Here is a 144,179-nt window from a genome sequence, read left to right as displayed (position 1 = left end):
AGAGCTTTTATTCCGACATGAAGAACAAAACAGAAGAATTGCCAAATGTTGGGTGCCCCCAGCCACCTGGGAAGGACATCAGGAGAGATACTGTGTAGCTACCTTGAGCACAATTACAATGTATATCTTTGCTTATTTATTTTAAGTTCCTCTGAAGAGGCACTTGTGGCTTTGCCAGGAATGCCCCTATTTATGGAGCATGCTTGCTTCTTCAACCTTATTTATGCTGATTACAAAATGTTTCAAGGACTTTTCAATTCAGCTACCCTTTCTAGTGCAGCTTGATGCACTATGAGCCCTGGTTGTGATTCAGCACCCGAGCAACAAGCATGCTGTCCTCGAAAAGGAAATGGGAACATTCAGTCGTGGCAATGAATTTATCAGCAAGGTCAGGGAGGAGCACTTCTCTATATATGACTAACAATAAATAATTAGGGTTGGGCAAACCCTGTGCTCTTTGAGGTTTCTTTTATGAAACTTATAAAACGTGGTGTTGTAGGATTTGTTTGTTTGTGTGGGCTTCGGAAAACTCAGGAATCCCCCCGCCCCGATCCATAATTAATTTTTCACATTTTATTTTTTTAAGCTAGAGAGAAATCATTGCTCTCGTTGAAATAACAGCTAGTCCCATGCAGATCCATTGAAATGAATGGAACGTAAGTCAGACTAACATTTACACCCAAGATTCCATTCTTAAGCATTCTAGCACTGAGTTCAGGGGGATTTTCCTCAAAATTTACACTGAAGGATTTTTACAGCGTAAGGATTTTTCAGTTTCCCCAAAGGCCAATGTGGGTTTCTTAGCTAATGTTGCAACGTTTCCTTCAGCATATGGTTCACATGAAAGCACAAAGAGGGAGCAGGCGAAGGCAGCTACATTTCTGTAATCCTCCACAGCACACAGTTGCCCTATGCTCATAGTGGGATAGGGTGAAGAGCAGGCTATACCAGAATGTGGATTATAATTGAAATCACTTTGGCTTAAATGTGTTGGAAAGTCTAGTGTGGCTAACAGCAGAGTTGCCTTATATAGAGAAAGCATGACAGCGCGGTATTGGAGACAATAAGCACAGACTAGAGCCAGTTTAAAAGAAATTCAAATCAACTTACTTTATTAGTGCTTTTATACACATCTTCAGAGAAGGCTATCTAACACTGTTTAACTACAAGCAGCCCCTAATGATAGTTGGTACCCATTTATAACCTTTTCTATTATAATACAATGCACTTCTTTCTCTTTATTTCTATGATATGGGAGCTCTGAATTTTGGCATAGAGCCTCAGCATGTCTTTATTCAGCCCTGCCTCCTGTGAAGGACTTATGCTCCAATAGATACACATGCAGACCTGACACCTCTATTGAAGTTAATAGGGAAGCATATTCAGCAGGAGCTTGCTAGATACACTGGTTTGCTCACAGGGTTCTTCTGGCCAAGGTGTATGCAGTACCTGCTCTAGAGAGGCGTTCTGTTTGATTTCCCCGTAGTAGTGAGATAGTTCCTTGGGAGACTTGCCAAAGCCCATGACAGAATATATGTCAATAATATAACTGCAGTGAGCCGCTGTTAGTAGAGTTGGATGAAAGCTGTGATTGGGCATATATTGCATTGATTCTAATTGGGTCGATGTACTATATTGATTCTAATGGTCTTTAGTTTTAATATGTTATTACCTGAGATTTCAGGATGAGTCGGTTAGGGAGGTCAGTAAGTAGTTACACACACTTGTTCACAATCAGTTACCATTTCATGTCACTTCCATGAAGCTTGATTTCGGCTATGCTAAGTCTCCACTGCAAGGGTCTGAGGCAAAGCAATTAATCTATTCTAATTTGAGAGGACCATTGGAGCCTGCAGTTTGGAATGCCTCTTAGACATTTCTGCTGACTCGAGCATATAAATGAATGTAGATATAGCCTAAAGTGGAATTTTAAAGTAACTAGAAATCATCCTCTACTTTGCCAAGACGTAGTAAAGCATCGTCTCGAAAGCCTTTGGTGCAATTATAATCATAAATTAAGTATGTAAAATATGCATTGTTGGATTTCTGCACTGTCTGCCTTTTTGTCACGAGAGGATTTCTCAATGGAGAGATAATGGCTTTTACAAGACACTGAGACTGGCAGCAAATATTTTGGCTTTTGAGCGTGGAGCCTAGTGGGCGCTGAGAGTTTGAAAGAAGATTGATTCTGATTGCATCTTTCTCCTCAACGACAGCCTTTTCCTGTTTGTGTTATTGCAACAAAATGTATCGCTCTATTAGGGCCACCAGCAGAGATGTTGTTCACTGTAGGTGAAGGGACAGATTGTCAGTTTACTCTTTCCCTGAAAAGTTTCCCACAAGCTGCTCTTCTGAAGGCAAGCCAATGCAGCAAGTTTCGACTCGCAGTTTCACTGGTTTACAAACTATTTCATACTGAAACTATGGGTGTTACTCAACCTCATGGAGCCAGATTATGATCTGAGCTCTGTGGGTGCTCACCTAGAGTATGTCCATTGTTGCAAAGGGCATCATTCCCGAGCTGAACTCCCATGATTCAGAACACAACCGGAGCTAGTCTGTTTAAGAGGGTGATGGAGAGTCAATCAAATGGAAAAGAAAAGAAAACAACAAAATGATGTTCATAATTGGGATACTTCAAACACATTTAATTCTGCCTTTACCGACTAGGCTTATATTAAAGTAATGACTTAATTAGAGAAGAAGATAGATAAATATATATTTAGGGAAGATGTCAGCAGTGGGAAGACCTGGAAGCATTTTTCTGACTGGGTGGAGTGCCAGCCCTGCAACGAATGGTCCAAGCAGCATTCTTGAGAGAGAACTGAAGGCATGTGTTGTGCTTGTCAAAACACCTGTAGCTCTTCTATTTGATTGATTGATTATATTTATATCCCACCTTTTCTCCTCCAAGGAACCCAAAGTGGCATACATAATCCTCCATCTCTCCATTTTTGTCCTCAGAACAACAACCCTGTGAGGTAGGTTGGGCTGAGACTGGCCCAACTCACTGCATGACTGGCCCAAAGTCATGCAGTGAGCTTCCATGGCCAAGTAGGGACTAGAACCCAGATCTCCCAACTCTTAGTCCAACACTCTAATCACTACACCACACTGGCTCTCTAGTTTTGTCCTTTGGTGATAACAGTATAGATTTATGAATGGAGAAAGATGAGCGTAAAAGTTCCCAAGTAAACAATGAACTGGATTAACATGTTACATTGCATCACATGTGGAAAGATTCTACACTTGCGTGAGTCAAGTATTCATTCATCCCACAAATGCAGTCTGTGAGCTGCCATCTCACAGATCTTCATAGCAGCAGAGTCACATGGTCTACAATAAAGGTTTTGACCATGGGAGTCGTCAGAACTTGCTGTGTCAACTACCAGACAGCTTACGTTGATCAACAGAAAGGGCAATCTTCGTGCGTCCAAGGAATTTTGTGAAACTTTAGGACTTGCCCAAGTTATAAATTGTATAATTATTGCCACAGCTACAAGTATGCTAACAGTGTCATTGTAAGCAAAGGTTATGATCCACAGGTAGCTAAGTTATTTCAAAGAAAAGCATATGAAGTTAATAAAAAAGCCAACTCACAAGATGGTTGAGGTAGCGATTCTAAGTGATAACATGTTTTTATAAGACAACCAGTGCCAGGTTTTTGAGGGCCCCTGGGCAAGGCACCCCATGGGCCCCCTCCCTCTGTGAGACTATCTTCATGCTGCAATTATATGCTGATCGCGAGATCTTCCCCCTGCGTTCACACATAGCGCGTGACATCCAGGGAGGAAGGAGGATGTCGCGCCCACCTTTTTTTAAAAAAAATAGACGGGACCTGGAGCGCACTTGTGCTCCAATGCAAAAATACATTTAAAAAAGAAAATTATGAAGTCCTGAGCCCACTCCCCGCCACCCCCCAACAGCCCTGGACTCTACCAAGCCCAGCTCCTTCCCGAGAAAAAAGGGTATGGCAATATCCCAGGAAAATGGAGGGATCATCCCTCCCTGCTCCTGGGATCCCCTGAGCGTAATGTGGATACACAGGGATGATCCTGGGACAATCCCCAGTATATTGTGTAGTGTAGACACGCCCTCTCTTTCTCCCCCCCCCCCTCTGTGTGTGCATGCATACACACAGGTTCATGTGCTTGTACAAGGGATAAGAGCAATAGATTGCCATGGGATAATACCATTAAAAGACCCCTTCCTTTGTTGAACCACACTGTGAACCGCAATCCTGTATGGATTGGAGCCATCACACTGTGAATGTCCGTGCCCCAAACAGTGTTGCAGTGACTGTGAGGACAGCATGGAGACTTGCCTGATGAAGATCTTAATCCCCATTATGGGATTATTACTGTACATTATGGCCAGGGCAGAGATGCTTCGCCAAAGGGAATCTGTTTGGGATGGCATCCCTGTTATCATCCCATCACATGTGCTCTTAGTATAATACCGAATCCAGTATCCAGTATCCAGTATCTTGTGATTTGGGCACTGGATTAGTCTATACAGGCCTTTACTATGGGTTTCATCTTAACTCTCTTCTTACTGCCTACTATCTTCAGGGTCATTCAGGATCAGCCAATTGTATTAACAAGGCCAAAACAGAGCAAGTTGGTGCTGGTAAAAGGTACTTGTACAAGTACCTTTTACCAGCACCTGTCACACACCAGCGAGCGTCAACTCACATTTCTAGGTGGTGACTGGCTTTGAGTTCTTTCATTTTAAGTTTACCTTTTTGGGAAACAAAATAATACATAGAATGCTAGGCATTTTTTATTCATTATTTATTTGTTTGTTTATTTTAAGCATATTTAATCTGTTCCTCAGCTGAAAGAGCTCTCGAAGCAGCCGACATACAGCCGAGAAAAACAAGACAGTCCTGGCTTGCAGGCTTGCAATGTCAAAAGACATGGCACGAAACAAAAAAAGAGATGGGAAGGAAGAGGAACACAGCAAGAGCTTTATCACACCAGCGTTGTACTGTGCAATCACTGCGAATTGCATGCAAAGGACTCCGGAGTTTTCCAGTTTATAATCTGCTTTGACTGGGAAGTACTCCCATGCATCCTGCTTTAATTGTGCTTCAAAGGCAAAAGACCCGACCTATTTTGGTACTACTTTTGGAGTGAATCATTTGTTGTTTTCCGAGCGGCCACTAGGGGCGCAGGAGCAGGATTTGATATGTTTAAAGGAAAATTAAACAAATGCTTACATCTGCGTAAGTTTTAAAGATAAAGACATCAAAATTGGCACAGTAATAGATATTAAGGAGAGCTTTAAGCATACCGAATTTGAATCAGATTAGGTCATCCGTTGATTTTTTGTATGATTTTTTACATTTCCTCCCTTAAACCCTTTTCCTGGTATGCAAAGGATCTTAGGAGCGCTGCCACCCGGGGTGTGATTTAGCTAGCAACAACAACACCGACAGCTTAGTGCTGTAGGGGATAATTCAAGGGAAACTGAAGGGGATAATTCGAGGGAAACAGGTTCGTGGGATGAAGCTACAAGTCTTAACAGCAGGGCTAGTTGAATGGCCCTGCTTCCCATATCTCATCCCTTCACTGCAGCCCCTTGGCTTGGAAATAAGACATTGACTCAGAAGTGAGACCCATTAAGTACATTAGGAGTGACTTCCTGTGACCGTCAAGAACAAGCACTGTAAAACCTCTGCTACCTTCTTAAAAAAAATTATTACAGAGCTCGGCTTGGATGAAATGTAATAGCATCCTTCCCGCCCCGCCCCATTGTATGACTTCTGCCTGCATTAAAGAAAACCTAGCACATTTCCCTGTGCTCAGACAGCTGGAATGCTTGTCCTTTGAAAAATCAATTGAGATGGAAAATAATACTAACATGACATATCAAACATTTATAAGGCACTACTCAAACATTAATTTATTATCCCACAGTAGTATATTGTTGAAAGCGTTGATAACGCTACCCAGGTTTTCCAGACAAAGAAATGAAAGAAAGACTTAAGTGACTTGCCACAAGCTATCTGGTGAGGTAGTGGCAAGCCAAGAACTGAGGATCAAAGACTTGAGTCTGTTTGGCCTAGCAAAAAGGAGCCAGAGAGATTTTTTATCTTGGCCAAAACAGGAGTAAGAGGCTGGGTAGGAGGTTAATACGTCAGAAATGGATGAATTTTCCTAGGCTACAGAGGAGATTGCAGCTATATTATCAATACAACGAGTATAATATAAACTACTGGTACATTTAGGACGCAATCCTATGCATATTTAGGCAGTAAAAAGTCCCACAACTTCCAGCACTCCCCAGCCAGCATGGCTGGCTAGGGAATGCTGGGTGTTGTGGGACTTTTCTCTCTCTAAGTATTCATAGGATCTGCTTTTTATTTCTGGTCATTCTGACATACCCAATCAAAGTTAGCAAAATTGGAGAGGATTTTCTTTATTTTCTTTCTTATTTTCCTGGGGTACATTTATAGATTACGCCAATTGTTTTTGACAATTCAGTCAAGCAAACAACCTGAAGCCTTGAAACAATTTCTACTCTATATTAGGGGTGTGCACGGACCCCCCGCTCTGCTTCACTTGCAGATCCGCCATTTTCCGGATCGGGCCGCTCCGCCCCGCCCCCGCTCCGCCCACTTCCGCTCCGCTCCGCCCGGAGCTCCGGATCCGGATCCGGAGCTCCGTTTTCCCCCCCCCATAGGCTTGCATTGAAAGCTAAAAAATTATACAACTTTTTTTCTGTTCAAGTTAGAAACCTCATGTTTGGCACCATGACACCTCATGGGGATATACACACGCACGCCAAGTTTCAAAGCAATCCCATCATCCCCTGATTTTTGGTGAATTTTTGAAAATTGGGCACCCCACACACAACATCCCTGCGAGGTGGGCAGGGGAGGAGGGAGGGAAGGCAGGCAGGCATGCAGCTGGCATTTCTGGGGGCATAAGGAAGTGAGCCAAGGATAAGCCAGTAATGCATATAAAATGGAATAAATCAATCAATAAACAAAGGAGGGGTGGAATTAAAAGCAGCAGTGTTGCTCAATAAACAGCAAGAAGAATTTTTTTAAAAAGGCTATATCTGTCTTTTACCAGCAATAGGGGGACGTGCCCGGGGGAGGGGGAAGTAGCTGCCAGTTCAAGACACTGACAGTCACCAACAGCTCTGAGAAGAAGTAAAACGCTCACTTCGACTCATAACAGGCATTGCTCCACCACTGAAAAGTGACCATTCACTTCAACTCATGATAGGCATTGCTCCACCGTTTTACTCTCTTTGGAAGGCTCTAATGGCCTTCCAGTGCAGGAGAGAGTGGGGGCACGTCCACGATGAGATGCCCTAGGGGAGCTCATCCCCTTGCACCACATCGATTCAGTTGTTCCCCAAGGTTAGGGTGGGGAGCAGTGCTGTGTTTCTATCTCTTATTCTTGGCTTAGTATATGATTTCAGGTTGTGTTTGTGCATTTGGTGGGGCTACTGTGTTAAAAAACACGGGGAAAAGCCCGTTCAGATGAAGAAAGAGAAGTTTCCCAGAATCCCAAGTTACCTGTTTTGCCCATGCCCTCCTCCAACTTTGGGATCATCATGACCGGGAGCTGACTCTGCCCCTCAGCCCTTTGAAAAAGGTATTTTTCCCGCCGATTTTTTAAAAACTTCTAGCCCGCGACCCGTACGATGCAGAGAGTTGAGAGTGGTCTCAAAATGACCCCCATCCACGACTCTCTGTGCACAAGAATTTTCAGAATGATAGCTTAACCCCCCCCCAGTTATCCCCGATTCTTTCCCTCAATGCAATCCTATGGGCGAAAAGCCGAAAACGCAGTTTGAGCCGCGCGGTTGACCCGATTTTCACAAAAATATAGCACACGACCCAGACAACGCAGAGAGGTGAGAGTGGTCTCAAAATGACCCCCATCCACGACTCTCTGTGCACAAGAATTTTCAGAATGATAGCTTCAAAAACAACGTAGTTATGCGCGATTATTTGCCGCAATGCAATCCTATGGCGAAATGTTTTCAAGATGGCGACCGGAGCGCTCCGCCTGAACTCGGAGCTCCGAAAAATGGGCGCTTCTCTTCGCCTTGCTTCTAGGGGGTCCGCGGTCCGCTCCTACTCCGCCTCTGGGTAAGGCGGAGCAGGCCAATCCGCTACTGCTTCTACGCTCCTAATCGGAGCGGAGCACATCCCTACTCTATATTAATATCTGTGGCAACTGTTTCATCCCAATCTTTCAAGGTAATTAACAAAGCCCTATGAAGAGAGACTGAAAGAACTGGACATGTTTAGCCTGGAGAAGAGAAGATTGAGGGGAGACATGATAACACCCTTCAAATACTTAAAGGTGGTCACACAGAGGACGGCCAGGATCTCTTCTCGATCCTCCCAGAGTGCAGGACACGGAGCAACGGGCTCAAGTTACAGGAAGTCAGATTCCGGCTGGACATCAGAAAAAACTTCCTGACTGTTAGAGCAGTATGACAATGGAACCAGTTATCTAGGGAGGTTGTGGTCTCTCCCACACTAGAGGCATCCAAGAGGCAGCTGGACAACCATCTGTCAAGTATGCTGTAGGGTGGATTCCTGCATTGAGCAAGAGGTTGGACTCGATGGCCTTTTAGGCCCCTTCCAACTCTACTATTCTATGATTCTATGTCTCATAATGCTTAAGCTAGCTTTTTTCACTTCTTGCTTTTTTATTTGACCAACAACATTGACATTAAATATATAAAGATGCAATCGTATGCATGTTTAGACAGAAAAAAGACCTGCGATTCCCAGCAATTCCCTACAAATCCCACAGGTGACTGGGGGGATGCTGAGGGTTGTAGGACTTTTTTTTCTGTCTAAGCATGCATTGAATTGCCTCCTTTGTTAATTCACAGTGCAATCCTACAGGTTTACTCAGAAATAAGACTCACTGAGTTCATTGTGACTTCATCCCAGGTAAATGTATATAGGATTGCTGACCTGGTATATTTATTGAATTTTAATGTTTAGATTTTTTAAAAATGGAATATTTCCTTTAAAAATGTTTCTATTTGTAAATATTAGAGTCCATCGACAAAACTGTTATTGAGCCACTGCAATTTATTGGTGAACAATAGGTACAGGTGCAGCAAAACATCTGGTACAAAAACCATACAGTGAAAGTCTCCTGTAAGCATATGAGGTCCACCAATAAAAATCAAGCAAAACAAAAATAAACATGAAAAAATGTGTAAACTGTACAAATTAAATGTCAGTTATATAAAGTCCTATACATAACCCCTTTAAAGATATAACATGTCATTTGACTACATTGCAAAACTTTGTTTTCAAGACGTTTTGTTTGGGACAATTTTTGCCCTAATACTGTCGTAAATCTGCTGTAGTAAATCTATCAGCCCTAGTCTTCTAGCAAACACTTGATTTTCTTGAATTGCCAAAAGCTCCCAGTTTTCCTACTCTAGAGTGACCATATGGAAATGAGGACGGGGCTCTTGTATCTTTAACAGTTGTATAGAAAAGGGAATTTCAGCAGGTGTCATTTGAATCCATGCAGCACTTGGCGAAATTCTCCCTTCATCACAACAGTTAAAGCTGCAGGAGCCCTGCCCACTTTTGTATCTGGTCAAGAGGGCAGAGCTCCTGCAGCTTTAACTTTTGTGATTAACTTTTGTGTCATCATCATCATTAACAATATTTATATACCACTCAGTTATATAACACAGATTCCATTTCTATATATCTGTTAAAGATACAGGGTCCCTGTCCTACTTTCCATATGGTCATCCTAGCCTACTCTCCCATCACCACAAAAGGCATACTTTTAATTCTTGAACATCCGCATATAATAAACACCAGAAGTTGCAACCGTATTTATTTTTACCTACATATGTTTATTTCATATGTATAGGATTGCACTGACAGTAAATAATGAGCACAGTCTTCTATTTCACTCCTGCCTGCAAAGTTCAGAGCTGAAATACTCAACCATGTTCCTCAAGCAACACTATTTATTTTAGAATATTTTCGAACAATCCTTTTGCTCCGTGAGTGCTTGAGACAATGTATATTTTGGCAGCTAGTCAACCTTTAATGTTCATGAGAAAGACTTGGAGGAAGCAGCAGCCTCTTCTCTTGCTGGATAAGTGTTTGTTTTTGAAACTTGCTTGCATGTGTACAAGTGTGCCTGCATAGGCACATGAGAGACATGCAAAGAAATGTACAGATGGTAGAGGTAGGCCAAGCTATTCTTCCCCTCTAGGGCCTGCCAAAGACATTTTGCTGCCTGAGGTGAAGAACAAGATGGTGTCCCCTCCCATTATGTGTATAAAAGCCAGCTAGGCTGCTAGTTGAATCTTGCTTCAACACTGACAATGGGGCAGTGTCCACCTGAAGGCAGCAAGTCTAGCTTAGAGGGTGCAGGACTGGCCACATGGGCACACTGCTTCTGCCATCATCCAGGATCTGCCACCTGAAGCAACTAGGGATGTACGGATTTTGTAAAGTCCATTCCCCCTGCGTTTCATGGATTATCAGGTCCCTTTCATCCCGGTGTCCACTCACTGACAGAATCGAATGTTTTCCAGTGTCCTGAATTTGTGCAAATTTACATTGGTGAAAATGCGCAAATTCCTTCCCCCCATGTACATTTTACTGCTTCAGCTCATGTTGGAAATGCACATTTTGGCAGTTTTTTTTTTAATTCTACTTGTTTTTCTTTGACTAAATTTGCATAAAATTCCAGAAAGTAAAACAACAACAACAACCTGGTCTGCAAGTCCACAGAATTTGTGTGACTGTGGAAAAGCCGTTCCACTGTTGAATCCGTGGATTGCATTCATAGAAATCTAAATTTGTTTGATTACATTGTGAATCACTCTGACATCCCTAAAGGCAACTGCCTCACCCCATGTGCATGCATTGAATTTATTTATTTTTATTATATTTATATCTTTCCATTTTTTCTCTTGCAGGGAAACCAATGCAGATCCCAATGCAGATCCATTTTATCCTCACAACAATCTAATAAGGTAGGTTAGGCTGAGAATCGGTGACCGGCTCAAAGTCACCCAATGATTTTTATGGAGGTGTGGAGAGACTAGAACCCAGATCTCCCAAGTCCCAATCCAACGTCCTACCCACTACACCACACTGGCTCACACTGAATGCATGAAGAAGCCACTGGAATGACTGAAAAGATTTTGTCACCATAGACTGAAACATCAAAGAGGTAAATGCTTTCCTCAAGAAAGGATGTAACTGAGCAGACAAATCAAGTTCTTTAATGCATGTGGTTTTAAAGCAGTTTAGCCATGAGATATCTGTATTATTGCAAATCAAGCTGAATTTCACCTTCTCACAGTCTAGCGTAAACTAGCTACACAGCTACAGATGAATATGAGGTTCATCAGATGAGTGTATTATCTCATGCTCGCTACTGCCCACTTACGGATGTGCGCACGTCCTTTTCCGTAGCAAAATAGACCCCTTTTATTCTGACTTTTTTTTAAAAAAAAAACCCAGAATGTGCCACAATCTCCTGCTATGTGCAGGAAAAGTGGTGCGATAGAAACAGCCCCTGAACGGGCCACGTGGTCTTGGTTTACTTCCTCTTTCCCCTCCGGGCAGAATGAGGAAGTGCGGAGAAGCAACGGTAAGGAAACATGATTTCCCCTGATGTGATGATGCTCTATATTTACAGTAAATATGATAAAGCATTCAGAGCAAGAGCTTTTCTTCATTTTGTAACCGATAAGGTTTCCGAGGACTTCTTTCTTTTCAGCTGTTCTTCCAGTAAGGACCTGCAAGGGAGTTTAGAGTAATCCGGGCTCAGCATTTGAATGTTAATGAACAATGCAATCCAATAAATGTTTACTCAGAAGTAAGCCCTATTGAGTTCAGTGGGGCTTACTCCCAGGTAAGTGAGCAATCCTATGCATGTGTACTTGGATGTAAGTCCTAATGAGATCACTGGGCGTATGACTGCAGTCTCAATGTCCTACGACATGCATGAAATGCTAGCATATTTTTCTCCCATCTCTGCCTGGAGAAGTGCTGCAGGCGCATATTCAGTGATTATTTGAGATGCCCTACAGAGCTTGTTCTGCACAATAATTAATAAAGATAAAGATAAAAGAACGTAGTTAATAACAGTATTAATATTTATTTATTAGGGCCATCACTTAATTAAAGAACATACAGTTAATTCATCATCTGCTGTTTAATTGACTGACTGATTAACCAGACTCGCCTATTAAAATGTTGTGTAGAACATTTGCCTTCTTCCCATTTAAATCGTTTAGTATTATATTATATATAGTTTTATTGGACTTTCACATGCATTTGAATACCAGGGTGCTATCATGATTAGGGATCTGACTGAAGTCCACAGTTGCAAGGACATTCAGGGAAATTGCCCTTAAAGAACCTGTTGTTCGTGAAAGACCTGTTGTCAAATGGTAAGCTTCAAAACAGCCCCTTGTATTTCAGTGGGGAGACCCTGTCCATACTAAGTCCCTAGTGGTTCCACATTTCTTTATTAACTTCCTGCCCGCAACAGGAAATCCCCTTCTCTTTTCCTGTGTCTGAAGCACTTGGCTCCATTTTTCAGGCTTACAATCCTGGCGGCCACTAATCCAGCTTCCACAGGCCAGCCTGTGTCTTCTTGGCTTGCTCTGTGTTGTTGTGTCCAACACAGGGCCTGGCCCTACCATTAGGCAGAGTTGGCAACTGCCTCAGGTGACAGATATTGGAGTGTAGCAGCAGCAGCTGAGCCTATCGGCAATGACCTTCTGCTAGAGGACAGAGCTGTGTGCCACATGGCCTGATCTGTACCCCTAAACTTGCTTCCTGCCCTCAAGGGTGGTGGAGGATGCTGTCCAGTTGCCAGATTCAGCTGGCAATCAGCTCCTGTATGCAATATGGAGTGGCTCCTATTTCAATGAAGCCGTGAAGCCATTCTGGGTTTCATTGAGAACCACCTGGAACTCTAAAGGAGCTACCCACAGTTCTGGACTTATTTTGCAGATAGTGTTCAGCACCTTGGATAACACCTTTAGAGTTCTGGGCAGGATCTACACTACTGTTTTAATAATAATAATAATAATAATAATAATAATAATAATAATAATAATAATAATAAATTCTTACCTGCCTCTCCATTTTTATTGAGGCGGGGAACTGCAGTAAGTATAAAATACACAAAATATTGATTAAAAACATAGTATACATTGTTGAAACATCCTAAAAACATCCTAAAAGCATCCTAAAATTCTAAAACAGTTTAAAACAGTTTATAACAGTATTGATAACTGTTGGGGCCCTGGACACATTTCATATACCATTTTCAGTGTGTTGTGTCTTGCTTGGTGTAGATCTGGCCCTAGTTAGTTCTGACTGAATGAATTCACAGCCCCACTGAAATCGGAGCCACCGGTCCACACTGGAGAGGGGCACCTTCAGACCTTCACTTTAGGCAGCAAAATGCCTTGAGCAATCCCTGGTCCTATATATATATATGGAGGGCACAATATTGGGGAAAGCTGCTCTAGGTCATGTCTAGGTCAACATAAACATTCGGAGAGATCCACCAGTAAGTAGTTTAAGGGGTCCGCCAGTAAGTGATTACACTGAAGTGTCTTTATACATGTATAGTAAATTTCAGTGAAACCTGTTCCAAAGGAAGTGTGAGTAGGCCCATAACCTAAATATTCTTTCATGTGAAACAAAAACAGTTTGCTAGTATGTAGTCCTACAGCTGAAGCCAATGAGAAGCTCTGGTTTATTGTATTTGCAGGCAAGGCCCTGAGTCTTGCTGGAATTTAGGTGCTGCCTCCCTTCCTTGCCACTGAGTTGTGTACTTTTTTTCCTTTTCTTTTCAAATTGCAAAAGAAGTGAGAGGCCTTAGTGAAAATCAAGTGTTCCGAAAGAACTTTTCCTTCTGATGCTGTTCTACTCTGGTGACAAATTGCAGACCATCTCTAATAAAAAAATGTTGCTGCAAATGAAAGTGAGAACAATATGACCATACCACATGGTAGCATTTTGTTCTAAGCTAAATGTAGCCTGCTACCAGAGATTGTACTGTTCTCTGAACAGCATCTAAATGATGCTCTTTGATGCTTTAGTCTGTCAAAGCTTATTTGGTCTTTTTCCTTCTTCTTCTTTTTGAAGAGCCATGTGGCATTCTGTGATTCTTTTAGTTGCAACTAAAGCCTCACACTTTAGCCTCACACTTCTCTCTGATGCAAGACTCAGGAGTCTAGAAGGCTTACCAGCATCATGACTGGGAGCTACACTTCTAACTGTGATCGAACCAAATATTCATATTGATTTGCACTTTGAAAGGTCTTCCATCTTCACCGCACCTCTGGGAAGCACATAACGGGCTCTTATTTTTCAATGTCTGAAAAATAAGACTGGCCCAAGATATTTCGCTGCCTGACGTAAAGGAGAAGATTCTCATGTACTGGAACTGACTGGAGACTGGCAGTTGAATTTTACTTTGACAAGAGTGCATCCTCCACTGCACCTGAGGCAGCTGGCTAGTTTAGGAGGTCCAGGAACAGGATGCATGGCATATAGAGGAATGGCCAAAGGGTTTAGAAAGAACAGCTGGGGAGATGGCACTGCTGCCCCCCAGCATCTGCCGCCTGAGACAGTTGCTTCACTTGTCTCACAGCCGGCCCTGCTGAGAACTGAGAAACCGCACTTTCAGTTTCTTGACGCTAGTGTGACTTTGGCAAAGTCCTGTATGCAATGTCTCAGCAAGAAACAGATCCCTACACCAGGGTGTGACGATATTTTGCAGTGAAAATGCAAGATACTTTTGCAAAGGATCAGAAAGCAGAATAGGAAATAGAAGGCAATGCACTGAGAACACACGTTTGGTTTCCAAAGAATTCTTTGGCCCTCTCTCTCATGTCATTGACCGAAGATCAGCTGAGTTTATTTCCTGTGATGCAATTCTCTCTATGCCAGAAGGTGTTCAAATTATGGGAGGGGCAGAGAGCGCCCACCTACCCCATATCTTTGTGGTGGCTCCCTTGGCCGCTATTTGTAGGAGGCAATGATTGATCTAAAATTGGGGTAGGTCAGCTTAGGGAGAGTGCCTATAAATGTCATGAAGCTCCAACTCCCCCCCCCCCCCCCAAATTTGTGCACTGGTGCCCAATGAGCAAGGAGCTGGTTAATGAGCATTTTGGACGATGGCATAACCTTTACTTTCTGTTTCAGTTCTCTTGCAGTGAAGGGCTGCAGCAGGCTCACCTATCTTTATTGACACAAAGAATATAAGCAGTTGATTGGTGATGAATCACACAGAGAATGAAGAGAAATCTCTTTTGCTCTATGTTTACTCTGGCCACACCTAATTTCAGTCTTACCGGAGAGTCACTTTGAGGGCGAGGGTTTCCCTTCTGAAGTTGAGGAACAGCATTCTACATCATGTGTTTGGAGGACACATGTGCTTTTCTCAAGTTGGGTTGTACAGCGTTTTATCAATGGAGGCTATTTTTTGAGTAATCACACTGCTTTTAATCACTCTCTTTGCTCGCTGTCATAAGATATGTTTAACTGGTATTTTAGATGTTCAAATCTGTGCTGGCTCTTAATCCTAAATTATCATTTTTCTTTGTGCTGAAAGAAAAAAACTGTTGAAGAGCACAATCCCATGCATATTCAGAAAGAAAAAGGTCCTACAACTCCCAGCATTCCCTGGCAATTCCCAGCATCCCCCAGCCAGCGTTGCTCAGCCATGGCTGGTTGGGAAATGCTGGGAGTTGCAGGACCTTTTTTTTCTGTCTAAACATGCAGAGGATTGTGCCCTAAATGTAATAAGAAAAATTTGCTAATGAAAAATGTGCCTCTCTGCCCCCAGGATGTGGTGTTTGCATGATTCTAGAATATTGTATGAGTTAACACAAAAGAAGTGATTAATTCAGTCTCTCCATTCAGATAAATCCCAGGAGATCAAAGTAAAACTTCACTGTTGCCCATTAAATAACAGGAAACATATGGTTAAGGAAATGTTAACATGTTTAGATAAGCCTGATTTTTATAAAGAGACTAATAATCCAAAATTATTGGGGTCGGGGCATTCCCCTTTTATCTACATGTATGTTTATTTTGCCTAAAAACATAATGGACCCCCCCCCCCCACACACACACACTATAATTAAGCTCTGAACTGTAAAAGTGAAATGCATTATAGCAAGGTAAGCATTGAATATAATGTGCACATTTCCTTCCATTCAAATTATGGTTGAAACATGAGGCAAACCTTGCAGACTGATGCTGCCTGATACAAAGGATGCACATAGCATTTAAAGAATGCACATAGCATTTAAAGTCACTTTATATTAGACATTTGAGTAATGGAGTTGTGAAAGATGTGCCTTTTTACATTCATAATTATAGAGGAGCACAGATGGTGAAGAGGTAGTTCAAAGTAATAGAGATCAATTAAGTTAAATGATCATGTTGCCATCCATCCTTGAATCAGATGCAAACTGATTTCTGCGGTTTCTTAGGGAGAAAATAATAAGTCCAAACAATGTGGCCTGTTTTATCGTTCTTTCAAAATGTCATTTTGATGACAGTTTGCAAGTGAAGTTGGCATTTGAAAAGCCAATGAGAGATTGAGACCCTCCTTTCAGGGATGGGGAAGACCCTCATTTTTAAGGACATTGACATGAAAGGCTTCTGAACAAAGGGCTATTGGAGAATATATTTATATTACCGACTGAGTGGGCTATGTAGGTTCAGAATACTTATGTATTCGATCCGGTTCTGCAGTGAACCACTGTGAAATTCTGGCGTTAAGCAATATTTTTCCTTACCTTAAGCTGCAGGGTGCAGCAGGTAAAGTAGAGATGAACTCTTTTAGGTGGCAACCCAAGAAGAACCCTGCTAGAGGCATGCCTGGGGAAGCAAAACACCTGCTGTGCCTGTTGAAAAGAGCAGCATGCAGTTTCCCTGAGGCCAAGGTAGCTCTGCTAGATGCAGCCAGGCAGACAATGTCATCTTCCGATATATCCTCAGAAGGCTGAGCTTGGCGAATTGGAATTACAGCCTCTGCACAGGGCGGGCACCGCTGCAGAGTAGGCCTGTTTCCAGGTTGCCGCCAAACGGAAATCCGTAGGCCGAAGCATGGATAATAGGACCACCCCTGAAGTGGGCTGGGAGGTTGGTGCATTATAAGTAGTATAATCTTTTCCCCACAAGAAGTGGCAATGGAGGTACAAACCCGAACAACATGAAGCCATACTAGACTTCAGCTTATATAAGGGCAACTATTTTGGTGATTTAAATTTGATGTCTGCCAGTCTGGAAGGTACAACCTGAACCAACAGCTTTGGATGACAAGAAAGGGAATTTTGACTAAATCTTAGAACAAACTTCCTGATGGTACAAGCTATTTGGCATTGGAACAGGCACTCTTGGAAGGTAGTGGACTCACTTTTGTTAGAGGTTGTTAAGCAGAAGATGGATTGTTGCCTGTTGGGGACAATATAGCAGCAGATTTCCTGTATCAACAGGAAGTTGAAATAGATGTCCTTTGAGATCCAGTCTGACTCTGATTCTAAGATTTAGAAATCAATTGATTTAAAACCTACTCTGTCCATAAGGTTCCAAGGCAGGTCATCATAAACGGCCAGATTGTCTCAACAAAAGTCCATTTGAGGGTCTTGCAGAACTGAGATATTGATAAATACACGAATAATTAAAAACCCACCAGAACTTTATTTATTTATTACATTTTTATACTGCCTAGTAGCCGAGGCTCTCCGGGCAGTGCACAATTTAAACCATAGAAAAACAGTAAGTATACAATAAATTTTAAACATTAAAAGCTTAAGAGTGCAGTATAAAATCAGATAAATTACAGTCCAGGGGGAGCCTGTGTGAAAAGGTACGTTTTTAGGAGGCGTTTAAAAGATAATATATTTTCCACCTCCCGAACTGCACGAGGGAGGGTTTTCCAGAGGGTGGGTGCCGCTACAGAGAAGGCCCTCCATCTAGGCTCTTCATGATGACATTCTGTTTGTTTCAGAATGGCCAGCAGGATCTTTGTGGAAATTCATAGCATAAAAAGACTCACTCTCTCTATCTCTGTCTCTGTCTCTCTGTCTCTGTCTCTCTGTCTCTCTCTCTCTGCTTCCAGAGTCTTCCTTTGGCATATTTAATGCATTACAAATCTAGTCATAATTAACAGGAAACTCCTCATGAATATTAAAATGGGTGTAAGAATTACAGGCTGTGCTAAGTAAACAGGCAAACCTTAACTTCTGTCAATAACATTGTTAGGTTTGTTCTCTTTCTGCCAACAGAATCCCAATTTAGGAAAGGGGCTCAATGCATGAGGCAATAAACAGGCACTTAGGGCATGTTCAATTTAACGAAAACTGTGATGTTACATATGAGGGGGCTGTTTTGCTTTTTGCAGCTACATTAAAAAAAAATATGAAACATCCATCTGAAGAGATATAGCACAGGTAGAACAGTTTAAAAAGCTGACAGAGGCCATGGCTAGACCAGGCCTATATCCCAGGATTGTCCCGGGATCATCCCTGTGCATCCAAATGACACACAGGGGATCTTGGGGGCAGGCAGAGACAACCCTCCATTTGCCTTGGATAATCCTTAGGTCTAGCTAAGGCCTGACAAACCACAGATGGACAAACTATGCCTTGGAAAGTTGACACCAACACCATTTATTTAACTGAAATATTTGGATTTTAACCTTCATAAAAGTTGTAATCCTATGATCCCTGGGAAGGTGCCTCAGGGCCCAGAGGATGCTTTGGATCTTCCCCGCTGAGGGTGGAAAGAGAGGCACGATCATGGCTATCTAAACTTGCAATCTTCCCTTCAGCTGCTGCTGCAAAAAAATTCTGCCCCTCATTTCTCTGACTGCTCCAATGTCGGTAGATGCAGGTGAGAGCCAGTGGGGTGGAATGGTTAGAACGTTGGATGGGACTCGGAAGATCTGGATTCTAGCCCCCACTCAGCCATGAATCTCTCAAGCCAGGCATTGACTCTTAGGCCCTTTCTACACCTAAGGGTTATCCCATGAAAATGGAGGGAACGTCCCTGCCTGCTCCCGGGATCCCCTGTGTGGCATTTGGATGCACAGGAACGATCCAGGGACAATCTGGGGGGGGGGGGGAAGGCAGGTGTAGAAACGGCCTTAGCTTAATCTACTTTACAGAGTTATTGCGAGGATAAAATGGAAAGGAGGATCATCATGTCAGCTGTTTTAGTTCCTTGTAAGAAGAAAAAATAATAATGTAATAATAAACAAACTTAATAAAAAGAACATTCCATGAGTGTTTCAGAGGTAGATCTGCAGGATTCATAGCTTTCCCATTTGCCCAACATGCCCCCAGAATGCTTTGCTCATCATTATTTGCTCAGCCTAGACTTGCTGCCTCTGAATATGCTTCCTGCAGTTTGAAGACAACAAGCATGGTCGTGGATCAGCTGCTCATGGCGTAGACCTAGGCTGTGATGGCAACATTTGGTACTTGTTCGTGAAGACTGAGGAGGTCCACATATCTATGTCTGCCCATGTGTCCTGCGGCTTCATCACCTTGATGAAGACCTTTGAATCTGCAATAGGTCTCTGTTCCAGGGGTGGGGGATGACCCACAGAAGCAGCTAGCTCCGATTGTCAGCTCTAGAAGGTGCAAGCTCTTCTCCAGATGGTTTTGGGTAGGTCATATTTGGTCTTGGTGGTGCCAAAAAGCTCTTCCTCTCTCTTTTCTAGATGCTAGGAGCATGAAACAGATTTTGATTACCCTGCTCCACATGGAATGTGGCAGAGAATTTTCCTGCAGCTCCATGTTGCATCAACCCAATCGAACCAGGGAACTCTTCTCTAAATAGGAGTAATAGAGTTGCTTTTGCCTTATGATTTATGGCAGAGCTACAAAGGATATTCATAAACTGTGATGATGATAAATGTCTCCCAAAAGGTATAAGCACACACTGGCTTGAGAAGATAAATGTGTCAGGTTATGACAATCTATTCTTTTCCCCTTAAATATGAATGGATAGAAGTACAATATCTGAACTGTCATTCTACGCCTGTAAGACCAAGCTGCAGCTCCCCTCCCAACCATGCCTTGATATGCAATAAAAGTTTACGCTGTGCTTTTTGAAGGCATGTTAAATATGTCTCATGCAAGTCTTGAACGTTATTTTTTATGACAATGTATTGTTGGTTTCCAGTACTGTGCTAAAACTGAACGAATGGCTCAGAAATTCTAAATAATATCTCTCTCTGGAGAGAGTATATTTGCATGAATATTCTGCTTTACATATATATGAACATTACTTGATAACTGCAGTGTTGGGGTATCAATGGCCCATCGTAGATATAACACCGTAGACAGAACTTTCGTATCATTTCACATTATCTCAAACAAAGCATTTCTCATTCGATAGCAGCCAATGAGGTGGTGTGGCAAATGGAATATGGTTAGTGCTGAGTGAAGTCAAAGGAGGTCACTTAAATACCTTTTCCCCTCCAGGATGAATAGCACCTTAGAAACACAGGAAATGGCTTTATACTCTATGAGAGAATTGGTCGATTCTAGGTCAGTATTGTTTACATCAGGAGCAGGGAGCTTCTCTCAGCCTGAGGGCTGAATTCAATTTTGAAGAAGTTCTCAGGAGCCACATTCCAGGCAAAAGGGGTGACACTAATACATAAAAAATATCAGGATATTGTAGCTTAGAGCTCTTACTGCTGGTAATGAAGGGGCTGCCTTCACGACGCTGCACTGGTGCTGCTCCGCTGCCAAGCCCTGCAGTATTGCTGCTGCCGGGTGGCGGTGAGTAATCTTGATGGAGGGAGGCAGAGCAGGTGTTCTGGGGGCCATTAGGCTCACCAGTCCCTCCCCCTTGCCTGGCTTCTGGCGACCAATCCAAATTCGCCTTCCGCCTGGGAGTGCCCCTGGTGCAGCGCTGGAATGAAGACAGATTGCGGAATAGCTGCATTGACCTCACTCCTGCAGGAAAAGTCGGGATTAGTCCCCACAATTTTTCCTGTGCATCTTCACGTTTTTGCCCTGCGGTTAGTCCAAATGGGCAGCTGTGTCATGTAACTACCATACATCTTTATTGTGATCCATAGATCCATGAAAAAACAAGAATTAAACATGAAACATCAGACAGTTAGCATTATATAAATGACGCAGCGCCGATTTGGAACCACCGCAGGGCAAAGGTGCCTTACAAGAGGCATTTCAATCTTTTGGAATGAGGGGAAAAACCACCAAAAAGCCAGGAATGATCAGTGCTTGGGGAAAGGAGGTGGGACTAGGTTAAGGGTGTGTGGCCAATTCAGAGAACTCTGGAGGACCAGATTTGGACCCAGGAAGTCCCCAATCCTCATTTACACTGACTGGCAGTGGCTCTCCAGGTTTCCGGGGATCTTTTCCAGTCTTTCCTAGAGATGCTGAGGACTGAACCTAAGACCTTCTGCATGTAGAGCATAGGCTGTATCCAATGTTAGTCTAGAATCATAGAATAGTAGACTTGGAAGGGGCCCACAAGGCCATCAAGTTCAACCCCCGCATTCTAACTGAAGTTCCATTCATTTCAATAGGTCTACTCTAAGTATGTCTAAGATTGGATGAGACCCCATGCATGCTATCACTGAGCTATGGCCCTCTCTGTAGCTTCAGCAGGGAGGGCAGTTTGGATCAGCCCCCCTGCATAGTGGCGATGTGTTAAACTGCACTTGGTCGGTAGGTCCTCCTTCCCGTGGTGGCTGCTTTTGTAAAATCAAATGATGCTGAGGCATGGACCTCCTGTGTCGCATGTAGTTCAACTCAAAGAACCAACAGGCTTTAATTCCAGAAAGAAGGGCTAAAATTACATTTTAATTTCTCCAAAATTGCATTCGGAAAGTTAACGTTGCACTTCGATACCAGATTGTGATCTCAAATCTAGAGACATTCCGAGGAAATCTCTTCAGATGTTGATATCAGCAACTTGGAGTGAATGGTTGCCCAAGGAAGAGTGGATGTAAAATGATCCTAAAGTAATTATTTTGCTGCTAAGGCTTGTCTGTGTGTTTGGCTTGTAGTTTGTTCAGAGGTCAGGAATGTGACACTTCCAGACTAGTGTTACATAGGAGGAGAGGAGCTCATTTCAGTTCATTTTGACACGTGCATGTCAGCTTCTTATTTCATGTGTGCAGCCATGACTGAAATAGGAAAGGGAACCATGCTCAAATCATGAGGTGGAAGCAAGGGCCCCCACCCCCAACCCTTTCTAATTTTTAGCCAAATCATGGCACCACTGTAGCATACTAAAACAATCGCTTGGTATCTATCATCATTATCTCTTTTCTCACTCGTGCTGGCTTTTCTAGATGGACATGATGGGCTTTGCCAGTGATGGCCCCCAGGTCTGAGGTTCAATACAGTTATAAAGTAGTAGCATAGATCCTGCCAAGGAAACATTTTTCAGCTGCCAGAGAAGTGAATTACTTTATTGGGCTAGCTTTGCTCTTATCTTGTACATTGGCCTTTGCCCTCTTGTCATGGGCACATTATTTGATGGGAATTTTTTTAACTGTACCTGTTTCTTGAATAGTTTCAAATTCCTGTTAATATTGGGGGAGTGGGAGTGATTTATTAGGAAGCAATTAATATGTGACTCGGTCGTCATCTGCAGCAACGATCAGTGTAATCTACAGTGTATTAGAAAATGTTCCATGCATTCTGAAAACATAGATACACTCCCAGTTGCTGCTTCAAGTGCAGGCCTCTCCATGTTTGAAGAGTCAACAGAACTCCCATGGACAAACATGCCATCACAAATGCTCTGTGTTGGAATGCTGGCTGAAATTATAAGTCAACGTCATGCCCAAAGTTAGGCTTTTTGGTCAAAAATGACCAGTTTTCAGACTTGTCCATAAATCAGTGGATATAAGCGTACCAAATTATAGCTCTTTAAACAGCCAGGAGGTAACTTAAACATTTGGGGTTGGATCCAATACCACCCTTACGTGGGCAGCCCTGGTCACATGATCGTGGCAGTGCATGCACAACCCTTATTACTGATGGCCACAATGTAGCACTTCCAGGGCCAAGAGCTGAAACGGGCGGAAACACTTGTTTCTGGAAGGGCTGAGACCTGACCATTGCAGATATGAATGTTTCTGCTAATTTCCGTGGTTGCTCCTGGAAGCGCTACATCGTAGCTGCCAGCGGTAGGGACTGTGCACGTGCCACCACCAGCAGGCCTGCCATGCTCATGTAAGGGCAGCTTTCGATCCAACCCTTTGAGTTCACAACACGTTGCCCATCTCTAAGGAGACTCAAAGTGTTTCCCTTTTAGACCTTTCTAGCGATGAGGGTAATGTTCACTTCCTGCCAGCCCTGAGTGAGCAACAGATCATCTAAGGCTGGAGAAGGAATGGAGCTGGAGGCTTGGACCAGCCTGTGAGCTGTCTAGCCCAGGGGTAGGCAAGCTGGCACTTTCCAAGTGTTTGGATGACAACTCTCATCATTTCCAGACAGCATTGCCAGTGGTTAAGGGATATGGGAATTGTAGTTCAGAACATCTGGAGGGCACAAAGTTGCTTATGCCTTGTCTAGCAGGTACTGGAAGGTTGCAGTGGGAGTTTGCCAGGAAGTCTGGACCATCAGGGGAGCTGTGCAGCAGAGCCCAGAGTAGATGGAATGAAATGAGTTCAGAATTCTATGAATCTGACCTGTGGATTCCACAGAGGACCGGCTTTTCCTCAATCACATAGATTCTACGGACTTGCAGACTGGGTTTTTTAGTTTCTGGAATTTTACGCAAATTTAGTCATGGAAAAATATGTTAAATAAATAAATAAATAAATAAATAAATAAATACACTAGCCAAAAATGCACATTTTCTCCATAGGATAAAGCATAAACATGTGCATTTTGGTTGACATGTACACATTTTCACAAGTGCAAATTCCGGCAAATTCTGTAAGTTGAAAAAAACATCCAGTTCCACCAATAAGTGAACAATGGAACAAAATGCAACTGACAATCCACAAAATGCAGATGGGATGGATTCTACAAAATCTGTACATCCCTAGTCCAGAGCTGGGTCACCAAAGCTAGTTGTGAAGCGTCTCCATAGAGCTATTGCACAGCAACTAGCAGGCAAAAACTAGGCAGTTTTACTGCAGACCTGCCTGCCCTGCCTCTTTCTACAGCTCAGGAGACTCTTCTGAACAAAGTGTATGGTACCTCCAGCCCACCAACCCCCAGGTTTCCTGAAAGGAGGTTAGGGGAAAGCAATGGGCAACTTAATACAGTATCAGTGTTAACAACAGCAAGTCAGTGATTTATTTAACAGGGAGGGAGACAGGAGAAAGCAAGGAGTACAACTCAGATTGCTACACAATTTAAAGTTTCTCTCTAACCAACAAAACGAGGTGATGGAGACCAATAATTAAGTGATCCACAGGTGAGTGATTAGTCTCTGAGAGCTGTCTCCCCTATACACACCTGGCCTGGGGTGCAACTGCAGACAACAGTTTTTACCACTCCCTGGATGAGTCCTATGTAAGGGTAAAAGAGTGCTGCTGTTCTCTCCTCCAGTGTTCTCTGGGTGGTGGTTTTTTTCTTTCCTCTGTCTCTGGCCAGATCTACACCAAGCAGGATATTCCACTATGAAAGTGGTGCAGCGAGGCAAGATCTACACTATTGCTTTATAGCGGTATTGAAGTGCACTGACAACTATTGGGGACCACTGACACATACTATATATTGTATTCATACCACTTTCATAGTGTTATATCCTGCTTGGCGTAGATGTGTCATGGGCGCCAACAGTTGTCAGTGCACTTCAGTACCACTATAAAACAGTAGTATAGATCCTGCAGGGCACTTCAATACTGCCATAAAGCAGTAGTGTGGCTCCTGCCTTTTATATACTGCTTTCATACCACTTTCATAGTGTTATATCTTGCTTGGTGTAGATGTGTCCCCAACAGTTGTCAGTGCACTTCAATACCACCATAAAGCAGTAGTGTAGTTCCTGCCTCTTTGGTCTCCTCAGTTTCTCTTTTCCTCTCAGAATCTTTTCAAACAAGTCTCCTCAGAATCTCCTCAGAACCAATCTTTGCAGACCTTTAGCTAGACCTAAGGTTTATCCCAGGATCATCCCTGCCTGCTCCCGGGATTTCCTGTGTGTCATTTATATGAACAGGGATGACCCCGGGACAATCCCTGGATAAACCTTAGGTCTAGCTGAGGCCCAAGCCCTCCATTCCCCTCCAGCAACTCCTATTTACTTTTGGATTTGATTTGATTTGTATCCCATCTTTCTACCAAGAAAAATAGCACTCAAGGGAGCTTACGGTCATAAACCTGATTCAAACAGTAATAAAACAAATACATTAAAAACACAACAACCACAGAATAGAAAGCAGCTCCAAACCCAACAGACCTGCTTACACATCAAAGGCCTGCTTGAATCAAAAGGTCTTTGGCTGCCAGCAGAGAGAGAGTGAACCTAAGAGCCAAAGACCTGTGCTCCAGACATCCCACAGTGGCCCCACGTTGCACAGGGCTACTCTCAGGTTCAGATCACCTGTTGCCAACAACAGCTCACAAACAAAGGTTTGATTATTACGCCTATCTGAGGAATCCCTCAGTGGAATGAAAGATTAAAATTGTCCACCTGTTAGGGATGATGAATCAACACCCATTGCCATCCTTAAGGACACTCCATTTCACTCCTCTCTCCAGCTTCTAGATGAAACCTGGCAGCTGTGAAGGTGTAATTAGAACACCAAGGATGAAAGTAAAGAGTGAGAAAGCCAAGAGTCAGCACCTAGGAGAGGAGTTAGCCTAAATGCTATGTCTGCCAGCAGATGACACAGAATTTAGGTGAGCACAGCTACTACCGAAATGTAGTGGAGATTCCAATGTTCTGGGTAGGCATTCTTTCTCTGCCACCATTTTAGAATTCAGGGCTACCCGATGAAATTTTGGGGCATTCGAGTTAGGGATGAGCAAATCTGCCTGTTTCACCTTCACTTGATTTTTTTTAAAAAATATGAAGTTCTGTCTCTCCCAAATATAATTAAATTATTGTAGATCACAAGCTGAATATGAGCCAACAGTGTGATGTGGTTGCAAAATAAGTCAATGCTATTTTGGGCTGCATTAATAGAAGTATAGCTTCCAAATCATGCGAGGTACTGGCTCCCCTTTACTCGGCACTGGTTAGGCCTCATCTTGAGTACTGTGTCCAGTTCTGGGCACCACATTTCAAAAGGATGCAGACAAACTGGAGCATATTCAGAGGAGGGCAACGATCCTCCTGATCAGGGGTCTGGAAACAAAGCCCTATGAGGAGAGACTGAAAGAACTGGGCATGTTAAGCTTGGAGAAGAGAAGACTGAGGGGAGACTTGATAGCACTCCTCAAGTACTTGAAAGGTTGTCACACAGAGGAGGGCCAGGATCTCTTCTCGATCATCCCAGAGTGCAGGACACATAATAATGGGCTCAAGTTACAGGAAGCCAGATTCTGGCTAGACATCAGGAAAAACTTCCTGACTGTTAGAGCAGTATGACAATGGAACCAATTACATAGAGGTGACAAGAGGCCACCGGACAGCCATCTGTCAGGTATGCTTTTTTAAAAAAAAACACCTCAAGTTCTTTTTGTCCCAATATGGAGAACTTTGCAAATTTGGTAAATTCTTATCAAAACTGAACTGCAACAAAATCCACACCCATCCCTAGGTTACTTCAGGCAGAAGAAAAGAAAGTATCCCTTCAATCAACACTTCACTATTGTATGAAATTCACCGTCGCAAGATGTAGTGATGGTCACAAGTTTCAAAGGCTTTGAAAAGGGCTTAGCCAAATCCATGGTAGATCTGGCTACCAACGGGTATTAGCTATGGTGCCTACTTTTGGAAACAGTATGCCACCGAAAGCCAGTCACTGCCGGGCAACTACAGTGGAAGATTAATCCCTTGGCATCCTTCTTGTGGTCTTTGGGAAGAGGCACTTGGTTGGCCACTGTGGGAAACAGAACAGTGGAGTAGATGGACCAGCACAGCTTTTCCTGTGTCCATTCCCCACACCCAGAAAAAGCACACACAGATGGGCAAAAAATAGGTCTCCAGATGTTTTGCCCTTCAACTCCCAGCATTCCTGACCATTGACCTTGTTGGCAGGGGCTTCTGGGAGTTGAAGTCCAAAACATTTGACGCTTGACTGTCTTCACACCCCTGTGCGGTGGCATAAATAATGCTTGGAAGAAAGGAAGTCACTTCCACTCATAATAAGAAACCATTCAAAAAAGAAAGCTGACAAGCTTGCAAACACTTGATAAAGCATGCAACAGCTCCCTCCCTCCCCCTTTTTACACAAAGAACTTTATAGTCACAGTAAAGATTTAATGGTTATTCTCCCCACACTTTTTTTTTAAAAAAAATTGTAGATAAAAACACATCACAGCGAGAATAAATTAGGTGATTCACATAAGAGCATTTCAATCTTCGACTCTTTTTTTTTTTCGAAAGCAAAAAGACGCCAGAATACATTACTCACCTGTTCATGTAATTATGAAGTTTGAAATATATAGCTGGTGTCAAAGGATGGATTAAACTCTACTTAAAGACAAATCATGTTTCTCCTGTATGTCTTCAAAAGCTTTCATTTTGAGAATTATTATTTTCATGCTGTTATGTAATTGCAATTTGAAGCAAAAGTTGATTGGTTTTTCAGCAGTATATTTTATACAAATCCCATACTTAAAATTCTTCTAAACCTACTCAGGTTCAAGGTGTGTGTGATGGGGGAGTGGGGGAGATGCCTGTCCTTGCAAAATCCACCATTTTCATACCACTTCAGAATGATCCCCCTAATCTCAATTTGCTTACTTTAAGACTTAAACAAGCTAAAACAAACTAAATCTGGCACTTTTGAGTCTCCATTGCAGTTTTCTGCCAATTTTCTGTGGCAAACCACCAATATTTGTGCCCACAGCAGGCGAGCATGGTCTGCATCTAAGGCCACAGGGGTTTTCCACCCTTGCTTTGAGGCCTTTGGTTATACACTATTTTGAACACAGGAGGATGCCTTATTCCAGGTCATCCTGCCCAACACTTACTGGCAGGGGCTCCCAGGGACTTTCTCACTAGCTTTCCCCATCAGCCACTACTTTATTCTTTGAGATGACAGGGATTGAACATGGGGCCTTCTACATGCAAAACAGGTGCTCTACCACTGAGCTATGGTCTCTCCTCAGGGATGATGTAAAACAACTTGAATAATGCAATGGCATATTTGGACAAGTAGATACAAAGGTTTTGGCATGTCCGTTCTATGTATATGTCAGGGCATAGGTAGAATCCACAGGTTTATGCAGTTCTTCCTCCATCACACTGTCATCCCCCACACCCCAAGGAATCCTCTTCAGATGGATGATCTGGAATCTCCTAAGCCAGATGTTCCCAGGGAACAAGTTGCTTCAGGAGATCCTGGGGTTGATCAAGAAGGTCTTGGGACCTCAAGAGAGGGCTTCAGATCTTCCCGCTTGAAAGATAGAAAGCTCTGCTTCTGAGTCAGAGGGGGATGTTGAGTCACCACCCAGCATTCAAAAATGCCTGTGCCTGAAGGTACAGGCTTGGACCATGGTCAGGTGAAGGAGTGCCCGCTTGTAGAAAAGGCCTTCTCGGAAGGTGAAAGACCGCATTGACCCATAGCATTCACCCATATCAGCCTGCCCACTCTTTAAGATCTACAACAGAGGTTCTTCTTACTTGCCCACCTTTGAGGGCAATTAGATGGCCAAATACACAAAAGAGGGTCTTTTTCACAGTGGCCCCACACCTATGAAAAAGGTTGCCATTAGAGAGCCATCAGGCCCCATCATTGCAGGCTTTTAGGAAAGCCTTGAAGACCTACTTATTTACTCTGGCCTTCCCCTGACTATACTGGACAGTTCTGTTCTGTGTCTGCAATGATGCTGTAGGGTTGTGGGGGTGTTATTTTTTTTAGTAATGTTTTATTGCTGGTGTGTTTTATGAATGTTTGCTGCCTTATTACTATATATTATTACAGTAATTTTAATATAAGCTACCTCAGTAGGGTTTCTGCCCTGAAAGGCAGTGTAGAAACATTTTGAATAAATAAAGAAATAATAAAATGGCTACTCGGACTAGATCTTTTGCACTGCACCCTGTTTGTGTCTGAGTCTGCATCCTAATGGAACACACCTACCCCTTGCATTGCTAGGTGGCTGAGCTTCACTTGGTAGTAAAAGTCTGCCTCCCTTCTCTATTCATCTGTGTGCATGGAGGCACACCCACCCCACCACCACCACCACCACCACCACCACCACCACCACCACCATCATCTCTTAATGATGACTGTGCAGCACTTTGGTTCTGGATTTGAATTCTGAACTGAAGTGGGCTGCTTCGGACCACTTCAGTCTGAATCCAGATTGAGCCTGAATCAGGCTGATGCAATCTGAAGTGGATTGGATCAGGACCGAAGCACTTCAGACAATGGTGAGCTGCTGTCCCCCAACCTACTAAGCCACCAGTACTTCTTACCTGTCTGCTCGCCCCCAGCAGCCGCCCATCCTGCATGAGAGTCACCATTTTTAAGGAAGATGGGGGCTCTCTATCATCATAGATCTATTGTTGAAAACAACAGTGGCTGTGAAGGTCCATTTCTGTAAAGGTCCATTTTCAGCTGCTCAGTGGGTGCTCAGGAAACCCCAACTTCTGACCCACTTCAGATGTGTGGATCTCACTCTGGATCCAAAGCGGGTCAGACAGGGTCCAAAGTGAGCCAAAGTGAATTGGGGGGTCCTGCATATCCCTACTCTTAATATATGCTTGTTAGTCAGTCACAAGCATTAGAACTCACACTCCCTTGCAGCAAAAACAAAACAAGGCTGCACCTTATTCAACAGAAACCTGTTAACCAAGAGCCCTGTGTGAAGGCTACTTAGGAGATACATTCTGCTTCAGCGCATCTGTTCCTTGAAATACTTATATTCACACTGTTTCAGTCTTCAGTCATTCCTTGCAGAAGCCATTGTGAGACCAAAATGAATCTTATGGGACCCCTGGCATGCAGTGCAGCCGGGCATCCTCCATTCACTGTGGTCTTTCCTGGAGATGTGTCCCAACAAATTGCAGGCTCCCATTCCAGACCAGGAGTGCACAAACTTAGCTTGCTGGAAGGGCGGCCTTTCAGCTCCCTACTCTTTCAGCAGAGTTGGAAATTGCCCGTGACTCGCTCTCGATTGTTTGGAAGCTGTTCCCATTAGCTTGAATTGCCAGCTGAAGGTCAGAAGCAAACACCAGCGGAGTGGCGAACCCTGACCACTCAAGCGGCTGTAAAGCTCATTCATGCTTCGTGACCAAGCTGGCGACACGTATGTCTCAACCAAAGGGGTCCATGGTGGCGATGCGCACAAAGACAGATGCCTCCACTCAGCCGTTCTGCTGCCAAAGGGCTTTCCTTCCAGTCTATTGGTTTTGCCACTGCACCCTTCTTCTTCCCTCTCCTCACATCCAATCTATATTTGAAACACTTCAATAATAGTAATAATGATGATGATGATGATGATGATGATGATGATGATGCTATCTTCAGTGCAGTCTTGGGGTCTAAGAAGGCTTCAAATAATGAGTGGGCCTGTAACCGTAAACTGATGCAAAGCGGTGATGCTTGCAAACAGGGCCATTTTACTACGTACAGCCGGTCCCTTTGTACAAAATGTGTCGGGATTTTAAATAGAAGTTTCCTATGCTAAAGCATTTTGCAAATTGCTTGCTATGGGGGCTTCAATTTTGAGCAGTCGATGTCCGTTCCCATAATACCATACACTTATATCAAACTCATCTCCCTCCACCTATGGTTCCTAATGTGCATGAAGAGCGTAAAGCCAACCATTAATAGGAAGGGGAAACATAAAGCCTTTCAAATGTGTTTTGTCTCATAATGCAGAATACATCTCTCTCTCTCTCCAGCTTCTTGGAGAAATGAGTTGAATTTGCTGGGATAAAATGTTAGTAGTACTATGAAAATAATATCTCTTTCCCTAAGTGATATTTGAATGAAAAGATTGCACATAGTCTGAGTGGAAGAGCAGGTAATTGCAAAGATCATACTACTCCTGATAGCTATATGCTATCTCCAGTATCAGAGGCAATAAGCAGTTAACAGGGAAAATGGGCAGAAGGATGCTGTTACACTCGTGCCCTGGTTGTGAGTTCCTGGACATCCAGGTGGCCACTGAAACAGGGTGCTGGACTAGATGGACCCTTGGTCTGATCCAGCTTTGCACTTCTTATCTTCTTATGTTATATATGCATCATAATCCAAATGTTTAGAACAGTTTGGCTACATCTTATTATACCATGATTGATAATAGCACATCTGAGAAAATAAGAGCTCTGCTGGATTGCAGGCCTATAAACATAAGAAAAGCCTTACTGGACTGATGGTCCATCTAGTCTCGTATCCTGTTTGTCTCATGGGCCACCTGGATGTCTATGGGAAGCTCACAAGCAAGACTGTTGCTGCTCAACAGCTGTTCTTCAGTCGCATAGTGCATCTGTGTGTGGAGGTTCAGGCAGATTCAGGCCACTACCTTAGGCAGCAGATGCTGAGGGATGGAGTTTACCTGCTGCCCTCAGATGCCCTCAGAACATTAACGTACATAAGTACGTTAATTGCCAAAAGACAAGGCAGGGCTTTTCTACATGTGGCGTGACCTCCCAGTCATCTCATATATGTCCCAATAAATTGGTAAGTAATTAGATTTGAGGAGAAAGGAGATGTACTGTGTATTTTTAAAACAACAACAACAAAAACAAAATTGAAATAATTTAGAACTTGATCCAGTCCAAAGTTAAGCTGATATTTCCCAATTTTACAATGAGGCATTTTTTACAAAGAAGCCATAGCTCTTTTTGTGCTTGCACTCATTCATTGTACATATTTAGCACTGTGAATAGAATGCCATCACAAAGAACCTCGACGGCGGGTCTTCTCTGTAGCGGCACCCACACTATGGAAAACCCTCCCTCATGTGGTTCAGGAGGCTTCTTCTGAAAACACGTCTTTTTAGGCAAGCCTTCCCTGGATTATAATTTTTCCTGGTTTTATGTGACTTAAATAAATAAATAAATCTGACTTTGTATATTGTGGATTTAACTGTTTTAATTGTGAACTGCCCAGAGAGCCATGACTGTTGGGCAGCATAAATATGTAATAAATGAAAATAAAATAATAATGAACCACAGATGCAGCCACTACCTCCATGTCATGACTTAATGTTCATGTGTGCACTAATTCAGTTCATATATGTACACTAACAGTAAAAATGGCTGAGATGGATTTCCGCTCCCCCTGGCCATTTCTACACCTGCCTTTTTTTTTCTGGGTTCATCCCTGGATCATCCCTGTGCATCTGAATGACACACAAGGGATCCTGGGAGCAGGCAGGGACGATCCCTCCATTTTCCTGGGATAACCCTTAGGTGTAGAAAGGGCCAGTTCTGGCAACAGGCCAAGAGAACTGTGATTTGGTAATGAAGGGCAGTTAATAAAAAATGTAAATAAATAAATGAGGGCACTAGCCCATGCATGTTTAGACAGAAAAATGCTCTACAACTTAAGAACATAAGAAGGGCCATGCTGGATCAGACCAAGGGTCCATCCAGTCCAGCACTCTGTTCACAACCAGCCATCAGCCAGGGGTGAACAAGCAGGACATGGTGCAACAGCACCTTCCCACCCATGTTCCCCAGCAACTGGTGCACACAGGCTTACTGCCTTGAACAACTTCTATAATGTCCTAGCCAGCAAGGGGAATGCTGGGAGCTGTAAGCTTTTTTTCTGTCTAAATATGCAATAGGACAGCACCCTTAAAAATGTAAGCTTCTTCACAGTAGGTATGTTTAGTTGCAAGTAAATGGAGGCTTTCCCCATTTATGTGTAAATTGAATCAATATTGTGCTTGTATGCGTTAGCAAGGTCATTCCAGGATAGCAAAAATAATTTCTGCTTACTAGGCACCTTGTGAAATTGGTATTTTTAAAACCCCATGTAACAAACGGAAGGTTGGATTTAACAGATGCGATGTGGTGTGTGGGGAGAGAACGACATTCTTAACCTGATTTGCACCATTTTGAAAGAGATTACTCAAGCGGGTAAAAAGAAGAAGTTGTCTCCTCGCATTAACTATTTGTCAAGGACTATTTCTGCACTCTCAGGTATGAATGAAGACAAAAATAACTTCCTAATCTGGTTGCATCATTCCGGATTCCATTTAGTACTGATACTGAATGTTCACGTTTCTATGATGTACGTTTTAAGGGCCAAAACAACAGGGGACATTGGGAGTCACATAAAATAAGGTTGAGTGCTGTATGGAGGATGCCAGTTGCCCATCTCTAGAGTCCATATTGCTAGGCCACCATTGGCACAGGGTGTGTGTGTGGGGGGAATGCTGCATTAATGGCAGCCTCTATTAACACAGTGTGTGGGGGGGGGAAAGGATGGAAGCCAGAATGGACCTGCCCTCACGCACCTGTGAGAGGCTTGCAAAGACTTTGGTGCAGGTCCCGCCCATGTTCCCTAGCAACTGTTGTACATAAACATATTGCCTCAAACACTGGACATAGCATAGAGCCATCTGGACTAGTAGCCATTGATAGCCTCCTCCTCCATGAATTTGTCCAATCCCCTTTTAAAGCCATCACTACATCTTGTGGTAGTGAATTCTAGAGTTGTGTGAAGACATACTTTCTTTTATCTCTCCTGTAAGAGAAGGTCCCCTCCTAGTTTCCTCAATGCGCAAACTGTGCGTATCTCTCCTGCTCTGGCATTCTCTCTCTCATTTTATTAATACCTTTTGTACACTGCCTGAATCTATTTGGATGAAGGGTGATTTAGGAATATTTTAAACCAACAAACAAATGATCTTTTGATCTGTCAAGGGTTATTTGAACAGTAGAGAGGTTCTTTAGAAATGCCAGTTTAGCAAAGTGCTCTTTCTCTGCAGCACACACACTATTTGACAAGGCTTATCCAAAGCTTATTTTGGAATTCTCTTCTCCGTTCCACATGCAAGGAGTGGGTGGAATATTTTAGCCTGACGATATTTTTTTTAACAGCAAAAAAACAAACAAACTAAATACATTGTGCTTTTCTACAGCTTCTTTCCCATTAACTTTTCCATTAGCTATTTGCTCAGCTCTAAAATACTGCCAAATGTCAATTGTCAAGCAATGTCAGCTATCAGGTCCCGGAATCAAATATTGAAGTCAAGTGCAAGATATTGATATCAAACAGCATCTGATGTCAAATTGTCAATTTTGTGCTAGAGAAAGAGCTTTATTTCCTTGCCAGTGAATGGAGCATCTAAGGGCATGTCTACACCATACCGGGGTAGAGGGAGGGAGGGGGGGAAATTTCATGATATGATGATCGCCGGATCCCACCCTCTGTCTACATGCGGTGCACGACGTCCTGGGAGGAAGAGGACATCGCGCCTGCCATTTTGTTTTTATTTTTTAATCAGAAAAGAGCGCAGGAGCGCTCCTGCACAAAATGTAAGTGGGTTTTTTTTAAATTACAAAACCTCCCACTCCCCCACCCCACCCCCGATGGTCAAAGAGCTCCTGAGGAGCTCCGTGCCCCATGCCTGGGTCCCAGCTCCTTGCAGTTACTCGCAAGGAGCTGGGATGAAAATGGGATGCCTGGCCACAGGTCCCGCAGTCTCGGGATCAGCCCAGGACCACGGGAAAAACTGGGATTAAAGGGTAGGGTGATATCCCAGGGCAAGGGAAGGATCATCCCTCCCTGCCCCCGGGATCCCCTGGGGATGATCCCGGGGCAGGGCAATCCCCAGTATATCGCCCCATCTAGCCATGGCCATAGAGCGCAATCCTGTGCAAGGTTAGATAGAAAAAGTCCTACAACTCCCAGCATGCTCCAGCCATCTACTCCAGCATTCTGTTTGCAAAATGGTGAACCAGCTGCCTATGGGATACCCACAATCAGGACAGGAGTGTAGGAGTGGCCGACGTCAGCGAATGCTTGCCGTACCTCTCCTGCAGCCTGGCCTCCACAAGCCGGGGTGCATGAGCCCACACCGAGTGCTTGCAAGGCTTGGGAATGCTTGGCAGCTGCCCACCATGGATTCCAGCCCTTTCTCCTCACTGCATTAATGGTGGCCAGCATTAATGCAGCAAGGCGGAGGGAGAATGCACTATTTTAGAGCCTCCAGAAATTGTGTGTCTTCCCCCCCCCCCCCCAGCACCAATGAGGGTCTTAAAGGTCCTATTAATACAAGGACAATAGGTTAACAGCACCTTTAAGGCCCCTGTTGGCTCAGGGGGGAAATGCACACTTTCCGGACGCTCCAGAAACTGCACATTTCTCCCCGCTTTGTTAATGGCAGCCTCCATTAATGAAGCAGGGGGAAAGGGTCGGAAGCCAGGGTGGACCTGTGTGCCCAAGCGCCTATGAACACTTGAGCATGGGTCCGCATTCACACCTGAGTGCATCAAACTGGGTTCGCAAGGGCTGGACGTGGGAGGCTGCTGCCCTCATGGACCTAGTCGGACACTTGGGCCAGCCCTACATGAGTGCAACAGCACTCTCCCACCCATGTCCCCCAGCAACTGGTGTACATAAACATACTGCTTCGGACACTGGAGGTAGCATAGAGCCATCTGGACAAGTAGCCATTGATAGCCTTCTCCTCCATGAACTTGTCCAATCCCCTTTTAAAGCCATCACTACATCTTGTGGGAGTGAATTCTAGAGTTGTGTGGAGACGTACTTCACATACTGTGCGCAGAAGTACTTTCTTTTATCTGTCCTGAAACCACGGATGTGCGATGCTGGAAATTCTGCTCCATTTGAGCCCAACAGGATTCTGCCATGTTTCCATTCTGTTCATAGCAGACTGAAGCGTATTTCCCCTCCCCTTATTCCAGAAATATTTTGCCCATTGAGGGGATGGGTGGTATCCCATTATCTAAAGTACCCATAAACAACTCTGAATAGAGAATGACAAACACACCAAAAAAGCCTCATATAGCAATGCGCTATGTCAGCTGATACTACGCAAAATTTTACTGTAGTCCCAACTACATGAAAGTTGGGAATAACTTCTTACGCAGGTGGGCAGGAGGTAGACTGGGATCTGTTGGTAGATCTCTGTATGATTTTCAGTTCCAATCACCAATTAACTTTAGCAACAACTCCCTTACACCCCAAATTAAGCTGCTGAAACAAGAAAAGATGGGGAAGTGGATACCAATAATGGACTTTTGAGTGAAACAACAGTAAGCTCAGTTCTGGTATTGAAAACAAATTTCTGGGTTGAGAAGCACTCAGATTGTCTGTGTTCCTTAATAGTAAGAATGCCCAATCCCTTTCTAAGCCATTATTTTGCAATCGGTTCCAGCCAGAAGATCGTGGGGGTTCTAGGGAAAACAAAGTGAAATAGACTCCACAGTCTTCAAGTCCGCCCACCCCTGGCTAATTGCATTACATTGATTTCCATGCCAGCATAATTATTGTTCCCAAAAGCAGGTTTTCCAGAACGTTTTTTTCCTTCAAACATCCCTTAAAATCCCTCAAGCTTTCCTACACAGCTGAGTCTTTCTCACTGCCTGGTAGGATACTTTTTTTTCTTCTTTTTTTCCTCTCCCTCTCCATGAAAATTCAACCGAAACTTTCTCTTTTTCCTTTTTTTCCTTTAGCAATGGTAATGCCCTCCTCAGCGGAGACACCCTCTAATTGTATGCAGGAGACATGCCACTACACACCTTCTTTAATTATCGGTTAGACAAACCATGCGAAGGGCTGATCATTAGCCAACTCCTTGGAGAGGTTTTGTGACTCTTCTCTGCCATTCTCCAGTTCGGCAATGTATTATCAGGACACAAAAGAAAATTAGGCGATGGAATGAGCCTTTATTTTTAGGTGCTAGGTCATGAGCTCAGCTGTGAACTGAGTAATGTTAAGTTCAAATCCCATGCAAGATATTAACTCAGTGGCCTTAAGGAAACCAGAATTCCTTTAGCCTCAGTTTCCCATCTGCAGCCCTTATCACTTTGATGTCAGAGCTCTTGACATTGGGAGAAGGATAAAACAGCCTGATCTGGGACGTGTCTTAGTCGGAGTGGGGGAGGCTTTGGATCTACAGCAGGGGTGAGGAACCTCAGGCCTACGGCCCAAACTTTCCTTTCCTGGGGTCCTAATCCGTGCTGCTGGGTTTAAGAATACCTATTTGTATCTGATATGCTTTCTGACTGCACATTTGTTAGAGTGACCATATGAAAAGGAGGACAGGGATCCTGTATCTTTAACAGTTGTATTGAAAGGGAAATCTCAGCAGGTGTTATTTGTATGCATGCAACACCTGGTGAAATTCCCTCTTCATCACAACAGTTAAAGCTGCAGGAGCCCTGCCCTCTTTTGTAGAGTGACCTTTCCATATGGTCACCCTCATATTTGTAAATAAAACAAATATTACAAAGACACTGTAAGTCACCAGTGTTCTCTTTGTAGCATCCCTGGAACATCTTAATGCTCTTAGAAGTGGGAAGCGCATAACAAAACCAACAAAATGCACATCATTGATATCGGATCCATATTCCCCATGAGCCTCAAACAATTTTGTGAAGGTGAAAAACCTCTTATTAATTTTCAAGGTTTTCAAGGACTGGAGTTAAAACTTGGGGAAGAAAAAGAAGGCACCAGAGCTTAATTTACTGATGCTGCAGAAACTTGAAATGTGATTGGGAGAAATCTTATCCACAACATGATTCGGAGATCAATGTATCAAGTGCCATGCATTTCTTCGACATTATGATTCTGAAATGCGATGGGTTTTTATAGCCACCAATTCCTCAGATAACACTTCTGAAAGTGTCGCTTTTCTTTTTTTCAGCTTGACCCACCAACAAGCAGGAAGATTCTGCCATTCACCCATCACTCCTCACTTTGAAGGATGGCATTCTGAAAAGGAGACAGCACGTTTTTGTGCTATCTGATTACATGTCGTGTCAGGCAGTGGGATGGGATCAAAACCAGAATAATGCCTGCATTGTCCAGCGAGACAAATGCGACGGCTGCGAGGATATTACTAGCCTCCCCAATTAATGGTGAATATTGATTTTGCTCTTTCTGTAGTTATTTGTAGTTCTTAGAAGTGGGTGAATTTTTTTGAGCAAGACAGGTTTGTCCAGGATTGTTAAATTAGCATGATACACACACATACACATACAGTACATAGACACATAGACTGTCTATAGCCCCCATTTTCTAATAAGGAAGGGGAAAAGGGTGGGGGGATTTGTCAGAATTTGTTGCCTCCACAACTCACTGCAGGATTTTAACCTGAATTTTTAATTCTGATTTTATGTGGTATAGAGGTATTATAAATACAAAGGTTCTTGAAACCTTTGTATAATTCTCTTCCTTTTTTGGAAATGATGATAATTCTATATATACAATCTATAGGTTTTTTCCATTTTCACGGGGTATTTTCTGTTTTGTTTGTTGATATTCACAATATTTTTTAAAATAAAATAAAATAAATAAATAATAAAAATACATACATACATACATACACCTGACATAATCCAATGAATCAGAAAGTCACTTTTATTTTCACACATGCACAAATACCTTTTTGGATCCAAGGATGAGCACTGGACAAATGTCTCTGTGCGTGCGCATGTGTACACTGAAGAGAGGGGGGTGGAGAGAGAGTTAATTCCCACAAAGAAGGGCAGGGCTGTGATCATTTCATACTTGAAGGAAGACTGTTGGCACATGGCAGAAGCCAACTGAGGAATAATTGCACAGAGAGGTGGCCAGCATGTTGCTGTATTTTATGGCTTTAACTGTCGGGAACAGCAGTTTGGCTATTGGGCAATATACAGAAATGTAATCAATAAAAAAAATCTCCCTGTAATGACACCCCAGCTGTGCAAGGCCACCACTGCATTGTGGCAGGGGCACAATTTGTTTCATCACTAACATTGTGGCAAGTTTGTGGTGTTTGGGATGGCTTCTATTAGCTCTGAGGCTGACAAGGGGGGGATCTACGCTACTGCTTTAAAGCGCTTTATAACAGTTTTGACAACTGTTGGGGCCCAGGACACACTGCATATACAGGTTTCAAAACGTTTTCAAAGCGCTTTAAAGCGCTTTAAAAGAAGTAGTGTAGATCCCCCCCACAGTCCGAGGATTACACTCAGTTTTTGGTATCTGCCTCCACATTCTTAGAAGAGCCTGCCTCACACTTGAGACATGCTGGTTGAGAGAAAGAAACCTATGCAGGTTTATTAAAGGCTTGTACTTCTAAGAATTTTTAAAAGCAAAACTCACATATGCCAATAGGCACATTCCACATGATTTCCATTTGGATTTGCTTTATTAGGGGAGGGAACACCCCCTATGAAGCAATTGTTCCTGTCATGACAAACAGGATGGTTTCCCATTATCCCTCATTGATACTCAATGTCCATCCACTTCACAGTCAGGTCTCTCCACCTGGGATCCTTTTGCTGTGATTTTGTTAGGTCTGCAGCAGGGATGATGACAGCAAAAAGAAACAGAGAAGCAACCATGTCTTAGTGGAAGCAGAGACTGCTGGTCTGAAGCAGTTTATCAGGGTAGGACAGGCCCTTTCTACTTGCTTCCTTTGGACTCCCGTCCTGTATCTGCTGCTGTTCCCCAAACATGTAATTGCCATCACTTCTGTTCTGACCTCCTCTTGCTGTCCTGGCTGCCACCATTATGCTGTTGGAAGAGCACAGCATCCACACCATTTTCTCTCTTTGTCTTCCAAGTTCTAAATGCAACAACAAGAGGGCCACATCTCATCGATGAAGAGGGAAAAATACATCCATGAGAGTAGGACTAGTATGTTTTATCATATTGAAAAAACACATCATTCCTTTTTCAGAGGAAAAGCTGTGTTGATGTATGAAACATCTTTGGTGCCATTTGGAATTTGAGAGCATCTATGAACTTCAGTTCTAAATAATAGGCTAGCCAAAGGTTTTTCAAAGTTGCCATCAGGTATGGAAGCCAACCAGGCTAGATCTACACTACTGCTTTATAGCAATATTGAAGTGCACTGATTGGGGCACAATCCACCTTCCATATACTACTTTCATAGTGTTACTTCCTGCTTTTCATTCCACATTATCCAAAACACCACAACAAATGTCATAGTCTGACCTACGAGGTATAAATGCACAAGAGCGATATAGCATTACCATGATGGGATCGTAATGAATTGACACAAGGTGTAGATCTGGCCCATGGCCAGCAGCTTCTGCAAGTTGGACTTCATCATCTATAATGATAGAAGAGGATGTGAAACTCTCTGTCCAGATATCAGTGCAACGGAGTCAAGATCATACCTGAAACTTGGCAAGCATAGCACGGGGACCGTAGGTGTGTGCACCTCAGGATTATTTTATTTTTAAACACATTAATTAATTTTAATTAATTTTAATGTGTTCATGTGGGAGACTACCAGCAACATCTTCAGTTTCCTGTGGCAGACTTCCTTAACCAGCACATAGCTTTGTGGTCCATGCTCTTGAAAACCATAGGCCGAGAGACGGACATATCTCTCTTCCCTGCCGTGTTGATTCACTAGTATATACTAATATACTGACAGTGAACTTGGGCTGAGTTCTGACAGCAATGTTGCTGGGTCTACTGAAAAAAGAGAGGGAGAGAGGGATGTAGCAGTATTATTGGGGGAATCCCAAGGTTTGTAGAAGTAGAAAAACATTTAGGAGGGAGAAACCCCAAGAGGGCAAGACATCCAGGGCAAGGGGAGATGGAAGAGAGTAACCTCAAAGAAGACCTGGCTGGCTATCATGAATATTCTGTTGCAGAACTCACACCTTGTAACCTAAATGTTGCAGCCATCAGAAACAGAGTACAATGCACAGATTACTCACCCAAAGCCATCCACTCAGACAAGAACAGTGATTGTTCTTGTTCTCCTTAAGAATGTAAGAAGTGCCATGCTGGATCAGACGAAGGGTCCATCTAGTCCAGCATTCTGTTCACACAGTGGCCAACCAGCCATCGGCCAAGGACCAACAAGCAGGACATGGTGCAGCAGCACCCTCCCACCCATGTTCTCCAGCAACTGCCTCTGATAGTGGAGGTAGCACATAGCCATCAGGGCTAGTAGCCATTGATAGCCTTCTTCTTCAGGAATTTATCCAATGTCAACCATTAAGCAACTGTCATGCCATGCTTATGATTTCTGCAAGCACAGTGTCCAGCTCATTCCCAACCTGCATCAAGGGTACCATAATGAGCAGGTGGAGCAAGACTTGGAGCCAAAACAGACAAAATTTTAAACCTGTGTCTAGCATCGACATCTTTCCCCATTTTTACTCTAGAGTAGGCAAAGGGCTCCAATTCTGGATCAGGATCCTAGGGAGGAGGGGGGAGGGGGCCACCTTCACTTACTGTAGAGTAAAACAAAATTCCAGATTGGGCCACCTTCACTTACTGTAGAGTAAAACAAAAAGTAGCATATAGCTATCAGGACTAGAACCCATTGATAGCCTTATCCTTCAGGAATATATCCACCCCACTTTTAAACCTAACCAAATTGGAGGCCATCACTACATCTTGTGGTAGTGAATTCCATAGTTTAACTATGTTCTGTGTGAAGAAGTCCTTCCTTTGATCTGTCCTGAATCTCTTCTTTTTCTTCACTATGTCCTAATAAATTCTGTGTTCTGAGACCTGCAATAATTCCTGGTATATTTGGAGCCTACATTGAAAATATTCTTGTGACTGGTGCAGTGCAGAAATGGACAACTGTGACTGGCCTAAAAATTATTGTCAGCAGGAAGAAGATTAATTTCATTTATGCTTTTTGTCATGTCTCACTGGCTTCCTGTCTTTTTCCCCCCAGCCTGTTATCTCCAGTGAACTGCTGCTGTCACTCTCAATTCACTCGCTGCTCAGTTAAGTGTTATCTCAGGGATCTCTCTACGCATCTCCTCAATATGACATCCGATCCATCCACCTCTTCTCTCCAAGTGTAGCTGCAATCACAAAAAGTCAGGATACTAAAGAAGGCTGACACTGAAATCAGAGTCTAAGGACGCAGATAATTTCATACATAAATACAATTGCAACTCAAGAGCCTGTACTGTGGACAATGCCTGTTTTAAAATGGAGCTTTTTAGGGTGCCTTTTACAAACAACTGAGTCAAAACCTTACTTGCCCTTTTGCAATCTCTTCATTTCCCTGTGAAAGAAGGCAGTAATTTTTCTTCCTCTTTTGTTGGGATGCTAGGAATTTTGGAGAAATTTCCTAGGTGCAGGGCTTCAGGGCTTACCTTACTGTGAGGAGGTGGCCAAGGGGTGTGTGTGCTCTTTCTTTTACCTGTCAGGTATGTCTTCAACAAGGCCAGAGGCCTCTGGCCTTGTTGAATGTAGGTAGATTTATTAGGAATAGTTTTAGGCCTTAGCTAGACCTAAGGTTTATCCCGGGGTTGTCCCTGCTTGCTCCTAGGATATTCTGTGTGTCATTTACATGAACAGGGATGATGGGTCTAGCTAAGGCCTTAGAATGCCAATGTCTCTGCAAGCTTACAGGAGAAACTCTCTCACTCCCTGCCATGGCCTTGCAGCTGTAAAAAGTTTCCTTGGGAACCTGGGTATGGTGGAAAGGTGGGGACCCCTGTTTGAAAGTATCACTCAGATGGTAGCGTCATCTTAGTGGGTGCAGCAGGCCCGCCCCGTTGGCACATGGGCATGTTTTACGGTTCACAGGTCCTGTCTGTCAAATGGCTTTATACGAGGGGGAGCAAAGCTGAAGAGCTTTGCTAGGTTTCATCTTTCGACGCAAGGCCTGAAATCCCTCCTGTCTTTGAAATCCATCTCCACTTGGGACTTGGAAAGCACTTTGCACATGGACTCTCGCTGATTGGGACTTTGGATTTCTAAGAGCTGTGCCATGAGAAGTGCTGTGAGGCTTTTCATAGACTTGTACTTGCTGTGGTTTGTGTATTGCTTCCTGAGATTTTACCTTCCCTGGTCAGCTCAGCATTTGGCAGGCTGGGATTGACTGGTGCGTGATCTTTCTCTGCTAGGCTCAGGTGGCAAGGAGTTGCCAGTGCTAAAGCAGAAAGCATGGGGCTCCTGTGCCTGAGATTTTACCCTTCCCGTGATCTTGTTTAGGCTTTCACCATGTTCCCTGAGTCACCCACGTGTGGCCGCGTTTGGACTACCTCCTTTGGGATGGTTTGTTAAGCCTTTCAAGAATTCCCTTTGTGATTGCCTGAAGCATGGAGTCTAAAGCTTTCTGACCATCATTCAGCTTTAAGTGTTTTTGGAATGTGTAACAGCTAAGCCTTTTACTATGGGTTTTCCTCAATAAAAAGAAGTCTCACTGATGTGAGTGTCTCTTGTCAGTTTTCCATCACGTGTAAATGCCAGAGGGAATGGGCACGCCTACGACATTACCATTCCCCCCTCCACCTGTTCTGTCCCTGAGTTTATTGGAAAGCCCCCAAAAGGACCTCGGCAGCACTCCCTCCCCTGGGACTTTCCAATGAGGCTGCCTGAAAGCTGAGAGAAGCATTTTTGGTTTTGCATTGTTGCTATTAAAAGTCCTTGTAACAACAAAAACAAGAAGAATAACAGCAACCCCTCTGAAATGTTCACCCCTTCCCACAATTTTCAGGTGCCATTTCTTTTTACCACCTCCCACCCCTCCACACACACACACACACACACAGCGAGTGACTACCAGAAGGAGGACCTTTTCTGCTATGGCACCCTGGCTGTGGAATGAGCTCCCCAGAGAGGTTCGTTATACTATGTTATATGCTTTCCGACGCCAGGTGAAGACATTTTTATTTTCCCAGTAATTTAACGTTTTACCATCCTAGTCTTTTAACTTGCTATTTTAAATCTGCATTTTAAATCTCCTCATTGCTGCTCGGTTTTATACTGCTTACACTTTTATATTGTGGTTTAAATTGTATACTTAAGTTGTATTTTATGGGTTTAATATTTGTGAACTGTCCAGAGAGCTTCAGCTATTGGGTGGCATAGAAATGCAGTAAATAAATAAATAAAATAAAAACAAATAGATTGAAAAATTCAGCACAGCGTTCCTTTTACCTATAGTCATGCTGGTCCAGGAGGAAAATGAAATCCAAAATTAACAGTTAGGTAATACTTTTATTAGGACCAATCAAAATTCCCCCACGTTTTGCAAATTTCTGAGTTCCCCAGAACTCAGGCAAGGTAGATATAAAGCAGGGGGTGGGAGTGGGGAAATAGAAAAGTCCAACAAGTTGGCCAGGTGTTACGGTCATGAGGTCTTTGATGCTCAGTCTCAAAATGTCAATCTGCAGTCTGAATGAATTAGTGTTAGATGTTTTAGGTATCAGATTACATTTATTTATTTATTTATTTATTTATTGAATTTATATACCACCTTTTTTCCTCCAAGGAACCCAAGGTGGCATACACTCATGTCCTCTGGGGATAACTTACTCCAGTCAGGCACAACTAGGCTGACAACTGTTACCCAGAAGACCTTTTCCTCTGCCACCCCCAGACTATGGAATGGCCTGCCAGAGGAGATTCATCAACTCAACACTCTTTCCGAGTTTAAGACAGCTATAAAGACTAGTCTCTTTCAGCAGGCCTACCCAGATGAATTTAAAACCTAAGACTTTTGATGTCCTGATAGTTATTTAAATATTGTATCAGTTTTATATGTTCTTTTAATCTGTTTTATGCATTTGATTTAAATTGTATTATAGAACTTATGTTGTTCCCCACCTCAAACCAAAGGGAGAGGCGGGTAATAAATAAATAAATAAATTATCCTCCTCCTCCTCCTCCTCCTCCTCCTCTCTATGTTATCTTCACAACAACAATCCTGTGAGGTAGGTCAGACGGAGAGTCTGTGACTGATCCAAAGTCACCCAGTGGGTTTCCATGGCCAAGTGGGAACTAGAACCTGGATCTTCTAACTCCCAGTCCAACACTTTAGCCACTACACCACACTGGCTCTCCACACTGAATCTAGCAATGCATTTTGGGATAGAGAAGTAAATGGTTGATCACCATTTCCGAAAACATAAATCCTGGCTGTAACTCCAATTTGTCTCTTGCCTTGGGCAAAAACACAGGTTCCTGAGGCAGCATAGAGCATTAATGCAGAGAAATACGACAGTCCTTATATTAGCAAAGCCGGAGATAAATGGATCTATGTCTGCCCCCCTGTCCCCCGCCCCCAAAACTGCCTTATTTGACTTCAGAAAGGCAGTATAGAAATACAATCAATCGAACAAACTTGTGAGTTAACAAACCAAAATATTAAATCCAGCTTAGATCAAAATGTACTGCCTCTGAAGTGAGTATACAGCTTGAAATGCTATACAGTGGCTGTTATAAGGCATTGCATCTTATTCTTGCTCCCTAAAGACAATTGCAGGGCACATTTGATCTTGCATGAAAACGTTGAGAGAATGCAACCTAATTCTTGCCCACTTTCCTATCCCTTTTAGAAATGTTAGTTTATTAGTCCTTTAGACATCCAAGGTTACGTTCAGTCTAAGAACAGACATGTTGTAGTTAAAAATGATAATAATAAATTAAGTGGTTCATAGGCCGAGTCATCAGAAACAGCATGTAATGTAAACCAAGTGTCAGGGTTTTTTAAACAACATAAATCCTCACTCGTGTTAATTTTCCAATTCTTTTCTAAAGGCAGCCAAAAATTGTGTTAACTGCTGGCTCGTGCATCAGGTCTTCTGTACACAGCTAAATGGGTCTGCCTAATGTGTATGAAATATGAATACAGAAGTTGATTAAACCTGTGTGTATACTCAATTGATATGGTTGGGGGCAAAAAACAACCACACGACAAAAGGCACTATTTATCCAGTTAGAGCATCCAAGTGGAGTTTTGACATGATTATTACCTTGATTACATTCCCTGGAGCTCTGGGCTGATGAAGGAAGCCAGAAGTGCTAAAGAACAAACCAAAACACAACAGAAGCAGGAAGGCTGTTGTTGCTCAGATAAAGCCACCCTCCCAGTCATGAAGCCTTTTCTGGCCATTTCTGCCTTGAAGGACCTTAAGAGGACACTCCAAGCTGCAGTTCTGGTGGCTCACCACATGGACAGACAGCTGCAGAGTTCCTGGTTCTAGCCCCAGTAGCAGAGTCACAGACAGTTCAGATGTCTTCAACCTATATGAGAATTCAAGATTTCTGACCCAATCTGTATTACCTTACACTTACTTACATTGAATCTCATTTGCCATTTCATTGCTTGTTTGTCCAGTTGGGAAATGCACTTTGGACTCCAAAAGGCCTCTCCTAACTGGATAAATTTGGATTGGTTGGGGTTTCAATAGGCAGAATGCTTTGGACTCATCCACAAATGTTTGCTCTTTTGCTGGTCACTCCTAGCCCCAGATTATTTATAAATAAAGTGAATAGTATTTATTTATTTATTGCATTTCTATACTGCCCAATAGCCGGAGATCTCTGGGTGGTTCACAAAAATTAAAACCATTCAAAGTATAAAACAACAGTATAAAACCATAATATAAAATACAATATAAAAGCTCAACCAGATAAAAACAGCAGCAATGCAAAATTTCAATTTTAAAACATTGTTAACATTTATTTATAGACTGTTAAAATACTGGGAGAATAAAAAGGTCTTTACCTGGCATCTAAAGGCATATAATGTAGGTGCCAAGCGAACCTCCTTAGGGAGCTCATTCCACAGCTGGGGTGCCACAGAAGAGAAGGCCCTTCTCCTGGTAGCCACCTGCCTCACTTCCTTTGGCAGGGGCCAAAGACAAATTTTTGGGGCACTACACTGCATATTTCCATTATTTTACAACTTTGTTGTCTAACCACCTTCCCAGATGGTTTCCTGTTTTTGGCGGTATTAAAAAATAGTTTTTAACATCATTTTACCAATATGATGATCAAATCCTTCTTTTTTGTGTGTTTGAGCTTGCCTTCTCAGCAACTTATACAGCCGGATGGACTGCCCATGGGAAGGAGGGAACAGGGAAGCACAGCTGATCCAGTTGGAATTTAGATCCAAACCCTGATCTAGGTCACAAGTTCCTTCTTCATGATATATGTAGAACATCAAAGGATATTCTCAAAGTATTGCTGAAAGGTAAATGGAATAAAGATGGGAAAACGTAATATTTTTGAACAGAAATAAATGAAAGTGGTACAAAGCTTGAACACAGCACTGCAGATGAAGGCTTATAACAATGAAACGTTTGAGATTGGCGCCTTAAATTAAGTATCCTGCTTTTTCAATTTATTTTTCATTTATTTTTATTACTTATTATATTATATTTATTTATTACATTTTTATACCACCCAATAGCTGAAGCCCTCTGCGTGGTTCACAACAAGGATTATACTTTCCAGTTAATTTCTTGATGGTGAGTTATATGTTAACAGCTGTAAGGAATCTCTTAGCAAAAGCTTGGCGATCAACATACAATGCCACCTCTGATACAATGGTTGTGATGGCAGGACGGAATGAACGCCATCCTGTCTTTCCCCCAAAAGTTGGATACTATTGATCAATTATTGAAACAGGTTGTGGCCAGGCGATCTAGCAGTGATAGAGGTACTATATAGGTGCTAAGCTGAAATATTGTAACTGTCTTGAATTACTGTATTGGGAAACATTTTTAAAAAATTATATAATGGAAGGGGGGGGGAATACTTATTTATTTATTACATTTCTATACTGCCCAATAGCTGGAGCTCTCTGAGCGGTTCACAAAAATTAAAACCATTCAAAGTATAAAACAACAGTATAAAACCATAATATAAAATACAATATAAAAGCTCAACCAGATAAAAACAGAAGCAATGCAAAATTACAAATTTAAAACACCGAGTTAAATTGCATTGCCCGCTTAATTTCACACATCAGCTTTCCTCAACCTGATGCTCTCCGGATGCATTCCAATACAAGTACCGCTATGGCTGGGGGTGATGGGGTTTGTAATCCAACACATTTAGAGTCACTGAGGCCCTGTTCAGACCATACCCTAAATCATGATGGTTAAGCATTTTGAGCTAAACTTTATGGCTTAGCATGTTGTGTGAACCATGACATAGTGTTTCGTGTGAACCATTCCTAACCATGGTGGCCACATAACCACGTTTTAAACACACTCACTAACCATTTACTGCAAAATGGTTAGCGGCCTAACCATGGCTTAGCGTGTTGTCTGAACAGGCCCATAGATTAGGATGGGACTACTGCATTAGCCTGAGGTAATAGATCATTACAGGAAGATTTGTGTGAGCAGGCAAACTAAGCCTTCTTTAAAGCACTTATTCAATGTTACTTTTTAAATCTTTGTTGGTGCCATTCGTGTTGTTAACCCACACAGAAACCAACCACAATATTTTTTTTTCTTTGTCTTGCACTCGACAGACTGCCTTTGTTCGGCGGCCTTTAAGCCAGCTAGCAAAAGTCCGTTGCTTTCCAGGGGTTCCCCACAAAATGCCTATTCATTTGTTTGCTGTTTCTTACTTGCCATCAACAACGTCATTGTTCAGCGGGGGGGGGGGGCCTTATAGTGAACCAGGGGCCTTTTCATCCATATCTCGCTTGAAGCACAGAGAGGCCTCTGATCTCCCCACAGTGACAGTTTGAAGCCCGATTCATCTCATTTCTGGCTTTGGAGGCTCACTTAAACCTGTCATTCCTTTCACACACTGAGGGGCAATTCAAACATGCCAAAAATCATCTTCACCAGATGCAGCTGAGAGTGTGTTTGCATCATGGAATAAGTAATGGAGGACCATGGCTTTTTCAGGTAGTGCCTCAGCTTTCCTTGGAGCCACTCTTTGTGAGGGGATGGATGAATCTGTCAGTTTGGGTCAAGCCCTCTGAAGGCATTTTTCTTACCGTGTTGAAAGAAAGCATGAGGAGAGGAGCATTCCAGCCCCACTGGCTCCCATCGTTGCAGCCGTCAACCTGCATGTGTGGCGTGTGACAGTCTGAGGAGGAGCATCGCCTGTGTCCATGGTGGTGCTCCATGCAATTAAGGGCATGACTAGACGATGGGATATCCTGGGGATCGCCCCAGGATCATCCCTGTACATCTACATGACACACAGGGTATCCCAGGAGCAGGGAGGGATGATCCCTCCCTTTCCCCAGAATATTGGCATAGCCTTTAATTCCGTTTTTTCCTGTAGTCTTGGGCTCATCATGAGACCGTGGGACATGTGGCCAGCTCTCCTGGTTCTGTTCCATCTCCTCATGAGTAACCACAAGGAGCTGGAGCCGGGAGCTCCGTGCCCATTGGGTGGGGGGAGCGGGAGGTTTTTTTAAACAACAACAACAACACTTTTGTGATGGAGTGCTCCTGCACTCATTTTCGATATAAAAACAAAAAACAAAATGGCGGGCGAGATGTCCTCTTCCTCCTGGGACATTGCATGCACATGTAAACTGAGGGGGAGGAACTCGCGATCATCATATCACAAGATCCTCCCCCTCATGGCTCCTGGTCTAGCCATACCCTAAGAACTCTGGGAAATCACCATCCTTAAGTGTGTGGAGCATCTCCATGGATACTGAAGGTGCTTCTGTTCAGACTGTCACCCTATAAGCGTACAAGGTGACAGATGTGACAGAGGAGGGGGCGGGGCTGTAGCACTCCTCATGTATTCTTTCAACATGGTGAGAAGAATTCCTGAACAGTGCTATAGTTTCTCATTCTTTCAGTCTTAAGTTTGTTTCAACCCAAACTTTGAGAATTCTTTAAATTCTTATTAATTAATTCATTTATTTGTTACATTTATATTCTGCTTTTTCCTCCAAGGAACCCAAGGTGGCATATGTGATCCTCCTCCTCTTCCTCCTCCTCCTCCTCCTCCTCCTCCTGTCCATTTTATTTCCACAACAACCCTGTGAGGTAAGTTAGGCTGAGAGTCAGTGACTGGCCCAAAGTTACCCATTTAGTTTCATGGCTCAGTTTCACTGGAACCCAGATGTCATCAGTCACTGTTCAACACTCTAACCACACTGGCATAAAAAAAATAATTTTAAATGACATTAAAATTCATAAGCATTTTTGTGCATTTTTTCCTAATGTGTTCATTTTTGCCTCGTACACATTTTTTTTGCATGTAGTGTTCCTAATATATTGCATTTTTGAACATTTTTTCCCCTCATCTGTGAATTTGTAATGATAACTGAGGGCTAGTCTACACCTGCCATTTATCCCAGGGTGGACTCGAGGTAATCCTTCTCAGTGCCTTCCAGCGCCGAGTTTGTTGTGTATGTGTTGTTTTTAAAGTACCTTCGCAGAGGATCGCACCTGCACAGTTGCACAAATGTCTCCACTTGTAAAAGAAAATTTAAAATGGCACCCTGGATTGGCCCTCCTTTACTTCCAGGAAAGGTCGCTGTTGTGTGACCCCTGAGGGACGATCCCAGAAGTGCAAAATTATATATTGTTTTAACTTGGATCATGGTTTAATTTGTTTTTAACTGTGTACATTTATTGTTTTATACTGTATGTTTTTATCTGTACGCCACCCTGAGATCTTAGTGATATAGGGCGGGATATAAATATTTTAAATAAATAAATAAAACACCATGATCATCCCTCCCCACTCCCGGAAGGCATCCAGGTGTAGACTAGGCCTGGGTATCAGTTTGCTTCATGGTTTTAAAGTGCCCTATCCCTATCTGCATGCACGTCCTCAGAGTAACCAGGCAAATGTGAGCTAACACTGTTGTATAAAAGTCAAAGTCCTTTACATAACTGAACAATGCTTGAGCCAAAATGCAATGCCTCTATGGGCCAGCTCCTCAAGTATAGGACTGGACCTTGTTGTTGGCCCCTTTTCTCTGGGGCTTCCACTTGGTACTTTTGATGGAGCCATTCTGGAGACTCAGTCCCACTGCTAAGAGGCTCCCATCTTCACCACTCAGGAACAAGTAAGGCAACACCATTGTAAGAACCCTAAGGGGAATCATCAGAATAATCAAAGTCAGGTTTTCCTTTAATTCTGGCACTGGGAAAGGCCAGGTAAGTTCCCCCACTAAGGCTTCTAGTCATGTTCCTACATCTTCAAGGGGAATTTCCCTCCTTTTCCACCTCTTTCCATTTCCTTTAGTATCTCTCACTTGCCAGCTGCCTCCTCTTACTTCTGCCTCCTGCTTCTCTACTTGTTGACAGTTCAGGCCTGGGTTAAGCAGAGTTAGAAATAGGCTGGAGACCGATGGCTAGGAAGTCAGAGGAAAATACAGAGGGAAGAGTGAGACAGTTGTCCAGAGACTGCACTCTGTAGCGCCGGATTGGCTTTCCAGCATCACCTAACTGTCCAAGTCAGGAAGATCACAGGCTCTGTGGCCAATAGCCTATCATCCCCTTGTCTGAAAGGGAAGTCTCTTTCAGCCAACTCAGTTGTGCATGCCTACACCTGGATCCAACCCAGTGCATTCATTTACTGGCTTGTGGATTCCATCCAAGTGATTTGTAAATTGATCAATTACATCACGTTCAGTTCCAATGTGCAGGCAATGGTTTCTCATTGTTCCATGGGAATGCATAAACAAGAGAAAAAACTAATGTTGTTCGTTGCAAGTGTTGCCTGTTGCAAGTGCAATACTGCTTGTTGCAAGCAGTTCTTTTGAAACCCGACAAAGGATGGCTCCATCCTTTGCTGGGTTTCAAAAGAACTATCTGCTTTCTTGCCAGAACTTTTGTTTCTACAAGAGTTGAGCGGGCCTTAGGAGATCATTATCTTTTGTATACATATTGCATTATGTTACATTATACTGTTGTGAAACAATCTGAACCGGAATGGGCAATGGGGCACAAAGAGGATGGTTGTATTGTTTAATATTCTTCTAAAATATGATGTGTCCTATTATGGAGGCCTTCACATTTTTGAGGACCCTTTGACAAGGCTCTCTCAATGGTTTCCCTCCCTCAGTGAGTCCACCTTCTCACCACCATGGTCACCTGTTGCTCTTGCTCCTCATCCTCTTTTTCATCAAAGATACCAATTACTTGCTTAATTGGCAGAGAGCCTTTGTGGCATCTGCTCCTCCTCCTTCTCACTGCCACAGTTGACCAGAATGAGACACAGGTGAACCAGAAGGTTGCAATGATGAAGAAGAGGAGCAAGGCCAGGGGGGTTCTATCAGTGGCCCCTGCTCCACAGGAGCCCAGCCATACCTACCCTTGACACTGGCTCTGGAGGCCATGAAAACAGGACTCCTGAATAGCAGACACTTCACATAGTTGGGAAGAAAGGGGCTGAAGAAGTGATTGTCACTTGCTTTCACCAAATCACACAAAGTCCTTCTGTTTAGATATTGCACCTATATCCAGAAGCTAGTGGTGGTGCCAACGTGGAGATGTAAGCAGCTTACAAATGTGGTTCACAGGTAAGCAGCTTACAAATGTGATGAACCTCCATGGAACTGCATTTCCTCTACGCAGAACTGCCTTTTTTGTGTGGGCATAATATATAGGCTGTACCATTTTAATCTGATATTGGGTAGAGTGAAGCTGAGGCTTATCTTAAAACAACATCGAAAGAGAAACTATCTCGTTTTCCTCCTGAAGCCATCTGGGACAGCCAAAAGTTCACTCGTGTAATGCTGAGGCACAGAATGCCAAACAACAACAACAGCCTCTAGTGTGTGCATGCAGCCCTAATTCTGATCAGGACCATCTGGATTAAATCTCCTCCCTACACACATACCCCCATTAGCCAGTAAAGTGCAACAAAGGGCACAGTCCTATGCATGTTAGGGGTGTGCACGGACCCCCCGCTCCGCTTCACTTGCAGATCCGCCATATTCGGAGCGGGCCGCTTCGCCCCGCCCCCGCTCCGCCCATTTCCGCTCCGCTCCACTCGGAGCTCCGGATCCGGATCGGAGCTCCGTTTTTCCCCCCCATAGGGTTGCATTGAAAGCTAAAAAAGTAAACAACTTTTTTTCTGTTCAAGTTAGAAACCTCACGTTTGGCACCATGACACCTCATGGGGGTATACACACGCACGCCAAGTTTCAAGGCAATCCCATCATCCCCTGTTTTTTGGGGAATTTTTGAAAATCGGGCACCCCATTCAGACCCCTTTCCATAGCTCCGTCAATTTGCATGTTAGAAACCTCAAACTCGCCACCATGATAGCTTATCCATGTGTCCACATGGACGCCAAGTTTCAAGGCAATCCCATCATCCCCTGATTTTTGGGGAACTTTTGAAAATCAGGCACCCCATTCAGACCCCTTTCCATAGCTCCGTCAATTTGCAAGTTAGAAACCTCAAACTCACCACCATGATAGCTTATCCATGTGTCCACATGGATGCCAAGTTTCAAGGCAATCCCATCATCCCCTGATTTTTGGGGAATTTTTGAAAATCGGGCACCCCATTCAGACCCCTTTCCATAGCTCCGTCAATTTGCACATTAGAAACCTCAAACTCGCCACCATGATAGCTTATCCATGTGTCCACACGCACGCCAAGTTTCAAGGCAATTCCATCATCCCCTGATTTTTGGGGAATTTTTGAAAATCGGGCACCCCATTCACACCCCTTTCCATAGCTCCGTCAATTTGCAAGTTAGAAACCTCAAACTCACCACCATGACAGCTTATCCAGGAATACACATACGCCGCACGCCGAGACTCAAGGCAGTCCCATCATCCCCTGTTTTTTGGCGGGGCTTAAACCTGCAGACCTCTCAATGGGGCCATTTCAAAGGAAATCCCAACATGCCATGAATTGGGGAGTAGAGATCAACCTATATGAATCTTCTTCCACACTTGAAAAATGGATTTGGAACTTGAGCACAGGAAGGACTTCTCCCCTGAGTCAAAACCAGACACACACAACATCCCTGCAAGGCGGGCAGGGGAGGAGAGAGGGAAGGCAGCAGACATTTCTGGGGGCATAAAGAAGTGAGCCAAGGATAAGCCAGTAATGCATATAAAATGGAATAAATAAATAAATAAATAAACGAAGGAGGGGTGGAATTAAAAGCAGCAGTGTTGCTGAATAAACAACAAGAAGAACTTTTAAAAAAAGGCTATATCTGTCTTTTACCAGTAATAGGGGGACGTGCCCGGGGGAGAGGGAAGCAGCTGCCAGTTCAACTCAAGACAGCCATTGCTTCACCAAGAGCTCTGAGGTAAACGCTCACTTCAACTCATAATAGGCATCGCTCCACCACTAAGAAGTAAACGCTCACTTCGACTCATGATAGGCATTGCTCCACCACTAAGAAGTAAACGCTCACTTCAACTCATAATAGGCATCGCTCCACCACTAAGAAGTAAACTCTCACTTCGACTCATGATAGGCATTGCTCCACCGTTTTACTCTCTTTGGAAGGCTCTGATGGCCTTCCAGTACAGGAGAGAGTGGGGGCACGTCCACGATGAGATGCCCTAGGGGAGCTCATCCCCTTGCACCACATCTTTTCAGTTGTTCCCCAAACTTAGGGTGGGGAGCAGTGCTCTCTTATTATTGGCTTAGTATATGATTTCAGGTTGTGTTTGTGCATTTGGTGGGGCTACTGTGTTAAAAAACACTGGGAAAAGTCCGTTCAGATGAAGAAAGAGAAGTTTCCCAGAATCCCAAGTTACCCGTTTTGCCTATGCCCTCCTCTAACTTTGGGATCATGTGATCATGACCGGGAGCTGACTCTGCCCCTCAGCCCTTTGAAAAAGGTATTTTTCCCGCCGATTTTAAAAAAAATTCTAGCGCGCGACCCGCACCACGCAGAGAGGTGAGAGTAGTCTCAAAATGACCCCCATGCACGACTCTCTGTGCACAAGAATTTCCAGAACGATAGCTTAAAAATCAACCCAGTTATCCCCGATTCTTTCCCTCAATGCAATCCTATGGGCGAAAAGCCGAAAACTGCCGTTTGAGCCGCGCTGTCCCTGTTTGTTGACCCGATTTTAAAAAACATATAGCACGCGACCCGCACAACGCAGAGAGGTGAGAGTGGTCTCAAAATGACCCCCATCCACGACTCTCTGTGCACAAGAATTTCCAGAACGATAGCTTCAAAAACAACCTAGTTATGCGCGATTATTTCCCACAATGCAATCCTATGGTGAAATGTTTTCAAGATGGCGACCGGAGCGCTCCACCTGAACTAGGAGCTCCGAAAAATGGTCGCTTCTCTTCGCCTTGCTTCTAAGGGTCCGCGGTCCGCTTCTACTCCGCCTCTGGGTAAGGCGGAGCAGGCCAATCCGCTACTGCTTCTCCGCTCCTAATCGGAGCAGAGCACATGCCTACCCAATAATTCTTCCACATTTTCCCCTGACCATTCTCATTCAATTTGATAGAAAAGAAATTGCTTTTCAAAAGAAATTCAAAGGAAAAGAAAATTCCATGAAAATTCTCATTAGTTGGGTTCAGGGTTCTTCCTTATGAGGTGGTCGAGGAATGTGTGTCTTGTATTTTATTGTACATCGTCTCTCTGGTAGCCTGTGGCCTCCTTGGCTTCCCATATGTAAATTAAAGCCCAGGGAAAGACACCATGAGGTAATTCTTTCTATAAATTTGTTGTTGTTCAGATCAGGAAATATAGGCAATCTGGGAGATGTATAATAGAAAGATAAAACACAAATACAGCACCCTTGGCCACCTCATTAAAAACACTACCAAAATAAAAATCAACATACATTACGAAATGCCCTGAGAATGAGGCAGAAAAATGGAAGCCTCTTTCATAGGGGAAGAAAATGTTCAGGAAATTGGAGGACAGATTTGGGCTCAACACTAGTTCCACCTCTTCCCTGTAGCTAGACATAAAGCTGCCCCTCGCACACCTGCATTGTAGGGGATGCAAAATGGGAGCCAGTCTGCCAACACTGTTGGTTTTGTACAGCAGGTAGCACCACAAAATCCCCAAACCCTTTACGAAAAAATAAGCTGTGCTACAGCACTAGCTCCGCCTGTTCCCTGGAGCCAGACACAATGCTGACCCCCCCCTTTACACCTTCATTGTGGAGGACGCAAAATGGGGACTAGGTTACCAACACAGGTTGATGGTGTTGGCATTTGCAATAGCTGTGTGAAAAAAATACAAAAATGCTTAGGGGAACGAAGAAGCTGTGCTACAACTGCTGGCCACAGTGAATCCTATCGATATGAAACAATTGACAAATTTCTCTTCCCACTCGAGAAATTCGGTGAGATTGGTCCCGCTCACCCCCAGCCAATTTCTCTGCCCACAAATAGGGTGGAGAATATTGAAAAGCCCTTTGTGCACTGCTCTAATTTTCATCATTGTTGGTGTAATCTCGTTGATAATGAAGCCATCATGCTGAAGTCACTCATTACGGCCATTGCAATGGCTGGCTTATGAAATTAACGCCTTGTTCTTTACAGTCGAATCTGAGAGATGCCTTGTCTCATCAAAGATCAATCAGATGTGTCGAAAGAGGATTGGTGCTTGATCTGACAAACAAAAAGACAACATGGGTAATTAGGATTATTGCTGGTGTTTGCAATGTTCGTGCTGTTGTATGATCTGTTCATCGTACAAAGGAAGGGTAGCACTGGTAATCTGCAGATGTGGCAAGGAACCTGGCAAAGCCATTTCCCCACATCTGAGTTGGCAATCAGTTGTTGCTTCATGGCTGAAATCCTGTCTCCAGTCTTGGAGGAAATCTTGTTGGTTCCTGAAAGCTCCTTCTTGCCCTGCTCTGACTTCTGAGCCCCCAACTTCAACTTTGTATAGCATGACTCCATTTGTGTTCTCTGATAATGATCTCCTTATACTGCTGCATTGAGCCTTGGCAGAAATTCAGAGGAACCTTCAGTGAAAACTTCCCTTAGCCCAGATAAATAAGGGCTTTATTAAATAACAGACAAGTGCCCATCGGTATAATGGGCTGCATTTTCATCCTCCCATAAAATCCCTTCCTTGTCCACCAGAATTGGAAATTCTGAGATCTGTTCATGAGCTATGTTTGTGGCTTGGATGGCACAGAACTTGGAAGTGGATAAGTGACAGAATTTCAGGACTTTTCTATGAAAAGGAATGGAGGACCCTTCCTCCATCAGCATGTGATATTATACTTGATATCTTTTCTTTCCAGAAAACTATATATTAATGAAATTTGCAGGTATGATTGTGCTCCCAGTTGATTGACCACAGGAATGGTGGCAGAAGATATGCCTGTATAGGGTAACTCTTGGAAACTAGATGCATCCGTTCTGTGAATCTGATCCCTTCAACCACAGAGAATGTGTGCTGTTCATCCTATGCTGATTTCCCATTTATCTGCAGGGCAAGCAAAGGTGAATTGTGGTAACACAAACAGCACTGGCTCTAGGTTTGAAGGGAGGTTTGGCAAACTTCCCTTTTGCAGGGCCCCTCCTACATCATGGGGCCTTTGACCACTGTCTTACATAGTGGCAGCAGGTGGACATTATAATTTTCCAGAATGCTTTGTCTCAGTGCTACCATTGTGGAAAATGAAAACGGCTGCCCAAAGTTAATTCTATGACCAAAGGCCTGGGAGAAGCATTAGTGCTGGTGGACCCTGCTGGGGTGCTGAACCTCTGGCAGCTTTCTAAGGGTGCTGGGAGCTAACACCATGCCTAAGCCCAGGCCACAGAACTGAAGGGGGGAAATATATCATGTTGTACATTTTCTGTTTTTCCATGCTTTTAATGGGAAATGAGGCAGGGCTATGTTGAACCTTTTTCAGCCTGAGGGCCAAATTCAGTTTCTGAGGAACTCTCTGGGGCTGCATTCCAGTAGTGAGTGGGGCTGAGAACAAAGGTATGAGGTGAAAGGCAAAAGAGGTGGGGCCATCAAATAAAATTTATAAACAACAACAGCATGCCACAGCTTAGAGCTCTCATTGCCTGTAACTAAACCTTAGGGGAGGCATTTCAACCCTTTAGAAATGGAAGGAAAAATGTGCCCCAAAGCCAGGAAATCACCAAGCGATCAGTGCTGGGGGAAAAGGAGGGATGGCCAGCTGGGGAAGCCCAGAGGCCACACTGGGACTTCAGGTGGGCCAAATTTGGCCCCTGTAGCTGAATGTCTACACCTCTGAAATAAAGGGCAGGAGCTTTCCAGACACACTCTGGGCCTGTTCAGACAACACACTAAGCCATGGTTAGGCCGCTAGCCCTTTTGCAGCAAATGGTTAGTGAGCAGCTTTAAACTGTGGTTATGTAGCCACCATGGTTAGGAATGGTTCACACGACATGCTAAGTCACGGTTAAAATCTCATGACAAACCATAATGTTTAGCTCAAAGTGCTTAACCACCGTGGCTTAGTGTGTTGTCTGAACAGGGCCACAAAAGGAAAACAGAATGGCGAGGGAAGAGGGAAGAAATCATTATTTTAAACAGGGTTGGTGGGATGGCCCTGCTCTCCCTCTCAACTCCCTCTGTACATCCTGCTGGAATGGCTGCTGGTGGTGACAGTTGAGAGAGAAGGAGCACTTCTTTATGAGGGAGGACTTCTAGAAGGCTTCATCGACAGAAGAAAACATTCTCAAATGTGACAACATTTCTACATTGAAATCCTTTCCATGTTTAGCATACACCCCATCCGTCTTATTTTCTCACAACAAGCATACATACATGTGTATGCAGGACATAGTGGAATTAAGGATTAACATGTGCAAAACAGACCAATTCATGCATTCCTCCTCCTCCTCCTCCTCCTCCTCCTCCTCCTCCTCCTCCTCCTCCTCCTCCTCCTTTTTAAATATAAAAGCTGAGGAGTGGGGGGACAAATGATTTTAATGGCCTTCAAAAAAAAAAAAGAGTCTAGGAAATGAATGGCCTATTTTTGTTCCTGCTATACTCTCTGAAACCAATAAAAGGATGAAAAGCGATCACAGGTGTATCACTACATTCTTTTCAATTTTTTTTCCTTCCCCCAAGTCGTAATCTTCATAAAAATGCTTTGAAGTCTCAAAAATGTAAAAGTGGTACGCAGAGCATAAATACGTATCCACATTAAGGTTATGGATAGCAATGTAGGCTTGATTTAAAGAATCCCAGATGACTATTTAAAGAAAATTAGTGGGATGACAACTGTATGGTGTATGGAAGCAAACTCAAAGGAGGGGTGGAGGGGGGGTCAATTCTGTATAACTGAAGTCTTTCTTTAAAACTACTTCGATACTCAGCTCTTGCATGTGCTTTTATGGAATGAATTAAAACATCTGTCTGGTATTTCTGAGGATCTGGCGAGCAAATGGAAATAAGATACAGTATTCCAGGCTTTTGATCTTACTTTTATTAATTGCAGATCAAAAAGCAAAGTAAAAATCCAGGTGGATTGCCTCACTATGACTTTTCCAGCACAAATTCTGAGCCACAATATAGATTCCCTGTGAGAGAGAAAAAGAGAAAGAAATCCATCATGAAAAAGCACACCTGTGCTAGAATGAGTCTGCAAGCCACATGGAGACTTGTCATGTGTGAGATACTATATTTGGATGTTAGGTGCATATAATTTGATGCTGCACATACATGAACTGGGAAAGCCACTATTTATTCAGATAGGTAGTAATATTCCAGCAGCTTTCAAAACAGAGCTTTACTACAACTTTTAGACATGAACGCATAAACAAAAAGCACAGAAAATTGTGGTTACAATTAAACTTCTTTAGAATCCCTCTTTCCATTGGAAAAAAAGTCTCTAGTCCTCATGGCTACAAAGACACGCCTTAAGGTATTGTACAATTCCTGTTGAATTAGCAGAAGCCAGATCGGTGCTTGAATAGTTTTTTCAGGGACTAGGGCAGGGTGGGGTATTTCAGTGCTTTACATAGTGTAATTAAGCTAAATTTATTGTATCCCACTTTAGGTGAGTTCTTAAGCCACAAATCGGTATATATGTACAGAATAAAATTAAACAGTAAAGAATGCAAAATATATTAAGTAAACATGATGGATGCCTTATGAAAATTTGCTCCATTTCCACAAATTTATATTGGCCAAGCTTTTTGTTGGCACATAATAGATTGCCTGGGCACATCTGATTTAAATTTGTTTAGTGCACAGTCCTGGTTAAAGAGGACCAAAGGTTGACGCATCACAAAATGTCTCTTGCCGGCATCATGTTCAGTAGTAGGTTGCTGGAAAAGCTGTCAATGTGTGGGCATATTTCTTTGTTCAAAGCTTACAGAAAGCTTCACCAGGGAGTATTCAAAGGAAACAATAGGTGGGTGCAGTAGCCCAAAGGTCTTTGAAGGGGAAAAAAATGATTTATATACTGGAAACAATATAATTTAGGATGCCTTCCCAATGTGCTATTGCAATCCATGTCAGTCTGACCTCGAGTTGAAATTTAACACACTGACTTGTTCGTAAAACTTCCTCCACACATCAGCTTGCTCTGTGCAGCAGCCTGGGTTGCATCCCAGTCAGCCTGGAGCCAAGGTCATACTGACCACCTTGCTTTGTGACTGACCTGAAATGAACCCTGTTTAAGTTACAATCACTGCAGGAAAGCATAGTAAACTGATGCATTATGGAAGTCACAGAGGAAAAAAAATGTGGATGTAAGCTCAGGTAACCTTGAACAAAGCTGAGGCAGCAAATTAGAAGAACTTCCTGGAAGTAGGGCGTTGCAGTGATAACCATCCCAGTTTTCAATTATTGCAATTCATGTGATAGCTTGGTGGTTTGGAAGTGTCAGTATTGTGGTTAGGAGTCGAACTTTCTCATCTTACCCCTCTCAATGGGAGACAAGATCTTAATTACCACTTGGAAATAGGGATGAATGAGCAATTCATTTCAGTTAGTTTTCTACAAGCATTTATCCAATTCCCCCTTACTCTCCCACCCCCAGAACTGAATGTGGACCCAAATACAATCCGTGGTCTGAAGTCTGTACATTTCCAAGCTTGTGAGGTGACTTTCACAATGAAAAATGTGTTCACAAAATGCATACATCTGAACAATTCACATGAAAAATGTGTACATTTTAAAAATGCTCACAAACATGCTTTATTCAGTTGGAGACAGATGTGTACCTATGAAAAATGTATACAACTAATGTGTACATTTGAAAAAAAATGTGCATGAAAATATGTGGGGGAAAACAATTGGCTTGGATCTGATATGGATGTAAGTCAAAACAAGCTTCAAGGTGGAAATTGGGAACTCCAGCTGATTCACACATCACAGTTGGAAAGTTGGCTTAAAATAATCTCCAACGTCTTTTCAAACCGCATCAAATCCTGCTCTAGGATAGCTTAACTCATCTGTCTGCATTTGTGACACATATCTCACCATCCATTATCCATTTATCAACTGGAAGGGTCGGACCTAGATTTAGGCCGTAGCTAGACCTAAGGTTTATCCCAGGATCATCCTGGGTTCGTCCCTGCCTGAGCGCTGGATGCCCAGTGTGGCACTTAGATGAGCAGGTTTGACCCCAGAACAATCCTGGGATAAACCTTAGGTCTAGCTATGGCCTTAGTCATACCCAGAGGAGTTGCATCAAAATCAATGGGACTTCAGTTGATTTCAATGGGTCTACTTTCAGTATGGTTAAATCTGGATCAACCCCTAGAAATGTCAGGATTGGCTTTGTATTGGTGAGTGCCAATTAGAAATCAAATTAAATTAGTATTCTTTGCATACTTCTGTACAAGGTTGTGTGTTCTTTCTTCTGTTATGAAGGGATGGGTGGGTTCCGCACACAAAGTAATGAAAATAGATAGATACCAATGACTCTCCCACCACCACGCCTTCATTCCTTTGGGTGTCTTCCATACCTATCTCTGTTTTTTCATTGGGGGATTTTGTTCTGTTTTGTTGCATAGATGATAGCACAAAATCCATCTCTTAGAATATTGGCATGAAGTTATGCATGCAAACTCATATTATGAGAACATTTATGTGAATCGCCCAGAGAGCTTCGGCTATGGGGCGGTATACAAATGCAATAAATAAATAGAAGAAGAAGAAGTTGAAGAAGAAGAAGAAGAAGAAGAAGAAGAAGAAGAAGAAGAAGATATCATGATGACAAATGTACTCACACATATCCCTGTGTTATACAAAACATTAAAAACCTAGAACATATATGCAGGGCATTTTTCTTAAAGAAATGCTAAATGGCCCAGGAGTGTGCTAAAAGCAAGCCAAGACATTCACAGGCTGTGACAAGTTGAATCAAGGACCCAAAATGCCCTGGGGTTATATTGTTTGTGCCCCCCCCCCTTTTGAGTGATGTAGCTCATGAGTGGCTTGTACTCTGCACACTGCTTCTCAGGTCAAATCAGTGTTTTTCAGATGCTGATATGTCCCAGCCATTTAGCCCGAAGGAAGTATGACCCTTCTGAATGCATGCAGCTCCAAAGCTACTGGCAGAAGTGCCTCTACAGCTCAAGTTCATAGTTGGGAATCAAAGAAATCATGCATCAGGACTGGACTTTATCCCTGATTGAGTTAATATATGCATATTAATCCCCCAATAACTGGAAACACTGTTTAGAGTTTATGAGCCAGAAACACAATTTTGATAGTGATAAATGTAAGATGAATTAAGGAATGGCATGTTTTAAAGATTATCTGTATGGTAAAAATAAGACCAAATTGATAGTAATTATGTAGTATTTTTAAAAGTCCCTTTATTATTCATATATATTGAAATATTTACCACTACTGTAAAATGTTACAGGACTTACAAAATTTGCCAATATGTATTTGCATTATTATGTCATAATAAATATGTATTAAATAAATATTTTGAAAAGTGTTGTTTGTTTGTTTTTAAAAAGCACAGACAAATGTGGGTATGGAAGAGAATGAAATTATAAGTAAAATCATAAATATATTTTCACTCAGTTGAATAAAACCACCAGGATGCAAAGAATAGAGAGATCTCCTGTTAAGAATAATTTATTTATTGGATTTAAAATGATTTCAGGGCCACTTTTTTAGGATGGACACCTCCCAAAGTGATGTTCAGTGTAAAAACCATGTTTGTTGTTGTTTATTCGTTCAATCATTTCCGACTCTTCGTGACTTCATGGACCAGCCCACGCCAAATAAAACTGCTATATAAACAGTTATTACTGTTTATATAGTGGTTATTTATGTGGACAGCCCAGAGAGCTTCAGCTATGGGGCGGTATACAAATGCAATAAATAAATAATAATAATAACAATAAATATTACCAATAGAAAAAAACAACCACACAATAAAACAGAGATCACTGTTAAACACCAGCAGCCTGAGGTGCTCCAGCAAAGTAGGTGAGTTTTCAGAGCTTTCCTGAAGACCTGCAAAGAATGGGCCTAATGAGCTGTCTGGGTGGTATTAAGGCAGTATTAGAAGCTCACTTTTGGTGCTGGGTTTCAATGTGATATAAACTTCTGGGCAATCATTGGGTGGCCAATGGCACATCCGCTTCAGAGGTGACATGTGAGGATGAAGTGAGATCAGTATAATTTTGGAACCCAGCACGAGCCTTTGAAGTAGCATGGGAAAGAAACCTGTAGAAAACAATGAGAACCCATTGCTCAGAAAATTGCTGTGGCTGTGGATACTCCAAGGTGCACACAGAAATCCAGTCACTTGGCCACAAGCTGAGGTGTGTTGCGGCAAGGCCATGGGTCAGGAGTTGGGAACCTGGAGTCTGAACCAAAGTGCAATCCAATTCAGAGAGCAAACCAGGACCAGAAAACAAGCTAGGAGGCAGGACTAAAGAGCAAGGCCATAAACACAAGGCATGCCAGCGCATAGGTAGGAGTTGCACAGAAGGCCCCGTTATACTCCTTCCTGCCCAGGAGAAGCCAATGGCCAGTCTGGGCTGAGTGACACTCCAGAAGATTCTTCATGAAGAAGCCATAGAGGCAGTGGTCCTCACTTCTTGATAGGTTGCTCCAAGGATTCTTTTATTTGAATCAAAGTATTTGCCAAACACTCTTTAATGTCTTGTCATCTATTGAGCATCACGTAGCAGCACTTCAATGCTCATGAGTGGATGGAACATTTTGTCATTTTCATTATTAATGTCTGAAGCTCCCTTTGGTTCAATGGAGATAAGAAAACTCTTGATTGTGTCCCTTTCAATTGGTCTGTACATTTCCAAGAGTAAAGGCATTTGCACTAGGTTGTTGCATTTAAGTTACACTGTGAGCCATCTTGACAGCTCTGTAGGGCCATGTGTGGGGCTGTGAATAAATTTCAAATTTAATGAGGTTTAAAAGATAAAAAAAAAATCTAAACATGTATTTAGTGCAGATAATTGGCTAAGCACTGTGCAGAATATAGCTCAGCGTTATCCTGATTACGGAGTATACTGATATTATAGCTGAATATGAAAATTGCCTTGCTCTGCCAGAGAAATGCGGCAAACCTACTGCAATCAGTGGTAGTACACTGGTTCCAAGGGGTGTTAGCTTCAGCCCTGGCACAATTTATCTCGCTGTCTGAAGTGAGAACATGTACTGGCTTGGGCCCCTTCCTGTCTCTGCCTTGCACCCCTTCTGGAATGCGGCCTCTCATGAAAGTTTACTTGCATCTCAAGAGACTTTAGGTGTGCTCACATGAGAGTTCAGGTGATTCCCTCACAGGGCCCAGACATGGCTGCATTAAGATATGTGTGTGTGTGTGTGTGTGTGTGTGTGTGTGTGTGAGAGAGAGAGAGAGAGAGAGAGAGAGAGAGAGAGAGAGAGAGAGAGAGAGATGCAAGGGTGCACAGCTGCTTCCGCCACCCACTGTCTTGTTACAGCAACTGCAGAAGAGCAGCTGGTGGAGCTCTCCAGAACACCCACTGGAGGTGATGGTTGGGCGACAGCATTCTCCCCTAGCAGGGGCAGGGGAAATTGTGCAATTCCACTCCACCACTCAATGTAGTGCATCACGCTGCACTATGGAAGGACTTGCCCTGCTTAGTTGAGATCAGAGTTGGGCAACTGTGTGAGATCTGGGGGCCCTTTTTGCCCCCCCCCCAATCAGAGAGCAGCTGGTGGGCAAGAAAAAAAATGACATCCATGGCATCTATGGAGCACTAAAAATGTCACATCCAGCTTGCAAACAATTCTTTTTGGCCCTTCAAATACTCCCTCTACACTACGGATGCCATTTTTATTATTATCCAGAAGGATTTGACTATAAATCCCATCATGCCCAGAGAGCATGGTCATTGCTCATGCTGCCTGCAGATTATGGGGGTTGTTGTCCAACGCTTTGGACTGTACTAGGTTGGGGGAAATTGTTTTAGAAAGATGTTGGTTGTACTTCTATGGGTTTTTTTTAATTAAGAAGAAGCATTTTCTTATCAAAAAGCATGCAGAAGCTCCCTGACTTACCTTTCAGCCTGATTCTTCATTTTTGGGACCTGTGCCTTTTTCTGTACATCTTCTTAACAAGTTATCCAGCTAATATGCTAATTCAAAATCAGTCTGGTCCTCCCCTCCCTCCTCAACAAGATCTATTTTATTCTACTGTGCTAGTTTGTTTCTTTGCATTGACATCATGTCTTGAACTCATGCTCATTCTTGAACACATTCTCTTATATCTTTATTTTAGTTTAGTTGATTCTTTTGGATTACAGGTCATAACGGGGGGGGAAAGCATCAAATGGGAGAATTTAAGCTGTCAGTTTTCCTTTCAACAGTTTGCAACTTGGGTCTTCATATATATATATATTTCTCTCAGTCTTTCTATTGTAAGAGTGGGGAAGAAAGCATCTTTCTCGGTTACTATTAGCAAAATACATTTTTGGTGTTGATGATTTGACCAAACATCAAATCACGGGAATTAACGGCACAGCTATCAATTTCCCCCATACAATATTAATGTAAGTAGTACGATAGCTATTAGGAGCTGCTACTGCTGGTTAAAAGAAGAATTTTTTTTTTATATGCAATCTCAGTGTCCAGATTTTTGGGTGTCTGAAGAAGGACTGTATGTACACATCAGGAGGCGCAGATCAGGAATATGGACCCGGCGAATATGGATCAAATCCTCCAATCTCTGCATTTTGCGATTTTGTACCATGTGCAAGTTATTCTCATGCCGTGGAATACATATGTGTCAGGGGTCTAGGTTTATGACTGAAACCAGATGGGTTCCATATCCGGGCCAAACATTCTATCTAACCCTCCTTTCATAAGCCTGCCTTGAAATCCATAGACAGAAGGTGCCATTAAAAAAAAAAAAAAGTACTGATTGTTGAGCAGACACCCTATTCATAACGCATAACCAACAACCATTGCTGCTGAGTCAAATTCACTGCTGTGTTCACTACATGGGAAGGTGACATCAATGGGTGATGACTGAAAGGTATTGGGATAGGATGCACAGTGACAGCTGAATCTCTGGCTTAATCCTGCCTCTCTCCAGGTTTCATAACAGGCATGTATTTGTCCTAGTTATCTATCTATCTGTCTATCATCTGTCTGTCTGTCTGTCTGTCTGTCTGTCTATCTATCTGTTAGTTTACATGAAATGAGATGTTCACTTACAGCTCTCTGTTGTCTAGATGCCAAAAACATGGTCAATTGATTAGGAGGGATACATGCCTGTTTTTATCACTGAGAAGAGAGTAACTTCTTGAACATGCCCAAGTAGTATATTAGTTCAACAAACAAGTAAATATATCTATATTAGTTTAAATGACCCATCCCATTCTGTAAACAAGCATTTCTACTCATTTCCGGGAACTCTTTAGGAAGTGCTAGAGGTGGACCCCACTGGCCACAACAGAAACAGCAGGAGTACATTAGCGGGATTGGACACTGCCCACTTGACAGTCAGAGATTCCTGTTCCAGCTCAACCCTGCAAAAGAACCAGAGAGAGAGAGAGAGAGAGAGAGAGAGAGAGAGAGAGAGAGAGAGAGAGAGAGGCCCTTTCTACAACTCAGGATTATCCCAGGAAAATGGAGGGATTGTCCCTGCCTGCTCCCAGGATCCCCTGTGTGTCGTTTGGATGCACAGGGATGATCCTGGGATGATCCTGGAAAAAAGGCAGGTATAGAAATGGCCAGAGAGAGAGAGAGAGAGAGAGAGAGAGAGAGAGAGAGAGAGAGAGAGATGGTAAAGAAAAGCATGCATCAGAGCTGAAGAAGTATGTGTTTACAGAGCAGTGAAATTGCCTTACCCATTTTCCAAATGCTATGTGGAGGGCTTTCCCACATGACAGTCTTATGGCTGAGTCTGTATGGTTCTTCAGATGAGACAGTTAAAAAGCAGAAGAACTTGATTATAAATTATATGTCAGGGGACAATGAGATTCTAAGGCAGCAATTACCTTCTGGATCAATATTGTTCCATAAAACATGCCTATGGTATTTGCAAGGTTTGGGATCCAGGGACTTTAGAAGACAAAGTGGGCATTTTTCTAAGGTTCACAGAGAGATTCAGATAGTGGTATTCCCTTCTTGGTATGTGGACAACTTCCAGTAATACTAGTTACATTACAGTAATCCTAACATGGATTTTGGAAGCAGGGAGCTATATACAAACTATGAAGTGCCTTGGGTTTTCTTGGCCTCTTCCTTGGCCTACTATCGCACATCTGATTCCACAGCCTAACATTATTCAAATGGCTATTTATATTTGTGTACATGTCCTGGAGTAACATTGCCAGTACGCTACAACCTCTCCATTGTAAATGTTTTCCAGCACGAACAAGAGAAGCTAGTTTTCCAGCCAAGAAACAGACTTGAGCAGGAAGTGATCTCAGCAGGCCTATCCTTCACTTCTGGAGTTAATTTTGCTTGAGCCAAAAGTCATATGAGGACACAGCTCACAGTATAACGTTTAAAATGTGAGTCAATAAAATATGCTACAAATTAAAAGTAGCTTTGAGACCATTAGAATGTCTCTGTGTGTTTCTGTTTGTGTGTGTGTGTGTGTGTGTGTAAATCCTCAATTTTGCAATTAAACAAATTATTTTGCATCATTTTTCATACATTTAAATATGATATTGCCATATTTTAGAGATTAAGGGTTCATCTACACCAAGCAGAATATTCCACTATGAAAGCGGTATGAAATCAGTATATAAAAGGCAGGAGCCACACTACTGCTTTATAGTGGTACTGAAGTGCACAGACTTGGGGGCCATGACACATCTACACCAAGCAAGATATTGCACTATGGCCTTAGCTAGACCTAAGGATTATCCCAGGCAAACGGAGGGGTCATCCCTGCCTGATCCCGGGATCCCCTGTGTGTCATTTTGATGCACAGTGACGATCTGGGTATAATCCCGGGATATAGAACTGGTGTAGCCATGGCCTATGAAAGCAGTATGAAAGCTGTATATGGTATGTGTCAATGGGCCCCAACAGTTGTCAGTGCACTTCAATACCGCTATAAAGTAGTAGTGTTTAATCTGATTCCATCAATGACTGGACAATGGAATGAAAGATTGTGTGTTTCACAATCCATGAAACACAAATGGAATGGATCTAACAAAAGTCACACATCCCTACTGACAGGTATAATCTGGATATTGCCTATCATCAGGCAGAGATCTACTGTTTCTCCTTTTGATTCCTGAATATAATCATATACAAGTTAGGTACCATTTTTCCATATATGTTTGATATTGCTCTAAAGCCTCACAAAAATGCAACACAATTCAGATGCTGATTGTTTTGTATGTTAATATGCTGTTCATTACTCCTGGAGACCGACTATGAACCAGTGGTGAAGTCTCGCATGCACCCATTGGAACCCCCTCTTTACCAATTAATATGAATGGAATTATTCAAAATGTGAAATGTACATCAGGGTTGGAAGATCACTACGAAGATGCTCTAATCTACAGTAGAAATCTGTCAAAAGTGAAGGATGGAATTAAAACACACCCACCCAATATTTTTTTATTTATTTATTTATTTATTTATTTATTTATTTATTACATTTATATACCGCCCCACAGCTGAAGCTCTCTGGGCAGTTTACAACAGTTAAAAATAGTAAACATTAGAAAGTATACGAGATTTAAAAAACCATCAGAAACATAAAAACAACAGTATAAAAGCAACAGTATCCATTTAAAAACAACAATTCTGGGGTCCATTAAAAACAAACTTAACATTGTTAAGTGCTGTTAAAATGCTGTTAAAATGTTAAAATGTCTGGGAGAAGAGAAAAGTATTGCCGGAAAGATATCAATGTTGGCGCCAGGCGAGCCTCATCGGGGAGATCATTCCACAGTCGGGGGGCCACCACCGAGAAGGCCCTCTCCCTTGTTGCCATCCTCCAATGACAATGTCTTTGAAAAGCAAATTGCAGCTTTATTACTATTCATCAACATATCACTCTAAAAGCTCTTCATAAACATGCCTTATGCACATACTGTATTATACTAAGGGAACAGATATTTTAACAAAGTCAAATACTAACACTCCATAATCAAGGGTCACGAAACCCAACCACAGAACCATGTGCTAATATTCCAAATATCAGAAATGCCGGGGGTGGGGGAGAATAGGGAATACATTTCTGTAAAACTTTTGTAAACCACCCAGAGGGCTTTGGTTATGGGGCGGTATATAAATTTAATAAATAAATATGTTTGTACATGCATTGGCCTCTCCCCCTCTGCTTTTTCTTCTTTTCAGTCAATTGAAAATGTCTCCCCATAACTCAGACCTGCACCACTTGTGATTCACCAAAACAAGTGCAGCCTATACAGCATGCAGAACAACCCACTAGAAGGCTTGCTAAACCTCCAGGGGGAAAAAATTAAAATGAGAACAGGGGAGAGACAGAGATAGAGAGATTTGGGAGAAGTAGCCAAGAAGAATTTAATGGAATAATTCGCAGAGAACAAGGACAGAGTGATTGTCATATAAATGTCATAATAGAACAAAAGCCAATTTTAGGCAGAGTTTTAAATCCACAAACCAAATCCAGCTCACTAATCAGATATTCTGGTTTGCCAGATGCATTCATTCACCCATTCACCTCCTACCATCCTTGCAGTGCAGGCAGGTTAAAAAGACACACACAAGAACATAAGAAGAGCCAGGCTGAATCTGACCAAAGCCCAATCTAGACATCCCACAGTGGCTAACCAAATGCCTGTAGGAAGCTCACAAGCCAGACATGAGTGCAGTTGCACCTTAGCATACTACCTGTGACACTGCAGGTAATATATAGCCACCATGAACAGTAGCCATTCACCTATCATGGTTGGATAGTTGCAGTGAGAAATTCCTTTTCCTTTCCTTTTTGTGAACCACCCAGAGAGCTTTGGCTATTGGGCGGTATAAAAATGTAATAAATAAATAAATAAATAAAATTAATGTACATTTTATAACCAAGGTTCAATGAAACATTTTTTTTTTTCATGGAATGTTTTGACCATGACAAACATCTCCATTTTGGGTGATTTTCCAGCTTGCTTTTTTTTAAAAAAAAAAAAAAAAATCCCTTAGGGCACAATCCTATACATGTTTATGCAGGGGTAAAGTCCTACAATGATGGCTGGAGAGATGCTGGGGGTTGTAGGACTTTTTTCTGTCCAAACATGCATAGGATTGCATCTTTATTCATTTAAATTGTCTTTTCATATCCAATTGCCATCATTTTGCCTTAGTTGCATTATGATGTAGCCAAATCTGAATGATTATGTTGAACCACATGATTTTGTTTTGTTTTTTTCATTTAAAGCACCATGTCAGACATAGGCCTTAGCTAGACCTAAGGTTTATCCCGGGATTGTCCCGGGGTCAACCCTGTTCACGTAAATGACACACAGGGGATCCAGGGAGCAGGCAGGGACGACCCCGGGATGATCCCGGGATAAACCTTAGGTCTAGCTAAAGCCATAGTACCATGATAATATTTCATTTGCTATGTGATCTCACTGACTGGGTTCACACAACACAACCTACACTCAAGGTTGAGAATAGATTGAGTGTGGGTTGTTAATGAACCATGAGTTGTTGTGTTGTATGAACCCAGCTGCACTAACAAACCATAGTTTGTTCACCATGAAAACCCATGACTGACAACCCATCGATAAACCATGGGTACAAACATGTGCAAACAATACATTTTTTTGCGATGGGTGGGATGGGGAGCTTCTAATTTACCATTGGTCATTTCGACCTGAAATGAAAACATTGAATATTTGGCACTTACATTTAAGAAACTCTCATTTTTAAGGTACACATTACAAAGGGTGTGGAGTTTCTTCCCTTCCTTCTCCCATGACAGGTAATTTTAAGAACGAATAGTCTAGTGTTCTACAGATAAGGTGGCTATCTGATACCTTCCTCATCGCAGGTCCTTCAAATCTCACACTAAATACATCCGGTACTCAGCTTGTATTTGGAAAACAGGAGACTGTTCCTTGTCTTGTGGCCAAACTATAAGAAAAACATAATAGATTCCTTTTCTTTTATGAAACCTTGGGCAGTGTGTGTGTGTGTGTGTGTGTGTGTGTGTGTGTGTTGCTTGTTTTCTCATACTGGGGTTGCCTTCTTCATTGACGTTTCATTAGAACCTCAGTCAGATGAAAAAAGGAACAATCTTCATGGCTAAAACCATGTTGAAATACAGAAACGTAGCGCTTCCTTATTGTCAATTTCAATAATAAGTTCATCTCTTCTGTGTTTTACTGTGGCAAGGTTGCCAAGAAAGCATTAGTGTTACTCAAGTCATTAATTTACCTGAGCTTTTGCATTGATAGGGTTGGCTCGCATTTTCAAGAAATACAAGGATCATTTTCAGGTGATGTTGTGGTGATGTGTGAAAAGACACTCTCACAAACAAAACAGAATGTTCTTTCAGAGAAAAACTGGCTGGATGTGATGTTTACAGCTTTTGTGACTAAGTTTTCTAATATTGTTGTTCCACTGTAAACCGAGTGCTTTTGACAGAGGTAAAACTTAGCCATGGCTGAAGCTCATGGGGCATAGTTACTATATATATATATATATATATATATATATATATATATATATATATATATATGGGATGTGCTCCGCTTCTAATCAGACCGGAGAAGCAGTAGTGGAGCGGGGGGCTTCGCCTGCCCTTAAAGCGGAGGCGAAGAGGATTGGGGGGCCGGCGGAGTGTGGCGAAGAGGATCGAGGTGAAGGCGGATCCTTCACCTCGATCCAGAGCTCCGCCGGAAAGGTAAGTGGGGTTTACCGGGCCCTGCCGCTGTCGCTGTCGCCCATGCGGTGATGGCAGCAGGGCCCGGTAACGCCCCCCGCCCTCCTCTCCCTTACCTGCCTCCGTCCGCGGTCCATCAGCGTCTCCAATTGAGCCCATGGTTCCAGCAGGAAGTCTGGGCCGCACTTGCGGCCCAGACTTCCTGGTGGAACCACGGGCTCAATTGAAGACGGTGACGGACCGTGGACAGAGGCAGGTAAGGCCCCCTCCCCCTTGGTCCCTTACCGGGCTCTGCCGCCGTCGCCGCATGGGCGGCGATGGCGGCAGGGCCCGGTAACCCCCCCGCCCTCCTCTCCCTTACCTGCCTCCGTCCGCGGTCCGTCAGCGTCTCCAATTGAGCCTGTGGTTCCAGCAGGAAGTCTGGGCCGCACTTGCGGCCCAGACTTCCTGGTGGAACCACAGGCTCAATTGAAGACGGTGACGGACCATGGACGGAGGCAGGTAAGGCCCCCCTCCTCCTTACCGGGCTCTGCCGCCGTCGCCGCATGGGCGGCGATGGCGGCAGGGCCCGGTACCCCCCCCCTATGGGGGGGGACCGGAGCTCCGATCCGGATCCGGAGCTCCGAGCGGAGCGGAGTGGGCACAGGCAGAGTGGGGGCAGGTCGGAGCGGGCCGATCCGAAAATGGCAGATCTTAAAGTGAAGCGGAGTGGGGGGTCCGTGCACACCCCTAATATATATATATATATATATATATATATATATATATATATATATATATAACGCAAGGCAGGTGCCATGCCTGACCCAGGCCCAGGCCAGGCCATTTCCTTTTCTGATGAAGATCCTGAAGACCGCATGGGACCCCTTCTCTCCAGAATTCCTGCCGATTCCTCTCACACCCCTGAAGAGGCCGCACCAGACCCTTTGGCAACAGGACTCCTTGAGTGGCCTGAGGATGGGGCTTCTGATTATCTTACCTCATACCTGGTGTCAGAGGAGGAGGCTGAGCAACCACCCAGTTCTAGAGAACATCAGTGCCAAAAGGTTGGTAAAGTGCACACTTGGGTGCCCAAAGACTCATCAAGAGTAGGAAACGTTGTGGACTTGGTTAACAGCTGCATCTGGGTGTGGGCAGGGCTTGGAAGAGCAGTCTATGTAGGGATTCAGTTCCACTCCACCCACTGGAGGATCAACATTGTGCAATGGGTACCTTGTTCCATCCATGTGCTCAGTACAGCAGCATACACAGTGTTCTACATAATCTCCTATCACAAGATCTCAGGGCATTCCTTCTTCTCGTGGAACCACAGGAACTGTAGTTGTGTGAGAGAGAGTAATTGGGAATCTAGAATCCTCTATATTCCCATGATTCTTTGGAGAACACTGAGATTTCATTTGAATAATCTCTTCAACTGCTATTATATCAATGGAAAGTCCCTGGCCAACTTTGCTTTCACAAGTCCTTCCATCCAACCTGGGTGAAGTCCCCCCTCCTCTGTCAGAAGATTCCAAACATGCCTATCCATATCAGTTCATTTTTCATGATCAACATAGAAGTGGGTCATTTTAGTGAGTCTCTGGGCACGTCTAGACCTACGGAGGGGAGGGAGAGCATCTCGCGATATGGTGATCGCAAGATCCTCCCCCTCAGTCTATACGCGACGCACGACGTCCTGGGAGGAAGAGGATGTCACACCCACCATTTGTTTTTTTAATTGAAGATGGCCACACAAGTGCTCCATCGGTAAAGTAAGGTTTGGTGTGGGTTTTTTTTTTTACAAAAAGATCCTGCTCCCCCCTCCCACCCCAATGGGCACAGAGCTCCTGAAAAGCTCCATGCCCCATGTCCAGTTTCCAGCTCCTCGCATTTACTTGCAAGGACCTGGGAAGAAACCAGGATGGCTGCCCACATGTCTTGGGATGATCCTGAGGCTGCAGGAAAATTTGGGATTAAAGCACTTTGGGAATAGTCTATCTCTTGCTGGTCACACAGAGCTGTAACATCACATTAGTCCAGCACTGACTTTCAAAGGAACCAACCAAATGTGGAGCTTCATATGTGGAACCAGGTGTGGCGCTCCAGACTAGGTTGTGGGAACTCGCAGAACTTCCCCTTCCTTTCTGTCATGCAAATCCTCTCTAATCACCCTTATCCAGGATTGGCACTGCACATGTCAATTACCAATCTGGCATGCTCTGCAATACATTTACTCTCAGAAGTAACTTTAAACCAAGTTGACAATGGTTATTTTTAACACCAAAACTGGTTGAAGAGGGGTAGAGTTGTGCATGACAGTGACTGGACCATGGGAAACCGTTTGGAGTGAATCAGGAGCTGGGAACCAGGAGTGAGGACCGAAGAGGAATCAGGATAGAAGGGCAAACCAGAAGTCAAAATTGTAGAATGAACCAGGAAGCAAGACCAAAGCACAAGACCAATACAAACTCAGCCTGACTTCATTGCTTGAGCAAAATACCACTACAATAGGAAGCCCTCCAACCTGGGTGGAATCAATCTGGAAGGTTCTTCACTGAGAAGTTTGGTAACAAAGCCCAGCCAGATTTCATTGCTTGAGCAAAATACCACTGCCACAGGAAGTCATTTTAGACTCGTTCCTGCCCAGGGGGAGCCAATGGTCAACATGGATGGAATCATTCTGGAAGGTTCTTTACTGAGAAGCTGTAGTAACACAGCTCACCACATGGGGCAGTAATCAACAGTTTCTCAATCAGAGGCAGGGTTCACATGATCCTACAACTCACTTCCATTAAGTAACTCCAGGTTCTGTTGTACATCTTCATCAGACTATCCCATTTGTTAACAACTATTGATGGCCCTCCCTTCCATTAATTAATTTGGAATTAACTCCCATGCACAAATATATTAAATGGCAGTCATGTGCTTCATCACAAAAAGAAATGGTTATCTCTTCACTTTCACAATGGTTGTAGACTGCTTTCATTCCTCAATTTAGAAGTTGCTTTTCCAACCTAAAAAGCCATCCTAATAATTTTAGGAATCTATTCACACAGAAGCAGCTTTACATTCTGGAGTATTTTTTCCCCCCAGTCCTATTTTCCATTTTGGATGAACAGAGCTGACATGGACAGAATCGTGCACTTAATTCAAGATGTGGGCACAAAAATGAATGTACAGAGTGGTATTATAAGGTAGTCTGCAGTATATTCTTTTTATTCCCTAAAGCTTTTTGACTCCTGTTAAAAAACAAACAAACCTGGACTGAGACACAGTTTATGCAACAATTTTTGACTTCTTAAAATAATCACAAGTTGTCTTTCTTCTCCAGTTCTGTAAAGCGTATCTCTCTCTGTGCGTGTTTAATGAGTCAATATTCAATTCAACTAGGGAAAGTTATCTATTTTTTAACTTTTTATCCTGCCTTCCCTCCAAAAATGGTGCTCAAGGCAGCTAACAATAATAAAATTTAGATTAAAATAAAACCTTGGTTAAATATAACATAAAAATAAATAAATTAAATAAAAATGTAAAAACACAACAAAAAAAGTCAGTGGGGAAAAGCCAACATAAGTCCTACTTAGGGTAGACCTATTGAAATGAATAGGACTTAAATTAGTTGTGGCTAACTTAAGTCTCATTCATTTCAGTGGGTGTATTCTCACTCAGTAGGACCTAGGGCAGCATCCAACACTACTGCTACACTTCCACTAGTCCTGTGGTTCCCGTGGAACCCTACTGCTAACACAGTAGGAAAACTGCTTCATGAAATAACCCCAGAAATTAGCAGAAGCAGTTGTGTGTGGGTAGTTTAGAATAATGTTCAGAGCCAGCATCTAACTCCCTTCAAAAGAAGTTCCAGAGCTTGGGAATGGCCACTGAGCCATTCTCTTGCATCCCACCAAAAGTGTGTCTGATGGGAGTGGACCTTTCCCCCGGAGAACTTGGAAGCCAGACAGGCTCGTATTGGAGAATCTGGTCTTCAAACTGCCTGGTCCTAGTCTGTATGGGGCTTTAAACACCATAATTGACCAGTATTTTGTATTATGGCTGGAAACAGGCTGACAGTAGTGAGGTTGTTGTGCTCCATGGAACCAATCCTGGTCAACTGCCTGGGCTGATTCAACTGAGGCTTCTGAACACTTTTCAGACATTCCTGTTCAGCATGTTGCAGCAGTCCAAAAGGGCATGTAACTAAACAGGTATCACAGCGGCTAGATTAAGGCCTTAGCTAGACCTAAGGTTTATCCCGGGATCGTCCTGGGGTCATCCCTGCCTGCTCTCGGGCTATCCTGTGTGTCATTTACATGAACAGGGATGACCCCGGGACGATCACGGGAGAAACCTTAGGTCTAGCTAAGGCCAGAATCTGCCCAAGGACAAATGCAGTTTGTGCACTTGCCTCTTGTGCAAATTAACTCCTGGGCATCCAGATTCAGGGCTTTACTCAGGAGTACACAGAAACTGATAACCTGAGTCTTCACTGGGAATATAATCCCATCCAGAACAGGATGAATCCCTTATTTCCTAACTTTTCGTTTCAGTTAACCAGGAGCATCTCTATCTTCTCTGGATTATGCTTCAAATCTTTTGTCCTAATGTTTTTAATGAAGCATGAAATAGTGACGGGGTTGATAGTGAATCTGCAAGGGCCATTCAAAAACCTGCTGCATCTCACTTTATTGACTTCTCCAACTCAGCGATGTTCATATGATTTGAGCCTTATTCTAATAACGTTCTAAAATGTTCTTCCTCAGCTAATGAGCTTTGAAATCCACAATTCATGGCAGCTTAGTCTGACAGCTCATGTACAAGAGACATCCTACTGAATCATCGAGAACGCATCCAAAAATGTTTCAGATGGAGGGATCCATAGGGCCAGGGAAGCTCTTCCTACCTATGGGCTAAATTGGGCCAGAACTAAACCTTGTGTCAAATCATTATGAATGTGGAATAAAAAGAAGGGAATTACACTATGGCCGTTGTTAGACCACAGGTTAGCGCGGTGCGAGGCCACTGCTCGTCATTGTGCGTCCAGATGACGCACAGGGGATCCTGGCCTCAGCCAGGACTCGAGCTGCCCTGGCACCGTGCTAACAGGAACCGCTTGTAGCACGGTTCTTCCCGCGGTCCTGTGGACCGTTCCACCGCTTTTTCCAGCTACTGCACTTACGTGCTAGTAGCCGGGAAAAGCGGCGGACGGGCTGCAGCGCTCCTGCCCTGATTCCCCCCACAACTTCCCCTGGCCTCCAATCCCCCCCGTCCCTACCTGCTGTGTCCTGGTGCCACTGATGTCCCCAGCTGCCCTGTCCTGCTGCCGCCGCTGCCGCCACTGTCCCCAGCCGGCTTTTCCTGTTGTCACCATGTCCGGCCTGCAGGACATGGCGATCCCTGTCACCATGTCCAGCCTGTGATGCCTGCTGAGCAGGTATCACAGGCTGGACATGGCAACAACAGGAAAAGCGGGATGGGGACAGCGGCGGCAGTAGGACACAGCAGGTAGGGACGGGGGGGGATTGGAGGCCAGGGGAAGTTGTGGGGGGGAAATCAGGGGCAGGGGAAGTCGTGAGGGTGGAATCGGGAGCAGGGGTCCCTATTTTTTTTTTAAAAAAACTTACCTTGGCCGTTGGTGCGCTTCTGCGCACGCGACTGCTTTAAGGTAGGGGGGAAATGGCGGACGTGACGGGGCTTCCCTTGGCCCTGTCACATCTCACATATGGACAGGGCCTACAGGCCACGCTACTTCTAGCGCGGCTTGGCCCCTCCTCCCACATGGATTCTATGGTAGGTCTAGCAAGGCCCTATGAAAGTGGTATGTGGAATGTTGATTGTGCTCCAACAGTTATCAGTGCACTTCAATACCAATATAAAGCAGTAGTGAAGTGCCTAATCTTCACCAAGCAGGATATTGCACTATGAAAGCGGTATGAAAGGGGTATATAAAAGGCAGGAGCCACACTACTGCTTTATAGCGGTATTGAAATGCACTGACAACTGTTGAGGCCCATTAACACATACCATATACAGCTTTCATACTGCTTTCATACTGCTATATCTTGCTTGGTGTGGCTGCTGGCTTTTATATACCACTTTCATACCACTTTCATAGTGGAATATCCTACTTGGTGTAGATTAGGCCTTGGCCTCCATTCACAATGTTTTATTCGCGAATCCTCTCATCTACTTTAGCAACCAGATTCATGAATGACCTGCCAATGAGAACCAATGGAAGAGAATATATTGCTAAGCTAAAGTTTGAAAGAAACAACAGATAAATTTGAAAAGGATATGGCTAATCTAATTCAGATAATTATTTCTAACATTGTTACTGCAAGAATGACACTGGAATGAATCACAGATTATAGCAAATTCAGTCTGACAGGACCAAGTCTAATACTTTTACCAATGGTGTGGTCTTCCTTTAATTCTGTATATAACCAGCTCCTTGCCTATGGCTGTTGCTAAAAAAAATGCACCTTACAGTCAAATGCCACCCTGTGAAGGAAGTGGCGACTGTGTGTTTTGTTTTTCAGAGAGGAGCAAAGAACTTAGTCGCCTCCCAAGAAGCTCTTAATGAACAAGCATGAGAATAAGCAGCGCATATGTTAAAACCAATTCGGAGTGGCTATAAATTATGCACTTGATATGAAAAGCAAGAGGGGGAGGGGAGTCCTTTGCTTTCACATTAGCATAGAGCTGGGGCTCTGAAGTGTAGACAGCAATCATATGTTCTCTGAGAGCACATTACAAAGGTCAGACTTCCACACCACAATTGGATTTAGTGCCTACTCATGCATCAAGGCACCAAACCGGCTACATGCTCCCTTGCTCCCTTGCTGAATCTGTAGAAGGCAATTTGGCTCCACTGCTCCCCTCTCTGCCAGCAATGCAAATGCCCCTAATTTCAAATAACTCAAATTACAAAAGGATAGTTCAACAGCCACTTGCTTATTCTTCCCCTGACATACGCTGCACAGATGGAGGACACACAACGTTAGTTACATGGGCCACTTTTCATTCTGAGTCTCCTCAGATATTTTACTAGATAGAACTGCTGCTGAAAGAGGCCCCTCTTCGGTCGTAGATTGCAATAGGCGCTTATCAATTGCACCCTAGTGATAGAACAACAAACTACCACCAATGAGGACAACAGCTAGTCTGATGCAAAGTGACCATTTTTATATGTGTATAAGCCTTGTTATTGGATTCTATCAAGAGAGTTTAGGGTTCAATCCAGACTTGGGGTGTTACTAGACGAGGCTGTAGGGCGCGTTACCTTCCGCAGTCGTTTCGAGGCTTCCAGATGATGTTCACGAGGATCCGTCGTTATCCTGTGGTGAAGCCTCTTTCTCCCGACTTTAAAAAAGTGAGTTCTAGTGCGCCTTTTCCTGCCGGCCCACGCTAATTCGGAGTACGTGTGGGAGGATGTGAGGTCCCTGCGGTCCGCACTGGGCAGGAAAAGGCGTGCTAAGGGGAGTGGCCAGCGGCTTCGGTCAAGCCGCCTCCACCATTGGTGCCCAGTCTGCCAGCTGGGGCAGCGCAGCTGAGCGTCTTTTTTTTATTATTCCCACAGTGGCAGTTTGCGCAGGAACGGAGGACCGGAAAAGTGGCTGGTGTGCTGCTGGGGTGGGTGGGGGATGGGTGGGGGATGTGCACCTGTTTTTCCTATTTCAACCTCTGCGTGGGTCACTTTTCGGAAAGGCCGGCATCCCACAGTCATGGGAAGTTGGTGACTCCTCGGGTGGGCAGCCACAGCGGCCGCATAATGGCAGTGCTGTACGCTGCACCGAAGATGTAAAGGCTAGCAGGGACTGAGGGGGACGGTACAGGCATGAAGGGCTGTGTGCCTGTTGGTGTGGGTACGCGGCTGGAAGAGGGCACAGCTGTTTCTGGGCTGCTGCCATGCCTACGCCCAGATGTGGGTTGGCTCCGTTGGATGGGGGGAGGGCACAGGGGCGGTCATCGCCACCGACACTTCAGAGGCATGATGGGAGATGTAGGCACAGAGTGCCCATGCAGACGACTGACCTCGGGTCATATTACACCTGCCACGACCCCCATCAGGAAGTGACCGCATCAATGTTGACCCTCAACACCGGCACTCGCTGGTGCCTGAGGGAGCTGCTACGCAGCAGCAGCAGAAGCAGCAGCAGCACTTCAGCTGGCACTGCCACTGCTGCCGCCGCCGGTGCCGCGGCGGCATTGCTGACGGCTGCGCAAGCGATCTACGCTGTTTGCGGTCTTTTGGACTTGCGCAAACTGTGCGGCGAGCGAAAAAAACCCTCCCCCGTGGAAATCAGGCCGGTGTGGCTGCGCAGCCGTGCTCGAGGCGGCAGCATCACAACCGGCGCAAACTTCTGCCACAAATCTAAGGAAGGTGTGGATCATGAGGCGTCACGGCTGAACGGGGAAATCCGCTTTCACCGCTCCTCAACGACGGAACACCCGGTAGGTCTAGCAAAGCCCTTGGTCATACTTAGCATAGACCCATTGAAATTAATGGAACTTAAATGAATCGTGAATCATTTCAGTCCCATTGCTTTCAGTGTCTAAGTCCTGATCCAACCCTTAGTACAGGAAGGGGCAACTTGTGGCTTTCCAGGTGTTTTGGTCTTCAGCTCCCATCACCCCTAGCCAGCATAGCCAATGGTGAGGGATGATGGGAGCTGTAGGCCTAAACCCACCCCTGCCTTAGGATGACAGAAATTACTCAGACAATGAAATGGTCTAACCAAGTTGGATGCTGTGATAAATAGTATCGGGCCAAATGTATGTGCATCAGTGATTGAATGGAAAACTGTACAACAGAAATAATTGGGTGTTTGGATCTACAGTAGAGTCTCTTTAGCCAATGCCTTGAACAAAGCTTTACTCACAGTTGCCCAGTAAAAGGTTTTCATGCTAGAGTCTTTTCTAACTTAGAAATTAAGCTTTTCCTGGCTAATGCCTATATGGGAGATGACTTGGGAATGCAATTCACAAGGCCCTTATCATGAAGGCAGAATAGGCAATGTGTGGCATGCTGCAGGTTCCAAGCTATGAGAAGAACTTTATATGCTGGAGGTTCCAAGGTATGGCACACTGGAGGTTCTGAGCTAAAAGAAGAACTTTGTGTTGCTAAGCAACAGGATATATAAACACAGCTGGGAGCAGGGGGAGTGGCTGGAAGAAAGCTGGGGGAGTGGTAGCATTGAAAGATATCATAGGCAAAGCGGTTTGCATGGAGGCCTCAAATAAGTTCCACGAGTCAGTAAGGAGGAAGATAGGGAGGACAGTGCTGCAAAAAAGAAGAGGCAATGGCTGGAAGGCGGGGAGCCTCGAGAGGAGGCCGTGCAGCTTGCTGGCATGCGAGGAGGCCTCAGGTAAGTCTCGGGTTGACGGATAGGCAAGCATGGAGGAGCGGCTGGGAGGGAGCAGGGGGAGTGGCTTGTCAAACATGGAAACCTTCCATCATTCTTTGGGGAAATAGTAATCTATTGTGTTAGAAAGCATGAGAGCTGGGAGGGGTAGAAGTCATGAATCTGAACTTTACCTCCTTGTTTTAGATCCTTTCACATTTCCCCATCATACTTTCAAATATCTCTCTCTGGGCATGAGGACTAGAAAATTATTTGAGAAATTTGAAAGCCAGAAGTATAGCCGGAACTGAATAACCTCAGTGACAGTGCCGAGACACATGAATACACAATGCTTACTTCTGGAATTGGCCTAAAGCTTTAGAAAAGAAAGCATACATAGGGATTTGAAGGTAGCAGTGTATACAGGTTTGAGCTGTTGTAAGTGTTCATTGCTTGGATGGTGGCTTCTTGCTTTAGTTCAGGAATTAGTTTCTGTAGTATTGCAAGGCCTATTCCCTTACTATGTTCTTTTGATAAGGAGTAGCTGGTGTATTATTTGAACCTGCAGTTTCATATCTACCAAAGCATGAAGTGAGCACCATTAAGGAGATTTAACCCACCATCCTATCAATCATACCATATATCAGTAGGCTTTTTTTGTCTCCTGCCATATCTGTCCCCATATAACCTTTATGCGGAGAGAGCGAAGCCATCTCGTCCATAACTGCAGAAGACAAGCTGAACTTTCCCAGCGAGACAGATATTTTTCTAGGGCAGTCTATAAAGAGCAGGTGTTATATATTCTGAGAATGCACTGCCTTGTCTTTGCTATTTTTAAGTGCACCTTAGGAAGCTATGATAATTACTGTGTTCATCAGCTGTAGTAATTGGAGGCAAGAATGTTCACATAAGATAGAGGACACATTGCTATGGCAACCCAGTCAGCGATAACAGTACAGGTAGTTTGGAGGGAAAGGAATCCCCGGTTAGAGATATTGGGCATCTGCAGGCATAAAGGATTTTTCCACCCACTGTTTTCTTGAACTGTCTCTCCTAAGAGCAAGATCCTGGGGGCGTGTGTGTGTGTGTATGTTTTATAATAAATCAAAGATAGGTTTGGAAGAGCCTGCTCTTGTGACGTAACTGACAGAACATTCACAGTACTGCAACAGAAATGTTTCACAGATAGGAGGAATGGAGGGTTTTTGCATGTTTTTAAGCAACTTGGGGTGAGTGGAAGGGTAGAATTACCATACCCCCACCCTCATTGATCAGGTGGCACTACTTTTACAAACACTTCATGCTCACTTTACACAAGACCTTTGCCCAAAAGAAAACACATTCTTCATATTTGGGCTCCTTATCTGCCAATGATGTGTACTGCTCTAAAATATATAAATAGAGAGATGCTCTTCTCCCGTACGCATGCGTAACAATAGAATTGGGGTCATCCATTGAAAAGGAGTGGCAAGAGATTCAGGACAGACAAGATATGGTGATAACCACTAGGTTAAATGGCTTCCAAAGTTACTGATGGTGGATCAGGAGATCAATGGCTGCTGGTCACGATCTAGCATCCTTGCTAGATAACAGCAAGGATACATGAGAATTTGTTTATGTTCACAAATCATCCAAAATGATGATCACAACGTGTTCACGGTACTGAACACTAGCATGACCAGAAGTTTTTTCTTTTCTTTTCTTTTTTGCGAAATGTTAGCAAATTAATGAAAACTGTGAACATGTATGAAAAATATTTTTTTTCAATGCGCATTTTTATACAGAGGCGCACATTTATTTTTACATTCAAAATGCACACTTTTTGAATGGAATGAAAAATAGAACAGAAATGAAAATGGCAGTGAGGCAAACTGTTGTTGTTGTTATTTATTTATTTATTTATTACATTTCTATACCGCCCAATAGCCGGAGCTCTCTGGGCGGTTCACAAAAATTAAAAACATTCAAAATATAAAACAACAGTATAAAACCATAATATAAAATACAATATAAAAGCTCAACCAGATAAAAACAGCAGCAATGCAAAATTACAAATTTAAAACACCAAGTTAAAATTTATTTATAAAATAAAATAAAAGGAGATAAAATGCCACAACTTGCTGCTGTTAATCTGGTTGTTAACCAAAGGTAGCAGGACTGGTGTCTTCTTTCCTCTGCTGCTCATTGCAATGCCAAGTGCGCACTTAGCGTCGCACTTTGCGCGACGCAGAGGCGCTGCCCCTGGCAGCCTGGCCCTTATACCTGCTGGGAAGGAGAGGCTAGTCAGCTGATGGTGATGTCCATCAGGTGGGGTGGGTGGCAGCAGAAACAAGCTGCAAGGAAGAGCTTTCCCCAACCCCAATTATTATTATTATTGTTATTGTTTTTGTTATTATTATTATTGCAATATAGCCTAATAACTGGAGCTCTCTAGTCAGTTCATAACAATTAAAACCATAAATTACAACGCAAATACAATATAAACATCTTAATATAGCTTGAAACTAGCTAGAAACTGCCTTTTGGAGAATTTTGGTGAGCTTGAAAACTGCTGTTTCTTCCATCCCTAGGTCACAGGCAGCATGCCTCTGAAACAGCAGTGGAAGGGGGCTGTTGCACTTGGATCCTGCTTGTGAGCTAGCCAAAGGCTTCTGGTTGGCCTCTGTGGGAACAGAATCCTAGCCTAGACAGGCCTTTGGTCTGATCCAGGCAGGGCACTTCCTATGTCCCTATCTTCCTGCCCCGGCCAGAAAGTACACAACAGAAATGGATAATTTTAAAATTAAGTTATGCACATTAAGACTTGCTTTGACTGGCAGCTTTCCAACGTCTATGGAATTTCCCAGCCACACAACCTGGTTCTTTTTCCTTGGGGCCTGGCCTTTATTATCACCTGGAATTTCCACAGGTATGACAAAGACTTTTCTTGATGTATCCTACTGCATAAGCAGCATTCATGTTCACTGACAGTGAAGGATATTGGCACACTGGAGAGTGCCCAGAGGAAGGCGAACCGGGTTGGCGCCACCTCCCTCTCAAATCCTGCAATTTCCCTCTCCCAGGGTGGTGTCGGGTAATCCCAACACCAAGGAGAGAGAGCGGGGGTTTGGGGGCCATCCAGGTACCAGAGCCACACACACCCTTCCTAGTGGAAAGTGACAAGCTGGTCGCCTTCCACCAGGCACCGCTCCATTTGAAAAAGTCAGGGTAAATCTAGCTAGAGTGACCAGATACAAAAGAGGGCAGGGCTCCTGTGGCTTTAACTGTTGTGATGATGGGGGGATTTCATCAGGTGCTGCATGCATACAAATGACACCTGCTGAAATTCCCTTTCCTATGCAACAATTAAAGATACAGCAGCCCTGTCCTCCTTTTCATATGGTCACCCTAACCATGGTGACTTAGCATTACATGTGAACTGGTCTAGTTCCTCTGTCCTTAATGTAGATGGGAATTTAAGTTTTATGTCCTGTTGAGCCTGCAGCTGGGCTTTAGCTTAAATCTTGTATGTAAGAAAAAATAAAAATACCCTGACAGGTTTTATACATTCAGCTTCTCTGCGCCAGTCTTGACTAAATTACACAAGTTGTTTTCACTGATACGCGGGGAGAAGACCATTATGTATGAACATGATGCAAGGGTGTATGTTTTGGCAGTTAAACATCACTCATTGGGATGCTGTTGATCATTGCAGCTTCCCAGAGAGCAACACCCACCGAAGTGAAGATGTCACCCGTTTCACACAAGCTGCTGTGTCGATAAGGAAGAAATGCCTCCATTGACTTCATGTGGTTTCCTCAATAGGAAAATTCTTCCCAATGTATATTATATGTTATTCTTTACCTTAGTTACTACATAGCATGAAGCTATGTTGTTGTTTTCCTTCCTCAAAGTTATTAATTTTGCATCCCATTTTTGGGACATTAGTGTAGGTAAGTGAGGGTTTCACCCTACTGTGGTTCCAGTATGGATTGGGGGTGGGGGGCATATGTGCAATTTGCACAGAGGGGATTTCCTCAATGGGTATTTTCCACCCAGTACAAACACCGGCATCAGAATAAGTATTTTTTGGCTGCAGCAAAGCTGGAAAGAGTTAAATTCTCTGCTCTTGCCTTCTCTGATGTCATTCGTTATCGCCCCCCCGCATTATTATAATTTGCATTATAAAACCCCATCATGTTAAATACACAAACACAAAGTCTCACTTACCCAGGAGTAAGTCCCATTGAATTCAATGAGACTTACTTCTGAGTATACATGTCTCGGATTGTGTCGTTACTGAGGTGCTTTATGCTAATGTGTTTCAGTCCTCAATTTGGTATTAATAACGCTTAACTGAGACATCATTTAATAATCCATAGTGTTTATGGGATGGAGAAATTCCAGCACAGTTCTTCTATTTCTTCCCCTCGTTGTAAATGATCTCCTAATGAGTTCTTACTTAGTCATAAAACAAATTGCCACACAAATAAATAGGTAATTGATTGTCTTCTGACAAAGGGATAGTCTTTTTGTTCAAGAACAACTGAAGGAATTATTGTGAGAAAAAATTGATTTCTTTTACTCACATAAAAGTACTTTTTAATCTCCTTTAACCTCTCCTGCTATAATCTTGTCATTGCTGAACTCTTGAAACAAAAATAATAATAATGAAGGATTAATCATCCCAGTTTCTAGTCCATTGGTCTTGGGCAAATCATTCCAAAGCCTAATTGGATACACCGGGTAAAGCCTTAGAAATATTTCCTATTTAATCTAGACTAGAGGAATTTTGCCATATTTTTTACAGAGGCCTTAGCTAGATGAAGGGTTATCCCAGGCTGATACCCGGGATCCAGGCTGATACCCTTTCATCCAGATGACACACAGGGGATCCCGGGCTCAGGCAGGGATCAACCCTCCCTTGTCCCGGGATAATGGGCACCACTTTTGGCCTGATTTTTCCCATGGTTTCGTGCTGAGCCTGAGACCATGAGGGTGTAGCATGTTCCGCTGCTTTTCCCAGCTACGTGTGATTACTCGTGCCTAGCCAGGAGAAGCCACGCACAGGGCGCAGCGTTCCCCAAGAGTACTGCACCCATCAGGGGCAAGGTGGGGGGATCGGGGGCAGGGTGGGGAAGCGAGGAGAACGATTTTTTTTTAAAAAAAATTACTTACCCGAGCGCACGAGTGTTCGTGTGCATCCGTGGCCCCTTTAAAAAAAAATTTATAATGGCAGACGCGATGGGTCTTTCCTTTAGCCTGTCGCGCCTCATGTGTAGACGAGGGCGAGATCCCACGATACTTGCATCATAGGCTTTCCCCTCGTCAGGCATGGATTTTAAGGTAGGTCTAGCTAAGGCCAGAGTCAGAAGTTCTCTCGGTGTCGTTTTGGGGAAGGATCCTACTCCAGCTTTTTTTATTTCTTCTAGTCTCTTATTTGTCAAATGGAATTTATTAAAATTCAGCTCCTCAGCAAAGGGTTTATGAAGATTTACTACCTAATATTTATATAGCACTTTCAGGATTAAAACACTTGAGTGTTACATTCCTTTAACTGTGTAAGCAAGCACAGGGGGGAAAAAAACCCTTTAAAGACGGAATGTTCTCCCATAAGAAGATGGCAAATAATATTTTGTTTCTGCTACCTGGTTCATTGATCCAAGTCCCATCAATAATACTCTTTTTGGTAGGGAATAAAAACCACTGTCCCCCACAGGGGCTTCATACACACCCAAATATTGATTATCAATCTAGGATATGGGCCATGTGTTTTCGCAAAGCAGGCTGGGGGGGTGGTGGGTTCTAACCTGAAGTTCTCCAGATGTTTTGACCTACAATTCACATCAGGCCTAGCAAGCATTGACAGTGCTGAGTGGGAGAATCAGGGATGATGAAGTTTGTTGAAATTCTCCAAACTTCTTTTTGAGGCTCAGTTCAGTTTGCTCCTGTTTTCGTTTGCGACCCATTTTTCAGTTTGTTCGAATGGGAAAAGTGTGCCTTTCAAACACGAAAAGTGTGCATTTCTCAAAAGTGTCCATTTCTGTGCATGGTTTGTCAAAAGTGCATCCTTTACACCACTGACTAAAGCATGAAAATTTCAATGTATGCATATTTCAAAAATATGCAGTTTTTAAATCCGATTGCAAGTTTCGGAAAAAAAGTGCTCCTCGACATGGTTATGAATAGGACAACTCTGAATGATTTGCAAACTGAAATGAAATTTTTATATGTTCCTAGTGCTGAGGGATAATGGAAATTGTAGGCCAAAGCATCCAAAGGGCCACATGTGCCCAGCCCTGTAGTACAGGATGAATCTACCCCAAACTTGCAAATGCCAGTGAAAGCACAGCTTGTCCTCTGATGTTAGGTGAATCCACTATTAGATCTCATTTTTTCTGTTCTCAAATAACTGTCTTTGTAATGATGATGCACGATGGCCATGCTATGGAATGCGCGAAAGCTGCATCACTTGAATGGAGCAAGGCACTTTGGGCTACAACTGGACGCCCCACAGATGCACTGGCTCAATGGTCTTTGCACAATTAGTGACGCTGGTCAGAGGAGAGGATGGCAGATGGTTCCAGCTGTGATGCTCAGGACCAAAATAGACTTTTGCTTGATAGATCACATGCAGCTACATATCTTGTTTTTTCCTTAATAAGTTACAGGTATGTAGGGAGGGGAAGTGATCCTTACTGGGAAAGCAGTGTGTTGAGGAGGGGAGGTTTCTCTTTCCACCTCAAGTGGAATCAAGTTTATTGATTTATTTATTACATTTATAGCCCACCTTTTTTGGCTCATGCAATGAAGCCAAGGGGGCTTACATGATCTCCCTCCTCTTCATTTTATCTTATTTATTTATTTATTTATTACATTTCTATACCGCCCAATAGCCGGAGCTCTCTGGGCGGTTCACAAAATCTCTGGGCGGTTCACAAAACAATCCTGTGAGGTAGGGTAGGCTGAGAGTCAGGGTCTGGCCCGAAGTCACCCAGTGAGCTTCATGGCCGAGGGAGGAGCTACTACAACAGCGTTGAATGGAACAATTTAACCCAGAAGGCGGGGGGAAGGATTGTATTAGACACCAAGATCTCAGAATATGTCACAATCTCATGCAAAGGGAAAGCCTTCCTAGACTATGAGGTTCTATATAAGCTTTTAATTCTCAGCCCCATTGAACTCAGTAGGGCTTACTTCTGCATACACATGCATGGGATTATGGGATGACCATCTATATTAGACAACACACTGAAAAACCACCGGTCTTGGTTTTGCTTTTAAAATAAAGGAATAAGCAAGTGCTTTTTAAAAAGTAATTAAATGTAATATTTGTTCCTGTGCAGGATCAAGAAAACCTAAGGCTGATTTCTAAGGAATCTTTGCTTGGGCATTGAAGGGACCAAATCCATAAAAAGAAGAGAGATATTCTGATCTAGGCAGCTTTCTATGTAGCCTTTAGCTTGCTAGTAAATATGTTCAAATATTATTTAGTTTATTCAAGCATTCCAGCTTTGGGGAATGACATGAAATAAGCGAGTGAAATGACGGTTCAGCGCCCATAATATGACTTTCTATATAAATCTAGCTTCAAATCCAAGTGAATTATCAAAGGCTTTCTATTATTAGTGCAGCAGTGGCATAGCCAACTTTTCACAACAATCGAATGGACAATATGACCAAGCACTCATCGGGACGGATGTGGACAAGGCCAGAAAGTAGCTGTTTGCAAAGCTGTGGAAAGAATTCTATCAATGCAACCTGCTCTCAAGCAGCATGTAAAAGGGACAGTTTAACTGGGGGTTACATCTGGGGCCATACATGTCTTCTAGGGCCGGCCCTTGGTTCCCCAACATGCTGAGGCTAAATTCAGATGGATTATGGACTATATGAACCTGTCTAGATGACACTCCTTGAAGCCTCCCAGATTTGCTATGAGCTGTTCTCTTGTGGTTGCACACATGAGGACATCAGAAGCACTGCAAGGGCAAAAAGGCTAATCTTCCAGGCACTGCACTGAGAGGACGTGCCAGTTGATAAATCTGATAACCCAACAACCTTGTTCAACACAGAAGTTATTTTAATAATAATAATAATAATAATAATAATAATAATAATAATAAAATATCCCTTTTTAACAACACATGTCAATCTTTCCATTTGATTCCCATGGATCTATATAATGTTATATGTGGCCCACATGAACCGATATACATTCTAAATAATTATACCATTGTAATTTCTACACTGGTCTAATTGTTGAAAGCTATCCTGCTATTTTTAATTTTATGAATGATGGTCATGGCATATCTTGTTTCATATATTGGTCACTAAGGCCTTAGCTAGACCTAAGGTTTATCCCGGGATCATCCCAGGGTCATCCCTGTTCATGTAAATGACACACAGGATATCCCGGGAGCAGGCAGGGACAATCCCGGGATAAACTTTAGGTCTAGCTAAGGCCTGAGTTCTACCATGCTCAGATAGAATAATTATTTCCATTGGCTGTGCAAGTTCACACCAATCCAATACCACATGCCTCAAAGCCTGAAAATGATAATGATGTATTAGTCCACATCTGAGGTAAATTTTGTGCTTTTGATGGGAAAGTGTATGATTAGTTTGCTATGCTGCTGTTCTAAAAGTGTGATCCTTTCTACCTTTCTTTCTTAAAGATGCATTTACACTGGAATATTTTCCTGCTTTAGATTAATCCCAAACAAGGAATGGATGAATCAGGCAGTTTTGGTTTTTCTCAGTTTCTCATTTTTCCAGTCTTAAATTCATCCTGTCCCCTTTTCCGCATCAGCTTGAGTTGCACCAAAAAATCTCCACCTTTTTGTGTGCATTTTCCCTAATATGTGCATTTTTTACACAATTTTGCCCAGTGCACAGATGTTTTGCAACCAATTTTCCTAATGTAATGCATTCTGAATGTGATTTTCACCAATATCATGCATTTTTGTGTCCAGTTTCTTCCACGATACGCTTTTTTTTTAATACACATTTTTCAAGTTGAAGAACTCCATTGCAAAATTTGGAGAAGAGCCAGTTTTGAAGAATAACTGCATTTCAGTTCTTCTATAGGTTCACAATTGTGAAATGAGGTAAGTTTGCATTAAAATGAGAACTCAATTAATTTTTTCTCCATCCCTATCAAGCTTTGGCAAGGAAGTCCTTCTAGCATAAGGGCCAGTTTTAGGTGAGGTGTTATTGAACATTAACAGAACACAGGTCTCTGCCTTATGCTGAGACAGACCATTGTCCACTCTGACTAGCAGACGTTGTCCAAAATGTCAAATGTCAAGCACTTTTGTTACCTAAGCAACTTTAACTGAAGATGTTAGTGCATGAGCATGGAATACTGCACATGCAAAGCATTCTCTCTGTTTCTGAGCTATGCCCCCCACCCTCTACAGGATCACCCATTTAAAATGTTATAATACAGCCTTCCAAAGAAACCTACAACACCTCCCTAAATATCTCCCCCTACCTCCATATATGATGAGAATAGTGTATGCAAACCAGCCAAAGTTAAGCCGGAAACTCTCCCAATGTAATCATAAAAGTGCTTAACTTCCACTGACTAAATTATCTCAGAAGTCTGACTGTTCCAATAGGTTCTTCGGACAGCAGCAGTTGTAGTGCTGGAGTGCTTCACAAATATGCATGGAACTTCTCTTGCCTCTAACTGGACTGAGCTGCAACCAAAGCCTTCTTCAATGACATAGGGGGTGTCTCTACTGCCTATTTACTCCATCGTGGCTACGCAGTGGTGCTGTGTTGTTTATATGATGCAGCCGCCAACTCGCAGCCACATTGGGCTTCTATCCCTGAAACTGCACTTTTTCGTGGTGTCCTTTTACCGTGGTTTTTTTTTTAGTTGCTCGAGGTCACCACATTGGCAGGATCTATACTCCTGTTTTGTGAACCGCCCAGAGAGCTCCGGCTATTGGGCGGTATAGAAATGTAATAAATAAATAAATAAATAAAATAAATATAACTGCATTGAAGTGCACTGACAACTGTTAGGGCCCATGACACATTCCATATACCACTTTCAAAGTGTTATATCCTGTTTGGTGTAAATCTGGCCAATGTTTCCAGTCTGTCAGTGGGGGCCTCGGTTCGGGTTCAGCCAGTGGGCATTTCTGGGGGCAGATGCAAAGCCAGGGTAAGTCCAGGTAAGTGTGGGAAGGCAGCACAGGGGGTGGGCTTGATGAGCTGAATAGCAACTGGCATTGCGGTTTTTAGCCTGCGCTCCCTCCTGCCATCTTAATTTATTATTACCACCTTGCAGCAACGATGCTATGGGGTTATGTATAGACACCCCCTTAATCCAACTTTCACCAACTTGGTGTCCTCCAAATGTTTTGGACTACAACTCCCATCAGCCCTGATGATTGGCCATGCTGGCTGGGGCTGCTGGGAATTGCAGTCCAAAACATTTGGAGGGCATCACGTTGAGAAGGTTTGCCCTTGCCACTAAACTCTATACCTAGGCCTGCAAAACATTGTGATGTGTCCAACTGAATGGAAACTATTGGCCCCATATAAAAGCCAAGCAAGAACTTGACCAATTTCTCACTTTGCTTCCCAGTCAGCTGGTTGTCTGGCACCTGAATGACCACAGAATACATGGCTGGTGGGCTGCTTTAAGCTTCGTGGTAGGTCATTGGTTATCCATATATTCCAAGGGCATCCGGTAAAAGCCACTCCTGCCCAGAGAGTTGACAGGAATACGTCTAGGCCACGTTTCATGCAAAAAGGGCCCCTCTGTGCTCTCAATGTCTGAGGACACAGAATGAATGGTTCATGCTGGTGACTAAAGACTATTACATAAAGTTTCCATTCTGTGAATAACAAGACTATGGTATGGAACGAAGCAGGGTTGCAAACAGATTTCAGAAATATAAACTCTGAGCACTTAATTCTAAACATATCCTGTGCCAAATGTTCTCGCATGGCCACCCCACAGCCATCCTAGACAGATGGAGCTCATTTTTCTTTTTTGTCTTGTTCTCTCCGTCTTTTAAACAGATGGCAAACCTGTTCATGGGATCTATGTTGTATCGTAAATAATCACAGAAAGAATTTTGCCGGACAAAGTTCGCCATCCTGTACTTTTCAAATGGAAGGTGACAAATAATCTTTTCTTAGGGTAGGGGGACGGGACCCCTCTTCCATTTATTGTATTGGAACGGTTCTTTCTGTCTCAGGATTTAACCATAGGGATGCTCTATATCAGCTTGTCTGATGGAAAGAACAGAAGTCTAGAGATTGAATTCTGAGTTAAATTAGAACTCAGTTTCCCCCCTCTGCTTTATACTTAGGTTCTTGAACAAGTTACTTTTTTTAAGCCTCACCAGCCTGCTTTCTGGAAAATGGGGTTCTTGGGGTTGTGGTGGACAGCTCAATGAAAATGTCAACCCAGTGCGCAGTTGCTGTAAAGAAGGCAAATTCCATGTTAGGCATTATAAGGCTCGACTTCTGCAATGTGCTCTACATAGGGCTACCTTTGTGCCTAGTCCGGAAACTTCATCTAGTTCAAGATACGGCAGCCAGGTTGGTCACCGGTACACCTAGGGGTGACCACATCACACCAGTCTTAAAATCTCTTCACTGGCTGCCAATTAGTTTCTGGGCAAAATATAAAGTGTTGGTTATCACCTTTAAAACCCTGCATGGTTTGGGTCCAGGCTACCTACGGGATCGCCTTCTCCCTTACAATCCGCCACACACACTCAGGTCCTCTGGGAAGAATTTACTCCAGCCAACAAAAAAAAGGCTGACAACTATTACCCAGAGGACCTTTTCTTCTGCCGCTCCCAGTTTGTGGAATGGCTTGCTGGGAGAGATTTGTCAACTTAACAGTCTTCCAGAATTTAAGAAAGCCATAAAGACTGATCTCTTCTGGCAGGCCTACCCAGTTGAATTTTAAAATTTGCCGTTTAATAATGTGCTGCTTTTAATAATGTATTAGTTTTAAATGTTTTAATTGGTTATATGATGTTCGCATTTGTGTTGTACCCTGCCTCGATCCAGAGGGAGAGGTGGGTAACAAATAAATTTCTTCTTCTTCTTCTTCTTCTTCTTCTTCTTCTTCTTCTTCTTCTTCTTCTTCTTCTTCTTCTTCTTCTTCTTCTTCTTTTGAATTAAGAATAAAACTGCCAGTATCATATTGCCTTTATACAAATCTATGATGTGACCACACTTAGAATACTGTGTACAGTTTTGGTCACCGCATCAAAAAATATATTGTAGAGCTGAAAAAGTGCAGAAAAAGACAACTAAAGGACAACTAAAATGAACAAGGGAGTGGAGCATCTCCTCTATGAGGGAATATTATAACCACAGAGATTGTTTACCTGGGAAAAAAGGAGACTGCACCATAAAAATGCAACCACTCTTGCACGTGGCAGGAAATAGTATCAATTAGCATTACAGCCAGAAGAAATAGATTTTCTGGGTGGTATTTTGAAGTAGGGAAATGACAGAAGGAGCTGGAGACACTCAGGAGGAATTCAGCATCATCAAAATGTCCCGCGAATATCCGTGAGTGGCCAGTCACGAGCGTGCCATAAAACACTCATTTGATGATGCTCTTAGGATCCAAACAAAAATGTTGGAAGAAATAGTCCTATTTTACCCAGTGCACTGTGTGCCAAAGCAGGCATTACTTTAAATCTGTATCTAGCAGCTATGCCTTTCCCTCATTTTTTTCTCTATAGTAGATGATGTCCCTAGTTTGGGGGATGGGGGGTTTAAGATTCAGATCACCCCCTGCCCTTACTTTAGAGTAAAATGAAATGCTAGATATAGATTTAAAGTAATGTCTGTTTTGGCCCTGAGTGCATATACGTTTTCCCATTCATTTAGTTTTGGGGAGCTGGCTCGTACTGAGTTAGAGAATGGTTTTAAAATGCTTCCCACATTGCTTGGGTACAGTGTTCCAAGACAAGATCGCGCCTTTTCCCACCACAGTGTTTTGATGATTGTTGCCCAAATTATTCACAACCTAATGGGTAAACCTGTTACACAAGTCCAGTTTGTTCTTCAAACCACTTCACCAACCGGGTTAGGAACCTGCGGGAAATCACTGAGTCAGTCTGTTTTGGAGCTGGTTTGGAAGCTCAATTTCCTCTGTTTGAAACCTGGTCGTTCTTGCAAATTAAAACAGCCCACATTACCAGAATTATATATGTGTGAGTGCTAGTAACTAATTACCATTACAGCTGGAATTTCCAGGTTGCACTTGGTCAAATGTGGATGAGGGAAGAGGAAGTCAGGTAGCATGACAGGTATCTACTACTGCAGGTGATTGAAAGAGGCAGACAGAAGGACCAGGAGAAGAGTGGAGAAGAGTAACCACAGCCTTTTCATATCCTATTTTAGGGGGTGAACTTAAGCCGCTGGTACTAGGGTTGCCCCTGAAGGATTCCCAGCTGTTATCTCAGTATGGAGAAGGAGATTCATGCAGTGCCGTTCATGCAACTCCATGCCTCTCCTCAGCATGCAGGAAGTGGAAATGAGCAGGAGGTTGATGACGTCTAACTTATGCTTCTTTTATTTGATTGGATCTACTCTAGGTAAAACTGAATCTGGATCCAACCCAAATGCAGCTCAGATCCAAGAGTGGTTAGCAACACTGGGAGTATATCACATGTGTCATAACCACCATCTACTGTTGTCTTACTGCTTCCCAACCAGTGCCAAAAAACAGAGGTCTAGGAATGGAACTTCTGATAATTTTTTTGTTAAAGTATGTTAATGTTCAGTTCTATATATTTCCTGTGATATATTTTCTACATGGTATTCATTTTACTAGCTTCTGAACATAAAAGTATTGATAATACTCATAAAACTACCGATGACAGCACTGCTTCAGGAGACATTGACATCTGTCAATATCAATAAAATCTCCCTGATCAAGCAATTGAGCACTCAAGCGATTCTAAAGACCAAGTCATGCAAAAATGCGATTTGTGTGGTGAGCCACTTCCCTTCTGCAATGCAAAGTGCTCCTAAGCCATACAATTGCCTGAACCAGCCATTCCACCAGATAGTAAGGGGGGATGCAATTGTGAGCTTCTTCGACAGCTGTAGGGAAGGGGGCAAATTACCCCCCCCCCAAAAAAAACACCCCTTAGAAAGCATGCCCCATATCTGAAAGTGAAAATATATTTTTGTCTCCTAAACATGCAAAGTCTTAAGGGATATCAAGGCGGAATGAACAAGACCAGGGGTAAAATGAAAGATAATTAAATTAGTCATCTTTCATTCAATTAAAATGGTCTTATTTCTCTTTAATTGTGCCAGGTTGTGGGCTGATGTAATGATCAGTAGTGAGTGGATTTTCATCAAGGATCCTTAGGCATGGACCATGGAAACACCCCTCAAAGCTCATAAAACACTTCAGTGATGAACACAGTTTATTTATTTATCTATTTAATTTATTTATTACATTTACATCCTGTCTTTTTTTCCTCCTTAAGGAACCCAAGGCAGCATACATAATTCTCCTCCTCTCCATTTTATCCTCACAACAACCACCCTGTGAGGTAGGTTGGGCTGAGAGTCTGCGACTGGCCCAAAGTCACCCAGTGAGCTTCCATAGCTGAGTGGGGACTAGAACCCAGATCTCCCAACTCCCAGTCCAAAGCTCTAGCCACTACACCACACCGGCTCTACATCACAGTTCACGTACTGTTCTTTAATGGACAGGGGCCATAACTTGGTGGTAGTTCACATGCCTAGTTAGGTCCGCAAAAGAGTCCTGTCTGAAATCATAGAGAGCTGCTGCCAGTCACTGTAGACCACGGGTGCAGAATCTTAGCCCCGTGGGCCAAATCTGGTCGGCTTGGGGGCTCAATCTCACCCTCTGGGGTTTGCCTTTCTTCCAACCACTGACTGTTTATGTGTCCCGTCCCCCCCGATTCTATAAGGTTGAAAAGCTTTTCCTTAGGTGCTGTCCATTAACAGCCTGAAGCTAAAATGTGGTGGAGTTTTCAGTAGCTTGGTTTGACCCGCATTTTGCCTTCAGCCTTGTCCCCAGAGGGATGCCGCCCAACGAGGGCTTCTCCAAAATAGAATTCAGCCCTCGGTCCAAAAGAGGCTCAACACCTCTGGTGCAGACAGTATGGACCAGTGGTCTAACTCAGCTGTTCGGAGGTTGTAGCAGCTATGGTATGCCCTTGACCAAAAAATGCTACACTCCTTCTATCTGGGATGGTCGTTCTCTTCCACTGAGCACACAGTTTCAGGAGGGATGCACATGGAGTGGTGAGGGAGAAGGTGACACCCTCCTAGCCAGCCAGATCGGCTTCACATCTAGGCAATTTCCTTTGTCTCCAATGTTCCCTCAGGGTCAAGAACTGAATGTATGGAAGTTCATTGTTTTAGATCAGAATGAGGAATATTTCTGAAATTTTCTTCATATTTCACCCAGGATTTTGTAGTTTGAAGTTATAAGGTCATGCATCCCATACATTAGGCATTCTGTATTGTTCTATGACAACCTAGCTTAGGTAATACCTTCTTCTCTAGGGCAATTCTATTGCTAACACCAAATGTGGGGGAACCCCTCTTTTTATTGGGGAATTCCTACTGCTATAGCCACCACTTGTGGACAACCACTCCTAAGCACTGGGAAATTCCTCTGTTCACTTCTTTTGCCACCATAAATCTATACCCCTTTATTTAATATAGGCCAGTTTTCTAAGGTCATTAAGAATGAGATAAACAGATCAGAGATATGAGGAAACAAAGATATTATTTTATTAAAAATAAATAAAACAAGAAAGCTAATTACTTAAGATTAGTGTTACTATACAAACAAGTTTTCTTTAAATGCAGGGCATCTATATTATTACAGCTGGAAAAGGTTAGGCAGCATACAATCAGATTAAATAAACCCTAAGGCCTGGTCTTAAACTGTGGGGTAGGCCAGAAAATACATGATGGATCAAGGGCTGGCACACACATAGATCTGTACATTGGACTAATTATTATTATTATTATAATATCTCACTCAGTCTCGAAGCAACTTACACACATAAATCCATAATTCATTAAAAAACCCAAAACAATATAACCCATAAATAGCACAATAATAAAAATAACAATAAACACCATAAAAACATAATCCAAAAGCAATATCATAAGAACAGTTCATGTCCACAGTACGTGAAATTTCTTTTTCAACGCCCTCCCTCTCACACAGTAAAGAACCCCACAACAAATTAGGCCATAACTAATGTCCAGATGCCTGGGAATATAAGTACGCCTTTGTCTGGCGCACACACACCATCAAATGATAGTGTTGGCACTAGGTGAGTTTCCTTGGGGAGAGTGTGCCATAAATGCAGGGCTATCGCCGAAAAGGCCTGTTCTTGAAGTGCTAACCCTGAGCACTTGGCCACACAGAGAAGTGCCTCTGAAGCTAACCTCAGGAATCGAGTAGGTTCCTATGTGGGGAGGCAGTTCTTGAGGTATTGACTCTACATGGCTCTGTAGGTTAAAGCAGCACTTTAAATTTGCCAACAAATTTAAACGGAAACAAATTGGCAAACAGAGCAGCTCAGCCAGGACTGGATTTATATGTTCATATCTTCTAGTGCCAGTCAACAGCCTGGCCATAGCTTGATGGTAAGCTACTATAGACTTAACCCCTGTTCATGTGATCAAAAAACACATGTGAGCATAAACTTTGGAGGGAGCCTGGGGGTGAGCACAACAGCCCCAATTTTATGTTCCCAAAACACACACACTTAGCTTCCTCTTTCAGACCTTCCCATTCAATGTGGGAAGATTGGGGGTGGAGAAAGCACATGCAAAGATGTTCAGGGCTGGCCTAATGCATGAGGCCTCACAACCCCTTCACACATGATTGCAACACACATTCTTTGAACACCTGAATATGGCAGCTGAATGTGCCAACTGATTATTTTGAAAGTGTTTTATGGTGATGTAAAGTGATTGGCAAGGTCGAACTTTGAGATCCCATTCCAACCACAATGCATTCACATGATGTTGCATTCATCATGTTCTAGGGGAGTTCTGTATTTGTCAACCTCCAAGGGGGAGGTCAAAAGTCAATACAAGATAAATAATTGGAGCAGATTGCCATAAGCAATCCTTGCTATCCTGTTGCTCATAGCAGTCTTTCAACTTCCTTTTCCAAGAGAGCTTAAGGGAGAGTGATACACAAGATTAGGATACAGGTGCCAGACAAGACAAGGCATGAGAGGTCCAATGAAATGAAAAGGAGTCTATCAACAAGCCAAGGTCAACGCCAAAGAGAAACTGTCAATGAAATGAAATGCCCATGTCCCAATGAGAAGATTCTTTCATTCCTAGAAGTTGGGTTAAACTGCTGGAATAGCCAGAGAATGAAGGAAATCAGCAGCAGCTGGCAAGCAAGAACCTGATGAGCCATAATTAAAGGCGGTGGATCACATCAGTACATTGTGGAAAGCCTTTGGGAAAGAAACGTTGAGCCAGGGCATGGGGTAACATGTGATCTCATATAATGCGTGATCTCATATCATCAAAGGACTCAGTTCAGCATGCCATAATTTCAAGAACGGAACTTGTGAGCTGACCAAATGAAAAGGGGCCAGGGGCTCTTCCACACGTCATACTCAGGCCGCTTCCATCCGCCCCCAGTGCACCCCAAAAATGATCGTGTAGCTTGCCTGTAAAAGAGACGAGGAAGAGGTGTCCTTGCCGGCACCACCGGCGCTGCCGGCACCCACCTCCCTCCTCGCTGGCTGGCTTGGAGAGCTTGGCAGAAGAAGGCGGGGTCTTCCGCCGAGCTCTCCATCCCGGCCAGCGAGGAGGGAGGTGGGTGGCGGCGCTGGCGCTGGCAAGGACGCCTCTTCCTCGTCTCTTTTACAGGCAAGTTACATGATCGCTTTGGGGTCGCACTGGGGCCGCATGGCAGCGGCCTGAGTACGACGTTTGGAAGAGCCCCTGGTAAACTAGCCCTAAGGCAATTATTCAGAATCCAGGCCATCTAAAGGGAAGACCTTGTAAAACACTTCTAAATGTTGCTAATGTCATTGATTCCAAGGAGGATGGTGCTGCGTGTCATGTGCCAAACCGTACATACAATTAAGCTCAGTCCTTTGCATGTTTATGTGGAAATTAGTCCCACTGTGTTCAGCAGGATTTACTTCCAAGTAAGTATGCAAGAGATTGCAGCCGCAAGCAGTTTTGACACAATAGGTTTATCCCACAAAGGAATGTTGTTGTTTTTAATTGTGTTTTTGGAGACCACCATGTAAACAGGTTGGGAGTGGCCACCATTGTGTTCTGGGCCACCATGGAAGTCTGTGATGAGGTAGTAAAGCTATGAAGCTGTCTTGTGCGAAGTCAGAGAATATGTGTTTCTAGGCTAGCATTGATAACTTTGAGTAGCATCAAAAAGTCTTCCCCATTTCAACACCTTGAAAATCTTTTTAACTGGTGATGAAGGCAATAGAATCTTGGCATCTTTGGCATACAAAGCAAATCCACTGGTGGACGGACTATTCTGATGTGAAGAGCATAAATTTGAACCTCAATTGGAATCTTGCTCGACTGCTATTTCGACTTTCCATCATCACCCGTCTTATCAATTTTCCTACCAGTTCCATGACATATTTCACTCTAGCACCTTTCTCCAACCTAGTGCCCTCCAGATGTCTTGGTTGAGGGATGCTGGGAGTTGTAGTCCAACAGCATCCCTCAGCCAACACATCTGGAGGGCACCAGGTTGGAGAAGACTACACCATGGGGATGTTTTAGAAAAATAGCTTTTTCTATGGCAACCAATGAAGGCGGACACAATAATTAGCTTTGTCAATTGTAAGGTTTAGCTGAACTCCTAAAATCCCTACTTGCCTCTGATAAAAATCAGTGGTTATTTATTGGCTTTAAGATTTTATTGAAATCAATAACGGGTAGTGGTGGTATTGTTCAGTCAATATATGTTAGAGCTCCTGGGTTAACCTATCCTGGTCTTGCCAATGTGTTTTACAGGCCCTGTTTATTTGCTTTTAATGACAGTCCAGCATGCAGAAATTAATCAGGTAAAGCTTTCCCCATCACTTTATGTCCATGCCGAGAAAAGCTTCACCTGTTTGAGCGTCAGGCAGACCACAATTAAAGACACAGGAGGAGGAGCAGTAAAATGGTTGCCAAGCTGAACCCAACTTCTTGCTCCTTCATTTCATTTACGGGGCTGGTGGCAAAAGTTTCCTTTATCTTTTCCTGTGCGTCATTTGCATTGCCTGTTATTATCTCAAACATGAGTGTAGTTCCTCTTTCAACCTGAGGGCCACGTACCATTTTTGACACATGCTTGAGATGGTGGGCAGAACTAAAGTCAAAATGGGGAGGACCAAAAACTACCAGTGAGTTTTAACTTAAAGCTCTTACTGCCAGTATCAAAAATTGCACAAAAGCTGAGAAACCACCAAACCATGAGGAAAAGGGGGGTGTCTGGGGAAAGGGAGGGTATGGCCATCTGGAGGGCCAGATTCAGCCCCCAGGCCTCAGATTCTGCATCCTTGAGCTCAGATTCTGCATCCTCCAATGTCTTACCCTCAGAGAATTCTTACGCAGGAACGTCGGTGCACTGCAGTGAATGCTGGGTGCATTCTAGGATTTAGAACGTTCAGGCAGAATCCCGGGCAGGTCTGCTGTGCTCCACACAAACTGAGGGTGCCAATCAAAAGACATTGCGCAGCTATTCTGTCTTACCTTCCTTAATGGATTTTCTGGGGTAAAAAAAGAGAAAAAAGGGAGGATGGAAAAAAGCATTGAGAAATTACGGGACGGTTATAAATGGAAGTCTATGTTATCTGTACCTCAGTGTAAAATTATTGGGGGTTCTCCTAGAACCATCTCTGCCTCTTGAGGCCCAGGTGGCCTCGGTGGCACGGAGAGCCCTCTACCAACTTCGGTTGGTGGCCCAGCTACACTCCTATTTGGATAGGGATAACCTGGCTTCAGTTGTCCATGCTCTGGTAACCTCCAAGTTACATTACTGCAATGCACTCTACATGGGGCTGCCTTCGAAGATGGTTCAGAGGCTGCAGCTTGGGCAAAATGTAGTGGCCAGATTGGTAACAGGGACCAGAAGGTTCAAACATATAAGACCGACTGTGGCCTGCTTGCATTGGCTGCCTGTACGTTTCCAAGCCCGATTCAAGGTGCTGGTTTTAACCTATAAAGCCATACATGGCTTGGGACCACAATACCTGATGGAATGCCTCTTCTGAAATGAACCTACCTGTACACTAGGTTCAACATCAAAGTTCCTCCTCCGGGTGCCTACTCCGAGGATGGCAACAAGGGAGAGGGCCTTTTCTGTGGTGGCCCCCCAATTATGGAACGATCTCCCTGATGAGGTCTGCCTGGCGCCAACATTGTTATCTTTTCGGTTCCAGGTTAAGACTTTCCTTTCTCCCAGGCATTTAACAGCATATGCTGAATTTTAACTGACTCCAAAACAAGCTTCGGCCTGGCTGGGTGTTTAAAAATTGTTTTAAATATTAGCTGTTTTTATGTTTTTGTTTTTAAATTTTTTATATTGATTTTTAATGTTCAGTCTTTTTAAATCTAATATTTTTAACCTTTATAAACTACCCAGAGAGCTTTGGCTATGGGATAGTATATAAATGTAAATAATAATAATAATAATAATAATAATAATAATAATAATAATAATAATATCTTTGAAAGCATCAGGGCAACTGCATAATAAAAGCTTCATCTGGAAGCCCCCTAAGAATGCACGCTTGTATTCCAGTTGGAAACATTTTTTGGCAGCTCCTCCACCTCTGCCGTTAGCAGGAACATTAGATGCAGATCTTAGCAGATGTTAATACTTCACTGCTGACTTCTGCAGATAAACTGAGTAGGCCAGCTCAGTTTTTCATTTTGTTTTGTTTTTAATTTTCCTGGCCCGTTGGCAACCTTACTTACAGTATGCCCACCTGTCTCCTGCAGCTCTGCATTGTGGAAGAAGATCAGTAGTGGTGTCCAAGCTATTTTTTCTGGGAGCCTGCTACTAATCTTCTCTATGTGGTTGTTCCTAGGGAAGCAGTTTGAAAATGTCAGGCCTAAACGGACTTCAAATCTCACTAGCTTTAACTTTGAAAGGGCTTCCAACTCAACCAGTGTAGTGCTTCACTGTGTATATTGCGTTGACATTTCAGATGAATACATGAAACAGCTCTGTGTGGCTCTGTGCTTTGTTTACATCGGTATATTCTTAAATAATTGGGTTTGTGGCAGGCTACGTTGGCGCTTGTGAACTCATGGAATCAATCAGAACTACACTGAACTCTTACTGTCAACAAGCCCTTCACATCTCATGAGAAAAAAAAGCTACAAGTCATGAACCTTCCATCGAGCTAACTTATCACAGCAGTTTTAATGAGGCACATTTAGATTGGTCACATTAGGGCCAAACGGATGGTTTCTGATAGTAACTCAAGCATGGAATGTATTATCATAGCAAGGCAGCCTATTTTGGGACTACTTCAGTTCTGGTGTAACTGGCTGGAATTTGAATTACATGGGAATTAATATGCCCAAATAAATGTACAAGATAAACTAGTCCCCTTTTGATCTCAAATGCACCCCAGAACAAGCATAACATTTGAAATAAATGGCAGGTATATAAGCCAAAAAGTTAAGATATGCAATTCTACCAAATATCGTAATTAAAAATGCCTTTTACTGTGCTGAGAGATTGTGCTTAGAATATTTAAAGGAAGGACTGCACCATGTTTTGTCAAGGGATGGCTGCTAGGTTGCCGGGGCGGGGGCTGGGGAACATTTTATAACTCATTCTGGAAGAGGTTGGAAGGTTTTCATGGGATAATAGTCTCCTGCTGTTTGGATTAAATGAGGAGGTGATTCCAAGGCATTTCTTTTCAAGTTAGGTGGAACAAATTATCTGATTGTATTATGATGATGCCTTTATGCCTGTTGTACAGATTAAATATGAATTAATCATTCACTAATGGCTTGGGTTTTCAGTTGCTTAGCAGGGTAGTTTGGAGGGGAACATTGCATGCAGAACTCCACTGACTTTATTCACATGCCCTGGAATTCCCAAGGTAATGGTGTAGGATTTTTACTCTCTCTCTCTCTCTCTCTCTCTCTCTCTCTCTCTCTCTCTCTCACACACACACACACACACACCCTATGAGGAGAGACTGAAAGAACTGGGCGTGCCTGGAGAAGAGAAGACTGAGGGGAGACATGATAGCATTCTTCAAGTACTTGAAAGGTTGTCACACAGAGGAGGGCCAGGACAAACCCTTCGTCAAGACAAGCCCCAGGAGGCATTTGAAACAAACCACATTTTCTGTCTTCCGAATTGCACGGGGGAGGGTTTTCTAGAGATGCCGCCCCCAAGAAGATGTTACATGGCAACATTCTGTCAAATTTTGAATTTCCTGTCTCCTTTGAAGTGAAGATCCAAACTTAATATTAAATAAATATTCTTTTTTAAGACACTCTGGGCAAAGCACGACAACTCATCTATACTCATTTTCAGCTTTTACATAAGTTACTGATTCAGAGCATTCACAGATTGTAAAAAAATAAATAATTAAAATAAAATAAAATCCCAAAATAAACCCAAGATGACTGGGAAAATGACTCACTCAAGAAAGATAAAAGATGCTTCTATTCTCGTTGAAAAGTTTTAAAAATGTGAGTAAGTTCGTTACTGTAATGTCACGCTTCTTTTTTTAAACCTTCTGGCTGATTTTCCTTATTTGGATATATCATTTCAAAATTAGTAGCGTGTTTCCTTCTACACATTCAGCAGGTGAACAACTTTAAATTGTAAATATGTTGTTATCAGCTTAGGCTGCAATCCTATGTTCCCTTAAGCCAACCAGATTTACAGACTTACAGCCATGTATAGGCTTATGATGCTAATCTGGGTGGCCTTGAGATCAGACGTTGGAAACTTTGCCAGGGACTATAATTGCTTGAGCAAGAGGTCCCCAACCTTTCTGGGTTGGTGGACACATTAGAATGCTGTGAGCTTTCTCAAAAAAATGGCTGCCATGATTGAACGAGTTTGCCCAAAATGGCTGCCATGGTGGGTGTGGCTGGTCACAAAACACTCATTTCTCTGAAGGCAAACCGATGAGACTAACAGAAAAGTAATGGTGGGACTTGAGTTCCATATTATGAAACCATTCTTAGGAACCTAAATAAAGTTGGTGCTGCAGGGCAGCATTTTGTTTTGCAGCATGCAACCTCCCAGGTTTCTCTTTTAAAAAACTTTTTACATTTTTTTTTTAAATCATAAAAGTAAAATAAAGGAGGGTCAGGACGGCGGCGGAACCAACAGCATACATGGGTACATTGGTGTCACAGGCAACACTTAGGAGACCCTAGTCCTGAGCAAATCAATATGACTTCCTCATGTGTAAATGTTCTTTTATCAGAGTGCATCAGGGTGGAGGTGGAGGGGCTGGTGCTTTTAATGATGAGCAGATGAGGGAAAGCCACTTAAAGAAGCTTTCCTCAACATGGCGCCCTCCAGATGTTGTGGACTACAATTCCCAGCATTCCTAATCATTGGCCATGCTGGTTAAGTCTGGTGGGAGCTGAAGTCCAAAACATCTGTAGCTTGTCAAGTTGGGGAAGGCTGTAGTAGAGTTTTTACCATGGACCACCAAGGTATCAAAGTGTAAGTCAGGGGTCCCCATCCTCTTTGGACCCATGGACATATTTGAAAATGTGAGAAACTGCTGTGGTCACCACCACAAAGTGGCTGCCGTAGAGGATGTGACTAGACACATAATGTCTGCCATGGGTGGGGGCTCGCTAGTCAAAAGTGAGCTAAAGAAGTGGGGGAACTACTGAGAGTAGAGGCTTGGAGGGAGGGGAAAACAGCAAGGCAAAGGTTATTGTGGAAATTCAAGGCTAGAGGGCAATTGGGAGAGAAACAGTGAACTAAAAAGAAGTTTCTAATAATGAGGATAGAGGTTTGGAGGAAGGGGGAAATAGCAAAGGCGTAGAGGAGGGAGAGCAAGGCTAGAGGCTAGAAAGGACGAGAAAGAACACAAGGCCTAACCTTTTTGTAGGGGGCAGGCAGGGGCGAGCTTCGAGCTGACATGTGTACAAGCCCTCACAAATCCCTCACCATCTGCGTCAAAATGCAGAATTATTTTTTTAAAATAAATAAATAAATAAATCAGGTTGTTATCAAAACGTGTGGCTGATCAATCTTGCTTAAATAAAAATGTCTTCAGCAAGTGTTGTATTTATTAATTTATAAGTACGGGCACAACATTAAAAATAATGGCTATAATTTAAATAGGAATGCAGTATATTCATATTTAAATAGGAATATGCTAGCAGCTAGCACCAGGTTGGGGAAGGGCTGCTCTAAACAAAAAAAGAAGAGAAGTAGGTGGGCCCTAAGTTGCTCATCATCAGTTTTCCACAACCCCACAGTCACCTCTGCATATCCTATTCTACATCCTGTCCTCATGGTTTATCTGCTTTGGGAGAATGAGAAATTCACTGGCACTTTCTGCCTCCTTAAGGAAGGATGTGGCGTTAAGGCTTGTGAGCCTTAACTCCCAATTTCCCTGCTTTTTGGTGCTTGGTTGAAAACGGTAGTGTCTTAACTGTGTTTTGTAAACCGTAGGGTTTTTGTTTAATGAATTTCATGGCTTTATGTAACGGATGACCAGATATTATACAGTTGACAACCAAGCCAGTGTCAGCCAGGATCTTACACCATGTTGACATCCAACATAAAATCAAATCTAGTGTTATGTGTTGAACTCACTTTTCAAATTAATTAATTAACTAAAATGCTAACATATCCCTCATTTTTAAAGATAAAGAGATTAAACTTGTTTTGTAAATCGTGGGGTTTTTGTTTAATGAATTTCAATTAAAGCCTAGAGGAATAATAATAATAATAATAATAATAATAATAATAATAATAATAATAATAATAATAATAATAGGTAATTCCTGCCATAGGGCTTTTTCAGATCAGGAAGTGCAGTCAGCCTAGGAGGCTGTAGAGCAACAGATTGATATGTAATAGAAAGAAAACTCACACACAGCACCCTCAGGCTTCAGCTAGACAAAGGGGGGGGGGTGTTTGAAGGCAGGTGATCTCACGATTTTATGATTGCGAGATCGTAGTCCTGGTTTATACGCAGCATGTGACATTGCACCCACCATTTTGTTGTCATTTTTAAAGAAGAAGGAGCACACGAGCGCTTGTGCACCGAAGGTGAGTATTTTTTAAAAAATAACTACATTTACCCACTCCCTCCACCCCACCCCCAATGGGCATAGAGCTCCTGAGGAGCTCTATGCCCCATGCCTGGCTCCCAGCTCCTCGTGGTTACTCGCGAGGAGCCAGGACAAACCGCGATGTGTGCCCACATGTTCCATGGTCTTGGGATCATCCCAAGACCATGGAAAAAGTGGGCTAGAACTGTAGGGCAATATAACGGGGCAAGGGAGGGATCATCCCTCCCTGCTCCCGGGATCCACTGTGTGTCATGTGGACACACAGGGACTATCCTGAGGCCATCACTGGGATATCGCCCCATCTAGCTATGGCCTCAGCTGCCTCTTGGTGATTAGATGAACTCCAAAACGCCACAAAAAAACCCTGTGGATGAGGCAGAACAATGGAAGCCTATTTCATAGGGGAAGAACATTCTTAGGAATTTGGAGGGCAGATTTGGGCTCAACACTAGTTCCACCTCTTCCCTGTAGCTAGACATAAAGCTGCCCCCCGCACACCTGCATTGTAGGGGATGCAAAATGGGAGCCAGTCTGCCAACACTGTTGGTTTTGTACAGCAGGCAGCAGCACAAAATCCCCAAACCCTTTACGAAAAAATAAGCTGTGCTACAACCTCCTGCTAATGGTGAACTCTATCTCTGAAAAATTGTTAAGAATTAATCCTACCCCTGGAAAAAAAATGGTGAAATAGTTATTGGAAAAATGGGAAAATAAATTTAATAAAATAAAATAATAAAACCTGCACATTTTCTTTTTGTCTTTTGTAAATGTGTGTCAAGCGTGCACACAGACACACATATCACAGCTGTGTGAATTTGTATCTGGACCTAGTAGATCCAAGTAGTTCTTCACATCTGGGCATAGGAGACACAAGTACACACTGGATCAATAATACATTCCATTCAATGTGAGTACATTTTATTGTGGCTTCTGTGTTAAACTTTTTCTGTGTATTTTATTTATTTTTAAATCCAAGAATTGGAATACTGTAGAGTTTCATTGTTCCACTTGCTGCCAAGTTCCTGCTTGTGTAATCAAAGTCAACTTGACTACTTCTCCTTCATGTGTTCTTTGTTATCATCAAGAAATGCCTTCAAATAATGCAGGCAGAACTCTGATCAGAACAAATAATGTAGCAATTGTTAGAACAGAAGGTGAACGTAGATTGAGTCATTTTAGTAGGACCTCTAGATAGAGATATTGGAGATATCTTCAATTGTTTCAAGTGAGTTTAGATGTCTATGAATCCAACCTGCAGATTCCACAGTGGACTGGCTTTTTCCAAGTGGCACCGATTTTGTGGATTTGTGGACTGGTTGTTGTTTTTTACTTTTGTGGGGGATTTGCACAAATGCAAGTGTACTTGTACTAATGCAGTAGTGCAAGTGCACATTTATTTTATTTATTTATATACCGCCCCATAGCCAAAGCTCTCTGGGCAGTTTACAAAAGTTAAAAACAGTGAACATTAAAAAGTATTCAAAATTTAAAACCATCAAAAATATAAAAACAACAGTATAAAACAACACTATCCATTTAAATAACAACAGTTCTGGGGTCCATTAAAAAACAAACAAACTTAGCATATGTTTTTAAATGCTATTAAATGCCTGGGAGAAGAGAAAGGACTTGACCTGGCGCTCAAAAGATAACAATGTTGGTGCCAGGCGAGCCTCATCGGGGAGATCATTCCAGAATTGGGGGGGCACCACTGAAAAGGCCCTCTCCCTTGGTGCCATCCTCCGAGCTTCCCTCACAGTAGGCACTCGGAGGAGGACCTTACATGTTGTGCGCAGTGTACGGGTAGGTTCATGTCAGGGGAGGCGTTCCATCAGGTATTGTGGTCCCAAGCCGTGTAAGGCTTTTGCAAACTATGGAAATTCTCGTACACATAATCCGATTCTGTCAATGAGTTGTTGACTGTACGAAAGATGCCTGACAATCCGTGAAACACAGATGGGATGGATTTAACTGAATGTGTACATCCCTAGCCCTAGGCAGAGTTTCCAAAATAATTAATAGGGAATGGCTGAATGATTCATTGAATGAATAAGAGGTGACATGAACTGGCTTTGGATCTAGCCCACATATTCTATAGATCAGCTTTCCCTACTTCGTGCCCTCACATGTGTTGGACTGCAAATTCCATAATCCCCAGCCAGCAGGACATGCTGGTTGGGGATTATGGTGATTGCAGTCCAACACATCTTGAGGGCTCCAAGTTGGGAAAGACTGATCAATATTATCAGTAGGGATTGGTGGGATTTTTTTTCAGTTCATTTTTTTTATACAAACTTACCAGCATTCTTGTATTTCTTCACAAGCAGGACATAAAAAAATCAAATGTGGGAGAAAGCTAAACTGACCTTTATTCACCCAGGCAGAGGGCTTTGAGTGCTTGGCTAAAAAGCCTGGCTTTGAATCATTGTGTATTCATTGTACTAAATTAGGGTTGCCACCTCTTTCCGCCCCCCCTCCCCCCGGACAGGCTCCTCAGAGCTACATGGCAGGCACAACATTGTTGTGGCAAGCATCAACTCTTGTTGATGGGAACAGCTGTACTTATTGAATTTGGCCTCTGCAGATGAGAGAGAAATTCATTTTGAGATATATATAGATTGACCAAAGTTAGTATTTATTTTTCCATTGTTGGGACAGGGAAAAAGTTGAGATTGTAAGACTTCAAATGCAGGAGAAAGTGAAACAGACATATCTATCTATCCCTAAGCATTAATCATGACATGGGGTGGTAATGGCAGCCATAGATTGCCATAGTAGAATCAACAGACAACAGTGGGAAGGTGAGACAGCAGGTGTGGGCAGTGGGCCGAAGATCTGAGCTGCCAAATCTGCTTTAGGACAAATGATGGGACTTGAGGATTCTCATCTCAGGGTGCTTATTTATTTATTTATTTATTTATTTATTACACTTATATACTGCTCCCATAGCCAGGGCTCTCTGGGCGGTTTACAGAAATTCTAAAATTGAGGTAAAAACAAGTATACAAAATTTAAAACTCTAAAACACAGAACATACACACATAAAGCATTAAAAACCGATTAAAAACTAAACATGTGGGTGATTAGGATGTGCCGCCATATGCCTGGGCAAAGAGGAAAGTCTTAACCTGGCGCCGGAAAGATAGCAGCGTTGGCGCCAGGCGAGCCTCATCAGGAAGATCATTCCACAGTCTGGGGGCCACCACCGAAAAGGCCCTATCCCTCGTTGCCACACTCCGAGCCTCTCTCGGACTATGCACTCGGAGGAGGGCCTTAGATGTTGAACGTAGTGACCGGGTATATTCACGTCGGGAGAGGCGTTCCGTCAGGTATTGTGGTCCCAAGCCGTGTAAGGCTTTATAGGTCAAAACCAGCACCTTTATAGGTCAAAACCAGCACCTTGCATGCTTCAGGTCTTGCGTGTAAAGGCCTATTGGCCTTACCTTGTTATCAAGGTAATGTGTAAAATATGCTTTGAGCACTTGGCATTAGCACTATATAAGTGTTTAATATGATGATTATAATAGGGCGGTAGGTATTTAGTGCCTATTTCCATTTCATTGTGGATTATGCCCTTCAACACCACCTCTTGTCTTTTTGTGGTGATGGGGGTGATTATAAGAAACTTCTGTCAGTAGATTGGTTCTTCTAGAGATGCAAGAAGTTGCTGGGAAGGGGTATAGGTCCTTCCTTGAGTGTTGCAATGGGTTCCTACAGGCCAAAATAGGGATTTGAACCTTGGCCTCCATTGTCCATGTTCAAAACATTGTTGCCTTTGCCACATTAGCTCCTTGCTAAACTCCTCACACCTAAGCCTGGAGGCTTTGTTTCGTCCAGTGAATGTATTTCTCATAACTTTCTAGGTGTCACTGGTAAAACCCTATGCGGTTGTTGTTGTTATGAGATCTTAGTTTCCCTCTCTCCAGTCTCTCTCTTCACTACCCATTAAGCCTTTCCAGATGACTTACGTAGGTAGAATGAACATATTTGTGGGGTGAGGGGAAGAAGCAGAAATTGCAGTGGCAAGCCCTACACTTTGACATAATTTGAAGTCATTTTAATTTTTTTAAAAACTTCCAGACTGTGAGAGCACTACAACAATGGAACCAGTTACCTCGGGAGGTGGTGGGCTCTCCCACACTAAAGGCCTTCAAGGGGCAGCTGGACAACCATCTGTCAGGGATGTTTTAAGGTGGATTCCTCCATTGAGCAGGGGGTTGGACTCAATGGCCTTATGGGGCCCTTCCAACTCTACTATTCTACGATTCTATAATACAGAAAACAAACAGCACTTACAGTGTGATCCTTATTATTATTATTATTTATTTATTTATATAGCACCATCAATGTACATGGTGCTGTACAGATAACACAGTAAATAGCAAGACCCTGCCACATAGGCTTACAGTCTAATAATTGTACAATCCTACACATGTTTATTCAGAAGTCAGCCTTGTGGAGGTCAGTGGGGTTTACTCCCAAGTAAATGGGTATAGGACTGTAGGATATTTAGAAAGGAAACCGTTCTACAACTCCCAGCATTCCTCAGCCAGCTGGATTGGATGGGGAACGCTGGGAGTAGTGGGAATTTTTTTCTGCCCAAACATGCGTAGGATTGGGCACTTAGAGTACAATTGATAGAATTATATTGTCATAAGGTGGTTAACGTCAATTTAGTCCAATGAAATTTGTTAAGGCTTTTTAAAATGTAGGTTACAAATACTGATTTTATTCAGATAAGTAAGGGTATCTCTCCAAAAGACATTTGAGATTCCGGAGGTTGAAGGTTAGTTGCAGAGAGTGACAATAGAAATAAACTCTGGTGTATGGACTTATTCCAGTCTCAAAATGAACACATGGTGCTAAAAGTGTGTGCGCACGCGGGGTGGAGTGCATGGGGGTGGAAAATCCTGTTGCCTCCTTCCACACATTCATAAAATGCATGAAAGACACTATTGGCAATTTTTAACTTTTCCTGTCTTGTTTATTATAAGCCCATGTACACAGAGAATATATTGCATGTGTGTTCTGCACAGCGCCAAGCACATGATTATCGAAATGTCCCAGAATTTCACAAACTTGGCCTCTCCAAGTCACAGGGGCAGGCAACTGGTAGCTTGCCAGATGTGGCTTGCCTACAGCTCCTATCATCCCTGACCATTAGTCATGTGGGCTGGGGCTGATGAGAGTTGGAGTCCAACAAGACCTGGTGAGCCACAAGTTAGCCATCTCTGTCAAGGTTCTGCTCTTCTCCTGCTTTCCCTTTGCCAGTCAAAGCAGAACCTTGGCTAGATCTACACTACTGCTTTATGGCGCAATTGAAGTGCACTGGTAATGCTGGGGCACAGGACACATTCCATATACTGCTTTCATAGAGCTCCCTCAGACAAGCATTTTATTGCATGCTTATTGTTGGGCACTCACAGATTTTTGCCGGTCCCTCTCACGGCGTCATCTGCCTCATTCCCCTTCTAGGCTTTTTTTGCATGACAAAAAAACCCACCACAGTAAGTCTGACTTATTTTTAAAGATGGAAGTTGCTACTATCTCCTGCTGTGTGCAGGAGAAGCAGCAGGATCAAAACAGCCCACTGAATGGGCCACGTGCAAGTTGTTTACTTCCTCTTTCGAAAGAGGAAGTAATGAGGGACAAACACATGGGTGGAGAAGCGACGGTAGGCAAATGCAATTTCCCCCTGTGTGATGATGCTCATAGTGTTATTTCCTGCTTTTTATTCCACATTCGTAATGATTTGACACAAGGGGTAGATCTGGCCTAGCCCACGGCAAAAGCTCACATTGCCTCCCCTGATGCTCAGATATCAATCTCTTTCTCCCGGGGATGGGCTCCAAGAGAATTCCTGAAGATGCAGGAGCGACAGGGAAGTCTCCATTTGAATTCACTTACGCAGCAAAGCTGAAGGCTCCTTTGGCTGTGTGACGCGTCTGATCATCACCAGAGCACTTAGCTTGGCACCAGTGGCGTCGTTCTGCCTCTTACAGGTGCATGAGAAGGAAGATTTGCCTGGCTTGGTTCCACTTTCTGCCTGGCACACCCACACAGGATAAGCCTGATATTTCGCTCCAAGCAGCCTTTTATAGTCGGTATATCATCGAAGTAAAAGCCAAATCCCTTTATTCCACCTTGTCATTAAATCATAACTTCAATGAAATTATGGACTGCCCTTATGAGATGTATTCTTCATATTATAATCTCTCTTTCTCTCTTTGGATATTTAAATGTTTTGCTTTTCAGCCCTGGTTTTCATTGCAATAAAACTTACCTTCAAAGTTGTTTAAAAGAAAAAGAAGAAGAAGCCATGCAGAGTTTCCGATTTCAGTCTCTAAAATACAAACCAACAAAAACAAAGCAATAAAATCCTCGCCCACTTTAGTAGGTGTCAGATTAGAAGAGGAGTGGATCTGCTCACGGCATCAATATCGTCCACCTTCTTCTGATTGTAAAGCTCTGGGACTTTGGAAATAAAAAACTGCCCCCTTCTTACAATGCATGTAGCTACAGCATTTGGATGGGTGGGTGGGTTGAAAAGGGGTGGGTTATTCCCAGTGGTGGTTGATGTAGCCTCAGCCAAAAACATATTATTCTTTTTCCAAGGGACTGTGACAGCCACATTCCCCATCGAGTATAGGTCAAGCTAACCCAAACTGCAGCAAAATGGATGCTAATTGCTGGCAGACAGCTCACGACGAGCTCCTGCTGTATTATACTAACGCAATATTCTCTGTGGCAGCAGCGGATGTGGGTTCATTCCAGGACAAAGGCAACCTGGTCCCAGGATGCCACTGGGGAGAAGTGTGTTGACAAGCTGCAAGTGATCTTTGTGAACAGCTTAGCAGCCATTAGTGCAGGCATTGTGTGGCATCTTGTGTGAGCAGTTGATCTACTGAATTGTGTGTGTGTGTGTGTGTGTGTGTGTGTGTGTGTGTGCAAAAGAACCCCAAGCTTCTGCACTTCATTGTGGGAAAGGGAGACACATAGGACCTGTTCAGACAACACACCAAGCCATGTTTAGGCTGCTAACTCTTTTGCAGAAAATGGTTAGTGAGTGTGCTTAAACTGCAGTTATGTAGTCCCTATGGTTAGGAACAGTTCACATGACATGCTAAGCCATAATGTTTAGCTCACTGTGGCTTAGTGTGTTTTCTGAACAGGGTCATAGAGGTTCACTGTACAGGCTGTTTCATCCCAGGGTAGGAGGGAGAAGACATAATTAAATTCTCTGCTGGAGAATAAATCAGTGAAACCAATGAATTGATAGAATCACTGTCAGCTCCAGAGCAAGATACCCTCAGTGAGTTCCTCCCTTGGTGAGTCTACTTCTCACCACCATTGCTATTGCTCCTCTTTCTCTCTCTCTCATCATTGCTATCACTTGCTTTTCCAGCCAGAAAGGGGCCACATAACGTGATGATGCACAACATCATGCTGCAGGACGTGATTCCAAACGACACCTCCCAAGATGCAGCGTGATACATAAACCCTACAGTAGAGAAGGCTATCACTGGCTACTAGTCCTGATGGCACAGAATGCTGGATTAGATGGATCCTTAGTCTGATCCAGCATGGCTCTTCTTAAGTTCTTTTGTTCTTAGTAGTTGTTGCTGCAGTTACCCTGAGTTTACTTGCCCCTTCTTTGCTTTATCAAAAAAATAGTTTGTTCTGTGTGTGTGTTTGCAGAATGGACACTTAGAAAGAAAGGACTTTCTCACAAAAATACATGAAGCCTCTCTTTTTGGGACCTTCAGCTTCATCACTGGTGTGCACTTGTCTAAAACTGTGAACAGTAGAAGTTGGAGGTTTTGATGTCAGTGGGGCAGTGAATCCACTCCAGGTCTCAGTAAGAACCAGTCAGACGTCTAAGGGAGCTATCCAAGGTGTGGAAGGGGCCTTCTTGTGCCAAACAAAGGGGAGGAGTGTTGAGGGTGCTGTCACAAAATGACTGCCATATGGGTCAGCCAATTAATAAAATGGCTGTCATGGTGGGCACGGCCAGTCACAAAATACCCGTTTCCCATAAGGCAAGCTGGTGAGACTAAAAGAAATGTTACTTGCCCAAGAACCTCCTTTCAACTCAAATAAAAATGGTTCTGAGGGCAGCCCTTCACTTTGCAGTATGCTGGCCTCCCAATAAAAAAATAATTAAAAAAGTCTTTAGAAATAAAATTAAAATTATGAAAGTCAGTGAGCTTGGCAGGCACCAGGGCAGGTATCCATGGAAACACTGGTGCTAACAGGCACCATATTGGCAACCCCAGTTCTAGAACCACTCTCAGTTCTAGGCTTATTGCACCGTAGAAGTAACCTCTCTATTTTTCTTTGCCTAGTAATGGGTTTAACTATGAAGGGCCATATTGGAAAATGGCATAATCTTGGGGGTGGGTGGGTTTGAGGCTAATAGGAAGCACAGGTAATTTACATGTCATTTATACAATTATTCACATAAAACTGACATATGTCATAACTGAAGCTAGTGGACACCATGACAGGCTGACAACAATAAATTTGAAACTTCTTTCTTTCTTTCTTTCTTTCTTTCTTTCTTTCTTTCTTTCTTTCTTTCTCCTTTTCTTTCAGTATTTAATTACTAGTGGGCCATCACATTTTCAGCATTGTCTCTGCAACCATGAGGGATAAGAAATTCATGTTAAAGAAGAAGGAAGCTGTGATTCCTCACCCCCTACTCAAATGCTAACAAGGAGCTACTGGCTGAAGAAGAGTATAATGCAGCCTCTGATCATACAATGTGTTTCTCCAAAGAAAAAAAGTCTTAGCCAATTTGTGTAGTCTGAACCTCTTGATTTATATTGGCTATGAGTGCATTACATCGTTAGGATTGTGATGCCATGAGTTACTAAAACAGTTTTAAAAATGCCCAGGACATAGAAATCTCTCTCTCTCTTTTTTTGTTTGTTTAAGATTTATTATTATTATTAAAAAGAATCACATTAGATTTGGGAGGAAGCTGGTGTCAGCATGACTAGTGATGAAAACATTGTCGAAATGTTGGGTGTGTCTCTGACATGTCAATGCCTGTTTTGTGGAGCCAAATGAGCTTGAGAAAGCAGCTCACCTGGCAAACGCACTCGCTCAGGAGGATTTTTTTTTTTAAAAAAAGTGGTCATGCTTTAAACTTCAAACACTATCCATGCACCTCTAACTGCTGCAGAATGAGCAGGTGTTGCAAGGTTACATAGTTGATATATGGTTCTGAAACTTCGGCTAGTTCAAAATAGAACTGCTAGGTTACTAACTGGGACTGGCCGGTTTGACCATATGAAGCCAGTGCCTCATCAGCTGCACTGGCACCCTGTCCATTTCTGAGCCCAATTCAAAATGTTGGTACTGACCTTTAAAGCCCTAAACAGCTTCAGACCAGAGTATCTAAAGGCACGTCTCCTCCCGCATTTACTTCCTCTGACTCTTAGGTCATCTTCAGAGGCCCTCCTCTGGGTGCCCCTGCTTGAAGAAGCAAAATGAACGACTACAGGAGAGTCAGTTGTGGCACCTACATTGTGATCTTTTCAGCACAGGCGAAGACCTTTCCTTCCCCCCAGGCATTTTACAGACCTATTCTAGGTTATTGTAGCTGTTTTATCAATACCTGTCCTGCTTATTGTTTTATATTATATTGCATTTTGTTCTTTTACATATTTTTATTGTATTTGTATTATATTTTTAACTGTTTTAAAATGGAATTTTAGGGTTGGTTTTTTTTTAACTGGAGAGAACATTAGTTATTGGGCAGACCAGAAAAGTACTAAATAAATTAATTAAATTAAATATAAGTGGCATCAGCAACTATTTCCTTTATATATTGAATTGTCTTTTCCATTTTATACTATTTTCCATCTACAGAAAACTTTGCATATTTGGTTTCTATGAATTTAGAAGTCCTTAGCCACTGGGACTACCACCAGGTTTCCACAGTGAGATCTCTCCACATCTTTCCACATGAAGAGGAATGTGGATCTGTCCATCAGCATGCTTTGCAGATCATAACATTTCCAACTTGCCTCCTCACATCTGCTGACAAATGAACAACCATTGCACAAATGCTCCGGTGTGGTTCTTTCAGATGAAACCAAATTTAGGCTGCGACGCTATATTCACTTATCTGGGAATAAGATGCATTGATTCAGTGGGATGTACTTTCAAGTAGACAGGCATATGATTACACTGTTATTTGTTTTGACCAAAAGCCATAGCCTAAACCAAACAACCAAACAAACCCTTAAAATAAAAATACAATGATCAACACTATCACAACTTCATTGTTAAATGTATTGAAATACAAAATATTTCAGTGTATTAGCCCATGCATTTAGAGACAGCTATCATGGCATTTGACAAGCATAGATGACAACAATTCCATTTTAACCATTGAAAGATGGAATTAACACTAAATATAACTTTTTATCCCTACTACCTGTATACAGGGCAGTATCTACTGTTGTCAACCTGCCTTTACTAAACATGTTGCACGAGCAGGCATGATTACTAGCACTTCCAGAATGGGACAAGTAGGAGTTCCCACTGCTGGAAACTCTGTTGACTTGTCCAGACCTGGAAGTAGTGGTTTCTGTTAGTTTCCAGAGTTTGCTAGCCAGCACTAGTTTCCTGTGATGCTAGCAGTTAGGGCAGTATCCACTGATGGCAATCCACCATTACTAAATACGTTGCACTAGCAGTCATGACTGCTAACACAATCCAGGAAAGTAGCCAAAATGACTTCTTCCAGAATGGTTCAAGAAGAAGGTCCCACTTCTGGAAACGCCACTGACTTGTCTGGACCTGGAAGCCATGGTTTCAGCTAGTTCCCTGGATTTGCTAGCCAGCACTAGTCTCTTGTGGTGCTAGCACTGTTCGATACTGCCCATAGAGAATGGTCTAAAAGATAATGACAGTGTACCAGATTCACAGATGTATTTTGCTCTATGCATGTCCTTTGATATCTGCACGATTGTTTCAACATTTTCAATACATATCATGGTGATATACATTCACAGATGAGCTGTGTGACTAATATAGCCATAGCGAGCAATGATTCAGCACGATTCACTAGTGTGCCATATGTAGATGTGTGCAGGACTGGTTCATGCTTAACCTTCCTACTGGTCCACATTCAATACCTATGTTCTAGTTGAGTCTACTTCCAATGTCTAACATTCTAAGTTTAGAGCCTGGTAAAAGCTGAAAAATATGGGTTCAAAAGAAGTGGCCACAAATGGCTGCCCTTTGGGTTGGAGTCCAATGGCCAGGCTGGCTGATCTGGGGGTGAGGCACCATGTTGAGGAATGCTGCATTAATGAAGGCACATTAGCTATCTGTGATGACTGCTCTTGGAATACTGAAATCTTGCTCTGATGGTTGTCTGAGTTCAGTCACCACTGACTGTTGAGGATTGTTTTGGTATTCCTTAATAGGGTAGCCACTTACACATCAATAATAATAATAATAATAATAATAATAATAATTAAATAAATAAATGCATCAGACAAAAGCAAAAGAGGACAAAGACTGCTCGGGAGATGACACCAATCTCCACATTTTCAAATCCAAAATTCTACAGAAGCTTCCCCCAATCTGGTGCCCTTGAGACATTTTGGACTATAACTCCCATCTGCCCCAGCAAGCATGGTGAATGGTCATGCATGATGGGAGTTGTAGACCAACACATCTGGAGGGAACCAGGTTGGGGATGGCTGTTCTAAACACATGATTAAAAAAAAATGTAATTTGGTCTTTATATAAAGAAGTGTTTTTGACCATCTGAACTTCATATCTAATGAGTCAAAGCTCAATGGGGGCAGGTTTGTAACCTCTGGAAGTCCTTAAATTGTCCGGCACATTTTGCTGTGTTGTATGGAGTGTTTCTTTCTACTTCCTTCTATCTCCTATCTACCAAGGTGCTTATGACTTCTTTTATCACTATATTATTGGTGTTCCTTATCATTTTTATTCCACTCCATTTGCTTATTTGAGCCCTACTGTGAGATAGTCGCTACTTTCTGAAAAGCTTTAACGATAGAAGGTCAGTGGTTTGGCAATTAATGCTTTAATTGTTTTTCTTTCCCTTCTTTTTTTTCATTTGCTCTTCTGTTCTTGCAACTTTATAGGCCAGAGTAACTGGCCTCTGAGATCTCCATAGTCTTAATGTGTCATCTTGTACGTTTAAAACATTAGACTCATTGTTAACACTTATAAATCCATGTTAAAGTCTTTGGGAGTTAACAAGTGAAGTGATGCCTTGCTTACTGATATAAGCCTTGATAGGCTCAGTACAGATACAATGTTCTCAACCATGGAGTAGCTAGGGATGCATGAAAAACTCATTTCAGTTTGTTTTTGATTAGGATTTACCTATTTTGCACCTACCATAACGAACACAGACTCAAACACAATCTGCAGTCAAGTCCGTACATTTCCAAGCCTCCACTGATTTTACAAAAAGTGTTCAACAGCATGCACACATTTGAAAAATATGCATATAAAATGTATAGTTTTTTAAAAAAAAATGTGCACAAACCTGTTTTAATCAACGTGAGAAGATGTATACATTTCAAAGATGCATACCTTTGAAAAAATATGTGCAGAAATACATACAGGAACAAAAAATGCCATCTGATAGGGACATGAGATGGAACAAGCTTCAAAGAGGAATTTGGAGAACTTTGATGAAGTCATGTTTCACCTGAACACACATCCTTCAATATAGCACAGGGATGGGTGGAAATTAGACCCCGATCAACTGATAGTCCACTAGCCAATTTGTGGTGGACCAGAGAATGCTTAATAACCCCAGTATTTAAAAGAGCATTGCCCCAATACCAACCTGTGCTTTAAGATTGGTCAGAGAGAACTCACTCGCAAGTCCACTAGTGGGTATGACTCAGGGTGTGGTGATGCGAGACAGGGCTTTCTTGGTGGTGGTACCCCAATTATGGAATTCCATCCTTGGGAAATTGCAGTTGGCCCCTACATTGTTGGATTTTTGAGGGTAATTAAAAACATGTCTGTTCTGAGCAAAATGGATGTAATCTGGCCCTGGGCAAAATGGACACAAAGCAAGTTTGAGACTGTGGGTCTTGTGGTCTGTTGCTGTTTTAGTTATATGGTTGGAGGTGTTTTTAATATAAAATGTGTTGTTGTACTGTCTTGAGCTCCATTGGGATTCTGGGGTTCTTGCAAAAAATGCTAGACTAGGTAGATATTAGTCTGATCCAGCAAGAGACTTTTTATGCACTTAAGAAAGTTCAACAGACTACAATTAGTTATGCCTTAAGTGTTAAAAGATCTATAAATTTAACACAGAATGGTGGGCTATTACAGTTCAAAGAAGATGAAAATGAAGAGGACTAGTAATGACTGAAGACAGCCTACTGCTGGTGAAGTATTATGTCTACAGCAGGCCTGGGCCTAGCAAACATTAATCAGATTTTCTAATTTAATGCTTAGAAATTGGGTTTGAAGTGGGTTTGCAAACCCTGGATACGAGGGAATTTGGTTAGTGTTAGCCATGATTAGCTGCATCAATAAAAATGTAATGTTTACATGATTAAAGCAAAGCATGGTAAGAAGGGAGGAACAGAGGGAGTGAGCAAGCCCACAGCAAGATCCAAATTTTATAGGAGAATGGGAAGGTTAGATTACATTTGCACTAGGCCTCAGTCTGACCACTTGTCCAGCATTGTGTATTCTGACTGGCAGTTGCTTTCCAGAGTACTTAAGCAGACCAGTTTAGATTGTCTAACTGGAGATACTATGGATTTAACCCAGGCTTTCTATATACATTCTGATAAGCCTTGGACTGCAAGAAGATCAAACCAGTCCATACTCCAGGAAATAAAGCCAGACTGCTCACTTGAGGGAATGGTATTAAAGGCAAAACTGAAGTACTTTGGCCACATAATGAGAAGACAGGATACCCTGGAGAAGAGGCTGATGCTAGGGAAAGTGGAAGGCAAAAGGAAGAGGGGCCAACCAAGGGCAAGATGGACGGATGATATTCTGGAGGTGACAAACTTGACCTTGGGGGAGCTGGGGGTGGCGACAGCCGACAGAAAGCTCTGGCGTGGGCTGGTCCATAAAGTCACGAAGAGTCGGAAGCGACTGAATGAATAAACAACAACAAGCTATGAAGATGTTCCAGTTGGAGCAACTACAGGAAATACTGGACGCAACCTTGAAAATTAGTCTGGGTTTGGGAATTTTCAGCAGTATGCAAGTCAACATTACTGCTAACATAAATTTCCTTGTGCTAGAGTGCAACATGATATACATTACTGGTGGTAGTGTCAACTTGGATACTACCTTATGTACAGTAGCCCATACTTGTTAGCATTTGATGCCTGACTGTCCAAAATGTTGGGTTTCACTGCTCAGTCTTGCTTTGTTTCCATTTTATCCTGGGACTTTCTGAAAGGGAAATAAATCTCAATGATAGAGGCCCTGTTGTGCTTTCTGGTTTAAAGGCCTTCAGTTTTTAAGTGCAATGTGATTGTAATTCTTCTGAAGAAAACGATGTGCTCTTCCTCATTTCCCTCTCAATTTCTAGCTTGATATTTATGCTCAGAAGGAGAGACTCCAACAGCGATTTTGTGAATGTGACAATCTATCTCCTGGACTGTTGTAAGGAGCTGAGTTCTTTTCGTTCCTATGAACAGCATATGCTCTATCAGCAGCTGGGGGGGGGGAAACCCTGTGAGAGTTCTCCTGGCAATTCAACAGCATTATTTATGGCAGCTTCTCAGTTATGCCACTCCACAGGAGCCTACAGCTTCATAAACATGGCTGTTTTGTGCACTAGTTATAACACCCATTGGTATATTGCTAGTGTTGTTAATGCAAGTCAAGTTACATGACTGGTTTTTGCTCTAGTGAATGCAAGACTATGGGCCTTCCTGGATGAGGGTTTAGCCCGGTGCGAGGCCTTGGGTTCCCTGCTGTGTGTGCAGATGACGCACAGGGGATCCCGAGGTCAGGCCGGGCTAAACCCTCCCTTGACCTGGGATAACCGGATCCACTTGTGGCCTGGTTTTTCTGTAGCCCCGGGCTGAGACTGGGGCTGCAAAAAATCTAGCTGGTTCCGCGGCTTTTCCCAGCTGCTCACTTACTCGCGAGTAGCTGGGAGAAGCCATGCACTGGGCACATCGGGCCGGGGGCAAGGGAATCGGGGGGGGGAGTGGGGGGCAAGGGGAAAGAGCAGACCTGACAGGAGAGATGAGGGGGAAGAGTGGAGCCAGGGTGGGGAGATTGCAGCCGGGGTGGTGGTGGAGGGGACATCGGACATGGCCAGCGGACAGGCGGGCAAGCGGACGGGCAAGTGGACGGGCGAGCGGGGGTCATGCGGGGGGCAAGCTGGGGGCATCAGACATTGTGGGGGGAAATCGGGGGCAGGGGGAGCGGGGAACCCTTTATTTTTAAAAAACCACTTAACTTTTCGTTGGTGCGCTCCTGCGCACATGGCCCCTTTAACTGTTTTAAAAAAATGGAGGATGCGACGGGGCTGTCCTTTCCCCATCGCGTCTGACGTCTGGATAGGCACGACGGCCTGTGCTAATTGTAGCATGGGCTTGCCACGCCTGAAGGCCGGATTCAAAGGTAGGTCTAGCAGGGCCTTATTTTTGCTAATGGGCACCTCCACAGTGAACAAGGGCTCATTTTTCAAACTCTTGAATATGCTCATTTCCTTCTCCCAATGATCCAGTTGGAATCATCCAGGTAAATTACATTGGTTATACCCAGTATTAGTCTAATTTAAGTCCCATTCATTTCAATTGATATACTTTAAATAGGACTAACTTAGGATACATCCCTATTGGTTGTATCCAGGATCTGCTATCTATGAGAGGAAGGGACCATCTACAAGAGAAAGGGTTCTGATTGTAGAAGGTCCCTCTGTCCAAATTTTGGGGAACCCTTCCTCCCCCTTACACCATATCTCAGTCCATTCAGCAGGGACTTCTGACTCTCTGTGTAGCTTTTAGGGGTTGGAGGGGCTGTCATGGGAAGGGGGGATTCTTTGCTCATCAGCACAGTGAGGCCTTTGCTAGACCAGGCTATATCCCGGGCTGATACCCGGGATCGCCCCTGTGAATCCAGATGGGGATCCCGGGCTCAGGGAGGGATCAACCCTCCCTGGCCCCAGGATATAGCCTACCCCTTTAAGCCTGATTTTTCCCACAGTCTCGGGCTGAGCCTGAGACCGTGAACGTGTAGCCTGTTCCATGGCTTTTCCCTGCTCCACGCAACTACTCGCGTATAGCCAGGAGAAGCCGCGCACGGGGCACAGTGCTCCCCATCGGGGGCAGGGTGGGGGGAGGGAGGTAATCTTTTTAAACAAAACAAAACAAAAACCCTTACCTTTTGTCGTTCATGCGCTCCTGCGCAGCCAGCCCTTTAAATCTAAAAAAAAGAGGCAGATGCGATGGGTCGTTCCTTTAGCTCGTTACGCCTGACGTGTAGACTAGGGCGACAGCCTGCGATAGTTGCATCGTGGGCTCTCCCCTCCTCTCACCCGGATTTTAAGGTAGGTCTAGCAAAGGCCTTAATCTAGTGTAACTCCAGTGTTTTCCTAAAGTTGCCTTATTTTGCACTTCTGTGCAAAATATTATTTTGCAGTTCTGTGAATTCAATGATAATGATGATGATGATGATGATGATGAATTTCCAAGCATTTATGTATTCAACCTTGTGTGTGGTACTGAATTACCATTGCTATCACTTTCTTATGACAGGATCCTCACTTTCAACAGTTATATGGCAGGCAAATGTGACATAGTCCTCTCCACGCTGGGAATAGCTGTCCCTGTTGAATGTGCCTGGTACGGATGGATAAAATATTCATTTTGGTTTCTTTTTAATAAGACTCTATCAACATTTGTGAATTTCTACACATATGGGACAAAAGGAATTTGAATGTTACAGAAATTGAACGTGGAAGAATTTGAAACTGAGCGATTCATCCATTCCTACTCACTAGTAGACAAGAGAACAATCGTATTGTAAATGTATCACCAACTATAACACTTTTCATACAAACACCTGTTGGTTTCAAAGTAGCTTTTTCTTGGTAGGGAGTGAAAAGCAGTACTTTGAGGGTGTGTTTTCATTTCATTACCATTAATAGTGTTAATTTCTATAGAGAGGGGTGAATCAATCAGTTAGGTCGTAACTCTAATGTAACACTAACACTAACATGATGGAATACACAGAGATGCAAACCCAGACTTTCAAGAGCTTAGCATTCAAATCCCTGGGCCTAGATGGATGAATTTTGGTATCTCCCACATTAGAATTTTTTTAAAATTCAATTGCTTTTGTCACAAATATAGAGAAATTTGTGAATTTTGATAAATTCTGATCAAAAACCAAACGGAAATAAAATTCTCACCCATCCCTACTTTTCCAGAGTGCTTAAAAACAGACTATATGCCTTAGCAGAGATAAAAAACTGACAATATTATAATATTGATATATTCCAATATTTTCACTAGCTTATGTGAGCCTATGAATGGTTTTTAATAGAAGCAATTTGGGGGCATGTTTTCCAAGTTATTTTAGTGGGGCTTGGCCTAACCCTTAACACACATATTTAGATCAGGACTTGACCAATTTGTATAGAACCAAGTTGCTAAGTATGAAAAGGACTATTCATGAAGCTTGTTCTTATGGAATGTTATCAGGATATATGTGAAGCAGAATTGATGACCAACAGTAATTTCAAATGGGCTCACATTCTTTCTGAAATACTAGTGTTTTATCATTGAATGTGTGATTCTTAACTACTTCCAGCCCATCTCACTGGGCTTAGGGAATTGTATGTACCATTAGACTAACCTAAATCCCATTCATTTCAATGGGTTGACTCTAAATAGCATAAACATTGAATACAACCGAAGGCCGTGAAAGAGAGGTTGATATTTGTGGAAGTAGTCACAGAATTCTGAGAGAAAGCAAGTGACAAATGATAATGGGAGAAGATAGCGCCATTAGATCCAGCTCAACAGGAAGAAAGAAAGTAAGAAAAGAGTACTCTCGAATATCTGAAATCTGAAATCAAAATGTAATGTAAAATCCTGAAATTCACATGCATTTCAAACTTGGGGCTCTTCTTTGGAGCAATAAGTCAACAAAACCTAGCATACAGATTCAATGCAGAGCACACTTCCAATTGCTCCCCTAAAGAAGAACCATAACCTTAAGACACTAGGATTTTTGGGACTCTTCCAATTAACATTGGCTAGAATCAGTTTTGGGTTTCCCTCATTTCTATTGGGAGACCAAATGGTTCTTCCTGAAAATTTCCTATTCCTTCCTTCTCCACAATGACTTTCTATTTCCACTATTCCCCATGTCCTACATCTTTTTGGCTACCAAGTCATCTTCCAAGTCACTTGAGTTATGGCCTCATCTGTACTCTGTCTCCTTGCTCTTGACTCCTTCCCTGCCAGGTGTTGCGAAGTAACCTTTAACACACATGGCAGTGAAGCCATGGTGTGCATGATCCACTATGTTATGCTGTCAATGAAGCAAGAAGATCAAGGGCATCAACTGGATTATGAAATGAGTTGTCCACAGTGAGCATTGAGAAATGTTGCAATGCATGCAGTTGATTAGATCTTCAAGCATATCGAGCACAATCCTAGCTAGATTGTCCCAGTTTCACAACGTGCTCCTTTTTGCAACCACATGTAAGAGTGGAAATTTGTACTCATGACCCCAGTTCAAGGACACATTTGAGTGCACAGTTAAGTCTTATAGGAGTTGTGTAGTCAACTGATGATCTCATTTCAATATGAAATGGGTTTGTAAATCTATTCCCTGTGTGTATTATTAAAGCATTGATGGCATCATTTGCTGAAACGTATTGCAGTTTGTCCACTATGCCATATTGGAGCCACAAAGTTATAGTTGTTATTAATAATAAAAATAAATCCCATTACTGGGAATTTGTCCAAATCATGTCTTAGTATTAGGTTGATGCACTTCCTGACAATACAAACAGTTTCCTCTATGTTAATATATGTCTGATCAAGCAATTCATTCTGAAGAATGGATTGTTGTTCTTCGTAATAGGAATCTCCCAGGAAGATTGACATGCTCACATCATTTGTAATGTAAAATCCAAATAGCATTTTCCAAAATAATTAAAGAGTTAACCATTTTCTTCCCTTTAATGGTAATCCCAAATCAGACACCTTATCCTGCCTATTGCTCGTGCAGACTTTCTGATATCATGATACACAGTTTGCATGGAACTGGGAATAGTCATTTCTAGCAAAATTATGGATACAATTCACCTATATCGTTGTTGGGTTGTTGTTTTTTAAGGGGGGGAGTTAATGAATGGATTTCTACTTCTTCAAAGGAGATGGGGAATGTGCAGCCATCCAAAACTAAATAAAATTAAGAGATTCACAAGCAAGTGCTGTCAGACAATTGCATTTTTCATCAGTTATTATACTGGTACAAAGATTTTTAAGATAACATATGCTGTGTTATTTTTGGTACTTTGGCTCCGCCCCTTCTCCTTCAGCCCCACCCACTTTGCTTTCATTCCCACCCACCACTGGAATGTGATCTGCAGGAGCTTCTTCAAAACGGAATATTGGATGTACTACACTGGAAATGAGGATAGGGCTCCGGTATCTTTAATTGTTGTATTGGAAAGGGAATTTCTGCAGGTGTCATTTGTATGCATGCAGCACCTGGTGAAATTCCCTCTTCATCACAACAGTTAAGCATGCATACAAATGACACCTCTAAAAATTCCCTTTTCAACACAACTATTAAAGGTACAGGAGCCCTGTCCTTCTTTTCATATGGTCACCCTAGCTTAGGGTGCAATCCTATGTACGTTTAGATAAAAAAAGTCCTACAACTCCCAACATTCCCCAGCCCTATAGTTTTCTTTTTTAGGATGGTGACTGTAAAGAACGGCATAGGAAAGTTTTCTCACTCTCCTAACACTCCCTAAAGAACACGTGGAATGAGAATGATTCATTATTTCTACCACTTCAGCATATTGATAATGATCAGATGATCTTTTGAGGGCAACCACATGTGGGTTCCTTTCCCAGTAATATCGCCTATCTCACCCAGTCTCCGAAAGTTATCTATGGGATTGCTTTTTTCTCCAAAAGCTCAAGCATAGTCTGCCATCTGCTCCTGTCAATTAATCAAATCAGGGTTCTTACCCCCATCCCCACCCCACTCACTGAGTTCAATTGTTCTGCAACCAGCCCCATATGAAAACAATGCAGTCTCCACCAAGGCCACATACTTTTTATTTAAATTGCTTCTGAAAGTGACAGTGACAGATGACAGTAGGAAATTCCTGTTGATCAACCGCAGGCCTTCCATATAACAATAAGTACAAGCCATGCAGTAAAATGGACAAAGCATTAAGTTAAGCAAGTTGGTAGGAGGGCTATTTTATTTGAGAGATGCACAATCCATCAGTTTAAGGACTGAATAACAAATGTTTCTTACAGCAGATCTACATGCCCGGGGTGTGAGGGAGGGGAGGGATGTGGTACATTCTTCCTGGGTCTATACCATTTCACATCTCAGATGGGGGATAATTGAATGCTCCCTCACGTACAATTCCTTGCTGATGGAAATCCAGCCTGTTAGAGAGAAGAGATCTATCTAACAGGCTTTTTTTTTTTGGCATTCTTTTTAAAAGAATTATCCATTACCTTCTAAAATGATATTGTCCAAGGAGGACTTGCTTTTTCAGAACATGTACATTAGCTATCTAGGAACTGGAAGAGTTCCACCAGCAAGTTTGGATGTGAATCTGGTGAGGTGTGAATTGTGCTGGCATTAAACCCAAATCAGAACTCCAAAAGGGAAGGCACTGAATTTTGTAAATTAGCAGGGAAGAAGCATTTCTCAGAAATGCCAGAATTTATTCGAGCCCTCACATATTTCAGAAAACATGTTGGGTTCAGTCGAAAATTGTTAATAATGAAATCACCTAAAAATTATGGCTGTGCACACATACACACCAATGTCCAGAAATGGCCCCTTATGGACATTATAGCTTGAGACCTTAGAAAATGCCAGAAATGCTAGGAAATGCCAGCGCCCCTATGTTCAATTAACATGGTGGCTCTCCACAATAATGGGTGGCTGCCGGACGGCTCAGATATGTCCTGCGGGCAGGCAGGGGCAGTGCCTCACCATTGCCCCGAGGTGGGCAAGGCAGCCTGAAGTGCTTTGGACAGCCTCAGGCCAGTCTGGTCCCAATACAGATTTGGGCTGAGACAGGCCAAATTGGCCCACCTCGATTCAGGTTTGGGGTTCAGGCCCAAAGCAATGCACAGCCCTACTAAAAATACATGTAAACATACACTTTGCACTCCAGAAGTGACTGTTACGGAACCAAAGAGAGCTGTAGAGTCTGGTGACTTGTGAGCATGAAGGTGGCCAAGAGAAAATGTACCCATCCCTCTCAAAATGTTTAAGGCATTCCCAATCCTGACCATGAATATAATAAGCTGTTGGGGAAGTGTCTCCTAACTAGGACCTAATTAGATGTTAGGTGGGAGATCCATGATGGGATCTCGTAACATAACTTGGTTTATGTTTTTTAAGCCAGAAACAAAAACAAACTTTAGACAAACCCTTAATTTGGACTGTCATTAGCTGTAGAGGGGAAAACTCAGAGACATCCGAATCCCTCATAGCTTAGTTTTTGGAAGAAAAGAGATATGTTGCGAGTTCTGAGAAACATTTATGTAAGAAAATTAGTGCAGAATCTTAGCCCTCCAGGGTTCTCCAGAGAATCATGCCTCCTTCCCCTGTCTCTACCCCTTTCTCCTCACCACTGATCATTTGGTGGTTTCCTGGCTTATATACAGTTTTCCCCCTTCCAAAAGGTTGAAATGTCTCTCCTATCCATAAAGTTCAATTTAAATTCTAAAACTTAAATCACAATGTAAAACACAATATAAAAGTACAATATAAAAGTACAACCAGAATAAAACTGAGCAGCAATGTGGAGGTTTAAAATACAGATTTAAAATACAGATTTTAAACAAAACGTCTTAGATGGTAAAATGTTTAAATACCGGTAAAATAAAAAGGTCTTCACCTGGCATCAAAAAGAGTATAAGGTAGATGCCAGGCTAACCTCTCTAGGGTGCTCATTCCAGAGCAGAGTAGGCTCTCTTCCTGGGCCAGATCTACACTACTGCTTTAATTTATTATTTATTTATTTATTTATCATATTTATACCCCGCTCCTCAGCCAAAAAAGGCTCTCGGAGCGGCTTACACTTAGCAAAAAAGCTTATTACCATCTAAAGCACGTACAAGAAAGATCTTAGGCACAGGTGTCTCTTACGTCTAAGCAGATTTGCATCCTGAGCTGGCTGGTAAAAAAAAAATTGTAGTGGAGACCTGCTCCAATTCAACAAAGCCAAGCTGCTATCCCGTACTCAAGTTTTGTCCCACTCAGTGAAACTCGAAACAGCTGAAGATATTTCCCTGAGAACTCAACGGAGACTGTTCTCACTCCATGTAAGTGATGTTTAACATAATACAGCAGAGTTTTGGTCACGTGTATCAGGCGAGTTAAATCCTGCTGGAAGGATGCCCATCACCCAGTCCTTCTCTATTAAAATGCAAGAGCTGAGGATTGATAACAGGCAAAGTTTTCATTTTAACTGCAGATCCTGTCATTTAGACCCACCACATTCCAAATCTATTCCTGCCACTAATTTAAAGCGCTTTATAACAGTTTTGACAACTGTTGGGGCCCAGGAGACACTCCATATACCATTTTCAAAACTGTTATAAAGTACTTTAAAACAGTAGTGTAGATCTGGCCCTGGTAGCCACCTGCGTCACTTCCTTTGGCAGGGGCTCACAGAAAAGGACCACTGAGGATGATCTTAGGTCCAGACAGGTACATATGGGAGGAGGCGTTCCTTCAGATAACCTGGCCCCAAGCTGTTTAGGGCATTAAATGTTAATAGTAGCCCTCTCAATTGGGTCCAAACCTGGACTGGCAGCCAGTGAAGCTGGAAAAGTACTGGTTTAATGTGACCACATCTGCCAGCCCCTGTTAACAATCTTGCTGCCCTGTTTTTGTACCAGCTGAAGTTTCCGGACCATTTTCAAAGGCAGCCCCACATCTAATACATTGTAATTAAGTTAAATATGCTGGTGGCTGGTGTGTGTGTGTATGTGTGTTGTTGTTGTTGTTGTTGTTGTTGTTGTTGTTGTATTTCTAACCCCATTACCTTTGACTTTGGCCCCACCTACCACTGGAATGTGACTCTCAAGAGCTTCTCCAAAATGGAATTTGGCTGTTGAGCTGTAAGAGATTTCCGACCCTTGTGTTCAAGAGACAGGAGGCTATCTGGTGAAGGGGGTAGGTAGTCAACCTGGTTTATAGTCACCCAGAGGGTTATCAATAAATGATCTCCTCATGCCAAGGATGTTATGAAATTGAGAATGTATTCCGAGAAGAGTTTGCAACATTTGTCACAACATGCACTTCTTCACGCCTCAGAAAGGGTGAGATTGAACCAGAGCTAAGCCCTTCTAATGACTTCAGTGGGAGTGAATGAGCATTTGGTCAACTCTCCCATTACCTAAGGGAAGAAAAAGGGGCGGGTCATCCAAATTGGGTAAGCACCAATAAACGTCCATGTTAAATTGCAACAAGAAATAGATCTACATGGTAGTGCTGGGCCGAAACCTGCCCCCTATTTTTGGGAACTGTCTCTCTCCGTGCAAAAGAGGCATAATTTTTTTTCTGCATTTTTTCTCAGGGAGCGGGGAAATTCATAGAATTTTCTCCTTGGGGAAGGGGACAGGGTTCCCACATATCTTTTTTAAGTGTAGCCCTATTGCTGAGGGGACTTCTTCCTATTTTTTAGTTTAAAAAGCAAACAAAACACCCTCTTTCCTTCGGCATTTGGAGGAGCCCAGAAGTTCTGAGTGAATGCCTATTGGAGACCATGTGATCTCTCTCTCTCCAATAAGCATCCTGTAAGCACTCCTGGGCTCCTGAAAATGCCAGTGCTGTTTTTGTTTTGTTTTGAATTAAGAATAAAAAGAAAGAATGACGACCCCTCAACAACTGGGTACATTTTAAAAGGTATGTAGAAAGCCTGTCATCCTCCCCAAGGAGAAAATTCTCACCTCTTCCAGCCTCTTTTACCTGAGTTTTCGTTTCCCTTCCACCTTCCACGAAATGCCGAAAATGGAATGGTTGAAATTTTTGGCACAGCACTACTACATAGGCAATTGGGCTGATCAGAAGTGTCCGGCTGCCTGTTCTTAGCATGAGAGTGGAGCTTGGAAATTCTATCTTTGTCTATCCCTTTGTATCTTGACAATTTCCATTGTGTCTTCCAGTTCCCTTGGAAATCATGTTCTCCTCTAAAGGCATGTCCATTGTGTCATCAGCTCAAGTCACTGTAATTTTCCAAGTTCTGTAAGCTTTCCTGAAGCAAGGATCCTACCTGGATTGGCATCACTCCAGCAATTGCATTGACTCCATGGGACTTTTATTTCCTGTCTCCTTCCTGCTCTAGGCAATCAAATCACATATAATTTTCATGCTTGGAACAGCATGATAGCTCCCAAGTCAAACGAATCACTAATTATGATGGTCATGGCAGCATAGCTTAATAACTATTCATAGTTCAAATATGAAGTTTTGAGTGGTAAAGTTTCAAACATAGCCACTTCTTCAAAAGAGTTGCAGTGGCCATATCAGGTTGATATTTGCAGAGCCCTGAATGATGATGTATCTCCTCGGGCAGTCGGATGGAGAGTTTGGGGGATCTTCATCCTCTAGCATTCAAATTCAGACACCAAAACACAAATACTTTGTGTTTGCTTTGCTACCCCTGTCTTGTTCTCTCAGTGGTAGTACATATGCATCCATGCAAAAGGTCCCTGGTTTAATCCAGATACAGCTTGGAAAGACTCCTATCTGAAAACCTAGAGAGATTTTTTTTTAATCAGGGTAGACCAGCCTCACCCAACACTGGTGCACTCCAGATGTTTTGGACTACTCCCATTGGCTATACTGGCAAAGGCTGATGGAAGTTGAAGTCCAAAACATCTAGAGGTCACCTGGGGCATGTCTATATGCTGTATATACCCCGTCATGGCTGCACAGCTGCACCCCATTGTTTATATGACGCAATCACCAACTTTCAGCCACATCACGCTGCTCTCCGCGAAACTGCTTTTTTGATGTGTCATTTTACTGTGACTTTTCACATTGCTCCAATGTCACCATGGGTGTTTGTGGTCTGTCAGTTCTGATTAAGAGAGTGGGCATAGTTAGGGTGGATCCCAGTGCAGGGTAGCTGTAGGAATGCAGGCCAGGGGCCAGGGATGGGCTTGATAAGCCTGGTAATGGCTGCCATGGCAATGGTAAAGTCTTGGGAATTAAATAAGGGTAATTATGATGAAGGGCTCATCTACACCAAGCAAGATATTCCACTATGAAAGTGGTATAAAAGCGGTATATAAAAGGCAGGAGCCACACTACTGTTTTATAGCAGTATGGAGGTGCACAGACAACTGTTGAGGCCCAAGACACATACCATATACCGCTTTCATACCATTTTCATAGTGATATATCCTGCTTGGTGTAGATGTGTCATGGGCCCCAAGAGTTATCAGTGCACTTCAGTACCACTATAAAGCAGTAGTGTGGCTCCTGCCTTTTATATACCACTTTCATACTGCTTTCATAGTGGAATATCCTGCTTGGTGTAGACGAGCCTGAAGACTGCGTAAATTCAATGAACTGTGCTGCTACAGATTTTCAAAGTTGTGCACACTTGCCAGGGGAAAAAAAAAAGGTTTTGCAGTTTTTGGTCCCCCGATATTTGCTGCACATTACTGACAATGGTGCTGCAATTTTTCCTGCCTGGATAGCCTGCACTCACTCCTGCCATATAACCTTATCACTGATGTTTTACAGCAATGTTGCTGCAGTGGGTTAGGTGAATGAGTAGGTGAAGTGGCATCGGATAAACGGCCACCACTTTGGGGAAGGCTGGTGTACATAATGCTGAGCTACATAAAACAATAATCTGACTCGTTATAAGGGACACAGAATAACTATGTAGTTTTGGCTGCCAGTGTTGGCTGCCCAATCCATATGTTACTGGAACACTGTGGTTGCCACTTCCTGTGGCTGGATCCTCTGTGAGCTCTAGTAAGGTACGAGTGAAGTAAGCATTTAAGGTTAGCCACCAATATGGGTTTTAGCATTTTTCTTTTGGAATTTTGATTTTGGCCAACACAGCTACCTTCACTTCTTGTGTATACCCAAAATATTACTGCATCTTTCATTGGGCACATTGTTTTCCCCCCTCATTATTTCTATAGCAAAATGCCTGCATGAAGCACAAATGCTAACAACAAAATAGTGTTAATAAGAGGTACGGGAGCAGCCAGGTGCATTTTTTTAAATTAAAGCAAGGGCATAAGGTGTAGGTAGGGATGGGTGACAAAAGATTTTTGTGATAACTGCAGTTCTCAGAACACCACCTTGAAGCTTGGCGCACCTTGTTTCCCATGTTCAGTTGTGCTCTGTTTTCATTGCATTCGATTGAGAAAAGTGCACTTATAAAAACAAAAAAGCAAGAAAACGTGCAATTTTTTTTGCGAAAGTGTACACTTCTAGAAATGCACTCCCCCCTTTTTTTCTTTAGAAAAAAGTGCATTTTCCAAAAGTCAACACAAATTTGGAAATTTACAAACATTTTGGAGAACATGTTCTCCTACTCATATTTGAGGTTGTGAACAGGACAGATTTGCATGATTTGTGAACATAAACAAGTTCCTCATGCATCCCTAAGCCACAGTATTTTGAGGGTTACATAGGTTGAAAATGCAATAGCTTAGTCGTAGAGGGTACAAAGGATGCACCTTCCTCCCTTCCTTTTCCTTGGAGACTTCACTGAGCAGAAGAGGGTCCTTCTCATTTGCCGTACCTTTCGCTTCTGTTTGGTTTTTGTATGGTCGCTCATGTGAGGAAGTGGCACGGAAGTTCCAGGACCACGAATCAACAGTTCTGTAAGTGCTGACGAAGAGGCTAGGACTTGCGTCATGTACGGCTGTTTCACAAGCGCGAGACAGAGGCTTCCAAAACGCTGCGCACATTCTTCTCATCTTGCCTGGCAAGCAACTCGCTTGGGTGTTCGTTATGCAGAGCAACACAACCAATATTGGCCACCGTACAGAATATTTCAGATGTCAGCAAAGCGTAAAAACCATGACACAGGCTGATAGACCTGTTTTGAAGATAAGCAAATAAAGACAGGGCAGCAATGGCGGAGGATGCAGATTCACAACAACGCTTGGGCTGATTGAACAGCACCTCCAAGCTGTTGAAACAGCCCAATACTGGCTTCTGGAAAGAGTGGTTTAATGTGTCCCCCCCCCATACCTAGCGTTCAAGTTTGTTTCCACAGCCATACAATGGTCCTGACACCGAAAGGAGAGGGGAAGCACACACTCTGGCTGTTTCTATCAGCCAGTTGGCCTAGGTGACTGGGGAGCTGAACATGCTGCTTCCTAGGAATAACATCAAGCCAAGGAGGAGACCAGCTTGGCCCATCCATGGACCAAAGAAGGAGCAGTTGCAGGGAGTTCTCTTTCCCCTCACCGCCAGAAAGAAAACTCAGCTGCACTGCTCCCTGGGACTGGAGAAGGAAGGGGAAAGAACACCCTGGGCCCATCTATCAGTCTCAGGAACAAGAACCACCAATTGCTATTCAAGCAAAGGAAGATCAGCCTGGCTCAAAGTGCATTTAAATGCCTGCTTATAGCTCACCACTTTGTTCGGGCCTTGAAAACCTGAATTCCCCCCTCTTCCTTTTCCTTCAATGCCCCTTCCCTTGAGTGGCCTGTCATTTTAGTTTGTAAGTATCTCTCTCTTTTTTTAATGATGTGAGATGCTTAGGGTGTGTGTGATAATTGTCTGAAAAGTAGAACCAAAATGCAGCAAATAAAAAATGAGGATAGCTTCAATACAGTTGTATACGTATCTACTCTGAAATAAGCCCATTGAGTTTCTTGGGGCTTACTCGCAGGTAAATGATATAGGATCGGAGACTTGAGTGCAATCCTGCACATGTCTACTCAGAAGTAAGTCCCACTAAATTTAATGGGATTATTCCCAGATATGTGGGTATAGGATTGTAGCCTTAAAATATAAGAAACATATACTGGTGTGTGGGTGTGGGTGTGTGTTTGTATGGGGAAAAGTTTATATTCTTTTGATCCCAAGCCTTCTAAATGTATTCTGTATGGTGAGGGCAAAGCACTCTGATGGGTGTGTTAAAAATCCAGATATATGCCTGCAAAAGGAGGCTGGTGCGGAAACTAACTGTTCCATCACTTCCTACCATTGTCCATAATGACTTCCAACTGGTACAAAGAAAAGCCACCAGTTTGGACATATCTTAATAGGCACCTGTCCTCAGTCTGGTCTCCATCTATAGAACCAGTGGTTACTATGAATGACCCTCTCAGGCTATCATGAAGGATGTATTTAACCTGTTTCACTAAATGAAAAGTTAAAGGACTCCTTCACAAAGCTACATTAGAATTTGATTTCGGGATCAATGGGAGCTGTTCTTTCCTAAACAAAGAGGCCCTGAGGCTAGGCTCTGCTGAAACCATAGGCCATTGTTTGATTGTCTTTGATGAGGTTTGGATCAGGCTGCTGAAACCATCAAAGAAGGTTATCACAGGTTAGTACTTCACAGGTTGTGCTAACCACTTCAAAACATAGCAGTAATAATTCTTCATTGTGTTTTGGAGTAAAGATGAAACAAATATCCAAAGAACACTACTGCTCACATTATCAATCAATGGGATCAATATTTGTTTGGAAGCTGTTCTGATAGTCCCTCTTTGGACAGAAAAGAGCAGATGACATTTCAGTCAGGTTGATCAATCCCCAAATTTCTTTTGCAATCCCCTCAAATTAACATCTAGCTGGAAAGGTTGTTCTGGTGAGGTGCCAAAGCTTATTGTTGTGTTTTTCTACCTCTCTCATAATACTAGAACCCAGGGTCATCCCATGAAGCTGATTGGTGGGAGATTCAAGAAAGAGAAAAGGAAGTACTTCTTCACACAGCACGTAATTAAACTATGGAACTCGCTACCACAAGAAGTAGTGAGGCCCACCAATTTAAATGGCTTTAAATGGGGGGTTAGATAAATTCCTGGAGAAGTCTATCAATGGCTATTACTCCTGATGGCTAAGTGCTGCCTCCAGTAGAAGAGGCAGTAAGCCTAGATACACCAGTTGCTGGGGAACATGGTGGGGAGGCTGCTGTTGCACCGTGTCCTGCTTGTGGGTCCTTGGTAGATAGGGATGTCACGAGTATCAGCCTGAATCCATGAGGGCAGCAGATCCCCCCACCCACCACGTCCAGCCCTCACAGATCCAGTCAGATGTGCTTGGTGCAAGGGTGGACCTGTGCTCCAGCACTTGCCAGCCCCTCGCAATTGCTCAGACGAAGGTCTGCCCTGGCTTCCAGCAATGATTTGCATCCTTTCTGGAGGCTCCAGAAATCGTGCTTCCCACCCCGCTGCTCCAATGGGTACCCTTGCATTGGAGTGGAGAGGGGGGCAGGAGCACGATTTCCAGAACCTCTGGAAAGTGCACATTTCCCTCTAACACTAATACCTTTAATAGAGTGGGGGGAAATGCACACTTTTGGGAGCCTCTGGAAATTGCATACTTCCGTCTTGCTCCATTAATGGCAGCTGCTAATAATGCAGCAAGCCAGCATGGGCAATTGCTGAGTGCTCACAAGCCTCACGAGCGCTTGGCAGAGGGTTGCACGGCCTGGCTCACAGGGCCTGGCACCAGCAGTGGCAGGGCAAGAGCCCGAGGGGCAAGCGCTTGCCGATTGTCATGTCTAACCCTACTGCCCCTGTTTTGGGAGAAGGTGCTTCAGGTAATCAATCAGAATCAGATTCAGACCTAGAGGAGGTGGCTCCAGACACCAGCCAGCCTGTACCAGTGGGGGAGGAAGTTCTCACGAGCGATGCCCCAGCTGGGAGTCAGCCCTCTCCGGAGCTTATCTCCTCAAGGCCAGATTCTACATACTCAGTGGGAAGTAGGCTTTCTTCCAGGGGAGAGTGTCCTGACAAGCTAGGTGATGCTAGGGTCTGCTGGAAGCTAAAATGCACAGAGCGGAAGGAAGGCATGAGAAGGTCGGTCTGACTAAGATTGCCCAAAAACCTGCCTCCGCACCAGGCTCTCTGAAGTTATGAGCATTTGGAAAGGGGCTTCCTATTCTTTCTTGAGTGGACAATTGTCTTGCTTAGTTTGCATAGTTTTGCCTAGAGGGAAGTTTCCAAGAGATTAGGCTCCTTTCAAGTAGAAGAGATGTTTGTTGCTTAATAAAAGCTTTGTGGATTACTCATCATTTGCCTCCCATCCAAAGCAGTTTTCTGAGAAACACGACACCGATTTAGCCCACCCCTACTAGTAGACAGCTGGTTGGCCACTGTATGGAGGGATTGCTGGATGAGATGGACCCTTGGTCTGATCCAGCATGGCTTTTCTTATGTTCTGATGTTTTTCATCAAATTTTGCCGTAGTGAACTGTGGAAGCAATCTACAGAAGAGCACTCATGTGCTGCTTATTCCTGGCATTGGCTCTCATATGCAGGGCTGTCTTTATTTTGCTAGGACTTGTGCTGTTCATGCAGTTATTGGTGCTTCAGCTGTTCCTGAATCTGTAAATATGCTGATTCTGCCCATTTCACAGGTTGTGGCTACTACCTTTCACCTTCCTCACTTTCTCCCGGCTGGCGGCAGGATTTGCTGCTGTCCATTTCCAGAACATCTCCACTATTCTGGCTTGTCTGTGGTCACTTCTCTCTCAGCCTCCATGCCTCTCCCCGCTTTCCCTTCCCAATGTCTGTTTTAAAATCCAACAACTTCAGAACACTGTCAAAGGCAGAACTTGCAACATTTGATGAAATTATGTAATGTTGATTTCTGTTTTATGCATCACTTATTTGCTTAGCCATTTCTCTGCATCCTCCTAAGGGTCATTAAATTCAACAGTGTTTAGTGATTTTTCCCACTGTTATGATTATCTATATCTAAACCATCTACCTATTTTTCTATTTATCCACATGAACATATGTACTGGAGTATTCATAATAATATAGACCTTTCAGAATAGGTCTATTCATATCTGAAAAGATTTTCACACTTGTGTAGTAGAGCTATCATTACCCTGGCTTTATATTCCAGAATACGCTTGATGTGGAATTTCCTTGAACTCTAGAGATCACTGATCTGCCAATCAAACATGAAAACTGATCAAAGCAGTGCTGAAACAAGGCCTTGGCTACGAAGATGGGATTAGCAGGAAATGATCATTAGTGACTGCAAACCACTCGAGGGCTTCTCCTACGGGCAGAGCCTGAGGGCAGATAAATATTTCAAGAAGCTGATATCAACAGCTATATGTGTTCCAAGAGCATCACTACCCTTAGATCACATTAGACAAGGTCATGACCTTTGCACCAAATCTCCAAGTCCTAGAGAGCATCATGCGGTATTTTTGTAAACTCAGCTTTGAAAGTGGAGTACATTTATTTCCTTGAACATAACAGAGAGGGCAACTCCTCTGATTCAATCCAGAGTCCTCCTGTGACACCTTAAAAACCAGTAACTATATTGTGGCAAGACCTTAGATCATCACATGCATGGGCTGGGTGCTCTCCCTTACCACTAAGTGATCACATCTGGGATTACTGAAGAGATGTGGGTCTGTAGGCATGGTTTCCAAATCACAGCTCAAATAAATCTGCTTCCAAAAATGCTTCTCAAAATGCTAATGTTGAATATTCACCAGAATATAAACATATGTCGAATACTCACCATAAACAGATCTAGGGGCTGTCTTCACGGCACCCAATTGATGCCGTGCTCCTCCTAATCCCTGTGGTTTCGCTTACTCGGGCCGTCATCAGGTAACCCCCATGCCAAGGAGGGAGCCACCCTCTGTCCTCTTACTGGCTTCTGGTGCCCAATCACCAGTCGCCTTCTGCCAGAACTGCCCCCTGGATTGGCCCACAGAGTGAAGTCAGATGGCAGGAGAGCCGGGGTGACCTTGCTCCCACCGAAAAAGTTGAGGAAAGTTCCTGACGTTTTTAATGCGCAGCTTGCGAAAAAGCCCCACGGTATCTGCGGATCTGCGGCTGTGTCATATAACCGATGCAGCACAGATTTGCAGCCACCATGGGGGCTTTCAGCGTGTATAGACAAACCCCTGGTGTAAATACAAGGTGTGGGCAAATCAGCCTGTTTCTGATCCATGCCACTTTCACGCTTTTGAATTCCAGATCGGTCCCATTTCTACATTAATCTGTAATTTAAAATAAATAAAGATCTACATGAAAAATCACATGTGCATGCATACTTTTAAGGATACAATCCTATGCATGTTTAGATAGGGAAAATGCTGGGAGTTGTAGGAACGACTTTCTGACTAAACATGCATGGGATTGCTCCCTAGATGTATTTCCGCTAGAGATATGCATTTCCCAATGTATGGGAAATGCAATGTATTCCCAATGTATCTCTCAAAATATGTTTTCTAAAATACATTTTGAGATGGTCTTTGAGACGCAGACAGCATGGGGTCATTTAGGAAGTATGAAAACAAGTGGAAAAGTAACGTTCCAGTGCAAACATTAGCCTGGGAAGTGCAGATCTGCTCAGTTCATATCAGAATTGTGGGCTCAGGTGGAACTGGACAACATCCAAAATAACCCAATAGGAAAAAGAGACAAAATCACAAGATGTAGGGGGAAAATACAATTTTATTCCTCGAAGTAGTCCAACATGCTTTGATTCTGTACCATATATTTTGTGACGTCTTCAAGAGATTTTTTTTAATTGCCTGCAGAGATCTCTGAAAAGATACATCTCCAAGATGATCCCCCCCCCTACATCTTGAGATGTTTCCTCTCTTTTTTTCATCAGCATATCAGAAAATCAAATTCTTCAAACATCCTAAGTACATAGCACACAATCTTTATCAGGTGGATACTGGTGTGATGCCATGTTACCCAAGGATGCACGCTACAGGGCCCTATTTACATTTTAAAGAAGTACAGCTGCTCCAGAGAGGAGAGCTAAGGGTATAATGACAGCTGGTATGGGAAGAGAGGGGAGCTTATCTAATCCCTTTTGTTGTCCTCCCTCAACTGCCACCACGACCAGCCATTCCAGCAGGCTGCAGCAGAGGGAGATGAGATAGGAAGCAGGGCCATTCCACCTATAATGCTGAAAGCCCACTTGCTTTTTTCCTCTTCCTTCCCCATCCCTATTTTCCTTTTGTGTCGTGCCTTTTTAGATTGTAAGCTTGTGAGCAGGGACCGCCTTGGTTTTATCGATTGCAGGTGCTCCTTGGTACCCTTGGGCTGATGATAAAATACTTTAAAGAAAGAAAGAATAACTCCCCTCCGCATCCACACCCCTGTCAGTTCCTCCCCACCCTGCCCATATTCCGAACATGTGTTTGTGAGGGCAAGCAAGCTTCCAAAACTACTCTGCCAGGATAAGCATCAAAGTTGGTTCAGTCATATTTCAGCACAATTTCATAATTGATTTATTGAGCCATAAAAAGTAAATATGGGAAGAAACAGAATCTGCAAACCTCTTTGGGAAGAGCATTCAAGATGGTAGGAATAATGGTGGCAAAGACCAGGCAGCAGACAGTTCTTACCTTGGTAAACCAGGCAAGGAATATGGAGAAAGCCTTCATTTGAGTTCCTACAGAACAGGGAGGTAGATAGCTTTGCACACAAAGCATACTAGAAATTGTAGTGCAAGTGAGCATGCTGGAAATTCACTGTGAGGTCTTTCACCTCACCAAGTTATAGTGTTAAAATACCATGAGGTAGGGTGACCATATGAAAAGGAGGACAGGGCTCCTGTATCTTTAACAGTTGCATAGAAAAGGGAATTTCAGCAGGTGTCATTTGTATATATGGAGAACCTGGTGAAATTCCCTCTTCATCACCACAGTTAAAGCTGCAGGAGCTATACTAGAGTGACCAGATTTAAAAGAGGGCAGGGCACCTGCAGCTTTAACTATTGTGATGAAGAGGAAATTTCACCAGGTTTTCCCATATATACAAATGACACCTGCTGAAATTCCCTTTTCAATACAACTGTTAAAGATACAGGAGCCCTGTCCTCCTTTTCATATGGTCACCCTACATGAGGGAAAGAGAATGAAAATCAAACACATTTACGTTGTGATACAGGGCCAACCTAGGTCATGTGTTAAATGCTTGATTGTATTTAATGTGTCTAGTCTCTCTCTCTCTCTCTCTCTCTCTCTCTCTCTCTCTCTCTCTCTCTCTCTCTCTCTCACACACACACACACACACACACACACACACACACACACACAAACAAAATATTAGAACCACGGCACACAGGGGAGATTGGTGGGTTACCCTTTCTTCTTCTGCATCTCTGGACAAACAAGAGCCAAAATGGTGGGAGTTTGCAAAGTGGACCATAGTCCACATGAAATTGGTCTGAGCCACAGATTTTCCCCCCCCCCCATGTGCTAGAAGGACCAATGGCCAGACTTCATATGTTCCTATGCTAGGCTAGCATCGCTTTTAGAATGTTTTCGTTAAAACAAATGTCAAAGGTTGCAACATGCTGAGTTTTCTTTTTATTAACAAATTCTCCCCTCACCCACGCAGCCACCCATGAGAGGCCTTTTGACACTTCCGGTACAATGAATAAGCTGTCCACTAACATAGCTTTTGACAAATATACGTGAATCTAGGAATGGAGCAATGTTTTCAGCACCTCAGAATTAAGTAACTTGGTAATAGAAAATGATGTTTATTTTTAAACACTGGCAGTCCTTGCTTCAACAAATAATGACAACTTTGTGTACAATATTATGTTACTGAAGGTTTTCCTTCCTTTTGCAATACAGATTTATTATTGGTTTTCCCATTTCCCGTCTTCTACCCCCTCAACTCCCCCTCAGTGCCAGTATTCTTAATAAGCATCAAGGCTTCTGTTAACATGGGATCCAGATCATTTCACCCACTTCAGTCAAAGAGCAACATTTATGCTTTTGCATAACTTCCAGGCACCCTTAATGCCTCTCACTTCAAAACCTGTACCATTAAATTAGGTGCCTTGAAGAAGAACCATTTTAGATCTGCTTCCCTCTGCTTGTGGGTTGCTTGTACAACTGAGAATGGGCCCTAATGTGGAAGGCACTCTGTCCTCTGGAGGGTCCCTGTGCAAGCAAAACCCTTGCTGATGCCAGGCCTTTAAGGAGATGACTAGATACAATTACATCAAGAGCGATGTATGGGTATGTGAGAGATGGACAGATCAAGGGCTCATCTACACCAAGCAGGATATTCCACTATGAAAGCAGTATGAAAGCAGTATATAAGAGGCAGGAGCCACACGACTGCTTCATAGCGGTATTGAAGTGCACTGCAGGATCTGCACTACTGCTTTATAGTGGTAATGAAGTGCACTGACAACTGTTGAGGCCCATGACACAACTACACCAAGCAACCGCCCAGAGAGCTTGTGAACCGCCCAAAGAGCTTTGGCCATTGGGTGGTATAAAAATGTAATAAATAAATAAGTAAATAAATAAATAAGATATAACACTATGAAAGCGGTATATGGTATGGGTCAATGGGCCCCAACAGTTGTCAGTGCACTTCAGTACCGCTAGAAAGCAGTAGTGTGGCTCCTGCCTTTTATATACCGCTTTCATACCACTTTCGTAGTGCAAGATCCTGCTTGATGTAGATGGGCCCTTTCTGCAGTGCACACAGGTTCTGGGGTCCCTATGACAAGACACCCTCAATGTCCCTCCTCCCTCGGGGATTCTACCTCCTCACTGCCATTGCCACCAGCCGCTATCACAGACGGTCTCACCTGAAGCAGGGGGAAGCACCAGTATGAGGTGGTGGAGGAGGAAAGAGTGGTGAACACCGTTGCTCGCTTCATCCACGCCCAGGAGGGCCCACGGCTTCTCTCTCTTGCAGCTGAAGTGGGTGGTGGGGGGAAGCACCCACATGCACAGGCAGCTTCTATTGTAAATTCTGCCTTCAGCAGCTGTGTTAGATGGACCTTACAGAAATACCTTACAGGCACTGGGCTGACAACATGGGTGCACGTGTCCCTGCTAGGGAAAGTAAGCTGCCTCATGAGGAAGGGGGGAGACAGGGGGAGGAGGCCATGGGGGAGGGGATCATGGGAGGAGGAGGAGGCCATGGGGGGAGGGGATTGCATGACTGAGGGAGGGGAGAGAGGTGTGGCGGGGTTCTGCTTCAGGCGGCGACCTGCCTTGCTCTTCATCCTCTTTCTCGTCATTGCTACTACTTGTTTGCTTGCCAGGCTGAGAGCCAGTGAACAGGCAGGAAAACATACAGAGTGTGATGGTGAAGAAGAGGAACAAGTCCACGGGGTTCTTGTAGTGGGCCTCTACTGGGGTGTGGGGTCCTGGTAGGTGCCCAAATATGCCTCCACTTGATGCCAGTCAAGGAGAGGTCTGTGTCACGTCTCATTTACTTGCTTATGTCTATTCCATTCCATTCCCACATTAAACTGACATTTTAAAAAATCTATTAAAAATTGCATTTAAATATGTATTTGAATTTGGGCTGGGTCAAGTTATCTGGCCAAGTGTTTTGCCACTTTGGGCAGGTGTGTGTGTGTGTGTGTGTGTGTGAGAGAGAGAGAGAGAGAATGCCCCCAAACTCCAACGTTTTTCAATATTTGAACATTCAAATGAGGTGAACTACTTATTCTGAGGTGGTCTTTTCTTTTTAAAAAGCTTTTCGATTCCAAGCTGCCAAGCTGCAAAGCATTTTGAAAATGACATAGTGGCATTCCCGGTGTCATAATATGGTTGTTCCCAAGTGTTGACAACATTCTCCCCACCCTCGTCACAAGGGCTGTGCTCTGCTTCTCTTCGGGTCGGAGAAGCAATAGCGAGGCGGCCTGATTCGCTTCCAGAAAAGGCGGAGGCGAAGAGAGTCAGGGGGGCTGCAGATCGAGGCGACGAGGATCACCACAATCCAGAGCTGTGGACGCAGGTAAGTGGATGGGGAGGGGGACTCATCTGGCACTGCCACCACCACCGCAGTCCCTGCAGCAATGGCGAGGGTGCCAGGTAAGGGGGCAGGGAGGAGGGAGGCTTACCTGTGTCCATTGCAGTCCGTTGCGGGCTTCAATTGAGGCCCCGGCTTCAAGCGGAAGAGGCCACAGCCTTCTCTTCCTCTTGAAGCCGGAGCCTAAATTGAAGCCTGCGACGGACCATGACAGATGCAGGTAAGGGGGCGGGGGGGGGGGGTTGGCCTACCTGGC

This window comes from Elgaria multicarinata, chromosome 9, assembly GCF_023053635.1.
Source record: "Elgaria multicarinata webbii isolate HBS135686 ecotype San Diego chromosome 9, rElgMul1.1.pri, whole genome shotgun sequence".
Taxonomy (NCBI): Eukaryota; Metazoa; Chordata; class Lepidosauria; order Squamata; family Anguidae; genus Elgaria; species Elgaria multicarinata.
This window is presented reverse-complemented; position numbering follows the sequence as displayed.